This window comes from Adiantum capillus-veneris, chromosome 11 (assembly GCF_014529385.1).
Source record: "Adiantum capillus-veneris isolate H3 chromosome 11, ASM1452938v2, whole genome shotgun sequence".
Lineage (NCBI taxonomy): Eukaryota > Viridiplantae > Streptophyta > Polypodiopsida > Polypodiales > Pteridaceae > Adiantum > Adiantum capillus-veneris.
This window is the reverse complement of record NC_140941.1, coordinates 127,838,037-127,982,215: the sequence shown is the minus strand read 5'-3', so window position 1 is coordinate 127,982,215 and position 144,179 is coordinate 127,838,037. Positions and strand designations below refer to the sequence as shown.

At 43.5% G+C, this 144,179-nt stretch overlaps 2 protein-coding genes across 2 annotated transcripts; both read right to left on the bottom strand.

Moving 5' to 3' along the window:
• Positions 1-69,132: 69,132 nt before the first annotated feature.
• Positions 69,133-70,327, bottom strand: LOC147447992 (glutathione S-transferase F10-like). The gene is made up of 3 exons (XM_086523886.1): positions 70,090-70,327; positions 69,960-70,008; positions 69,133-69,752 (listed from the first exon to the last, which is right to left on the bottom strand). Exons 1-3 carry the CDS (start codon positions 70,237-70,239, stop codon positions 69,301-69,303), a joined length of 651 nt encoding a protein of 216 aa, XP_086380012.1. The 5' UTR covers positions 70,240-70,327; the 3' UTR covers positions 69,133-69,300.
• Positions 70,328-96,471: 26,144 nt separating this feature from the next.
• Positions 96,472-137,862, bottom strand: LOC147447991 (protein AUXIN RESPONSE 4-like). The gene is made up of 2 exons (XM_086523885.1): positions 136,612-137,862; positions 96,472-97,108 (listed from the first exon to the last, which is right to left on the bottom strand). Exons 1-2 carry the CDS (start codon positions 137,815-137,817, stop codon positions 96,836-96,838), a joined length of 1,479 nt encoding a protein of 492 aa, XP_086380011.1. The 5' UTR covers positions 137,818-137,862; the 3' UTR covers positions 96,472-96,835.
• Positions 137,863-144,179: the final 6,317 nt, after the last annotated feature.

Sequence of the window (144,179 nt, the reverse complement as noted above, 5' to 3'; positions counted from 1 at the left end):
GGGGGGTTTTCACATTAGGTGCAGCATTTACCATGGCTAACAACAACAACACAGATGTGTTCAAGATGTTTGCTGCTGAGGACAGGTTGGATGGGGACAATTACCCTATGTGGGCTTATATGATGCAACACGTTCTTGTGTCAAAGGGCGTTTGGAATATTGTGCAGGGCATTGATGTACATCGTGGTTCTTAGGATGTAGGCGATGTTGAGGATGTTGCAGGTCTTGCTGCAAGTATTGTAGCTGTTAGATTTGTTTTGCCTACGAAAAAACAAGCTCGTTGGGATGTTAAGGATGCGTAGTCTCATGCATTGATTGTGTTTTCTGTGAAGCGCACCATTGTTCCTCACATCCGTTCAGCAAAATCTGCAAAACAGGCTTGGGATATTCTAGCAAGTCTTTATACAAGCCGCAATGAGGCTAAAATTGCTTTGCTGCGTAAAGAGCTGGAGTCGAAGATTATGCATGAGGAAGATGCTATGGACACTTTCCTTGCTAGTGTCAAGGATATCAATGAGCAACTTATTTCTGTAGGTGAAGTTATTTCAGACAGTTCCCTTGTGCAGACTGTTCTTGATGCCTTACCAGATTCTTACCAGACTTTTGCTAGTACTTGGAGACTTATGACCCAAGGAAATCCTGAAGTTGTCAAGTTTGATGCATTATGCACATTGTTGTTGCAAGAGTCACTTTCCAGAAAAAATAGGACTAGGCAGCGTGCAGTTGACTAGGCTTTTATTGCTTCTCAAAGAAAGGGTGGTAACAGCAATGCAGCCACTTCTTATGGTTCTGCTGCGAGACTGGCAAAAATTATGTTCCTAATGCTTTTGCTGGCAGCAATTCGTATGGAAATTCTGGTGATAAGGGCAAAGAAGATGCATTGACATTATTGTAAAGCTAATGATCACTTGATCAAGTCGTGTCCTAAGTTAAAGGCCATTGGTACAAAGTGGGTTTACAAGTTGAAACGCAAGCCGGATGGTGAGATCGATCGCCATAAGGCTCGGCTTGTTGCAAAGGGTTATGCACAACAAAAAGGCATAGATTATGAAGAGACTTTTGTTCCCACTTGTCGTATGACTACTTTACGTTTTCTATGTGCATTGGCAGCTCATTTTGGTTGGGATGTACATCAATCAGACATTGTTACTGCTTCCTTGAATGGTGACATATTTGAGGAAGTTTATGTAACGTAACCTCGCGGTTTTGTCAAAAAAGGACAAGAGGACAAAGTGTGCAGATGTAAGAAGGCTTTGTATGGGTTGAAGCAAACTCCTCGTGCTTGGTATGAGAAAGCTGACACTCATTTGGTTAAACGAGGCTTTGGTAACAGTCCAACAGAAAGCACATTGTATGTAAAGTGTGAGGGTGATGTACTTCTCATTGTAGTTCTTTATGTCGATGATTTGCTGATCACTGGACCAAATGAGAGACATATTGCTGAATTTAAGGCTTATTTGAATGCTACTTTCAAGATGAAAGATTTGGGGCTGTTGCATCATTACTTGGGTATACAGTTTAAGCAGTGTGATGGTGGTATTGTCTTGTGTCAGAAAAGTTACATAGAGACATTGCTATGTAAGTTTGGACTTGAGGATTGCAAACCTATTGCCACTCCCATGGAAACAGGTTTGAAGTTGAGTCTACATGATGCTGGCGATCCTGCTAATGTCACTCTTTACCAAACTGCTGTTGGCTGCCTCATTTATGTATGCAACACGAGGCCAAATATTCAGTTTGCATTCTCACAGGTCAGTAGATTTATGCATAGCCCAGGGTCTAAGCATTGGCAGGCTGTCAAGAGGATTTTCCGCTACCTTAGTGGATCTTTACATCTTGGCTTGTTTTATCCCAAGGGGGGATCATTGCCGCCAGACTTACATGCTTCTTCGGACTCAGATTGGGCTGGTTGTTTTGACACGCGAGTGTCCACAAGTGGTTATGTTTCATGCTTGGCAGTTCATGTATATCATGGTTGAGTAAGAAGCAACCTACTGTGGCCACTTCGAGTTGTGAGGCTGAGTACAGGGCAGTCTTCACAGCTACGATTGAGTGTGTATGTCTCAGACGCCTTATGGCTGATTTGGGTGTTGGACAGGACACTGCCAACACTATCTACACTAACAATCAGAGCGCATTGGCAGTTGCGAGGAACCCAGTTTTTCATGCTCGCACAAAGCACATTGAGGTGCATTGCCACTATGTCAGGGAGAGGCTCTCAGCAGGAGAGATCAGCTTGGCTTATGTGCCAACACAGGACAACCTTGCAGATCTTTTCACAAAGGCATTGTCTCGCGCGAGAAGCTTCAAGCTTTCCGCAAAGCTTTGGGCTTACTCCCCTTTGTGGACTGATCATGACCTCAGGGCATGGCACTTCCCTTTACTCATGTGCCAGCTCTCGTTCACCGCATCACTCCAGGGGGATTTGTTACCATATACATGTGGTAGTAATGTGTGTGAACACACTAGGACCGCCGGGGCATTTTTTCCCTCTTTAGGAGGTTTTTCCCCCCGTGCATTGTATATACGCCCATCACTCTAGGGCTATCTATCTTTCCATTGCACACTAAGTAACACACTCTCTATTGTGTGCCTAGAGCTTCCTTCGTCTTCTCCAAGCTGTGTGCGTTTCTCTGCAGCCCTAATTCCAACAAACATTTGGACCAAATTCTTTATGAATGTCATGATAATCCAAATGTAAGGCACATAGGCATAAAGAATACTTACACACTCGTACAATGATAGTTTTACTAGCCAAGATGACATGGGTTTAGTCAAGATTACATCTTGCATTGCCAAAAATATCATATTAACAAACCTAAGTGCCTGAATTCAAAAGGTTTCTTACATCCTTTGGAGATTCCCAATGGTAAATGGGAGAGTATCTCTAGGCATTTTATTATGGGTCTGCCAACCAATATACAAGGTAATGACTTGATATGGAGATTTCTAGATAGGTTCACTAAACTTTCTAAGTTTATTACAGCCAAGTCCACCATTAAATCTCTAGAGTTATCCAAGTTCTGCATTGACAATCTATGTAGATTATATGGATTTCCTTGCAATATTGTGAGTGATTGTGATCCCAAGTTTAACAATCACTTTTGGAGGATTGTCTTAAATTTGTTGAGAATACAACTCAATATCAGTGTATTGTAGATCATTTAGAGACGGGTGGCTAGAGCAAACAAGTTAACCAAGTGCTAGAGATTATGCTATGAGTGTATGTTACCAAGAACCAATCTAATTGAGAATATTATCTCCCTATTTTGAATTTCTTATGATAGTGCAAAGCATGTTACTACTACTAGGTTTAGTCCCTTCATGCTTATGTATAGTTTTCAACCTAGATCATTAGTTATGGTGCGGTTGTCTACTAAGAAAATTTAGCAAGCCAAGGAATATATCTAGGACCATATGGATATGCCAAAAATTGGCACAGGACTATTATAAGAGGTATGATGATGAGAAATGTCAGCAAGTCACTTTCATGGAAGGTGAATGTCAGGACACCGGCAAGGCCGGACTAGACAAGGGCAAGGCCGGGCTAGGCAGTGTGGAACGGGGAGTCCAACTAGGGCAAAGGGCCAGGGGCTTGCCTATATAATGGGTGGTTGGGTGGTGGACTCTCAGACTCTAGCTTCCCTTGTCTTACACTGGTATCAGAGCTTGTGTCTATTTTTGGGAAAGGGGGAAGGACGTGGTGCTTTCTAGCCACTCAAGGCTTGCATGTCGGGGTCTAACACAGTGGGGATCACCCCTTAGCAAGGTCATCGACGAAGACGCAGCCCGTGGGCACGCGAACTTGGCAAGGGAGGGCCGTCGGGTGCAAGAGCACCAAAACGCAGGCTCACGGTGTCGAGAAATTTACGGTCTTGCCAAGAAAGCACCGGGCTTATGGCTGTGAGAGTTTGTGAGAGAACTCAACAAAAACTATATGAAGGAGTTAAACCATAGATGCCATGAAGACTAGGGTTTGTGTTAGAAGCTGGACACACCCCACGGCATCTAACTACTCGGCGGACTATTATCTTTCTAATTATTCATTCATTGAGGAAAACCCGATCTTTCACCTTGTAAATATTGGGACTTACAGAAGTTTCAGGATTGTATCCCAGTTTTGATAGTTAGATTGAGTAGATGGTTGATTTTGGAACTTTAGGGTTTGAGAAGTTGTAAGGTATATATACCACTTTTTGACCTTAATGAAACAAACCCTTTTGTCATTTTAAAAAAACAAGTTTGAAGTCTGTGAGTGAGCGTACTGTGTACAAGAGAGAGAGTGTGAGCTTCGTCTTGATGCTACGAGTGCTGCGGTGGTCGGAATCGAGTGCGGAGAAGTGCAGCGTGCTGCCCCCGACTAGAGCTACGCGCCGATACGAACATTGCTTGCGTACGGTCCGGCTTTGTGAGCTCCTTCTTCGAGCTTCATCGGTTGTTTGGGTGAGCATATGTTGTCCGATTTTGCATTGCAGCATACCCACGCGTTCACATTGAGTAGAACTACACATTAGGCACTTTAGATTTTGGAAATGAAGACCTTCAGATTTCGGCCAGACATCCTACGTGTTTCTGCACTGGGTGTTTTGGGTCGTGATTTTGGTTCATAGACCTTAGGGAGAGTGGCCTATTGGTATTAGTAGGGTCTCCTTCAAGTTCTATGGTGTTTCGAGATTGTTTGATGGGTGTTCGGCTCTAGAAAGCGTTGTAGGAAGTTTCCTCTTTTGCACTCTTGAAGGCTGTGACTTAGACAATTGGTAGAGACCTCTGTAGGAATTAGTTAAGATTCGGTCGAGTGTAGGTTGACACCTTATGCTTGCTTCCACGTGCATGTGGGTCGAGCTTCGTCCTTAGCTGACATTACATGTTAGGTGAGTTCTCGCTGTGCTGACGTCTGTCGCGGCGTATCCGTCCAACATTGGCGCCACTGCCGGGGACGAAAACCTTAGGTAGGTGACCGAGACTAATCCTTGAGGATTGGGATTTTTGGCTTGCCAAGAGTTTCGCTTTATATTTAGATAGGATCAGAGGGTGGAGGACTCTCTAGGTCTTAGAGGGAGTCTAGGAAGCGTGTGTCTGGCCTAGATCCTTCGACTTAGGTAGAGGAGGTAGACTTAGGTAGTTTAGGTAGTAGTTGAGTTCTAGAGTAGGAGTCGGAGTGGTAGAAGCGGTGAGAGGAGAGCTTGAGAGTCCGGAGAGGCCAAAAAGCAACCAAAAACACCATTATCACCATTTCACATGATAGGTAGAAGTAGAGTAAGTAAGACATCATGATTCAAGATCTAGAGCATTTCATGCATGTACACTTGCTTGGTAGAATCATTACAAGTTTGTAAAAGACGCAAAAGTGTGGTTGAAAGCCTAATTGAAGTCCAAAAAATTACTGTGAGTGTTTCTAATAGACCTACAGAGCATCAGGAGCACTCCTGTCAGAAAAAACTTTAATGTTAAGCCAGGAGACATCCTACGCGTAGGATGTCTACAGGCTAATCTGGGAGGAATTTTGAGATTTTGAGTTGACCAGTGTGTTCAGGAGGTATGGTTTACCCTAATTTCAACTGAAAAGTGGAAATTTGGCCATATCTTGACAGGATAAGGCCAGGTAGACTGAGATTGCTCGACATCCTACCCAAATAGTGCCAAAAAATTATTTTGAGACCAAAACCATAAGATGGCTGCATGGGCATGTCTTGCATGATATATTGAGTGACTGAAAGGGGTTTCACCTCATTTGGGTAAGAAACTTGGGTTCAAAGCGGACTTTAGCACTTTTGACTAAAAAAAGCAAAAACAGGTGAAATTTGGGACTTTTGACATCCAAATCAAAATCTAAGCATACCACTGGGTTACTGACATCAAGGGGAAGCTATGGGAAAAATCTGGGGTCAAACAGGCCAAATAGACATCCTACGCGTAGGATGTCTTCTGAGTGATTTGGGACTCCAAACTGAATTCTGAATTTACCCAAGTGATCAGAAACTCAAGGGGAGCCTGGGCTTTGAGTTTGAAGCCATTCTGATGAAAAAGACATCCTACGCGTAGGATGTCTAATGCAAGAAAATGAAGCCAGACTTTGACTTTGAGCATAGTAAGGTGTTATATACCCTAAGGCAAGCCTCTTAGTCAGTTTTGGTCCAATTTGGAGTTGATTAGACTGATCAATACCATCAACAGGCCGTCGCAATAGATTTCTGACTCATTGACCAGCTAATAGGAGTCCAAATCAAAAAGTAAAAGCAGCTGTAAGCTTAGCACAACAAGAGGAAACAACAGTGCAAAAATCCAAGCAAAACACAGCAGGAGACATCCTACGCGTAGGATGTCTATTGGGACATACTGCAAAGAAAATTTGACCTGACGTAGACAATGAGATTCCATTTGGCTTAAGGGTTCCAGAACTTCTTTCAGAAGTGAATTTGGACCTTGTTTGCCCATTTGACTAAGCAAAGACTGAATTCAGACTTTTTCGCGTAAATTGACTAACATCTGAGGGAAGTACTGTTTCAGATTAGCAAACCTAATCCAGAACATCAGCAGTGTATAAAATATAGTAGTGGTTGAGATTAACTCTCCAGTTATACCAATCATTACTAAGATAACCTCTAGCAGATGAATGCTTTGATTCAATTGCCGAAATTAAAACACTTGTGTACAGGTATATTCAGCAACAAAGCAAGAAGTTGTGCAGAGACTGACCCATTGCCAGGTGAGTGGTTAAAATTGTGATAAATTGCGTTGATAAGTTTGATGAATTTAAGATCAGGAAGATACATTGTTAGAGACCAGAAAGTGGCAGGTGACCAAGGTAGCTTAGTGTCCACCGAGGAGAGTGTAACTCAGGCAAGGCTAGATCCGCTAGCACCGATTATAGAGGAAGGTAGTGATACTGACACTTTTTCAGATAAATCTTTCTTCATGATGGGTAGTCAACAGCCAGGAGGTTTCACCTATGATGGACCTATGCGACGAGGAAGCACCTCCCAAAATCCTTTGAATGATTCAAGGCTCACGGTGATCTTCTTAGAGGGAACAAACTCGAGAGGAGCCCTAGTCTATTCTGACTATCGAGGCCGCAAGTGCATTTGTATCGAAGAGAGGCCAGCTCAAAGATTGGAGATAATCCGAGTGTATGATGATGGAGATAGATTCCGAGACGAAAAGGGGAACCACTATTTAATAGTTAGTAACCCTGAAGATTACAACATATGGAGATAACGTGGCGAAAGGGAAAATGGTTTCAGAAACTCAAGAACCGCCACCAAACATTGATCGGCCCGGAGCTATTTTTATGCATGATAAGAAAACAACTAGGGTTCCAACTTATAACGAGAATGTGGGAATCTACAAGCATGAGAGTGAGGGTATCGTCTCTTACCATACGTAACAAACTAAGAAAAGACAAGGTTCTTTACTTATTCTCTTATGAAACTGCTACGGGGAAGGGCATAGTGTTTGTTGATCGATACGGGCGAGAATACCAATGTATTCTCCCAGAGGAAGTAGAAAGAGCAACAGGTCCAGGAGCATCAGCATATGCCCCTGAGGAAGTGCCAAGAGCAGCCCACACCCCAAGCAAGTCAACGAATCCTTTTTCTGACGAGTATGACACTATCTCACATTCCACCCGACCGCAAGCATTCAACAACCAAGACCAACCAGCAAACCAGCCATCTTTGCAGGCATGGCTTCGATAGAGTGCAACAATGGAACCAGACCGAAACCGAGATGAGTATCAAGCCGCACAAGGGCTCAGGCATTTGCAAGAACCACCACACTATTCAAGGTATCAAGCAGAGAGTAAGCTAAAGACACAAGGGTCAACAGAGCCTGGAGGACCACCCATAGAACGAGTTTGAAGAGAAGCACCACCTCCAGCGAGAACCGTTAGAAATTATGGCTTAGGAGCACCATTGGGAGAGGAACTAGCCTATTACAGAAGGCCTAAGGAGGTGTATCGACTTGGACGGGGCGATCCAATGATGAGATTTGTAGACCATCGAAGAATTAGACCTTCTCAAGTGCAAAAATGGGTAAACAAGAAATACACAGGAAACAGAGACCCAAGAGATCATGTAGCAGCCTTTGTGCTCGTAATTAGAGCCGAAGAGGTGTTAGACTTTTCAACCCAATTCGCAGGGTTTGGACTAACCCTAGAGGATGATGCTACAACTTGGTTTGACTCTATGGAGCGTAGAGACTTTCAGTCGATGGAGAAAGTGTTTGACGAGTTTATTGAGGAATTCTCTCAAAGGGGAATAGCTCATAATACCGTCTCACAAATCCATAAATTCAAATAGAAAGATGGAGAATCTATACGAAAGGCATCCCTAAGACTAAAAAGATATATGTTAAGTTGTGTCCTATGGAAGAACTGCCAACTCAGTCCAGACTTATGCTGATATTCATCCAAGGACTAAGGAATGCAGATCTCCAGAAAGATTTACATACGAAGAGGAGCACGACGTTGAATGAGTTGACCAAGGAGGCTCTGTACCTTGTGGACAATTGTGCAGTCTACAAAGAAGGGGAGTTCAAGGACCTTGATGACGATTCATCTTCACAGCAAAGTGGAAGCAAGTCTTCTAAGACAACACTGAAAGGAGAAATAGCGGTAAACCAGGAGTAGCTCATAGATGAAGTGCTAAAAAAGATCAACTTGTACGCCAAACCCCAGGCTAAACAGCCCAAGTGGTGTGCTATTGAACAAAAATGGACAAACCATGGGACCGAGGAATGTTATTATAACAAGGGATATGTGAGGGAGAGACCTTACGCTCCCCAAGCTCCTTTAGCTTCCCCTCAAGTTCCACCGATGCCCAGATATCAAGCAGGCAACTTACCAGGACCTGTAGGTGCAAAAAGACCACAACCGGTGTTGGGGCAACAACCACCCCTACCAGGATTACAACCAGTTGGTATCAGATACACACCAACAATCACTGAATCAGAAGAAAAGGCTTTGGTGCCTATGCATGCTTATTATGAAGATCCCAATGGATATACAACAAACCCTGTCTATTATCCACCGGAAGAACCCTCGACACCAGAACCATGGAGTGTAAAGAATGAGGATGCAAGAGAGCTACACAAGACAAGCACAAAGCACACAGAGATGGAAAGCTTCTTCTTCTTCACAGAAAAGAGAGTACAAAATGACTTAGTGCTAAAGCTGAAAAGTAGCACATATGTACATGCGGTCACTAAGTGTGAACTCGCTAGAAGCGTACTAGGCTGGCACTATAAGTGTAGTCCAGCTGTAGAATCACTGGCAGAGATCCTTCGTGTCGATCACCTAACGCGCCAGTGAGTAAATGCCGTAAGCGGCCAAGACCCGTAGTGGATGGCAGCTCAAGGTGTAGAGCTCGACATCTCAACATGGAGCATGATAGGGAATCAAGGACCACCAACTACTGCACAGGCTGCAGAAGAAGGAAGATATAGCTTAGATGAACGAACACTGATGTTCATAGCCAATGGAGGCATAGGCGGACAGAGACATGCTTACCAACAAAGAGGGGCTCAAGGAGCACCTCAACAACCCAAGGGACCCTGTTACAAGTGTGGAGGAGACCATTGGTTGAGAGACTGTCCTCATGATGAAATCATTAGAGTCAATGCGTATTGCCCAGAATGTGGAATTACTCACTTGATTCCTGATTGCCCTAAAAACCCGAGCAAAGGAGCAAAAACCACCTTGAACATGTTAGAAACAGTACCTTCCAGTGGAGGATCGGAAAATGAAACAATCATACCTATTCAGGCGGTAACACGAGCCCAAGCCCAAAGAAGGACGAACGAACCCATAGTTGAAGAACCAAAAACCGATGCCCAAAGTTCAGAACCTTTCCCTGAAGATGCCTTGGAACCTCTAGAATGGGAACACATACTGGCAACATTGGATGTCTGTACCATTACCGATAGTCCAACAACAAAATTTTGCGATAAGGAGGGCTATGATGTGCTACCCTTACATGGTAAGCGTTGTACCAGAAAAAGAGGCGGCAGAACCTCCGGAACAAGAAGAGTTTTACAACTCCTCTGAACATTTGGAAGTAAATGATGATGCAGATAATGAGTGTTCAAACACCTCAAGTGAGCATGGGAATGAAGCCGAGAATATCAAGTTTTATGATTTTGCTAATCAACACCCTAGACGCCAAGAATGCCATAGGAGGAAAAGAGCAGGAAACAAAGCGAGAGAGAACCTGACGCCCAGGATAAAAGGTAAAACTCACTATTTGATGCTTGTAAAAGCAGAGGATTGTGTGAAAGATCAAATATCACAAAAATTCTCAAAAAATCGAAAACAAAGAACGCGAGAGGAAACAAAACAGGTATGAAAAGCTAAAACCGAAACAAAATCACAAGAACGCATTGCAAAAAGACGGCTTCTGCGACAACAACAAAAAAGTGGAGCACCATTGCGAATCAATGCCATTCAACTGACTGAGTTGGAGGAGGAAATAGTGGAGCCAATAATTGCGGTCAAAGTGGGCAACAATCAAGTGGGATCAACAGCTTTGCTTGATTCGGGTGCTCAAGCAAATTTGATCTCTTACGGATTATACCAACAGCTCACAGTCACAGATCAACTTCATCCTACTCCCCAAGTGCTGGAAAGTAGCACATCACACCCATTGACAACATTGGGATGGACTATATTGCATGTATAGCTACATCAATATATTTATCCACACAAATTCTATGTGGTGACAGATGAAAGCACACAACACCCAATGATGCTAGGGCAATCTTGGCAAAAAGCATACAATGTGCACATAGATTGGAAAGCAAAGGCGGTCAAAATTCAACATGAAAATGAACAACAGGTGATAGCTTTTGCTCAGCAATACCATCATGATCAACTGCAAGCCATGCAATCACTGGCAACAGAGCCAAAAACACGAATGCCATTAATGAACAACAGGAAACCCGAGACCAAATATCAGGTAAAAGCCAACCATGCTAATTACAGACAGATGAGGTCACCGACCACAATGCAAAAATCTAGGCTACCAAAACAAGGTAAACAAGTATAGATGCGGAAGGATAGAAATGCAATGGCAGAAAAACAACAATGTGACAAACGAATTCCAACAAAGCAGACAGTTCAACCCCAAACCAACCCCAAACCAAGGGCATAAAACGAATGTGGATCCCAAAGAAAATGCTTATCCATAACCCAAATGTCACTCACATTTTGATACCAAAGCAAAAGCAACTACCTGCAGTACAAGCAACAATGGAAGGCCGACAGCTGCATTTCAAAAAGGAGAACCGACATATGTGGATGCCGATGAAAGACAAACCAATGGCAAACAAGAAAGAGCCAAACCATCTACAAAAATCGACAGCAACGAAATACCAGTGGAAAGCCATAGCCATAAGGCTCATAGCCATTACATCCCAGCCAATTCTATCTTTAGACACAACTACGACTCCATCAACAGTGTCGGCAAAGAAATTGCCGACAAGAAGCAATTGCTTCTTGCCAAAAAGACAATTAAACAGAGAGCAGTAGAGTTACAGCTGTTACTTGCCAAGAAAGCAGGAAACCTCGACGGCGAATGCCAATAAGCATTTTGCTTATTCCCTTCTCTTGCACATCATTAATTTTTCCATGCATTGACCAAGTATGCATAAAATAGGGCCACATTAATCGGCCAGGCATTAGCACAACTTTTTCATCCTATGCACGGCACATACTCCGAGGCGAAAGCTTGTTGTCCGGGAGGACTCCGGCTAGGAGGGGGGGGAGGCATTCTAGAGGCACTCTCAAATGCGGAACCAATGACAGAAATAACCAAAAAGGGCATGATTTTTGACTATTTTAAGGGTTGTTGTTTGATTGCAAAATTTTCTGGAGTAACCCAAGCACATATTCCCTTATACAGCATGTATCTATAGGTATATGGGGCCAAACGCCAAATCAAGCCCCTAGGTTTGTGTATATAAGTAAAAATAGTCATTTTTTTGACAAAATATTGGTAAAACGGAGAAATCCGGCCATAGAAATTGCATGTGAGTGTATATAATGTGTTGCGGTGATGTTTGTGATTTATTATGATTTTTGGGGATTTTTTGGGTTTGATTTGCTATTTTCCTTTTAATTTTACTAATTTTTGGCAGAAAAACTTCAAAATTACAAAAAGCAGGTGAAAAACTGTCGTAATGAAAAACAAAAAATATGGTGATGATCAGTGACTATAGGAAAACCTATGGTACAGTGGGAGTGCAATTATAAGACTGGAGCGGAAAGCGTGTTTTGGCCAGGTTTTGACCGAAATGCCAAATTTCTGGTAATAGAGCAAACAAAGTCCAAATCAAGAAATTTTTGAGCCTAAACCGCATCTTGCAAGAAGATAGGAGCACATGTCAAATTTCATGAAAAGTGGTTCGGGGACCTCCATTATAGGAAATTTTCACCCCATTTTTAGCTCATTTTCACTATTGACTTTGTAGAGAAAGCTTCTGCCACCTAGACCGGATCGACTTTCCAGCAGCTTCTACGACGCACACGACTACCCGACGAGCTCCAGACATGAGAGGTAGGCTCACCACCTTGAGCTTTTCGCGCATGTTTGTCGTTATGTCGCGAAAACTAGCGTAGGGGTCACACACAAAGCGAGCGGTAGAGACCTGCAAGTAGAGACGGTAGCCTAACGGCTAACCCGAAAGCAACAAGACTTCATCGGCAGCTTACCCTAGTCTAGGAGACCAGTCCTGGCTAGCCAAAGGCAGTGGGAAACCATCGAAAAAAACCCTAATTCCCAGAAACCCGCAAGAGGCCACCAAATGGGATATCGGCGAAACGACGACCAAATACTACCAAAATTCATGGGTAGGAGCATCTCGACATGCTCGACAAGTCTATATGTCCCGCATGACCAAAAAGTGACCCGAAGCGGCACTAAACCTCAGAAACGGCATCAGACACATAAAGCGTCAAAATGCACTTGCGGCCAAACCGCAAGTCCGTTTGCCACCAAACTATAAGAGCGGCTTTCCTAGACCATCAACAACCAAGTCCTATGGTGGAAGACCACCACAAATCATCAAAGGTATGTAAATGCAACCACGGGTGCTTCTAGAGCGACAAATTGCCAAATGGAGCTCCGGTGAAGCCAAAGTCGACAAAAACCATACGGCAAGGATCCCCAAGGGATCAGGAAGCTATGGAGACCAACATCGAGAAATTTCATCGCCAAAAAACACTCCAAAAGTCAGAAAACGGCTCGGAGGATCTGAAGTCCACACAGGGAGTTATACTCTATCCATTTGACTTTTTTGTTGAAATTAGGCTCAAAAGGGACTAAGGGGGGCAAATGGCAAGCACTAGGAGCACTAGCACTGAAAAAATCACCAACAGACGTCCTACGCGTAGGATGTCTCAAGGGCACTTTTTGGCACAAACCTCAACAATTTTTGTTATGCACATGTTCTGAATGACATTTACAAGCCATACACCAAGTTTCATCACATTTGGACCAGATTTGACCTCATATGCATGGAAAAACACAAAGTTAGGGCATAGAGGCAATAAGGGGCCATTGACCTACCAAATCTTGTCCAAATCTCATGAAACTTGCACAACACACTCACATACACATCAGCAAACAAACAATCTGTGTGGTCAGGGAGAAAAAAGGATGAAATAGACATCCTACGCGTAGGATGTCTAATGGACCTTTTTGGCATGGAAGGAATGTTTTATCATTCCAAATCTAATTACCTCATCATCAAGAGCCCATATGACAAGTTTGAAGCCATTCTAATCACTTTTGACCCCCAACACCTTCAAGATACACTTTTTGAGTCCAAAAACATCTCACACAGCCTTACAAGCATCAAATCTTGCCCAAATTCAAATCCAAGAACAGGGCCATGTTCCATAGGCCAAGGACAACCCACAAAGCAAGTTTCATGCAATTCTGATGAAAAAGACATCCTACGCGTAGGATGTCTCCAGCATAAATTTAGCCTTTTGTGCAAGGAATGACATCATGGGAGCCAATACCATGGTGCATTGAGCCCATATACCAATTTTCAACCCATTTGGACATCAATTGCTACCTATGATGGACATTCTACCCAAAATGTGACCTAAAGCCTGAATAAGCCCCACAAATCCACTTTTTGATATCCAAATTCAAATCCAAGCATATAGCCATGTTCCATGAGCCTTACACTACCTGCATGTTAAGTATGAACCAATTCTGACGAAAACGACATCCTACGCGTAGGATGTCTAAATGGAAATTTTTGGCCAGATTTGCAATGTGAGCACATGCACAGCTTCACAAGTTCCTTTTAAGCTATAATTTCAATTTTCAAGTCATTTGGATAAGTAAAACTCAGTTTCGCAGCTAATATGGAAAAAACGCTAACTTTGGATTACTGAGTGCAACAGGATCTATGGTAGCCTCGAAGTCACCGGAAAAGAAGACAAGAATGACAATCAAAGATTATCTGGACGATGTGGAACCCTTTGTCATTCCAGAAGGAACATTAAAGCTCACCAGCACCTAGATACAAGAGGATCTGAGGATCTGTTGGAGTCCAATGACCTAAAGATCTACCAGGGAGTGTTCAAAGACAATGAAGGCAATGTAATAGAGCTGCCAATTCTGCCAAGAGAGCTCAATGAATTTGTACGAAGCAAAATGGCTGGCTACTTGGAGAAAATTGACCTCCATAACTACTTCGAGGTGATACCAGCAGGGGTGGACATCAAAAGAGTATGGGAGTTTGTAACAAGCATCAAAGAGGATGGAGTGGCCAAGGTGATAGATTTACAAGGCAGACCGGATACAGAGATCATAATCACGGAGCGGGTTGTAGCCCATGCACTAGACCTCTCCAATCAAGGAGACAGTGTAACAAAAAGAAGGGACGAAGTCAAGGTGTACAAAGAGAAAAAGGCCAATTACACCTTTGAAGACATTGCCAACCCAAAAGTGGCAATTATGTGCCAGTTGTACAACCAATACTTCCACATGTGCACTAAGAGGCCACAAAAGTACAGGATGCCTCCAGGTGCAATTGCCACGACGTTTACTTGGGCAATGACAAAAGGCACCCCAAAGATAATCAACTATGCGGCATACATACATGACAGCTTGGTAAAGATGGGCAACAAAAATCCAACCTACATAGTGCTAGGAGAACTGATAACCAAGGTGGTTTATGCAACACTACACGCTAAAGGAAGGTGGCCTGACCCACCATCTTAGAATGATTGGCTAAGGGTAAAAGAAGACAAGGAAGATGAGCCACAAAGAGCACCAAGGGTGGCTACGAGATTGAAGAGACGGTTAGAGCCAGTTGAAGAGGAGCAACCTGAGCAGAAGAAAGGAAAGAAGGAGTCTATTGAAGTGCCGACCAAAGAAACCAGGTCTCAAAAAGTGGCAAGACTCGAGAGGCTGATGGAGAGCTTCTGAGCAGAAAGAGCCCTCAAGGGTGATTTAAACAAACTCTGGAAGCCATCTCTCGAGTCTATGTCCGGATCATCCAGAAGAGTGTAGAGGAACCGCTTTGAAGATTATATCAAGAATTTCGAGATTCTTGATGCTGCAACGGAACACATTCCCCATGTCCCTTTCACCGAGGAGGAAGTGGAGCAGATAAGGCAGACATTGCTAGATGAACAAGAAAGCCAAGAAAGGGAAAGAAAAACGAAAGCAGACAGGGACTTAAAGGGCAAACCGGCAGCTTTACCAGATAGCCCTAAACCCAATCCCACAGCCATCTCCACCGCCCTCACCACCTCCTAGCAGCCCTCCACCAGAAGACAAGGAGGCTGAGGACAAACAAGAAGAAAGGCAAGCTAAGGAACAAGAGCAAAGGCAAGAACCTAAGCCAAAGGAAGAGGCCAAGCCTGAGTTTGAGCAAAAAGGATTAGACAAGGCCTATTATGCATTTTTGGACCTGCTAGCTACAGGCTATACAAAGGAAGAAGCCGCCACATTCGCATTTGACTTGGCGAGAACGGGGCATAAAGATCAGATGCAAGGCATCCGGCTAGTGGAACTTAAAGAAATTGCTACAGACACTGTAGACATGCACCCGCCCTCCAATGACTGGGATGTGGTGATGACAAAGCTAGCCGGATTGCGAGCACAATCCATGGCTTCATAGGAAGAAATGACTACTCTCAAAGCCACTAAAGAACAGATCAAAAAGGAAGTGGATTCTCTGCAGGCACAAAGCCAAAGGCAAAAAGAGAGAGAAGATGACCTGTAGGCTAGCTTGGCAACGGCTCTACAAAGCTGCCAAGCAATGGAAGAAGCAAATGAGGCAGCAGCAAAAAGAATACAAGCAGTTGAAGAAGAGTGTATGCAGCTCAACAAGTCATTGCAAGATGCTGAAAAAGAACGAGATAATCTGACACTACAGCTGGCAGAAGAAACAAAAGAAGTAGAGGGCATGAAAAATGCCAAGGAAAAGGCAAAGATAGAACAAGAAGCAAGCCTGGATGAAGTCCTTGAGCTCAAGGACCAATTAAAAGTCAAAGATCAAACCATCCAGAGGCTGCGAGCATCACCAGCTAGAGTTAGAGCTACGAGCTCGACTCAAATCATTTCCGAGAGTCAAATATATGAAGAGCAAATGCAGGAACTTCAGAAGGAACTGACTCTCGAGAAAAAGCAAAGGTTAATGATGGCTGAAGGGTCTATCGCAATGCAAACAAGAATGGAGGACAGTCAAAAATCCCTACAAGAAGAAGTGGAGAGCATAAAGATAAAGCTCGAGGAGGCGGAAAGAGTAAACGCTGAACTTAATGACCTCCTCGTGAATATGGGCGGAGAAGCTAAAGCGGAAAAGCAGACACTCCTCAGGCAAATTGAGGAGTTGAAAGGCCAGCAACAAGCAGAGGCAGAAAGCTCAGGTCCAGCCGCCAATGAGGGCATCGACCTCGAAAATGTGGCAGATTCTGTGGACACACCCATGCAAGAGGAAAGCATAGCAAAATCCTCTCAAGAGCCGCAGGATCTAACACAAGAAGAGGAGGAAAAATTGTGTAAGGCAATAGAGGCAGAGCTAAGAGAAAGCACAAAGGAAGCCTTGGAATGGGAGCAGAGGGTCTTCAAATCTATGACAATTCAGAAGATCGATGCCAGAAATCTCAGGCGCGAATGGCTTCAACCCTCTCTCCCATATCCATTGCTGAAGTATGAAGCAGCAACAATAAACAGGCGAATCAGAGAAGAGCCAACGGCACCTCTCTACAATGCAGACACCTCGAGGCCAGAAGGAGTTAAGCTCATAGTGGATTCTCAGCCAAAGTGGAGAAAGGCTTGGCTTACCAAGTACCCACAATACCTAATCCACTTGGTAGAGGCACCTAAACATATCAGAGACAACCTCAGCTTCTGTCCTCTACCAAGGGTTAGGACGTGGAAGGCACAAGAAATTTTGCAAAGAAGCCAACCCACTTGGCTGAATTACCCAAAGCTGTCGGGTGTGAAAGCAGGAGAGAGAATAAGTGTCCAATACATGGTGAAAACCCTAACGGGCGCCATAAAATTGTTCACTGGCTCACCTGACCTTACATGCATTATGATGAGAAAAATCTGCAGAACCATCCTAGCAGTGTTCGAGACCTTCAAGCCGAGCCAGGTGACCGACAACATATTATTCTTCCAAGATACATACAGATGTGCTTACGATCTGTCAGGTCAGCCTTCCAAGGAGGTGATACATGCGCTGTACCAAAGAATCATGTTTCTACCATCCTATCACCTCCAGGCTTTTGAAGAAGCATTCTATACGTGGTTCTTCACCATGAATACAGATATCTTTGGCCCAACAATGCTGAACCTACATGCAAGGTATGAATCACTACTAAAAATGCGGGAAATGATAAGATGAAGCAGCTGATCAAGGCCATGTCGGGGACGACATGAACAAGGAGGGGGGGGATGTTAGAAGCTGGACACACCCCATGGCATCTAACTACTCGGCGGACTATTATCTTTGTAATTATTCATTCATTGAGGAAAACCCGATCTTTCACCTTGTAAATATTGGGACTTACAGAAGTTTCCGGATTGTATCTCAGTTTTGATAGTTAGATTGAGTAGATGGTTGATTTTGGAACTTTAGGGTTTGAGAAGTTGTAAGGTATATATACCACTTTTTGACCTTACTGAAAAAAACCCTTTTGTCATTTTAAAATAACAAGTTTGAAATCTGTGAGTGAGCGTACTGTGTACGAGAGAGAGAGTGTGAGCTTTGTCTTGACGCTACGAGTGCTACGGTGGTCGGAATCGAGTGCGGAGAAGTGCAGCATGTTGCCCCCGACTAGAGCTACGCGCCGATACCAACATCGCATGCGTACGGTCTGGCTATGTGAGCTCCTTCTACGAGCTTCATCGGTTGTTTGGGTGAGCATACGTTGTCCGATTTTGCATTGCAGCATACCCACGCGTTCACATTGAGTAGAACTACACATTAGGCACTTTAGATTTTGGAAACGAAGACCTGCAGATTTTGTCCAGACATCCTACGTGTTTCTGCACCGGGTGTTTTGGGTCGTGATTTTGGTTCATAGACCTTAGGGAGAGCGGCCTATTGGTATTAGTAGGGTCTCCTTCAAGTTCTATGGTGTTTCGAGATTGTTTGATGGGTGTTCGGCTCTAGAAAGCATTGTAGGAAGTTTCCTCTTTTGCACTCTTGAAGGCTGTGACTTAGACAATTGGTAGAGACCTCTGTAGGAATTAGTTAAGAGTCGGTCGAGTGTAGGTTGACACCTTATGCTTGCTTCCACGCGCCTGTGGGTCGAGCTTCGTCCTTAGCTGACATTACATGTTAGGTGAGTTCTCGCTGTGCTGACGTCCGTCGCGGCGTATCCGTCCAACAGCTTGGAAAGAAGTACAATCAAAGAATCCCACCCATTCTCTCTTGCACTCACACGCACAAAGAAAGAACACAAAAGAGAATATCAAAATAACACAAAGATGAAAACATCAAGGCTATGGTCATATCGTATCATGGGTAATATGAAAGGGTTAATAGATGAGTTAATGGCATTCAGTCTTGGCTGACCAAATATGCTACGAATTGTTCTTTGGAATTGTAGTTTTGTGCTTATCATAATATATATATTTTGTCTAGTGATTGGGATTAATTGTGTGTACAAATCCTCTTGGTTCATAGCAAGATAACTACGCTTACATCAAAAGAAAAGTTATAGTCTATGAGAGGTAGTATGATGGGATCCGGTGATAGAAGTATTTCATTGAGCCTTTCTGGGCCAAAGAGAAACACTATACGTTGTTGAAAGTGTATTTTACGGCTAATCCATACGTTAATTCTAATAGATCGTACAGAGTGAAAGCGATAGAAATTATCATCATGTGGGTTATTCATCTAGGATAGTATGTGAGAAATGTAGATATGTGAGAAGAGAAGGGAAGAGAAGAGAAGAGAGTTTCCCTCCCAAGCCCTATTCTTGCCCGTAGGCAATAAAGATACTGCGGGGAGAGATGTACCTGTAGCAAGGAGAACCTAAAATTTGTAGAGAGGATGAATTACTAAGAGTGAGAGAGTTAAGGAGATGAGATTAGATATATATATATATATATATATATATATATATATATATATATATATATATATATATATATATATATATATATATATATATATATATATATAGATGTTGGATTAGAGATGAAAAAGAAAACAATAAGAAATCAAGAAAACATCAATGTAGAACACATCTTACTTGACAAACCCTTCGTTTGAATTTCAAATGTTCCATTAAAAAATCATTTTCCCTCCTCATGTGCTTCTGTTTTCAGTTACTGAAGACGACGTGGGGAGTCTCTCTCTCTCTCTCTCTCTCTCTCTCTCTCTCTCTCTCTCTCTCTCTCTCTCTCTCTCTCTCTCTCTCTCTCTCTCTCTCTCTCTCTCTCTCTCTCTCTCTCATACTAGCAGGCGGTTTGCTGAGTCTTGCTCTCTCGCTCTCTCTTTCGTTCCTTGTGCCGGGAATCCTGCCTGAGAGATTAGTTGTCAAAGCTGAGCTCTTTCTCTCGTTCTGACACAGACCTACAAAAATGGAGAACCAGCAGACAGCCAACATTATTGCCACTGGCTCCAATGCTTGAAATGGAGTCGTACTATAATATGATGGTAAGCAAATCTTATGTGTAGCCCACCCAACTCCAAGTGAAGTCATTGGTTTTTTTGGTAACATCTATAGTTTTGTGAGGGCATTTGTTCATAGTATGTGTGTATTACAACATCAATTGTTGACAGCTATACATTTAAGTGATTTTAAGTAAGTAACATATTATGCACGTCTATAGTTCTCAGAAAAAAGCAGAAGAGAGCCACTACAGGAATTGAATTACAACTCCCAAGATCCAGCTCTTTCTGTAATCAGGGAATATAAAGGAAACAACGGGAGCAGAAACAAATGAAATTTGAGTGACAACATCATGCCCTCAACGATGAGGAGAAAAAGAAAATCTCCTCCGAGATTGTGAGAGATTTCAAGAGTAGGACTGAAGGTTTTAGTACAGAAGCAAAGGGGGAAATCTGGAATCTTGTTGCTCAGCATCCGCATGTTCAGGCGATCCATGATGAGTCTTTCCAGGAGGAGGAGGCTGTACAGACCGCAATTGTCTCCAATGTCTGCAGCACATTGGCTACCGTCAAGCAGCCAGGTTCCAATGAGGAGTTGTTTTTGAAGAATGCAGCATTGCAAATGATGTTGAATTCAAAGGAAAACATGCCTATTGCAAAAAAATTTAGGGTCCTAAATGTTAATCGTCGCACCTTGCACAAGGTGAGATCACGACAGGCGAAGCCCGATGTTGATAGTCAATTGTTTTCATTGGTTGCATGTCACAAGCAACACCGTCATAGCCCTATCACAGATGAAATCAAGGAATTGGTCTACACATTTTGGAAAGTGGAGACTCGCGTTTCACCGAACAAGAAGGATGTTTGTCAAAAGAGGATGGGGAGGAACAGGTACATAGAACACCCAGTGCACGTCCTAGACAAGCCTCAGGTGATCAATCAAATACTTGTACCATAACTTATGCATTGCATCTCTAGTGCTTAGTAACTTGTATATGTTGATCAATAGCATACTGATCTGTAGACTTTTGCTAGTTAGCATATGGACTTTGTTGGTTAGCATATTGACTATGCTAGTTAGCATATGGAGTATGATAGTTAGCATGTCTTGGGTTCTAAATAGCATACAAAGCTAGTTTGTTAACACAATATGTATGCTAATTAACATACTTGGTATGCTAGTGATAGCCGATTTTTGGAAATCAAAGAAAAAAAACAGAAAAAAGGTTTATTTCTCCTGTGCCGGAGCCGTGGCAGCACCGTCGAAAGGCTGAGCAATGCCTGGTCAACCTCATGATGCTCGTTTTTACTGGCATTACATGCACCCCCCCCTCGATTGACCGGCCTAATCACCCTCATGCCCTCGCTCGTCCATGCCCCAGCCTAGCAGGCCGCCCTCGGTTTCACTCTCCCTTCTCTCTCTCTCCCTGTAGTTTTATTCCCCACGCGGGCATCGAATGAAATATCCCTCTCTCTCTCTCTCTCATATGCCCTACACACCTCCCTCTTCCCCTCTCTCCCTTCTCGTCAAAAAGCTCTTTCTCCCTCATCCATTTCAACCCCTCTCTCTCTCGCACACAGCCAACAAGGCCGCCACATGTGTTAAGTATGGAGCCTGATTTACCCTTGTAATGTTTTGTGGTAAAAGCGCACATTTGTAAGGCCCCCATTATGAGAATAAGCCATCGTGCGTGAAGGTAAATCACTCACCGGAAACCAAAATTTTCACAATCAAAAACTTTAGGGGCCTCGGGGGCGGAAGCCCCCGAGACTTTTTTTTCCCTCGCCGAAATATTCCTTTTCGCCGGAATATTATGGCCGGACGGCGGCCGGAAAGTGGTCGAAAAACAACCGTCGGTTGGCCGGTGGCCGGTGGTCGGAAGTTAATGGCCGGTGTGTCCGTGGCCGAATTCAAAAGCGGACTTGTCTTCTCAAGGGCGGCCACACATGGGCGGATTGGAGGGTCCGATTTGGACTTATTCACATAAGGGCCGCTACACATGGCTGCCTCTCATGAGAGAGGGCAGCCCTTTTGGCCTATAAAAGAAGGCCATTTCTACACACATTTCATAGTGTGTGAAGTTGATGCAACAAGGTGAGTGTGAGGTGGTGAGAGTGAAGCAAGGCGGGTGCTCCATTAAGGGTATAATCCCTTTGTAAACTACTTCTTGTTTTGAAGTACTAAAGCCATTGAGTGGATGCTTTCCCGTGGACATATTGGGTGAACCATGTATATCGTGTGTACTCTCTCTCTCTCTCTCTCTCTCTCTCTCTCTCTCTCTCTCTCTCTACTCTATAATCTCGTGTATGTAAATCTGTCTCTCTCCATTAAGTAATCTACTCAATTATCTATTTAGCTACGTCTTATTTCCTAACAACTGGTATCAGAGCAAGGTTTGCTCGTAGCTAAATTATCTCAAGGAAAGGATTCCTTGAATTGAGTGGGAGTTATGGAGGAGGAAGGGAAGCTCAAGATTGAGAAGTTCAACGGCAAAAACTACCAACATTGGAAGATGCAGATTGAAGACTATCTCTACCAGAAGGACCTCTATTTGCCACTAGGCGGTCTTGCGAAGAAGCCCGCAACAATGGCAGATGAAGCATGGATTGTCCTTGATCGAAAGGCACTGGGAACAATCCGGTTAAGCTTGGCGTCAACGGTGTCCTTCAATGTTTCGAAGATGCAGATGAAGACCACGGAGGACTTGATGAAGTCACTTGACGACTTCTACGAGAAACCATCGGCATCCAATAAGGTATTTCTTATGAAGCGCTTGTTCAATCTAAAGATGGGGGAGAATGGTTTAGTTGCAGAACACCTAAATGACTTCAACACAAACATAAGTCAACTTCGATCGGTGAAAATCAATTTCGATGACAAAGTGAGAGCTCTCCTTATACTATCATCTCTACAGGATAGTTGGGACGGCCTTGTGATGGCTGTAAGTAATTCTATCTCTGGTACAAATACTCTTAAGTTTGATGATGTTGTGGGTGTTTTCCTAAGCGAGGAAATACAAAGGAGAAGCACAAGAGAATCATCAAGTGCTGCATTGTTAGTGGAAACAAGAGGAAGGCCTAAGGAGAGGTTCAAAAACCAAAAGGGTCGTTGTGCACTCCTTGCCGCACTGTCAAAGCAAGGGACTTTCCATTACACCGTGTGCGAGCCATAGACGGCTCCAAGCACACAACTAGCTTAACTAGTAAGCTCAAAAGAGGGCATGGTGTGTCACTCACCGCTCTATGCTCCTGTCGTGGAGGATTCCTCGCCGAGAAGAAGAAGGAGACGCCGCTACGTCGCGCTCAACCGCTTCACCGCCGTCGTGCCGCCGCAATGCTCGATCGCACTCTCTCTCTCTCTCTCTCTCTCTCTCTCTCTCTCTCTCTCTCTCTCTCTCTCTCTCTCACACACACACACACACACACACACACACACACACACACACACACACACACACACACATACACACACACAAGGAGGTGAAGAAGAAGAAGATGGAGATGGAGATGGAGCAAGAGCACTCTTCTATTGCACAAATGAGAGAATGAGTGAATTTTAGGTTTAGTTGGCTTTTATATGAGCTCACCCCATTCACACTTGGGCACCCATGCTCAGCCAACTAATCCCTTGAATGTCCCAGTTAGAGTGCGCCTCTCATCGGCGATCTCTCTTACCCTTTTCCTATTGGTCCGACAAGCCCGGTACCTGACTCTACCAAATACATAATACACGTCCGTCGTAGGTGATGGGGTGTCCGTGAGCCATGAGGGTTAACATGCCCCCCTTCCTGATGTAGATCCCGTCCTCGGAAGCTATTGAGTTGAAGCTCGTTCGTCGAGGTGGAAGAGCATTTGAGATGAATGTCCTTAGCCTTCTTCAGTCACTGCAAAATCAAACAACATTGGCACAGTAATTGCATTCTCATAAGTGATTAAAAAGCATATGCAGTTTTAGGTAGACAAATTGATTGGTAAAAGAATTTCAAACAATTTGTCAGCAATGAACATTAAATTGCAATGTAATCAAATGCATAAACAGACGTAAAGGTAAAAACTTAAACAAGTCTAGGGTCGCTAATTTGACGGTCGAAAGGCACTAGAGATCAAATATTAATACCATGGGTAAGCTTCTTAATTTTCTGTGGTCAATTAAGTTGTTTAATCGCGAGACCCAAGTATTCATGTTCGAGGGCTGACTAGAGGCTATATCTAGAAGACCTTGTAGTTAAGCTACCATAAAAGGAATTTCTCATGAAATCATTGCCTGACTGATCACTTTTTCTTTGACCCCCCAAAGTCTTTTCACAGTGATTCAATTTTGATGTGTGTGCTTATTTTGTATGCCTTGGGTTTTTTGCTTTTCAAGTAAAAGCGCCCATACTGGGAACCTCTAGGGCTCTAGTACCATAGGCAATACATGTGAGTGAAGTACCAAATCAAGCTGAGATTTCTCTTCCAGCTTAAGATTTTACAGTGTGGCACTTTCAAATTTTGTTTGTTCATTTTCAGCATTTTAATTTTGTAACTTTGGGGGGTCATATAACACTGATACACCTCCCCAAGCTCATCACGCTAGTAAACTCCCTTTATAATACTTAAGCTAAAGGTCAATAGGGTCAAGCCCACTAGAAAGCCCTAGTACATTTCACACAATGCTGCCTAAATCGGATTAAGAACCTAAGTAACCATTAATTATTAGGAAGGCATTCCCCATGGTATTAAGAGAAGATTTCTAACACCTAACTTGGTCAAACTAGTTTGTCGGACTGCTTGATTTTTAAACCTAGACAAGTGATTATGACAAAAAATTACATTGAATTAAATGTTTGATACTAAGCACATGCGGTGAATATTAGGCTACCAATCACAATTAAAGCTGACAATCATAGATGCAAAAAAGATAAGGGGCAATGCTAATGGACAAGAAACACCTGTTTGTGTCGATGGTCACGCTTGATTTGAAGAGTGAGTTGAGATAAAGATTCCATGAAGGTCCAAATCCTACCAATAGCAACACACTCCTCTACACACTAGGAAACAAAAGGAATACCTCCAGGAGGCACATTAGTGGAAAAAGGTACCAACACTTATTGAACACAACAAAAAACATAAGGAACCCTAACCTAATTATTTTCACTCCCCCTAGAGAGTCAAGGGAATAGGATATTGTAGAGGTTGGGGAGAAACCCTAAGGCTAAACCCCTATCCTCGTCGTCGAGATAAACAAAGTCATCATCCATGAGACCATATGTGCCATCCGTGTAGTCATGTAAATTTTCTTCTTCATCATAGGTGCCCATGTTTACTAAGAAGGTCACTAGACGCCTATAGTCATCTTGGTCAAAAGGGTAGGCTTTTGCAATGGGAGAAACGCTCTCTACTAAGTATGGATCAGACGTGGTCAAGAGACGTATCAGCCATTCTAACTCCTCAAAATTCCTCTCACATGCTAGCGTACCTATCAAATCCCATTCACATGCAAGCACTGGAAAGACCATGTGAAATATTTGTGAAAAGTAACGAGGGTACCTCTCACCCAAGGCAGGAGTGGATGACTCTAGCGTACTAGCCATATCTGTACACGCAAATAGATGATGGTTAGAGTGCAAATATTACAAGGGTCGTGTTCTTGTGCATAATTTGTTTTTATGATTTGTGTTATGGCTCTTGCTCTTTTACTTTTTTATCTTGTTTTTGTGAGTATAAGGCTTTATATATACATTCCCTAAGATCGGAGATTAAGAGGTCAGGGAGAAAGGTTGAGAGGGAAGCAAGTGAATGATGGATGTCTACAAACACTCCCCCCTTCCTTGGGTAGATCATACCGTTTGAAATGATGTCGTCACCCTTTGAAACCAATTGTTCCAGTTGGTAATAGGTGAGGATTTTTGCCAGTAGTTTTCTATTACCCTAGGTGCCTCGTCAAGTTGCAAGGGTGGTAAGGTACTCTCCCAGGATCGAACTTGAAGTGGTTCATCAGGTGATTCTTGAACACTGGGAGGTGTGGATTCTTTTGTAGCTTCATGGAGGTCCATTACTATAGATGGAGGCTGTGTAGAAGCTTTTACCTCTATGGATGTATTACATGAGGATCTAGAAGCTTCATGGAACTCCCCCCTTCCTGAGCTAGGTGGAATAAATTGGTTTTGCCTTGGAGCCCAAACTAGCTCTGGACTAGGTGTGTAGCATTCTGTGATCTTTCCCTTCCCACGGTCTGCCATTGGCTTTAGCGTTACACTGTTTGACTCATATGGGTTTGTTGTCGATAGGGAAGGACACATTTTACGTTTAGGTACCCAAATTTTCTCATTTCCATCATAGTAGCCTTGGGCTTCTAATAGTTGTTTTGGAATCCATCGTGATTTGGTCTTGACTCTCCTAGGGCGCACTCTTGGTTTTCCCAGGAAATTTTTTCTTGGAATGGATGGGAGGGTTGAGGTAGTTGGAAGTAAGGCCTTGGGGACCCATTGATATGTACTCTTAGGTCGTGGATGAGTACTTGCAATATTACTGCTTGCTGCAACTACAAGTGTTGAAGTGCTAGGTTCATGGGTAGCTGGCAAAGACGAGTTAACCACCTTGGCTTGTGAATGTTGGCTATCCTTCAACTTTGCTAGAGTTTGCAACGTAGGTGACTTTGATTGAATGATAGGGGTAAGAGTCGGTGGTCACGTCGTGACACTACCAGTATCCCAATCAATAGTGCATTTGGTTGCCAACATCCACGTGCGTCCCAGGTTTACGTTGCCTTCCATAGCTCCCGCGGGCATGACTAGAAACCTCTGCACTATGCTTTCATTGTCATAGACAACAGGGGTCTGAAGGACTCCAAGAATAGCAGTTTTCTCTTTATTAATGCCTTTGACTTGCATCGTACTCAGGGATAGGGTCGGTTTCCCTAATTGACATCAAACTCCATAGGATAACAAATTGTGTTTAGCTCCCGTATCTAATAAGGCATTGTATAGTACTTTCCCATAGGGGCTATTTAGCTCAATTGGGTATCGTAGGGGTGGCTCAGATTCTAATGAGTCGTCATCTGTGTCCTCAAAAAATGCTTGCGTGATTCCCAGATTAGCCTCTCGTTGGCGTCTAAGACATTGTTGTCGTTCTCGAGCCTCAACTCTTGCTTGGATTTTTTTAAGCTCTGCTTGTTCCTTGGCAGCCTTCTTTTGATGGATGGCTTGCAACTCTTCCTGGCTTAGAGGATCATAATATCTTTTGAATTTACTCCCATTAAGCTATCCAATGGTTTCAACTCCATCTAGAGTCTCCACACGAATGGTACCTTGCGGGGTAATTTCACACACTCGATATGGTCCCTTACCAGCGTATTTCAATTTCTTCTTTTCATTACGTACCCCGTACATAAGAACTTTATCACCAACCTTGATGTCTTTATCCTTTAAATGGCTATCAAACCACTTCTTTCTCCTATCCTTCTCCACTAGAGCATTTCGCACAGCTAATTGCCTCTCTTCATCTAGCCTTTCCAGAATATATAATCGCTCCACTAAGGGGTTACCATCCCAACCTTCTTGAGAAGCTACTCGAAGACTAGGAATGACAAACTCCCATGGCATAACTGCTTCTTGACCATACACCATCTTAAACGGTGTGCAATTAATAGCAACTTTATACGCAGTACGATAAGCCCATAAAGCTGGTGTAAGCTTTAGGTCCCAATCAGTGCGATGAGCCTCGACTGTCTTTGTCAAAATGGAGATGAGAGTTTTGTTGGTACTCTCAGCTTGGCCATTTGCTTGGGGATAATAGGGTGTAGACTTGTGGTGAGATATCATGAAGTTTGATGTAAGTTCTTTTATTACTTCATTTATAAAATGAGTTCCATTGTCACTTACAAGTTCAAAGGGGCATCCAAAACGTGTGATAATGTTCTCAAAGAGGAACTTAGCTGTTGTTTTTGCATCCGCCTTTCGTGTTGCTTTTGCTTCAGCCCATTTGGTTACATAGTCGGTAGCGACAATGATATATCGTGATTGCGTGTTACGTGCAGCCGGACTAATCGGTCCTACAAAGTCTAAGCCCCAATTTTCAAATGGTTGGGTTACCTTGATGGGATGTAGAGGCATCCTATCCCTTCTTTGTGGCTTGTTGAAGCGTTGGCATTCATCACATCCCTTTGCAAAAAGTGATGCATCCTTAAACAGAGTGGGCCACCAATAGCCTGATTGTAAGATCTTTCGGGCAGTCAACTTTCCTGAAAAGTGACCACCAGCTACGCCCATGTGTGCCTCTTGTAGAATATATAAATACTCATCCTCGCGGGCACAGCGTCTAAGAGCATCATCTTTTCCTCTCTTATAGAGAGTTCCAGCCAGTAAGCAATAGGGTTCGCATTCCTTGATTAATTTTCGAGCTATATCTTTTCGCAGTTCTTTGGGTGGAAAACCATTAACTAAGAAGTTAACAATCTTTTCACTCCATTCAGGCATTGTCTCAACAATGAACAAAGGAGTATCAGGCAATTCATCATCAACCCCCGTAGGAGCTTCGCCATTAGGGATACGAGATAAATGATCCGCCATGACATGTTTCCTCCCAGACCTCACAACAACGGTGAAGTCAAACTCAAGAAGAATTAACAACCATCGTGTAATTCGACCTGTGGAACACGGCTTGTTTACCAAATATAGCAATGCTTGATGATCAACATAAAACACAAACTTGGTAGCAAGAAGGTAATAGCAAAATTTCTTTACTGCGTAAATCATAGCTAGACCTTTGCGCTCTTTAGTAGTGTAGTTCATCTCGGCATCATTTAATTAGCGACTTGCAAAGCTAATAGGGTAGTCCAATTTATGTTCTCCTGGTTGAGTTAGAACACACCCAATAGCAAAATTTGATGCATCAATATGCACATGAAAAGGTACATTTCAATCGGGTGTTCGCAGGATTGGAGCACTTGTTAGGGCCTTCTTTAATAACTCATAAGATTGATGACATTCTTCCGTCCAGTGAAACTCGATAAGAAGCTTGTACAATGGACGCGCTATCTCGGCAAAGTTTAAAATAAACCTTCGATAATAACCAACATGGCCCATAAATCTTTGAACTTCTTTATAGTTCGTAGGTGGTGGCAAATCGGCAATGGCTTTAATCTTACTCTCATCTGTGGATATCCCGTTCTTGGACACTATATGCCCTAGAATGACTCCATGCTTAACCCAAAATTGGCATTTGAAAGGGTTCAACGAGATGCGATAAAATCTACACCTTTCAAATATTTTTCGTAGATATAACAAATGCTTCTCCCAAGAAGAATAAACACAAAGGTCATCTAGGAAAGCTTCACAAAACTCCCTTACAAATTCTTTAAACGCAGTGTTTATTAATCGTTGGAATGTAGCAGGGGCATTCGTTAAGCCAAAAGCCATAACACGAAATGCAAACACTCCAAACTCTGTGATAAAAGCAGTTTTAGCTTGGTCCTCTAATGCAATTGTGATTTGATTGTAACCAGAGTACCCATCTAAAAAGCTATAAGCTTCCTTGCCTGCAACTCTTTCAAGCACGTGTTCTGAATATGGCAAGGGATAATGATCTCTCCTAGTAGCTGCATTAACTTTCTTGAGGTCCACGCACACTCTTAGTTTCCCATTCTTTTTTGGCACAATGACTATTGGAGAAACCCATTCTCAGTGCTCAATAGGGTATATGAATCCACATTGGATAAGTTTTTCAATCTCCTCTTGTACAATTTTGGCGTACTTAGGATTCATTGGATAGGGTCGTTGCTGGACGGGTTTAGCAGTGTTGATCATGGGAATTGTATGTTGCACCAGAGAAAGTGGAACGCCCTTCATGTCATGATATGTCCAAGCAAAGATATCCTTGTATTCCTTGAGGAGCTCCTTAAGTACAGCCTCTTCAGTTTCGGTAAGGTCTTGAGCAATAAAGACTGGTTTAGACTCCTCACCTGGTTCTGCTAATTCTATCTCTTTAACTACAGCTCGACCATCATAGACTCCACTGCTTCCATTGGTAGGTATTCGTTGGTCCTTGGCATACACAACCTTTCGCTCCCCCGTGGTATAAGATTTAAAATGTTCAGGAGTCGTATGTAAGTCAGCAGGCTCTTGTCCTGACGGAGACCTTTCTTTTAGTTCTGCCTCCTTTTGTTGTTGTGCTAACTCTCGGTTTTGACGTCTTCTTATAGTTCGACTCAATTTCGGCTCTGTAACCTCCAATTGAGCGAGGTCAATGGGTCGCGGGCTGCACCACATGACACTCTGGAGATGTTCACCCCAATTGTCTACTAGCTTTCGATGAGCATCACATGCCCCTAGATAGCTAAGCCATTCTGCAGTAGATCTTTCCTTGTTTATCCTAGCTCTCACATTTGCTCGATATCGTCGTCTCTTATATGACCTTTGTTTCTTGTTAAGGTTTTGATTTTTGTAAATGTTTGAACTCGACTCGCTTGATAGGTCTTCGCTTGTATCTTCTTCACTCTCATATAAATTACCATAGATGGTCGTACTAGACCTTGAGTGTTCAGTTTCTATACTTGGCTCACTCGATGTTTCCTCAGGTTCTGAATCCATTTCTCCCTGAGATTCCGTTTCTGATGTGTATTGGCCTGAAGCCTTTGAGGAATCATCGGTTTCACTCTCAGGTAGGTGTGCCTCTTTCTTATCATCGGATGTTACATGCGCTACACCTAACATGTTTACTGGTGCAATGTGTGGTATCTCTTCCCCATTGGTGTTACCCAGGTTGTTCCTCTAGCTCCCCATGTATCTATAGTTGCCGCTAGGTGTACCCAATCGACATTGTCTGACTCAGCCATTCCGGGTAGGATATCCATATAAGGAGAGTTCTCCCCAATATCCGTGTCTTCGTTACACGTGTAACAATACTGTAATGGAGCTGAGTGAATTGTTGTGTCTGATCGATTATCAATGATGAATTTATTTCCTAGAGGATGCGTTCGACCACTTAAAAGATCAACTCGAATGACAGAGTCTTGGAACTGTAAGTAGACGTGGTTTTTGGACCAGTCATGCACCATTTTTGCTTCCCTCATGAATGGACGCCCTAAGATCATCTCAAATGACATAGGATGCTTGGAAAAATCCATAACAATGAAAGTTTGCCTTACCTTGTGTCCCAAGACCTTGATTCTGAGATCCTTTAGCATTCCAATAGGCGTAACAATAGATCCATTAGCCATTTTTACCACTACGCTTGTGGCTTCAAGGTGAGGTCGCCCCATAGACTCCCAACAACTCTTTGTCACCATGCTGACTCCCGCACCACCGTCAAGGACCCCCTTTACAGTTAATCCTTTAGTAGTGATTGGTAGAGTAGCATTAATTCATCACCTTCAAAGTATTGCCCCAACTTGTTAACGGGTACTTCAATTACAGATTCATGTCCCGCTAGGTCAGATGGTGGTGCTAAATGTTCCTCATCATTCATTACCGAGTCAGGTTTGTTCATATGTGCAAACTGTGGTAATCCGGCCTGTAATTCTCCATTGAGGAAGGCTCGAAGAGCTGAGACTAGCTCGGGGTCTTTATATAGTTTGGACATGATGGTGGTTCTAACTTCTGAAGACATGAAATCCATCAATTTGGCAACATTTAATGGCATCTTGTGGGACGTAGGACCCTGACAAGAGAATGGTGAAGATGGAATCTCCACTTCCTCAAGGGGGTCGGGCATTCCCTCACCAAACATTCTCTCTAGTAGGAAAGGTGTGTGTCCACTTTCAGATGTCCTACCCTCACTCTCTTCCCGAATGATACTGGGTATAGCTAACGGCCTGTAGTTCTTGTGAGGTTGAACTTGTGTGGGAAACACTGTGTCCGACATCTGGATATGTTTGGGTTCAGGTTCTAATGTTCGTTGAGTTTCTTCCACCAAACCCCTCAGTTGTTGGACTCGTTCAATTTCCACTGTTGGGTTTGGATAGGTTCCAATCTTTCTCTTGCAATCCTCATTTTTTGTCTCTCGTGGCTTATCTTGGGGGTTCGCAACTGGGTGGTTTAACTTTGAATACTCTTTTGGTGTTCGTCGTAATTCCCTCTCGTGATCCTCCTCACTGGCTTTTTCCTTTGTAGTAATAGTTTTGGTCTCCGTGGTCTCTATCGAATCTGAGTCATCCTCAGGGTCATTCATATACACGGGATCCTCTCCTGTCCCTATGTTAGTCTTTGAACTAGGTTTTGAGCTAGAAGCATTAAGGGATTTCTTTCTTCGTGTTTTCTTCTTTCTCGCTCGGCCAATGGATGCAGCATCTCTCTCTTCGAGGATGTAATTTTGCTTTTGGAGCATCGACCGTGTGAGTGCATTCACTGGTGCTATGTTTATAGTTGGTGGTGTCCCATCAACAATCTCTATTATGTTCAATGGTGTGATTTTCGGTGCGTTTGGATTGTTAGGACACTGTGCGATCAAATGATCTATGCCACAACGATTACAAGTGAGTATTGGCATTGCCAATGCACTCCCTTGACTTGTTTGCATTAGTGAGGCATTCTTTTGCATTCTAATGGGGCACTCAGCTACTCGATGTGGTCCACCACATTCGTAGCACTGAAGAGGTGGTCTCTGGCAAAACTATTAATGTTTTGGCCTCTTGCTGCTAGCGCAGTAGCTTGATATACCGGTTTGATTTGTCCCCAATGGTCTTCCATATAGTACATGGGACACTCCTCAAGCATGTCGACTCCATAGGTGATACTAGAGTCTATGTCCTCTTCGCAATCTACATAAGTATTAGATGACTCGCAACCTATTTGGTTCATAGGTGTAACTCTTGGATGAGGGGGTTGCGGTCCTAGCACTGGAGGTGGCAACGGTGTGGTTTGGACCACATTTTGGGTTCTAGGGACCATGTGCTGTAATGGCAAACTGTTGCTCCATGGGTGGGGTAGGCATCAATGCAGAAACTCGAGGTGAGTCTGCCCAAGCTATAGGCGGTCTATTTTCCATGATGCGTTTAAGCATTAGGCAATCCTTCGCTTGATGGCCATACCTACCACACGCGTTACAAGTCCCGTTAAACTTTACTCTGAAAGTAGGGCATTCACTCGTAGTATGTGGGCCCAAGCAAATTGAGCACCATTGTTGCTCCCTTCTTGGATACATATGAGTGTTTTGTGGAGCACGATTACCCCTAAGGCTTTCTTGGATGGCCTTGTGAGATCTGCCAAAGTCATCTCAGATATCGTTTGCTCTTTCACGATTGGCTTTATCTTCATTGGCTCATGCCCTGATGCTTGCGAGCTACTAGACTTCGGCTCGGCAGACACTCTTTCTCTGCAATCATTAAATTATCCTCCAATTGGATTGCATTCATGGTGACTGCTTCCCAAGTAGTGATACCTCTAATGACTAGGCCATTATAGATACTTTCATGTCGTAGTCCCCTAATGAATCTATCGAGCAATTGGTTGTTGTTGAATCGCTCGTTTGGATTGCATCGAGAATTCAAATTCTTTAGGCGACTAATGAAGTCTCTCACGGATTCACCTTCTTCTCGTTGGGCTTTCTGGAGCTGAGAGGCTACACCCCAAAGTACTCCCTCTCGTATGTATTCTTTTAAGAACAGTCTCCTAAGAGTAGAGTAGATCGTTTTCTCTTCTACTCTTAAGGTTCTATACCAATCTCCAGCCTTTCCGCTTAGGGTCAAACTCAAAGCCTTACACTTATGTAGCTCATTGTGCTCTTCCAAGGAATCGCACACATGTTCAAAGACTTCCATATGCTTTCTAGCATCTCCGTCTCCACTGAATTTCTGTGTGAGCTTAGCTACTTGAACTGCCTTGCTCCTAGGCTCTCTATCAGGTGCACTACGCATGTTTTTCGCAATAGAGCGACCGATAGTTTGAGCAAATGCTGCCAAATCTCCTATTTGAGCAGGTATAATGGGTGTATGTGCTCCTGGAACCACATGTGAGATGGGAGTTGGCCTTGGCCTTGGCATACGCGCGGCTCTTGGGTCCCAAATTTCGTATGGTGGTGTACCAGACGGTGGTCCAAAGTTTACAGGCGTGGCCCTAGGCATAGGGGGTGCCTGATATGGCATGTTATTATTAAATGGCATGGCTCCACTTGTATAAGAGCTTGGATAATTCCATTGTGGATTGTAAGCTCTTGGAATAATCGGAGGTGTAGGAGCTACATGAGGCTGAGGTACGACAGGTGCACATGATTGATACATACATGTAGGTATAGTTGGGGGCACTGTGCTACTAGGCATCGGCGCAGTGTTAACAAATGAACTCCATGGTGTACTTCTTGTCATGCTCACCACTGGGATATGCATGGTAGCCGTAGTGTCATTAAGAGAAAGATGAGCTAGATCTGGGAAGGTAAAGCTGCCACTTGTGGGCTCAGATTGTACTGAGGCTCCTGGCGAAACAACATATGGAGGATCAATGGGGCTCACTGAGGGAGTCTCCATTTGTGACAGGGTTGGTTGGTTGGCCTTTCCCGTATCCAAGAATCTCATTAGGCCTGTTGAAGGCATGTTGATCCCTGTGTTCTGTCTTTCTAACTCGACAATCCTATGGAGGACATCACAGACTTTCTGTTGTTGCTCATCTATGCTAGTAGCACCCGATGTGGATTGTAGAACATCTAACCAACCCACATGATAGGTGTGTCCTGTGTACCGATCAGTTAAAGCTTCTGCTTGTAGGTCATACTCCCAATTTTCGTTTAGGAATATCCCATCTAGGCCTGGCGTGCTGGAGGTTTCCCTTGAAGTGGAAGCATTATTGCTCCCCATAGCTTGCCCCTCCGTGACTGCTACCTTGGAGCACTCGGTTGCTCGGCTGGCATGATTGTTGTCATAGGAGCCTTTGCTTTCAGGGCTCGACTTTGTTCTAGCCCTCGTAGGTTCTCAATTTCCCTCTCCCTTGTTGCTTGCATATAGCGTTCGATCTCTTGTACTTCGGCAAGACTCCTACCATCGGGTAGTAAAAACTCAGAGGGAGATAGTCCTAAAGGATCAGGAGGTGCAGTGGATGGAACATTCACATGCACACTCTCAAGAAGCATAGGGTCCATTTTAGGCATGAATGACGAATTTACTTCCCCACTCCCTTCATTTATTTCATTAACCGCATGTTCGGAGCGAGTAGCTCTACTAAGGGTCTCTTTAAGCGGCTAAACACGCTGGACCCGGGCCGTGGGCCCATGGCATGCATGTCTTGACTTGAACTATCAGGGTTTGGTGTAGGATACCCCTCCATGACTTCGTAGTCAGAGGAAGAATCACTAGACGCGATATGAGGATCTTGGGTCGCGCTACCTTGAGTCCCGGCCGAAGGTCCAGAACCTAGGGTGGAGGAATAATGGGTGCCCGCGTAAATGGAGGCACTACCAATATGCTCGTGCTCTAACACTCGTCCAGAGCGTAGGTTCATATGACTTGGATCCCCTAGAAGTGTCAGTGAGGGCCCGGAAGGCTGCTCACCTAGTAATTTTGGGTGTTTTGCAACCCAAGTCTTTTCTTATTTATTATTTTTTGATTTTTTGGTCCTTTTTTTTCTGACCAGCTATAGAATAGAACGTATGATAGCTCAAAACGAGCGTCTCGGTCAGAGGACGTGCCGTGCTTTACAGCCCCCGTTTGGTCACTTTATGCCCTCGGAATCCCTAAAACCGTCAATTTCTAGTAGAAACTAGGCCCAATTAGAAAGTCTAAGGGTGCAAGTGGGAAGAGAAGGGAGGAGAGTGGAGGACTTGCCCCACATGCTCTCATTCCCTCTTGAGGGGGTAGGGTATATATATAAGAGTGAGTCTAGTATATATCATAAGACTGAGGCCTGGGCTTGGGCTTGGGCTTAGGGAAATGATCCCGATCCCGAACAAAATTTTAGTGTAGCCCCCAGTCACTCACACTTAAATATTTTCTTTTTCTTTTTTCTTTTTTTTTTCTTTTTTGGCGATGACCGCGCGCGGTTTAGGTGATCCTTTCTTGGCCACACACACTCTCACCTAACTAACCTCCCAGTCAACAGCTCATAGACAGCTCACTACCTTATCTACTTACTAACAGTGCTGCTAACCACTGACTAACTGCTTACTGACAGTGAGCTAACTGTCCACCTACTTCCTCTCTCACTACCTTACTGTGCAAAAACTGTGTGCAGCCAAACCTTGACAGAAAACTGTGTACAGACTGTGTGCAAACAGAAATTGCTAACTGCCTTCCTACTTATTCATTCACTGCAAACAAGCTAACGACTACTAATTGTGCAAAGACTGTGTGCAAACAGAAAACACAACATTATGCAGAAATCACAGGACTTGCAGACAACACAGAAATTAACAACTTACAGAAAAACAACTCATTCCTCTTCCTCTTCCTCTCTTTTCCTACTACAAACAACTCATAGGAGAAGCACAAAGTGCCTCTTGGGCTTAGTGCAGGGCGATTTCCCGGCAGCGGCGCCAAAAATGTGCGCTTCCTTGCCGCACTGTCGAAGCAAGGGACTTGCCGATACACGTGTGCGAGCCACAGACAGCTCCAAGCACACAACTAGCTTAACTAGTAAGCTCAAAAGAGGGCAATGGTGTGTCACTCACCGCTCTATGCTCCTGCCGTGGTGGATTCCTCGCCGCGAAGAAGAAGGAGACGCACTTACGTCGCGCTCAACCGCTTCACCGCCGTCGTGTGCCGCAATGCTCAATCGCTCTCTCTCTCTCTCGTCTCTCAATCTCTCTCTCTCTCTCTCTCTCTCTCTCTCTCTCTCTCTCTCTCTCTCTCTCTCTCACACACACACACACACACACACACACACACACAACACACACAAGGAGGTGAAGAAGAAGAATATGGAGATGGAGATGGAGCAAGAGCACTCTTCTATTGCACAAATGAGAGAATGAGTGAATTTTAGGTTTAGTTGGCTTTTATATGAGCTCACCCCATTCACACTTGGGCGCCCATGCTTAGCCAACTAATCCCTTGAATGTCCCAGTTAGAGTGCGCCTCTCATCGGCGATCACTCTTACCCTTTTCCTATTGGTCCGACAAGCCCGGTACCTGACTCTACCAAATACATAATACACGTCCGTCGTAGGTGATGGGGTGTCCGTGAGCCGTGAGGGTTAACAGTCGTGATCGCTCAAGACGGAGCAAGTCACGCACAAATTTAGTTCTTGAATGTTGGAACTGCGGCAAGAAGGGCCACGTCAAGAAGGATTGCTGGTCCAAGAAGAAGAATTAGACTGAGTCTCAAGACAACAAGCCAACATCGGAGGCCAATGTGGCAGGTAAAGTAGAGCAAGATTCTCTAATTCTCTCATTAGACAATGTGTCTAATTCTTGGATAGTAGATTCCGGGGCTTCATTCCATGCGACACCACATAAGCAACATTTCCAAGACTACACCAAAGGTAATTTTGGGTATGTATACTTGGGAGATGATGAAGCTTGTGAGATTGTCGGCAAAGGTACAGTTTCTGTCAAAACTGCTAATGGAAATGAGTGGAAGCTTAAAGATGTTAGGCATGTTCCTTCTCTTCGCAAAAATTTGATCTCTATAGGACAATTGGATGATGAAGGTCATAACATTGCATTCGGAAACAAAAGGTGGAAGATCTCAAAGGGATCTTTGGTGGTTGCCAAGGGAGAAAAAGTCGGTACACTTTACTTGTGTAATGTTAGCACGCAACCTTCAGCTTGTGCAGCAACTACAGAAGTTGACAGTGCGGTGTGGCACTACCGACTTGGGCATATGAGTGCCAAAGGAATGCAAATCCTTCAAACAAAGAAGCTTCTACCAGGTTTGAAAGAAGTGGACTTAGAGTTCTGTGAAGATTGTGTTTATGGTAAACAAAAGAGGGTGAAATTTCAAAAATCAGGAAATGAAAGAAAAAATAAAAAACTTGAGTTGATTCATTCTGATGTTTGGGGTCCTGCAAGTACACCATCACTTGGTGGCTCATTGTACTATGTAACACTCATATATGATGGGACTAGAAAAACATGGGTTTATGTCATGAAGAATAAGTCCGATGTATTTTCCATATTTCAAAGGTGGAAAGCCTTTGTGGAAAATGAAACAGGTACCAAGGTTAAATGCCTTAGATCCGACAATGGAGGCGAATATTGCAGCCAAGATTTTGAAAGCTTTTGTGCTAGCAATGGTATTCGGAGGCAAAGGACAGCCTCAAGAACACCTCAACAAAATGGGATTTCGGAAAGGATGAACAGGACAATCATGGAGCGAGCACGAAGCATGCGGCTACATGCAGGCCTACCGCTTGAGCTTTGGGCGGAAGCTGTAAGTACGTCTGTGTACTTAATCAATCGGTCACCCTCAACGGCATTGGATGGGGGAGTTCCAGAAGAGGCACGGACAGGTAAATCGGTGAATTATGCATTTATCAAAGTGTTTGGGTGTGAGGCTTTCATGCACATACATAGAAGCCTAAGATCAAAGCTAGATGCAAAGTCCAAAAAGTGTTTCTTCATTGGCTATGGAGAAGGTGACTTTGGGTATCGCCTATGGAATCCTGAAGATGGTTAAATCTTAAGGAGTAGGGATGTAATTTTTAACGAACAAAATATGTACAAAGATTACTTGGAAAGAAAACAAACAAAAGAAAGAGGTGATGAGTACATGGAGCTTGACAACGGTGAAGACTCAAGGACTGCAAACGGTGACAATGTGCAACAACGTCAACCAAATGAGGAGCCTCAACCTATTCCCCGAAGATCTACAAGATCAAGTAGACCTCCAGAAAGATTTGTTCCTTCCTTCAACCATCTCTTGATCTCAGATTCTGGAGAGCCGAAATCATACGAAGAACCTATGCAACATGAATCCAAAGAAGAATGGACAAAGAGCATGCAAGTGGAGATGGACTCACTACATTGCAACCAAACATGGGAGTTGGTTGAGTTTCCTAAAGGTAAGCGGTCACATCAAAACAAATGGGTGTACAATGTGAAGGAAGAAGAAGGTGGGAAGAAAAGGTACAAGTCTAGGCTTGTGGTAAAAGGGTTTTCTCAAAAGAAAGGTATTGACTTCAATGAAAGATTTTCTCCTGTTGTAAAAATGAACTCAATTAGGCTTGTCTTAAGCCTTGTGGCTGCTCATGATCTAAATCTTGAGCAAATGGATGTAAATATGGCATTCCCTCATGGTGACTTAGAGGAGGAAATCTACATGCTTCAACCAAAGGGGTATGAAGTAAAAGGTAAGGAGAAAATGGTTTGCAGATTAAAGAAGAGCTTGTATGGTTTAAAACAAGCATCAAGACAATGGTACTTAAAGTTTGATCGATGGATGTTGGATCATGGATTCACAAGATGAAACTCGGATCACTGCGTCTACACGAAGAATTTGGGAGATGGGAAGTTCATCATCCTAATGTTGTATGTTGATGACATGCTGATTGCAAGTGCTAACATGCAGGACATCAAAGACCTAAAAGAGGAGTTGTCTAAATCTTTTTCAATGAAAGATTAAGGTGCTGCAAAGAGGATACTTGGTATGAAAATATCAAGGGACGGGACGAAGAAGACAATAAAGCTATCTCAAGAAGGTACTAGAAAGGTTTGCAATGCAAAATGCAAAACCAATTTCTACACCTTTGGCTGGTCATTTTAAACTAGCGAAGGATATGTGTCCAAAGACACAAGAGGAGATAGCCTATATGTCTAAAGTTTCATATGCTGCAGCGGTAGGTTCTCTAATGTATGCTATGGTCTGGACAAGGCCAGACATTGCACATGCAGTGGGAGTTGTGAGTAGGTTCATGGACAACCTAGGTAAAGAGCATTGGCAAGCTGTGAAGTGGATACTTAGGTATCTAAAAGGGACAACAACAAATGCTTTGTATTTTGGAGGAACTGATATTTTTCTAGAAGGGTATGCTGATGCAGATATGGCAGGTGACAAAGATACTCGAAGGAGCACTACTGGCTATGTGTTCACGGTTGGAGGCACAGCAGTAAGCTGGGCTTCAAAGCTGCAGAAAGTGGTTTCACTTTCTACCACGGAAGCAGAGTATGTAGCAATGACGGAGGCAAGCAAAGAGATTCTGAGGCTTCACAGATTCTTAGAAGAGCTTGGATTCAAACAAGACAATTGTGTCTTGTACAGTGATAGCCAAAGCGCTATCCATCTTGCAAAGAACTCAGCCTTTCATTCAAGGACAAAGCACATTGAGGTGAGATATCACTTCATACGCACTCTTTTGGAAGAGGGACAGCTAAAGCTAGGAAAGGTGCATACAAGTGAAAATCCTGCAGACATGTTTACAAAGGTGGTCAACAAGGAGAAGTTGAGCTTTTGCTCATCTTCAATTGGCATTCAAGGATAAGAATCCAGGATGGAAAGCCGTCACAGGTTTGGTTTGAAGATCAGTCTCCAAGTGGGAGATTGTTAAGTATGGAGCCTGATTTACCCTTGTAATTTTCTGTGGTAAAAGCGCACATTTGTAAGGCCCCCATTATGAGGAGAAGCCATCGTGCGTGAAGGTAAATCACTCAACGGAAACCAAAATTTTCACAATCAAAAACTTTAGGGGCCTCGGGGACAGAAGCCCCCAAGACTTTTTGTTCCCTCGCCGGAATATTCCTTTTCGTCGGAATATTATGGCCGGGCGGCGCCCGGAAAGTGGTCGGATAACAACCATCGGTTGGCCGGTGGCCAGTGGTCGGAAGTCAATGGCCGGTGTGGCCGGTGGCCGAATTCAAAAGCGGACTTGTCTTCTCAAGGGCGGCCACACATGGGCAGATTGGAGGGTCCGATTTGGACTTATTCACATAAGGGCCGCTACACATGGCTGCCTCTCATGAGAGAGGGCAGCCCTTTTGGCCTATAAAAGAAGGCCATTTCTACACACATTTCATAGTGTGTGAAGTTGATGCAACAAGGTGAGTGTGAGGTGGTGAGAGTGAAGCAAGGCGGGAGCTCCATTAAGGGTATAATCCCTTTGTAAACTACTTCTTGTTTTGAAGTACTAAAGCCATTGAGTGGCTGCTTTCCCGTGGACGTATTGGGTGAACCACGTATATCGTGTGTACTCTCTCTCTCTCTCTACTCTATAATCTCGTGTATGTAAATCTGTCTCTCTCCATTAAGTACTCTACTCAATTATCTATTTATCTACGTCTTATTTCCTAACAACATGCCCGCAGGTGGTCCGGCGCTGTTCATCACATGCCCGCAGGTGGTCCGGATAATCCTCTCTCTCTATCTCCCTCGTTGCCTACCAATGTCCGATCACACACTCTCTCTCTCTTACTCACACCTCATTGACCCTCAATGACCCCCCCCCCCCCCCCCCCCCTTACTGGCCACCCTCCGCCAGGAGCCGACTCGAGCCCCCCCCCCCCCCCCCCCCCCCCCCCTTCCCCTCTCTCGCTTTCTCTTTTGGACTCCCTCTGTGTCGAGCCCATAGCCGCATGCGAACTCTCTCTCTCCCGTATTCTTATCCACAGGCTTACCGCCCCCCTCTCACACTCCCTCCCTCGCTCTCTATGCAAGCCGATAGCCCAAAAATATTCCCTCTCTTCCCCCACACACACCCCTCACCCTTCCCTCGGCCTCACTTTCTCCCTCCCTTGGCCCGCTATCCCCTCTCCCTCTCTCCCCACCCCATTGACTCTCTCTCCTCCTCTCGTCCTTGAGCTGCCATGCAAAGCAAGGGATAATATTCCCTCTCTCTCTCACCCACACACCCCTACCCTTGCCCCACTCCATTGCCAAAAAAATCCCCGCCCCCTCACACGTCTCTGTCGGCCGGTAGGGGACCCAAGTATTCTCTCTCACTCTCTCGCGCATCACAGTCCATGCAGACCTCACCCGAACCTCTCACTCTCTATTTTCGCACACTCTCTCTCTCACTCTCCACCTCTCAAATCCAACCCAAAGGTGTGTGGCAGATAAGGGGCTCTCTCGCTGTCTTATCCACACACACACACACACACACACACACACACACACCCACTCGCCTCTCGCTCTCCCTCCCTCACCACCTCACCACCTCACCCCACCTCCCTCTCTCTCTGGCGCTGTGCACAGCCCCGCAGAGGGCTATTTTCTCTCTCTCTCTCTCTCTCTCTCTCTCTCTCTCTCTCTCTCTCTCTCTCTCTCTCTCTCTCTCTCTCTCTCTCTCTCTCTCTCTCTCTCTCTCTCTCTGGCCTGCACAGGTGCATCCAAGCTCTCTCTCTCACGCGGCCTATGCAGCACCACCACACACACACACACACACACCACACACCCCCCTTGCTATAACACACACACACACACACACACCATCCCCCCCCCCCCCACTCATCCTCGCGTAGCCTGGAACAGGCCGCCAACCAAAAGAAAACGAAAAAAAATAGAAAATATATATAATATATACATAATAAGGCTTTCCACCCCCGTTCCCATGCACGCTCGTGCCCACACATACACATGCAAATACACACACACACTCACGCTCACGCTTACGCACTCACACATATACACATAGGCCTGCCCACATATACCCACACGCTTACGCACACACATATATATATACACACACACTTATATATACCTACACTTATACATACTCACGCACTCACCCATATATATACACACGACACGCGTATACGCACACACCGTAAAAAATACAAAAAAGAAGAAAAAAAACCAAAACCACATCGACATCGACAAAGAAGAAGACAACCCAAAGCACAAGACATCAACAACAAAAAGAACAAAGGCGCCGAAGGCATGCCCCGGCCGGCCCCGAAAAGACGTACGCGCTACACCGACGCACCGCCAAGCCACCATTCGCCGGCATCATGCAACCACGACACCATTTTTACTCATTCATAGGTTATCATCATTTTCAGTCATTCGTAGGTTATCATCATCATTTTTTCAGGTTTCACCCAAGCCTTGTAAAATTCCCAATTTGTAAATTCCCTCTCTCTAGGTGATGGTCACAAAGGCCCACCTAGAGGTTTTCATTTTTAATAATCCCAAGACAAAGCAAGGGTCAACCACACCAGGCCCACCGCCTTGCTTTTTCTTCCCAATTAGCTTACCCTAATCAAATTGGGGTTACCCTAATCCAAGCAGCCAACACCTATAAAAGTGCACTAAGAGGTCACTATCGGGGGGGGGCAGTTCATGAGAGGTCAGCACTTGGTAGAGTTTTAGTGGGAAGAATTGACACTATTGGCATCACGGGAGGGGACTTGCGTGATGGTTTTCTTTGGGAATTGCACCATGTGAAGGGATCTACGTCCACCTCTCGACTCCAATGGTTGATGTACACACACATACACGTTCTTGGTAGCAAGTTTCACAATCATCGAGTCGTCTTTAGAGAACGCACCAAGTAGTTTCACCATCTCTTCTCCCTACCTCTCTATCACCACGGTGTGCCGCCTCGCCGGAAGGAAGGTCATTGTAAATACTGCATAAATAATTCTCCCTCACACCCTCGAGGGTTTTCATCATTTGTCAATCTCTCTCTCTCTTTAATCTGTGTGTGTGTGTGTGTGTGTGTGTGTGTGTGTGTGTGTGTGTGTGTGTGTGTGTGTGTGTGTATGTGTAAGTTTGTGGTGTTCACATCATCGTGGTCTGCGTCCTAGCCACTCAAAGCTAGGTGGTGCCCCCCCTTTTCACTTTACCGTGACCGTCTCGAGGCGTGCCATCGGTCCCCGGCATTTTAGAGGCCGTCGGGGTTTGGGTGTCGCTTTGCTCCCGTCATTTGGTGCCCCCACGGAGGAGGGCTTCTAAGAAACCCTCAGTTTACAATGCTAAAAGTGACGCACGCCATCAATCATGGATAAATGGCTAAAGGAATTTTCTAACTGGAGGACGGAAGAGGAGGAGACTAAGGAGGTACTAGCCGCCTTCATCGAAGTACTACTGCCAAGCTACAATGTCGTCAATATTCAAGAGGTAAGCTCCCCATCTCGTGTTGCTCATTCTAACCACAAATTGAGAGCATCAGGTGGGAGGCCTATGAAGTGCCATCACTGTTGTCAACCAAAGCATTCTGCCAATGAGTGCCGACAGAGGAAGAGAAGAAAGAACGGTGAGTTTTGCTTTCGAAAACTGCGGCACTCTCACGAGAGTCAGATTTTCTGTAGCACCAAGTGTTTTCTCTCTAATGCTTCGAGAGGAGTCGTCAACTACATCAACCACAAATTCTAAGTCCAAAAGCCTGAAGCATTTGGTAGACGCAAGTGGGCCTACACTCTCTCTAGGCCTGGAGAGTTCAAATGAAGTTCGACCACCCAAGCGTCGTCGCCGTATGCAGAATGGAAAGCCGATTGAGGTAGACTCTTCTTGCCCAGTCTATTTTGAACCTAATGTGGAGGATTGTGCGGACTACTACAAGAGGTAGGAGCATGTGGTGAAGGTGTCACCTCGTCAACACCTAAGGTACGCAACCCTAGTGGTCAAGATCCTTGCCCTACACCTGACATGGATAATAACAATAGGCCAGAAGTATTTCCTTTCCGTTTCTTGCAACACATGCATGTAAACGTATATATTGATAGGAAGATATTCTACCAGCAAAAGATTGTTTTCTTGTTCGGAGCCGAGATGCTTGATGAAATCCTGAGATCTCCATGCCCCATCATCTTGCCCCTCCTAGATTACTACCACTCCTTTGATGTAAGCATCTTTATTCTGTTCTAGCTTTGCGATCCATTCTTAATCCTGTTTAATCTATCCACCCAATCCTGTAAAAAGCCGCTATGAGCCACTACTGTCATTAAGATTGTCAAAAAAAAAAAGGTTTGTAATTTCTTGAGTCCCTACCATGGCAAGTGTTTCTTTCCCCACGTTCACTGGAAAGAAGGGAGAAGATCTCACCACCGACTTTTTGGATGATTTCGACATTGCTTGTGTCGTTTTCAACAAAGATGATGACGCTTCACGACTTTAAATTTTTCCTCTACTTATGAAAGTAGAGGCCAAGTCCTGGTATAATGCATTTCCCCAGGCTACCAAGAATGCATGGGATGTGTTAAGGGCTGCTTTTGTAAAGAGGTTTGGTGGAGGCACAACCTCGGAGAAGCTATGGCAGCTACTGACGGAATTGAAGCAGGGAGGTCTGCTAGAGTATGCCACCTACAAGTCCAAATTTGTGGACTTCTGGGAGAGATGGGTTGCCTCACTAGAGGAAGGCGAAGGAGCGCCTAATTTTCTAAAGAAGGACCGTTTCATTGCTGGTCTGTGGTCGCCGCTTAGAGAGAAGGTGAAGGGAAGGTTTAGGCTGCAACATATGAGTTGGCAGTAGAAGTAGCCCGCCTTAAAGACAAGAAGCTGCGCATGCAAGCAAGAGCAAACAAGTCAAAGGAAAAAGCTCGGCCTGACCAACCCCAATGAATGAAACATCCAATCATAGAGCCCAACCACAAGAGTCATCAGAAGAGCAGCAAGACCTACTAAATCGCATCACCACCCAACTAGAGAGTTTATACATGCATCGGGTATAGCAAGGGCATGCACCTGTCAGGAATCCACAACAAGGAAGAGAACAACGAAGGAAAAACCAAGAGTACCACTGCTACAATTGCAGGGAAGACGGCCATGGTATGTACTACTGCCCACATCCAAAGAGGCAGAATTTCAATAGAGGGGGGAGACAGAATCAGATCTCTCCGCCAAGGGCGAGACCACCGCCACCCAGGCAACCAAACTCACCTGTTTAAATCCCACCACCAGTCGTTCAACCACAACTAACCCCACCAGTTCAATTCCTACAGCCACCGATGCAACGACCGCCACAATCACCACTTACACTCATCCTACGCCCACCGCCAATTGGTACCCGCACACCAAGTATCATTGGTCTTGTAGAAGAGGTCGAGATGAAGATAACAGAAGAAGGATCAAGCGAGAAGTTTATTCAAGGGACTGAAGCAGTGGAACAAGAGGTTAAATAATCAAAAGGTGCTACCCCAGTGGGGGAGGTAAGTAAAATAAATTGTGTTACAAATGTGAGTACATCTTTAATCTTGGATGAAATAGGCACCAAGGCAATCAATCGACAGCATTGGGCACTAAGGGTAAGAAGGTGTAAAGTGTTGATCGGGCCTTGTCAGATTAAGGGGAGTGCAAAGAGCATGGAGCATACAAGAGAAGAGGAAGACAAACCTGCTAGCAAGGATTTGCAAAAGATGGGCAACATATCAAGCAAAGGGGAGGGCTTTGAAAACAGAAGCCTGAGCACCAGCATGGACCAAGGACAGTGTAGCAAGCTAAATGAATCTTGCATCAAGGCAGTTTCACTAGAGGACCATAATGAAGAGGTAAGCAAGACTGAAGGTTTGGAGTTGGATATTGCTCGAGAGGCTTGGCAGCCAAGCAAGACTTTATTGTGTAGTGTTATAGACTTAGAGATGGGTAATGCCTCTAGTCTACTGAAAGGTGTTATAAACGTGGAGATGGGTAATGCCTCCAGTTTATGTGAGGGTGTTCAGAGTAAGTTTGATGATCAATATGCAGTTGCCAACCTTTTAAGGATGTTCCAGACTCCTCCACAACACAGAATTGTGTTTGCATGGGATGCATCAGACCTATGGCTATGGCTAGCCGCTATAACATATATGTTGAGATGTCGAGCTCTACACCTTGAGCTGGCATCCACTACGGGTCTTGGCCGCTTACGACATTTACTCACTGGCGCGTTAGGTGACCGACATGGAGGATCTCTGCCAGTGATTCTACAGCTGGACTACACTTATAGTGCCAGCCTAGTACGCTTCTAACGAGTTCACACTTAGTGACCGCATGTACATATGTGCTACTTTTCAGCTTTAGCACTTAGTCATTTTGTACTCTCTTTTCTTTGAAGAAGAAGAAGAAGCTTTTCATCTTTGTGTGCTTTGTGCTTGTCTTGTGTAGCTCTCTTGCATCCTCATTCTTTACATGGTATCAGAGCCTGGTGCAGGCAAGAGAGGCTAAGAGAGCAAGAGCATCACAATCCCTTCGTTTGCAATCCAAGTTTCTGAACAGGTCTCCAAATTGCAGTACACAGAGATTTACTGTACAAGTACAGTGGTTGTATGTACGCTTGATTGTGGACACTCGTTGAGTGTAGAAAGCGTTACAGGTACCACGATAGCAGGTTCAGCAGATTTGCAAGTTTTTGCAGATTGCAGCTATTTTGTCTTAGTGCTTCAAGATGTCTGACGGTTTCAGTCAGATTGTTATTGAGAAGCTTGAGAAAAATAACTACCCTGCATGGAAGTTCAGAATAACAAATTTCCTAAAAGAAAAAGGTTATTGGGACTATGCAGAAGGAGACAATGAAAAGGAACCAGAGATTCCCGAGGCAAATGCTACAGCAGAACAAAGGAAAGCTTTGAGGGACTGGCAACAAGGCCAGAGCAAAGTGATGTATTGGCTTTCTATGAGCATCACAGATGGCATGATGGGCTATCTACAGGATGCTGAAACCCCCGCCATTGCATGGAGAAACTTAGGCAGAGTGATCAAGGTGAACACCAAGGCCAGGAAGCTTCAACTAAAGTCGGAGCGAAATCATTCTTTGTACCTGTAAACTTTTCCTCAGGTGTTACATCATGCACCGCAGCTGTAGGTGTCCTGTTCATAATGTACACAGCTGTATTTACGGCTTCAGCCCAGAAATGATGAGGCATGTTCTTCTCATTCATCAATGCACGTGCAACCTCTGCAATGTGCCTGTTTTTCCTTTCTGCAACCCCATTCTGTTGTGGAGTATATCTGCATGTAAACTGCCTGCGTATACCATGCATTCGCAGAAAATCTGAAAAATCATTGGAGAAGTACTCTCCCCCTCCATCTGACCTCTCAATCAATGATTATGCCTTGAAGATCAAGAGTATCATTGAGGCTCTTGGATCTATTAAAGTCTCCGTGGAAGACGATGACATTGTCCGTGCATGCTTGGATGGTCTAGGAGATGAGTATGTACATTTTAGGTCTTCCATGAATACAAGAGACAACATCCCCGTGTTCCAAGATTTGATTTCTATGCTTATTCTTGAGGAGAAGAACCTTGACACATCTTCTTCTCATGGCAGAAATAATTCTGAACAGGCCTTCTATTCTAACTCCAACAGAGGTAGAGGTAGAGGTCATGGTCGAGGCCCAAGGGGTTGCAGGGGCCAATTTCTGGAAGGTCAATCAAATCAAAACAATACAGGTGGCAGGGGAAACCAGTCTCAAGGCAGGGGGAGTCAAAGAGGTCGTGGTGCAGGATCAAGCAGGCAGCAACATACTCCAGATAGCAGAGAATGTTGGACTTGTGGTGAAAGAGGTCACATGTCACGTGACTGTCCAAAGGGAAAAGCAAGTGGAAAGAGAGAACAGGGCAACTATGCATCTACTAGCAGAGATGCAGATGACAGCAAAAACGAGCGCATGTTTGTTATGCAGTAGGTAATGAATACAATGACTGCAAAGAATTCCAGCCAAGATGATGTTTGGTATGTGGATTCAGGTGCCTCTAATCACATGACGTCTCGTGGAGAGTGGTTTAGAGATATGCGCAAACCAGATGTGTCAGGCTATGTGCAGACAGGAGATGACACAGCTCACCCCATTGCTCATGTAGGGGACATACCTCTAAATACGAAGAATGGGAAATCAAAGTACTTAGCAGATGTACTTCATGTCCCAAACATTACAAAGAATCTTGTTTCTATTGGACAAATGGTTGAGCAGGGTTTGCAGGTTCGCTTCAATCCAAATGGCTGTTATGTAGAAGATTTCCAGAATGGCTGTAAGCTGATCACAGAGGGCAAATGTGTGGGCAGAATGTTTACGCTGAATGTAGACATGCCTGAGGTAAAAGCTGCATTATTTGCACAGGGCACAGGTGTTGTGGCTGATGTTGACATTTGGCACAAACGCATTGTCCATGTCAATGAGCAGAGATTACGCAGCATGTAATCAAAACAGATTGTAAAAGGTTTGCCCAAATTCAAGGTGGATGGTATGCATAAAGTGTGTGCAGCATGCCAGTTTGGAAAACAGTCAAAGGGCTCATTTCCACATGAGCGCAATGTATGTAAAAAGCCACTTGAGGTGGTGCACACAGATGTTTGGGGTCCAACCGATATTGCAAGTATACATGGTTGCAGGTATTATGTCTATTTCATTGATGACCATACAAGGAAAGTATGGGTCTACTTTATGCGTAACAAAAGTGAAGTGTTTGGTCACTTTCAAGACTTCAAAGTCATGATTGAGAAGGAGACAGATATGCAAATCAAGACATTGAGGTCAGATGGAGGGGGAGAGTACTTCTCCAATGATTTTTCAGATTTTCTGTGAATGCATGGTATACGCAAGCAGTTTACATGCAAATATACTCCACAACAGAATGGGGTCGCAGAAAGGAAAAATAGGCACATTACAGAGGTTTCACGTGCATTGATGAATGAGAAGAACATGCCTCATCATTTCTGGGCTGAAGCCGTAAATACAGCTTTGTACATTATGAACAGGACACCTACAGCTGCGGTGCATGATGTAACACCTGAGGAAAAGTTTACAGGTACAAAGCCTGATTTGGCACACTTGAAAGTGTTTGGCTGCATAGCTTACGTGCATGTACCAGATGAGTTGCGTAGGAAATTGGATCCTAAAGCAGAGAAATGTATTCTTGTGGGATATTCCCTTGAACAAAAGGGGTACAAGTGCTACAATCCTACTACACGAGAATTACGAGTGAGCAGAGATGTAGTCTTTGATGAGATGAGCAGCTGGTACAGTAATGCACATGGCACTATTGGGGCTGATGTAAAAGATGATGTGGTTGTACAAAATGTGAGGCCACAGTCACAGGTTTTGAGTGGACCACAAGAGTCCTCTTCTCGTGGCTCTGTTGAGAAACCATGGAATGGTAAACTACGTACGCAGGTTACTCCACCAACAGGTACAGGGAATGTATCACGAAAAGGAAAGGAAAAGGTTGATGAACCTCCCTTTATGGCTGATGCATCATCAGGTTTTTCACATGTAAACATGGATTCAGATGGTTCTGAACAAAGTCTTGATGAGGAATTTGGAATTCCGGCTGTCAGGACACCTGGTGTAAGGAAAGTACAAGAAGATGCTAGAGGGCAAAGGAGTGACCCAGGACCGCGCAGATCTAATAGAGTCAGAAATCCAGTTCAGAAATTGACTTATGATGGGTATCTAGCGCATCACCAAGCCTACATGGCTAAGGTGATACACGATGTGGAGCCCACATGTTTTGAGGATGCAGTTGGAAATGTGCATTGGGATGATGCAATGAATGAAGAGATGGCTGCATTGGAAGCAAACGACACATGGGAGTTGGTGCCATTGCCAAGTGGCAAGAAAGCTATTGGCTGTAAATGGGTGTATAAAACCAAGCATAAGGCTGATGGTAACATTGAGCGTCATAAGGCAAGGCTGGTCGCAAAGGGTTATGCACAGACGTATGGCATAGACTATGAGGAGACCTTTGCTCCAGTGGCAAAGATGACGACTGTGAGAGTTGTCATAGCAGTGGCTGCATCTAGAGGATGGATTATGCATCAAATGGATGTCAAGAATTCCTTCTTGAATGGTGAGTTGCAAGAGGAAGTGTATATGGATCAGCCACCTGGTTATGTCGATCCAGGTTACCCAGATTATGTATGCAGGCTTCTCAAAGCTTTGTATGGTTTGAAGCAAGGCTCTAGAGCATGGTATGACAGGATTGCCAAGTATCTTGTCAGTATTGGGTTTAGGAGAGCTCATGCAGATCATTCACTCTATGTACGTGAGAGTGATGTGGGGATTGTGGTCATTACCATATATGTAGATGACCTTATTATTGTTGGTGACAATGCTATGGAGATTGACCATGTGAAGGGTCTTCTCAAACAGGAGTTTGAAATGAAAGATTTAGGCGAGTTGCGCTACTTTCTTGGCATTGAGGTGATCAGGACTCCAGAGGGTGTATGGCTATCACAGAGACAGTATGCTTTGGACATGTTGTCAAAGTATGGTATGGCTGATTGTAAGCCGATTTCTATTCCCTTGGATGTGAATGCAAAGCTGAGTGCAGAGAAGGGTGATGTTGTTGAGGATGTCAACATGTACAGGAAGGTGGTGGGTAGTCTAATCTACTTGACTATCACAAGGCTAGACTTGAGCTACACAGTAGGCTTGGGAGTCAGTTCATGCAGCTTCCGAGGAAGCCACATTTGGATGGAGTACGACGCACACTTAGGTATGTGCAAGGGACTCTTGACTACGCATTGTTCTATGCAGCAGGTGCACCATTAGCATTGTATGGGTATACAGATGCAGATTGGGCAGGTAGCATTGTTGATAGGAGATCTACGAGTGGCTTCATGTTCTTTTTTGGGAGTGCTGCTGTTACTTGGAGCAGCAAAAAGCAGCCTACGGTTGCTTTATCGAGAACAGAGGCCGAGTACAGAGGTGCAGCGGTTGCGGCGTGCGAGGTAGCTTGGCTACGCACATTACTTGAGGACTTGGGAGTGCAGGTGGACCAGTAGATTGTCATTCATTGTGACAACCTCAGCAGCATGCAGTTGGCTAGGAACCCAGTGTTCCATGCCAGGACCAAACACATAGAGGTCCATTACCACTACGTTTGAGAGCGAGTGTTGGCGGGCGACATCGACTTGGTCTACGTCAGCACAGAGGAGCAGATATCGGATGTCTTTACCAAGGCCCTCGGAGCTGAGAAGCTTCAACGTTTCCGGACTATGCTTGGACTCTGCGACATGCAGAGCTCGAGGGGGAGTGTTGAGTTGTCGAGCTCTACACCTTGAGCTGGCATCCACTACGGGTCTTGGCCGCTTACGGCATTTACTCACTGGCGCGTTAGGTGACCGACACGGAGGATCTCTGCCAGTGATTCTATAGCTAGACTACACTTATAGTGCCAGCCTAGTACGCTTCTAGCGAGTTCACACTTAGTGACCGCATGTACATATGTGCTACTTTTCAGCTTTAGCACTTAGTCATTTTGTACTCTCTTTTTTGTGAAGAAGAAGAAGAAGCTTTCCATCTCTGTGTGCTTTGTGCTTGTCTTGTGTAGCTCTCTTGCATCCTCATTCTTTACAATATTGAGATAAGATCAGCATGGAGATAAGAGTTAAGGAGCCATGGATAGACAAAAGGCTGATAGAATGCAAGAATAAAGGCCTCATTCCCAGTTTGGTACAATTTTTTACAAACAGTGTATCCTCTCTATGGCGAGAGATAAGTGGGTTACGCTTGTATTTAAACCGCAAGGCAGGTGGCTTACTATTAGCATCAGAAAAGGAAGCTAACATGTTTGAGCACACCCAAGAGAAGCATGATATGCTTGCAGTTTTTTCCAATCAAGACAATAAGCAAGATTTTGAAGACAACTTGAGCTCACCACACCAACAAGGTGGCCATATATGGTGGATTCTTGGCACACTCTTGGGAATCATAATTTTCAGTTCTGTCTTTGCAGGAGCCAAGATGCTCGTTTCCCCTCTCGCTACTGGTGGTTACAAATTTGGTCCAATTTGGCATGCAAATTTTATTGTTCGGACACTGCGGACAATGATCCTTATTTTCACTTGGGATCCAGGAGGACACTGGCACAAAGTTTTGGAAGCCATGGGCTTCCCGTTTAATCAACCAACACTATTCCAAGGAGCAGGCTATCACCGGGACCTATTGCAGATTCATGAATATCCCAAAAATCTCACCAATGGCCAAATGGAATGGCTAGTTCAGAAGGCAACTCGATATCGGCTCCTACAGCTCAGCTGAAGAAGAATCAGAGGCAGGGCTAGAGACATGAATGCCTCTAGCCAAAAGGGGAGGGCTAATGATAGCCGATTTTTGGAAATCAAAGAAAAAAAAAAAGGTTTATTCTTCCTATGCCAAAGCCGTGGCGGCACCATCGGAAGGCTCGGCAATGCCTGGTCAACCTCACGATGCTGGTTTTTACTGGCATGCCCTCGTCACATGCCCCCCCCCCCGCCCCCCTCAATTGGCCAGCCTTATCACCCTCATGCCCTCCCTCATCCATGCCCCAGCCTAGCAGGCCACCCTCGGTTTCACTCTCCCTTCTCTCTCTCTCCCTGTAGTTTTATTCCCCAGGTGGGCATGGAATGAAATATCCCTCTCTCTCTCTCTCTCTCTCTCTCTCTCTCTCTCTCTCTCTCTCTCTCTCTCTCTCTCTCTCTCTCTCTCTCTCTCTCTCATATGCCCTACGCACCTCCCTCTTCCCCTCTCTCCCTTCTCGGCAAAAAGCTCTCTCTCCCTCATCCATTTCAACCCCTCTCTCTCTCGCTCACAGCCAACAAGGCGGCCACATGCCCGCAGGTGGTCCGGCGATGTTCATCACATGCCCACATGTGGTCCGGCTAATCCTCTCTCTCTATCTCCCTCGTTGCCTACCAATGGCCGATCACTCTCTCTCTCTCTCTCTCTCTCTCTCTCTCTCTCTCTCTCTCTCTCTCTCTCTCTCTCTCTCTCTCTCTCTCTCTCTCTCTCTCTCCTCTCTCTCTCTCTCTCTCTCTCTCTTACCCATTGACCCTCAATGACCCCCCCCCCCCCCCCCCCCTTACTGACCACCCTTGGCCAGGAGCGAACTCGAGCCCCCCCCCTTCCCCCCTCTTGCTTTCTCTTTTGCACTCCCTCTGTGTCGAGCCCATAGCCGTATGCGAACTCTCTCTCTCCCGTATTCTTATCCACACGCTTACCGCCCCCCTCTCACACTCCCTCCCTCGCTCTCTATGCAAGCCAATAGCCCAAAAATATTCCCTCTCTTCCCCCACACACACCCCTCACCCTTCCCTCGGCCTCACTTTCTCCCTCCCTTGGCCCGCTATCCCCTCTCCCTCTCTCCCCACCCCATTGACTCTCTCCCCTCCTCTCGTCCTTGAGCTGCCATGCAAAGCAAGGGATAATATTCCCTCTCTCTCTCTCACCCACACACCCCTACCCTTGCCCCACTCCATTGCCAAAAAAATCCCCCCCCCCCCCCCCCCCCCCCCCCCCCCCCCCACACGCTCTCTGTTGGTCGGTAGGGGACCCAAGTATTCTCTCTCACTCTCTGGCGCATCACAGCCCATGCAGACCTCACTCGAGCCTCTCACTCTCTATTTTTTCACACTAGCTCTCTCTCGCTCTCCACCTCTCGAATCCAGCCCAAAGGTGTGGTAGATAAGGGGCTCTCTCTCTCTCTCTCTCTCTCTCTCTCTCTCTCTCTCTCTCTCTCTCTCTCTCTCTCTCTCTCTCTCTCTATCTACACACACGCACACCCGCTCGCCTCTCCCTCTCCCTCCCTCACCACCTCACCACCTCACCCCACCTCCCTCTCTGTCTAGCACTGTGCACAACCCCGCAAATGGCTATTCTCTCTCTCTCTCTCTCTCTCTCTCTCTCTCTCTCTCTCTCTCTCTCTCTCTCTCTCTCTCTCTCTCTCTCTCTCTCTCTCTCTCTCTCTCTCTCTCTCTCTCTCTCTCTCACGGGCCTGTACAGGCGCATCCAATCTCTCTCTCTCATGCGGCATGTGCAGCGCCACCACACACACACACTCATATACACACACCACACACCCCCTTGCTATAACACACACACACACACACGCACACACACACACACACACACACACACACCATCCCCCCCCCACTCATCCTCGTGTAGCCTGTAGCACGCCGCCAACCAACAGAAAATGAAAAAACATAAAAAAATATAATAAATATATATTATATACATAATAAGGCTTTCCACCCCCGTTCCCACGCACACTCGCGCACACACATACATATATAGATACACACACACACTCACGCTTATGCACTCACATAGACACACACGCATGCCCACATATACCCACACGCATACGCACACACACATATATACACACACACACACACTTATATATACCTACACTTATACATACTCACGCACTCACCCATATATATACACACGACACGCGTATACCCACACACCATAAAAAATACAAAAAAGAGGAAAAAAACCAAAACCACATCGACATCGACAAAGAAGAAGACAACCCAAAGCACGCAACACCGACAACAAAAAGAACAAAGGCGCCGAAGGCATGCCCCAGCCGACCCCGAAAAGACGTACGCGCTACACTGACGCACCGCCAAGCCACCATTCGCCGGCATCACGCAACCACGACACCATTTTCAGTAATTCGTAGGTTATCATCATCATTTTTTCAGTTTTCACCCAAGCCTTGTAAAATTCCCATTTTGTAAATTCCCTCTCTCTAGGTAATGGTCACAAAGGCCCACCTAGAGATTTTCATTTTTAATAACTCCCAAGACAAAGCAAGGGTCAACCAAACCGGGCCCACCGCCTTGCTTTGTCTCCCCAATTAGCTTACCCTAATCAAACCGGGATTACCCTAATCCAAGCAGCCAACACCTATAAAAGGGCAGTAAGAGGTCACACTATCGGGGGGGGGGGGGGCAGTTCATGAGAGGTCAGCACTTGGTAGAGTTTTAGTGGGAATAATTGACACTATTGGCATCACGGGGAGGAGACTTGTGTGATGCTTTGCTTTGGGAATTGCACCATGTGAAGGGAGCTACGTCCACCTCTTGACTCCAATGGTTGATGCACACACACATACACGTTCTTGGTAGCAAGTTTCACAATCATCGAGTCATCTTTAGAGAACGCACCAAGTAGTTTCACCATCTCTTCTCTCTACCTATCTATCACCACGGTGTGTTGCCTTGCCAAAAGGAAGGTCATTGTAAATACTGCAGAAATAATTCTCCCTCACACCCCCGAGGGTTTTCATCATTTGTCAATCTCTCTCTCTCTCTGTCTCTCTCTCTCTCTCTCTCTCTCTCTCTCTCTCTCTCTCTCTCTCTCTCTCTCTCTCTCTCTCTCTCTCTCTCTCTCTCTGTGTGTGTGTGTGTGTGTGTGTGTGTGTGTGTGTGTGTGTGTGTGTGTGTGTGTGTGTGTGTGTGTGTGTGTGTGTGTGTGTGTGTGTGTGTGTGTGTAAGTTTGCGGTGTTCACATCACCGTGGTCTGCGTCCTAGCCGCTCAAAGTTAGGTGGTGCCCCCATTTCGCTTTACCGTGACCGGATCGAGGCGTACCATCGGCCCCCGGTGTTTTAGAGGCCGTCAGGGTTCGGGTGTCGCTTTGCTCCCGTCACTAGTTAACAAACCTAGTATGCTAGTTACATACCTAGTATGCTGAATTTCATGATAAGTACGTTGTCTAATAGAAAGTGATTATGCTAGTTAGCATATGGAGTTTGCTAGGTAGCATACGGAGTATGCTAGTTAGTAGGCCTTCAATTCTAAATAGCATACAGAGTTAGTTGGTCAACACAAAAGGTATGCAAGTTAACACCACTTATGCTAGTTAACACCTAGTATTCTCACTAGCATGATGGGTATGCTATTTAAGACAAGGGTTATGCTAGTTAGCTATAACTAGCAGTTGGGATGGGTATGCTAGTAAGCATATGGAGTATGTTGGTTGGCATAAGGAGTATGCTAGTTAACATGCCTTGTGTTCTACCTAGCATATAAAGTTAGCTAGTCAGCACAAGATGTATGCTAATTAACATCATTTATGCTAGTTAGCTAACTAGCATACTCCATATGCTAGCTATCATACTCACTATGCTAACTAGTATACGCATTAGGACACCCATCATGCTATCGAGCATACTAGGTGATAGCATATAGACTGTGCTAGTTAGCATATGGACTCTGCTAGTTAGCATGCCTTGGGTCCTAAATAGCATACAAAGCTAGTTGGTTAACACAATATGTATGCTAATTAAATACCTGATATGCTAGTTAGAATATGGAGTATGCTAGTTAGAACTAGCAGCTGGCTGGGTATGCTAGTTAGAACTAGCAGCTGGGCTGGGTATGCTAGTTAGCATATGGAGTATGCTAGCTAGCATGCCTTGTTTTCTACCTAGCATACAGTTGGGTTGGCTATGCTAGTAAGCATATGGAGTATGTTGGTTGGCATAAGGAGTATGCTAGTTAGCATGTCTTGTGTTCTACCTAGCATATAAAATTAGCTAGTCAGCACAAGATGTATGCTAATTAACATTATTTATGCTAGTTAGCACCTAGTATGCTCGATAGCATGATGGGTGTCCTTATGCGTATACTAGTTAGCCTAGTGAGTATGATAGCTAGGATATGGAGTATGCTACTTAGCATATAGACTGTGCTAGTTAGCATATGGACTCTTCTAGTTAGCATACCTTGGGTCCTAAATAGCATACTGAGCTAGTTGGTTAACACAATATGTATGCTAATTAACATACCTAGTGTGCTAGTTAACATACCTAGTATGCTAGTTAGAATATGGAGTATGCTAGTTAGAACTAGCAGCTGGGCTAGGTATCCTAGTTAACATATGAAGTATGCTAGCTAGCATGCCTTGTGTTCTACCTAGCATACAGAGCTAGCTACTCAGCACAAGATGTATGCTAATTAACATAATTTCTGCTAGTTAACACCTACTATGCTCAACAGCATGATGGGTATCCTAATGAGTATGCTAGTTAGCATATGTGCTAGTTAGCATGCCTTGTGCTCTACCTAACATACAGAGTTACCTGGTAAACACAAGATATATGCTATCTAACACTCTTTATGCTAGTTAACATACATTGTTGCATGCACATTAGGATGTTGATTGTCACTATGATTTGTTTTCATGAAATTGATGGATGTCCTAGTTAGCAATCTGAATACTGATCATCGTTTGGATGTTGCAGGTTGATTTCTTTCGTAGATTCAAGGAAAAACATCCAGATTGCAAGATTGGCATGAGAATGTTTGAGATGTTGAAGCCATTCTTTTGTAGGCAGCTGAAGGATAGATACACATGCTATTGTGAATACCATGTGCAGATGTCTTTTTTGAAGGACACACTAAACCACATGCGCTCTCGTGCTTTTGGGCTACATAGAGCAGGTTGTAACTATATATGCAGTATCTATGCCCCAGGTGAGAACATTAGCAAGGGTTGCTTGGCTTCACATCACACTTTCAAGGTGTCACACATATGTGGGAGTCTGTTCTCTGTCCAAAGCCCGCAGATGCAGTTTTCCATAGAAGGGAATGCCTGATGGGAGAGTGTTTGACATGTGGAATGAATACGTAGGGATTATGATGCTTGGAGACAACAAATCCAGGTAATAGTATTAATGTGAAAGTATTTGCTTATGTACAAGCTCAAGACAAGCATGGAAATAGTAACAAAAGAAAAGATATTTTGCACAAAGAAATGCAGTGCTGGGATTTTCTTCAACTCTTGAAGACCAAGTTGGAGCTCTTTATCACTCATAACTATGTGGCTCGATGGCAAGGACAACAATTCAAGGATTGCCTTCTTCGGTTTTCAGACAATGTCGTCGTGTCAGTTGTTGATTTTGCAAAGAATTATGCCTTCAAGGAACAAAATGAGATTCAGTCAATGCATTGGCACTCTAGTCAAGTAACCATTTTTTTACGCATAACATACTACCGCAGGGTAGGGGAGGTAGTCAAAACCATCCACTTCTTCATATCAGATGACAAGGTGCATGACACGTTTTTCATGCAACACTGCTTCATGCTACATCGTGACTGGTTACAACAAGAGGGTGTCACTCCTAAGCAACATTGGGTGTGGTCTGATGGTGCGGCCTCACAATTCAAGGGAGCCAGGCCTTTTTACTTTGTTGCAAGATATGGTGGACTCACAGAGATGGGGATGAGCTGGTTCTTCTTTGGATCAGGGCACGACAAGGGAGAGCATGATGGTGCAGGAGCAGTTGTGAAAAGAAACTTGACCCATGAACAGCTAAAACCTAATGGATCTATTTTGCGGTGTGCAACTGATGTGGTTGCTTATTGCCAAGCCAACCTATCGTAGGGAGCACCTTCACACTATCCTTCAAAAGAAAGGGAATGTGCCCGTGTGTTCTGGGAGGTTAAAGAGGGGGAAGTGAACAGGGAGGTGAAGTGGAATTGTTCCACTGTGGCAAAAACTTGCTCTTTGCATGCTTTTTGTGGACACAACCCTGAGGATCCAACTACCCTTGCAACAAGAGCCTTGGCATGCTTTTGTGATGCATGCATGCACGGAAGATGGAATCGCTGCGTCAATAAAGCTCACGTGCAGCCTTGGGATTATCATACTCTACTGCCATTACCTGATGAGGCTGTGTCAGATTTGGAAGATGAAGCAGTGGCCTAGATGACTTCACATACGAAGGTCATCATGATGTGTTGAGTAGAGCTCTATGTGTGTTGGCGACACATTTGTTGTAAATCCAGATGCTTCGACCAACGTCGAGGATGTGGATTTCTACCTGGTCAAGTGTGTTGCAGCAAAGGAGAAGGTGGAGAAGGGGTACCTCGATGAGTGGGTCAATGCAATTGATAGAGGCTCATATGTTGTGCAAGGTCTGTATTATGAGCAATTGGATGCATACACCTTCAAGCTAGACCACAAGCAGCCCATCATCCACGTACTTTTACATTTGGTACGATGCATCAAAATACCCATGGAGCACATCCCAAGGAGACAAGAGGTGTACACAATCAACCCAGAAAGCTATGAAGCAACCTATAATAGCATGCCCTTCAGCTTTTAAGTTGTAATCACTGCATCTTCAATATACTTCTTGCTCGGATATAATGCAGTTTTATCAAAAACTTGGGTATCTTGTGTCTCTTGTGTCTCTTGTGTGCTTTGTGTATACATGGATTTGGTGTCTATCACAGAGAGTTCTTAGTTTAAGAGAGATCATTTGTACAACCTGTCTCATTGTGTTCTGTGGGTATGCTAATTAGCATATTGTTAATGCTAGTTAGCATACAAAATGTTCTAATTAGCATATCTTTTGTTGGTTTTCAAGGAAAAGAGATGATAGCTTCGTGTATATTGTGTATGCTAATGCTAATTAGCATACTGTTTATGCTGATTAGCATAAACTTATATATGCTAGTTAGCATAAACAATATGCTAATTAGCATAACTTTGTTGGTTTTCAAGGAGAAGAGATGGCAGCTTTCTGTATACTGTGTATGCTGATTAGTATACTATGTTGTGGGGTGGAATTCGCATTCTGTGGGTATGCTAATTAGCATAGTTTACACCATTAACAGTATGCTAATTATCATAGGTTCGCTGTTTCAAGGAGAAGAGAAAACAGCTCTCTGTATACTGTGTATGCCAATAAGCATTTCATGTATTCTAATTAGCATAATGTATGCTGGTTTCAAGAAGGGATGGCAAATTTCTATATACTGTGTATGCTAATTAGCATACTATGCTGTGAGTGGAAGTTAGCAAAAACAAAAATACACAGTATGCTAATTGGAGGAATGCTAATTAGCATACCAAGCATGCTAATTAGCATATTGTTTATGCCAGTTGGCATAGACAGTATGCTGATTAGCATACCATTGTTGGTTTCAAGGAGAAAACATGGCAGTTTCTATATACTGTGTATGCTAATTAGCATACTATGGTATGCTGTGAGTGGAAGTTAGCACAAACAAAAATGCTCAGTATGCTAATTAGAATGTATTCTAACTAATTAGCTACTTTGAGTATGCTAATTAGCATACTGTTTTGGTTGTGTTAGCATAAACAGTCTACTAACTAGCATAAACGTTATGCTAATTAGCATACCTTTGCTGATTTCCAACGAGAATGTATACAAAATTCAATGTTTTCAAGATGCCAATAGTACACATAGTATTGTCTTCAAAACAAGAATAGTACAGGATCTGATCATTACTATCTGAAGTGAATGTCGGAATAGTTACAAACATTGGAAAGGCAATTTACAAATTTCCCTCATAATGTTACAAACTACAGATAGCCTCCTACTCTGGATAAGATCGTGGTTTAGTGCGCTTGTACACTCACTTTTGTCCAGTGTCCGTTTGCTTCTTTGTTTGCTGAGCTTTTGGGTCTCGCTGGAATTCTTCTTCTTGCTGAGCTTTTGGTTCTTGCAACTCTCTTTCTTCTTCTTGTTGTTGCTGCTTCTCTAATTTTTCCCTCTGTAGCCTCTCTCTCTTATGTCTTTCAGCTTCTTCATCATCCTCCCTTTGTCTCCTACGTATGGCTTCATTACGCTATACCTGTGCATTTTTTATTCCAACTTCCTGATCACTTGATGTGAAAAAAAATCTGGGGCAGTATCAAACGCATTTTCAGTTGTATACGCTGCACAATCCTCTAATTGCAGCCATAGGAACAACCAGCTGCTCAAAGTATCTATCGGGAAGTTTTGCCGTTGTTCTTTGGTCTGGTCCTCTATATTAGGAGTAACAAGCCAACTTCCTTCAAGGTTCTGGCACACTTTGTACATACTATCGTCAATAATTAGACTGTTTTGGGGCCCAAAGTTGCAGTTCTTCCAAAACAATCTCAAATCCAGGCTTATTATATATCTGCCAAGGCTGGCCACTACAATGACTCTGTGTAAAAACACCTCTCAGCTTATCCTGCTACTCTTTGAATATTGTTTCTAATATTGCATTCACTTTAGGTGCCATGCTAGTGCTCCATATATACACATGGAAAAAACTAAGGCACCAATCCAAAAATTTGTGGCTGTTTTTGCGACAAAATACCAACCTCCTATCTTGCACATTGTACTTTATCATTTCCCCTGCATGTTTAGGGGGAATGTCACCATGCATTGGCTCTACAACTTGAACAAGTAGACCATTTAAATCAAGAACCAAAGCGTGCCCCTTGTCTGGAAATGGGCTTCGTCTATCCTCTTAGTGAAGAAATAGGACGGCAGTATGCGCATGTGCGTAGACTACCGGGGCTTAAATACGGTTACAGTTAAGAACAGTAGATGAGTTGATTGATAAGCTCACTCATGCTCGCATTTTTACGAAAATAGACTTGCGGTCAGGATATCATCAAGTCTGTATTCGACTTGCTGATATACCTAAAACTGCATTCCGAACACGGTTTGGACACTATGAGTTTTTGGTAATGCCCTTTGGGTTAACCAATGTGCCCGCAACATTCATGACACTTATGGATGGTGTCTTGAAGCCATATTTGGGCAAATTTGTCATTGTTTTCCTCGATGAAATCCTAGTCTATAGTGCTTCTGAAGAAGAACACTTACAACATCTCAGGTGTTTGAGTTGTTACGCACAAACAAGTTATATGCCAAGGAATCTAAATGTGATTTTCTAGAAGATGAAATTCATTATTTAGGGCATGTTATTTCAGCTAACGGCCTATACATGGATCAATCCAAAGTGGATACCATCAGGAAATGGTCTCCTCCTAAAAATCTGCAAGAATTACATATATTTTAGGATTTGTAGGTTTTTACCGAAGGTTCGTTAAAAACTACGCTCAAATTGTTGTTCCTATGATGGATCAACTAAAAGGCAAAGGTAAATCTTTTTAGTGGGGATCCGCTCAACAACAAAATTTCAATACGCTCAAGGATGCATTAGCTACAGCTCCTATACTGGCTATTGTAGATCCTTTGAAACCATTCACTTTGGAAACGGATTCTAGTGACCGTGCTATTGGAGCAGTCTTGTTACAAGACGGACGACCGATTGCATTTGAAAGCAAGAAGCTTGTTGCAGCTCATCAGAACTATTCTGCTTACGAACGCGAACTCTATGCAATAGTGTCTGCCTTAAAAACACGGTGACATTACATGTATGGTGCTCAGTTCGAGATTGTGTTTGACCATGAAAGCATCAAATGGTTTACACAAAAAACAGAATTAAAGGGTCGAAAAGCCAGGTGGGCCGAGATCCTTCAGGAATATGACGCCAAGCTAAGGTATCGCAAAGGCCGATACAATGTAGTGGCAGACGCTCTAAGTCAAATGCCAGAGATCAATTCGCTCTTGTTCACGGAACTTCGTGGTGAATTTTTAGAATCTCTCAAGGGCAAATATGAGCATGATGAAGCATATTCCAAAGTGTGCAGCCATGTTCAAAAGAGGGATCCTTCTCACTCCAATGATGGTAGTGTACAGTTAACCTCCACAGGTAGTTCTCCTTTATCAAGTGATGAACTACAGTGATGGAAGCATTTTACCATCGACAATGGGTACCTACTCCACAAGGGGAGAGTTTCTGTACCGACGGACACAGACATTCGGCGCCAAATTCTTTATGAATGTTGTGATAGTCCAAGTGCAGGGCACCCGGGGATTAGAAAAACTTATGCTCTCGTACGACGACAGTTTTACTGGCCAGGTCTACATGGCTTTGTTCAAGCTTATGTCTTACACTGCCAAAAATGTCAAATTAACAAAGCAGAGCACCTGAAAGCAGGAGGACTCTTAGATCCTTTGGAGATTCCCAATGAAAAATGGAAAAGCATCTCTATGGATTTTATTGTAGGTTTACCAACCACTGTACGAGGTCATGACTCGGTATGGGTGGTAGTAGACAGGTTGACTAAACTATGTAAGTTTATTCTAACCAAATCAACGGTTAAGACACCAGAACTAGCCAAATTATTTGTGGATAATCTATACAAACTGTATGGTTTGCCAAGTAACATTGATAGTGATCGTGATTCCAAGTTTAACAACCACTTTTGGAGATTTGTATTTAAAGGATTGGATACACAACTAAACCTCAGTACAGCTGATCATCCAGAAATGGATGATCAAACAGAATGGGTTAACTAGGTGCTAGAGGATATGCTAAGAGCATACGTCAACAAAAAACAGTTAGGTTGGGAAGAATACTTACCTATTCTCGAGTTTGCCTACAACAGTGCTAAGCATGTCACAACAAGTTTTAGTCCTTTCATGCTCATGTATGGGTTTCAACCTAGGTCACCAGTTACGGTGGGGTTGGCAACCGAAAAACTCCAACAGGTTTAGGATTTTCTCCAAGATCACCACATGGATATGCTGAAACTTGCTCGTCAGAATGTCCGGCAAGCACAAGATCGATATAATAAGTATGTTGATGAGAAACGTCGGCAAGTTACCTTCGAAGAAGGGGAGGAAGTATTTTTACGTGTGCCAAAACATTCAAAAAGTCTAAAAACTGGGCCAACGCCTAAATTATCTCCCCGCTATTGTGGGCCTTTCAAAATACTCAAGCGAGTAGGTGATCGTGCCTACAAATTATTACTACCTTCACATTCTCGCATTCATCCTGTGTTTGATGTAAGCCGTTTACGTAAGCAGTTACATGGGGACGACAATGTCATTGACCAACAGGTTTTGGTTGATTTCATTGAACCTCCTACCCTACCGCATGAACCTGAACATGTTCTTGATTATCATGAGTTGCATACATGTCATCACGTACGTCAACAAGCCTTAATCAAGTGGAAAGACCGACCTGAAGAAGGTGCCACTTGGGAAAACATTAGTGTTCTTAAGAAGAAGCTCCCCACTTTTGTTTTTGAGGTCGAAAACTCTTCTTAAGGGGGGAGTAATGTCAGGACATCGGGAAGGCCGGACTAGACAAGGGCAGGGCCGGGCTAGGCGGTGTGGAATGGGGAGTCCAACTAGGGCAAAGGGCCAGGGGCTGCCTATATAATGGGTGGTTGGGTGGCTCTAGCTTCCCTTGTCTTACAGTGAAGAGGTATTCTTACATGTTTGAGAGCATTTAAAAATTGCAACTATACCACTCTAGAATTCATTTTTGTGAGGTCTATAATGCTAGAGAACTATCTTTAGTAGTCCTCCACATGTCTTGATGATTCTAGGGAGAAATAAATATTAAAGTTGTAAGTTATGACCAAATTACAAAAATTGTCAAATCCTGTTTTTTAGCCAATTTTAGCTCTTCTATGATTTTTTTGGTGGATTTCATGATATCCAAATGCATTTTTGAATTTCTATGTCGCATATTGTAACATAAAGCTAATATTCTTTGAGTTTTGGGGCACCTAATACCCTATTTTGCATAGTATACAATGATGGTTGATTTTTCAATTATAGAAGAAAACAAAACATTCTAGTATATCAAGTATAGCTTTTTCAATATTGTTAGTTTCTTGTGACAACTACATGCATTTTGTAGGTAGTAACCATATCTAGTCATACGGATCAAATTTGGCTAGATATTGAATAGTTTCTATGGGATTCTACAACTCATAATGTTGAACCCAGTTTTTTTATGTTTGCTCTATTTAGCACTTCATCTTTGTCCCCAAGATTCCCCTTGGTAAGAGATGTATTATTCTTTTGACATGCTCCATGGCTCCTTATGAACATAAAGGACAATATGGAACTAAGAAAACATGCATATATTATTTTTATTGAGCGTGGCTAGAGAAACTTTGATGATAGGTTTGCATAATGGTAAAAATTCAACTTTTTTGTACCTATTTATTTTGGCAAAACAAAAAAATAGTGAGTGAGAAGCAATCATATGTTCTGATCACCAACCCATTGAGGTTAACTAGGGAATTTATCTCAAGTCCTACAAAAATCCCTAATCTTATTTTTATGCAACAAAACGTAAGAAATGACTGTTTTGATGAAAATGCACTGGTCCATCAACTTTGGAGGCTTGGTGTGACCAAAAGATGAGAAATTTTACAAGTTTCTTATTTTTTCCATGTGTAGTAGGCCTTGAACTATAACCTCATGAAAGGATTTTACAAAATGAGTGGATCTACTATGGTTTTGGAGGTTTTTTTAAAAACCCTGAAAGGACACTTTTATGTCCTGTTAGGTTACCAACCTAGTGCTAAAGAAGTTTCCACTTGGGAAAACATTAGTATTCTTAAGAAGAAATACCCCACTTTTGTTTTTGAGGACAAAAATGCTTCTCCAAGGGGGGAGGGGGGGGGGTAATGTGAGATTAAGGGTCCAACGGGAACCAACACGGGGGCCTACCTATAAGTATAGGCAAGGATGGCTAAGGAAAGCATGGGTTTCCCTACCCTTGAGCCTCTCATGGAAATGGAGGAAGTACTAGAAAAAGTACCAAACAGTGTAGTATATATGCCCAGAGGAGTAGAGAACATACTATTCATAGAGGTAGGAACACCTATTGGTAGACCAAAGATGGTATCTTGGATGAAAGAGCCTCCAAACAATGGAGAATATGATGAAACTCAAGTCTCCTCATGGTCATTACATGTTGAAGTAGGAAGAGGCTAGGTGCCTTTACATATTGCCATTGTAATACATATCATATTGAAAGAGATACTAGCCACCACTGGAGCTTTGCCTTTAGATTTGTTCTCCTTGCTAAACATGGTGATGTACTAGGAGAAGATAGAGACAGTCTGCAAGTAAATACACCAAGATCTTGCCAAATTTGACCAAAACACAAAGCGTATTAGGGCTTAAAATGTGAGTATACCTCACTGAGAGAGCCATTGGCTGGAACTAATGAGATATCCTACAAAAACACAGCAAACACGAGACAAATGCCTAGTAGAGAGAATCTCTTTATGGGTGGTGTAGAGTTCATCGCTAGGCTGAAAAAATAAAAATGCTAGTAAATATCCCAAGTCCAAGGAGGATGAGGGCAGCCACGAGACGCTTTTTCTAGGAGACATTTGTCGACAGGTTGCACACAAAAAGGTGCTAGGGTTGTATTGCAAATCATGAGTAGAGTAAGACAACAAGTGGTTGATTTCATAAATTGAGAGAAAAAAAATTTATAATTTATTCGATCCATTTTCTATCTAATAATCCCATTTTTAGTGAGGCATACTATTTGTTAGGTGGGTGCCCTCATTTGTCCCAAATTGGGGTGCCCCCAGTTTGACAACTCTAGGTCACCTTTTTGGTATAAAGTGATCGTTTGTCCATCATTCTCAAGCATTCTCTTGAGTTATTGATTTATTGCTCTCGGGACATCTCTCTCTCTCTCTCTCTCTCTCTCTCTCTCTCTCTCTCTCTCTCATTCTCATTCTCATTCTCAGTGTTTGTATCCTCTATTTGTTCTCCACTCTTAATTCCTTTATGGTATTAGAGCAAGAACGCTAAGGTTTCTTGGAGACCCTATGACATGCCTTAGGACCTTTATACCAAGAGATTTCATCACGGTAACTTATTTCAATTTGCAACATTTTTACATCATTCCTCTATTTCGAGGGATTTCATCACATTAAAAAACTATGTTTTCGCACCGATCTTTGCAAGTCCTTACCACTCCTTGAAGCCCTCTTCATTGGTAACCTTGCATTTTGTGGATGCTTTTTTGGGGAAAAAAAATCCCATCAAGTCTACTTGTTTTGCAACCACTAAGAACCTTTGCTAGAAAAAATAGAGTACCATCACCATTTTTGTAGACTAGCCCCCTTCTATGAAGGTTCCACCTCAAGATATGTAAGTGTAGCATGTGAGTTCACCCGAAAGGGTTTGTTATATTTCAAAGAGATATAAGATTACATATACAAGAGGCATTTTTAAAGGTTTAAAAGAGGCTACAAGTCTATGAAAGAAAGGGGGTCTTTTGATTAATTGTGGAAATATGTTTGTAGAGGAGAGGAATCGCACATGCTATAGGTATTCTTGAGAAGTGGATAGCCCAAAAAAAAAAAGTTTAAAGAATTATATTCTAAACCTGAAAGAAATGTTAGCATTTCAAAATGATAATCTACTGCTCTCCATAGGATCATGAATACTCAATTTCCATAGTGTCACCAACCACTCCACTAAGGAAACTCAAATCATAATCATCACAAGAATTGATCAAGAAACTTGTTTCTTGAGAAAAATTGTGAGGCTCAAGAATCACTTGTATCAAATATGAGCCATCATCCAAATGGAAATTTTCCTAGCTAAAACATTGATCAGAATGAGTCAGTAATGACAAAAAATAGATCTAACAATACAATATATTAACAAAGTGATTAATATTGAAAATACGTTTCAACAAAGACTCAAACTTGAGAATTCGATTACATACATTGTGCTAGCCCAAACTAGACAACAACTAGTTATAGCTACAATCAATGGTCAATGGATCTCAAATGGAACCACAAATCCTAGATCTAGTGGATGTGCCTTATATAGTGCCCAACAACATCATGATTTGTTACCCTTCTGTTGGTGTGCTCAAAAGGTCCATTATTGTGATTCGTTTGTCAATTGATGGTAATAATCCATCAACATATATGTCTACAATCAAGCTAACCAACCAAAAAACTCTAATAGAATTGTCTTTGGCCAAAGAAAGGTAAAAATTTTTGGGACTTCATGCCATAACCTTTCACTACTCCACTCAATGTCCACTAATAGAGATTGCTCCTAACACTTTTATCATCTTCATGCTTCGATCATCAATCTTATGATAGGGCTAGAGTGCTTCTTGTCCATTTCATCACTCCACACATTTCTCTATGAGTATTTGGTCTTCTCTTAGTATATCCGTCCTTTTTTTTGACTATTTTGCGAGTTTGGAAGAAGGTACTAATGCTTAGATCATGACTTCATGTCCATTTCATCACTCCAAATATTTCTCTATGAGTAATTGATCTTTTCTTAGTATGTCCTTCCTTTTTTTGACTGGGTTTGGAAGGAGCTAGTGCTTAGTTCATAACTTCTCTGATTGGGCAAACATGTCCCTTGTCCTAGTTTATCACTGTGCTTATTTTTCATCTATTAGTCCTTCATACCTTCTTTTCAAAACATGAGTATTAATTTCTAAATTGTTAACTTTTCCAGTAGTTAGTTATTTACAAGATATTCATTCTTTAAGTGTCATGGGAAGATACAACCGACTAATTTGTTTCTTAATGGGCCTAAATTAGGTGCTCACAGTGCCCAATCGACCTTAGACCTAACAAGCAAGTCACCAGGTAACTGTTGCAAGTCTTCTTTATATTACTAAATAACTTAAGTGCTCACGTTGCAATTGTGATTATCATTGAAATTGAGCTTGATCACAAGTACCACTTCAATTATAGTAGAGTAGCTAACTTGTCATTGAAATCATGGTGATCTAATCAAATGATATGAATCCATGATTAGAAAGATTGGATAGAAGAGTAAAAACTTTGCTAATGATCCAAATACTAGAGTGAGACACAAAAATGTTGTAGATTGTTTGACTCATGAATATGATTGAGATACATTGTTTTATTGGGCTAAATGGGGAGGTGAAAGAGATTGAACACAATTCGCAGCACACAAAGTATGAGATATTGAGAGAGAAAACCTTCTACAAAGAGCCTTTTTGGAAATGGTATTCTTATGGCTCATGGCTAACAGAGCGGAAACCATGTGAGTGGTTCGAAGGACGGTCGAAGAAAGTGGATAGATCCATAAGCTAGCTGGTTTTAAAGAGCTCACTACTTCTTGGATGCAAGTTGAATGACTTCTTGCCAAGAGGGGCGAGATGAAATCTTTTCCCACCAAGCATTCACATGCTTGCGAGAGGTGATAACGTCCCCTTTCTTGGCCAAATTGATAAGATAGTGGGTGTAAGGCAAATGGGAAAGATCTGCCAAGCTAAAAAAGTCTCCTGCCAAATACTCATTTTTGGCAAGGTGTTCTTCGTAGATGTCGAGCACCTTCTCGAGCTTTGCAATGTTGTCGCTGACGACCGACTCCTCGGTGGGTTCGCCTCGCATGGGCCTAAAAACGAGCTGACCCACAATTGTGGAGATGGGTGGGTTGTAGTTTTGCGACTCTACCTCTAGCCATTGATCCACCTTTGCCTTGTCTTGCAGGGTCTCTCCATACAAGGGAGTGCCTTGCCCCTCATATTTGTTTGCTATGTATCTTGCAATGGCGCGCGACTCTGCAATGCATGACTTCAACGTGAAAATGAGAGAGAGAGAGAGAGAGAGAGAGAGAGCTCATAGATCTACTCGACGAGTTTTGAACTCAAGACCTGATGTGTGTGTGTGTGTGTGTGTGTGTGTGTGTGTGTGTGTGTGTGTGTGTGTGTGTGTGTGTGTGTGAGAGAGAGAGAGAGAGAGAGAGAGAGAGAGAGAGAGAGGCTTACCAAAGATGGTCAAGTTCTCATCCTGCAGCACGGGGATGACCCCAAAAGGCTGCATTGACCGGACAAATGATGAGCCCCACTGTCGAAAAAGAGAGAGAGAGAGAGAGAGAGAGAGAGAGAGAGAGTATACCTGCAAGGCCAGGAAGTCGGGCTTCTTGTGGGCGCCCGAGAAGAGATCTACAGGCTGCAGCTCGAAGGGGGCGTCCTTCTCAAACGCGGTGGCCATCACGCGGCCTGTGCAGGTAGACATGGCAATTCCATGGATCTTCAAGGGAGCCATGTGTGTGGGTGTGTGGGTGTGTGTGTGTGTAGGTGGGGTGGTTTATATTTGAGCAGGCAGCGGCTAAAGCAAGAAAGCTTGACAGAGTGTCGAATGCAAACGAAGATTTATATACCGCCTGGAAGATGCCCGTATAAATTATAATCGTGAAAGAAGCTTCCCACGTCCAAAGCCCACGCCACGATGTCTTGGACCTCATTTTCTTTGCATGCGTCACGTACCACGTTTGCCTTACGTAAACACACCACGACTCTTAAACCTTCATTTGTTTGGATTACGAGTGTTTGGTTTCCATGGAAAATATCTCCTAACCCACCTCCTTGTAGGCCACATCACAAAGACACAGACACTAACACAAACACAAACAAAGGAGGGGCTCAATTCCTCTCAAAAGTTTTAACTCCAAAGAAAATAGGTTTTGCTTCTTGATCTTACTACAATTCTTCCTTTTTTCGCAATACTCTTTTGAAGGAGAGAGTAAAAGTGGGACCGAAAGGGGGAAAGTGGAAGGGGGTTGTGATCCACGACAAACTTCTCGCCCCGAAGCGGTCTTATCTTAGATCTGGTGGAATCTCAGGGGAGCTAATGAGGAAGTGCAAAAGAGCAGCTGAGGTTTTGGAATGGGGGGAAGCAACCAGATAGTTTAAGAACTCCATTTTGCACTAGTCCCCTTGGCTTTCTAGAATTTTGGGGCCGTCGCAAAGCCCCTTTTGGATAGAAATGGCCAAAAAGGTGAATAATAAGGGGCTCACTCGACTAGAGCAATTCTGGGATGGCAACAGGAAGTGCTGGAAAACTGCTGACTCTTTAGCCATCCAATTTCAACTGAATGGATTTGAGATATTACTAGTCTACAGGGTGATGAAAGAGCTTGAGAAAGTGGTGATGCCAATTTGTGAATCCAACTTTGAATGGACGCTTGGATATGGCCCGGGAGTAGCCTCTTTTGAAAACCACATTCTAAAGGCATTTACCATGCATTAACGCACGAGGCTAAATGATGTAGGCCCCTCAACAAATTATGGAAGAGGCACTAACGGAAGAATGGTGGGAGGGAGTCATGGAGAACATCTGGAAGACAAGGTGGCCTCAGTATATGAAGATATTTTTGTGGAAAGTGATGTGGGGTGCTCTCTCGACGGACGTAAAGATACAAGAAAGAGGAATCGGGTCCGATCGGTGCTCGGGGTGCAAAATAGCTAGTGAAGACCTAGCCCACCTTTTCATGGGATGTCAGGCAATCAGTGGCATGGCTGGGAAATATGCAAGTGGATTCAAAGGACATGGAAAATTAAGTTCTTCAAGACTGATTTTTTCTTTAGTAGTAACAGATTGGGAAGTCCTGCTCTGCTTGTCTGCACTCAAATAATCAGGTACTACTTCTTTCACAATATTTGGCAAGCAAGGAACATGCGGGTGTTTTGAGGGGGATCTGACTGTGGCGAGCTTTTGTGAAATCATACAAGAGAGCAGAGTGACGATCCACAGGATCGGAGGCAAGCAAGCCTCAGAGGACTGGTCTAGAATAACACATATCATGATGGCATCTTGTAATAAGTAAATCCTAGGAGTAGTTGTGGTTTCTGTGGCAAGCAGAAAACTTGTAATCCTTTGACCCTCAAGGCTCGGTCTAAGCTCGAGGTTGGTGTATATTTCTGATGTTCTTAATACTAGCCACTCACAATTGTGAGTTTTGCACACAAAAAAAAAGGAGAGAGTGAAAATATATTGCCAACCAAAAGAAAAGCTTACAGCAGCTCCACGCTCAACATGAGCCATGGAGACCAAAAGAATAGTCATATGGCTAATAGGGAAGCCACCCCATCACAACAGCATTCATCCATCCAAAAAAACCCATAATATACCAACCAACACTACCAAAGACATCTAACATAGACCATAACGAGAACTGAGCCATACATAAACTAAGTACGAGTACAACTAGAGCTAGAAGGGAACATATCATCGCATATGGATGGGGGAGTTCGTGACTCTCACCATGGAAGAAGACCCAAGCAGGGTGCGGGTGCCACCATGGGCTCCCCTGCCACCACCAAACGAGACCATGTCCACAGCTTCCAAGGCAAAGGAAACAGAAGATGACAACCGAGCCCACATCACCAAACCAATGTACTAGGCTTTTTGAGGGGAGCCAAACCCCTACACAAGTTTTCTACCAAGGCACTCCGAGGAGCAGATGACCAGGGATTGCCATAGTAGCAAGCAAGCATTCTGCACCTGCACACCATGACGTTGGGTCAAGCAAGCCACAGTCCACTGATTTTTTCCCCCACACTAGGGACAAGCAGATGGATCACACTTGGGTTGCAAGAAATAAGGGGGGTAGAGAGATTGCTGCATCGTCAAAGACGAGGCTTTCGGGCCTCCCTCGTAAGGCTTTTGCATCCCCTCAGCCCTTTGTCCTTGTTGGAAATAGGGTTGTAGGAAAACACACACAGCTTGGAGAAGACGAAGAAGCTCAAGGAACAAAACAAAGAGTGTATTTCTTAGTGCACAATGGAAAGATAATTTAGCCCTATAATGATGGCGTATATATAATGCACGGAGGAAAAACCTTCTAGTGAAAGAAAAATGCCCCTAGTATTCTAAGTGTGTTCCCACACATCAATACCACATATATATGGTAACAAATCCCCCATGTGAGTGATGCGGTGAACAAGGGTTGGCACATAGTGTATAGGGGAATGCCATGCCCTGAGGATAGGATCAATTCACAAAGGGCAGTAAGCCCAAAGCTTTGTGGAAAGCTTCGAACTTCTCATGGGGTAATGCCTTTGTGAACAGATCTACAAGGTTGTCTTGTGTTGGCACATAAGCCAAGCTAATCTCTCCTACTGAGAACCACTCTCTAACAAACTCATAGTGCACCTCAATGTGCTTTTTGCGAGCATGAAATTCCTTGCAACTTTCAATGCGCTTTCACTGTCAGTGTAGATGATGTTGGTAGTGTCCTATCCAACAAACAAATCAACCAATTGGCATTTGAGTTATACACACTCAATCGTAGCTATGAAGATTGCCTTGTACTAAGCTTCACAACTGAAAGTGGCTACAGTAGGTTGCTTCTTCCTCACCCATGATATGCATAAACTGCCAAGCATGAAACAAAAACCACTTGTGGACACTCTTGTGTCATAACTAGCACAATTTGAGTCCAAAAAAGCATGTAAATCTGATAGCAAGGATCCCCCCTTGGGATAAAACAATCCAAGATGTAAAGTGCCACTCAAGTAGCGAAAAATCCTCTTGATAGCCTACCAATGCTTAGACCCTAGGCTATGCATGAATTTGCTGACTTCTAAGACTGCAAACTAAATATCGGGCCTCGTATTGCATACATAAACAATGCATCCAACAATATAGAGTGACTTTTGCAAGATCAAGATGTAAAGTGCCACTAAAGTAGCGAAAATCTTCTTGATAGCCTACCAATGCTTAGACCCTAGGCTATGCATGAATTTGCTGACTTCTAAGACTGCAACTAAATATCGGGCCTCATATTGCATACATAAATAATGCATCCAACAATATAGAGTGACTTTAGCAAGATCAGCAGCATCATGAAGGCTTAATTTCAAACCTGTTTCTATGGGAGTAGCAATAGGTTTGCAATCCTCAAGTCCAAACTTACATAGCAGTGTCTCTATGTAGCGTGTTTGACACAAGGCAATACCACCATCACACTACTTAAATTGTATGCCCAAGTAATGATGCAAAAGCCTCAAGTCTTTCACCTTGAAATTAGCATTCAAATCAGCCTTAATTCAGCAATATGTGTCTCATTCGGGCCAATAATCAGCAAATCATCCACATATAGAACAACAATGAGAAATACATCACCCTCACACTTGACATACAAAGTGCTTGCAATTGGACTACTATGAAAGCCTCGTTTAGCCAAATGAGTGTCATCTTTCTCATACCAAGCATGAGGAGACTGCTTCAACCCATACAAAGCTTTGTTACATTTCCGCACTTTATCTTCTTGTCCTTTCTTGACAAAACCATGAGGCTACATTATATAAACTTCCTAAAATATATCACCATTCAAGAAAGCAGTAACAATGTATGATGGATGTATATTCCATCCAAAATGAGCTACCAATGTACATAGAAAATGAACAATAGTCATACTACAAGTGGGAGCAAAATTTTCTTCATAATCTATGTCTTTCTACTGTGCATAACCTTTTGCAACAAATTGAGCCTTATAGCAATCAATCTCACCATCTGGTTTTTGTTTCAACTTGTAAACCCACTTCTAGTACTAGTGGCCTTTTTTCTAGGAGGAAAATCACATAAATTCCATGTGTCATTTTTTACAAGTTCATCATATTCTGATTGCATGGTAGCCATCCAACTTTTTGAATTATGGGCCTCATCAAAACAAAGAGGTTTCTCCACATCACATAAACTAGAAACAACCAAAGCAAAACAATCTAGAACATAAGATGCATGGTGAGAACCTGAACGAGTACGACTAGACATAGGTGCATCCAGTTTAGTGTCATGCAAAGTATGGACCAATCATTTTCGCATACCTCTAGCTTCCTCATTCACAACCCTTTCCACATCAAGTACATCATGTAATCTACATCAGTAAATAGGCTGATTTGTAGCAGTTTTTGAAACCCCCATAGGCTGTACATTTGCCTCATTGGAATTTATTTCCAAGTTTCCACCATTAAAAAGAGGCAAAATTTGTCATAAGTGTGGACTGTGAGCTTACATTATTGTCTCTAGTACATGACAACAAAGGTTGAATGAAATCTTCCACAAACACAACATTTTGTGAAACCAAGATACATTTTTTTGGCAGATGGTATAACCTGTAACCTTTTCGTTTAACAGTCTTATTGTCCAATTTTTTGTGTTGCATTTGTGGCACCAAAGCATAAGCTAGACAATCAAAAACGTGCATGTGCTCAATAATGGATTTTTATCATGACACGATTCATAAGGAGTCACAGACTGCAAATCTTTTATAGGACACATGTTAAGTACATAAGGAGCACACATGATGGTCTCAAGCCAAAACGAATGTGGCAAAGCTTGACTCTTGACCATACATCGTGCCATCTTCATAAGCGACCTGTTTTTCCTTTCACCAACCCCATTTTTTTGAGGTGTATACGGCATTGTACATTGGGATTTCATCCCATGATTAGCCAAAAATTCATTAAATTCATGAGGCATATACTCCCTCCCTCTATGTGAACGGAGGGTGCTCATAATACATTTAGAGACATTTTCAATCATAGCCAAAATTTGCTTGAAGCACATAAACACTTCCGGCTTATCTTTAAGCGGATACACCCATGCATACCATCAATGAAAGTCACAAAGTATAGGTAATTACCTAAGGACGGAGTTTGCATAGGCCCACAAACATCACTATGCACAAGTTGCAATCTACATATAGCCCGTACTGAACCATACTTTGGAAACTTTAAGCGTTGCATCTTACGCAAAATATAGCCTTCACAAACATGCTTTGAAGGTGTCATAAAATCTAATATCTAACTAACCCAAATGATTTTCTCATATTAAACTGATCATTTAATGTGTGAGAATAAACGGGAACAAGAGTTAGAATAGAGACATGTTCTTTTAGATTTATCTCAGCACCAAAGGCAATGGGTCCAAATGGGAGGTGGTCTAGCAAAGAGCAATGCCAACTAATGGAGCTTAAAAGGCCTTCGGGTTAGCTTCATTAAATACCTCCAAATTTTAGTGTTAAAAGTCCTTAGACCAAGGACCTTAGGCAAGCTAGGACTGAGCTTGAGGTGGGAACCCGGCCCAAGCTTGAGGTGCTTTTCATGTTTAATGACTAAGGTGCTTGAGGTGCTTGATCACTAAGGTGCTTGAGGTGCTCGTCATGCTTGATGACTAAGGTGATTACCCTGCTTGATGACCAAGGTGCTTGAGGTGTTCAAGTCAAAGATGAGCCCTAAAGGTAGGGGCATGAGCGAGAACACTCACACACACTCAAAGCAAGCCCAAGACTCAAGAGGCATAAAGAACACATGTCAAGACCCTAGCAATATTTCCCTCATAATGTGCTTGAATCCTATTGGATGACCTATAGGGAGGTCTAATGAGAATTTAGATTCAATTAAATAATTAAGATCTTTCTCTCAAAAGGAGAAAGGAGGACACTTGTCCAAATGCTACACCCCTTGCTTGTTATGACTAGAGCCATTCATTGGCTATTCCAAGGCTTGAGCCAATAGGCTTGTTGTTAGGAAATAGGGCGTAGCTAAATAGATATTTGAGTAGCTTACTTACTAGAGAGAGACAAATTTTCACACACAAGAGATTATATATATATATATAGAGAGAGAGAGAGAGAGAGCACACATGATATATACATGGTTCACCCAATGTGGGCTACATCCACGTGGAAGAAGCCACTCAATGGCTTTAGTACTTAAAACAAGTAGGTTACAAAAGGATTATACCCTTAATAGAGCTCTCGCCTTGCTTCACTCTCATCACCCCACACCCACCTTGTTGCATCAACTTCACACTTCAAAATGTGTGTAGAAATGGCCTCCTTTTACTGGCCAAAAGGGTTTCCCTCTCTCATGAGAGGCAACCGTGTGTACCAGTCCTTGTGTAGAAAAATCCAAATGGACTCTACAATCCGCCCATGTGTGGCCGCCCTTGAGAAGACCGGTGGCCTTTGAATTTGGCCACCGACCAACCAGCCAAATGACCGGCCATTTTTCGATCACTTTCCGGCTATAATATTCCGGCATGAAAATTTTGGTTTCCGGCGAGTGATTTTTCTTCACGCACGACGGCTTCTCCTCATAATGGGGGCCTTAGAAATGTGCGCTTTTAATACAAAAAATTACAAGGGGTAAATTAGGCTCCATACTTAACACTTCTAGCAAGAGAAAAGTAGCAAAATAGAATCCTCTCTCTCCCTCATATACTACACAAGCAACACACACACACACACACCCATTGTGTGTTGTGCACATAAGTCATCTCCTTCTCTAAGCTTGAGAAGTGGAGAGCCTACACCAACACCCTTGGCTATGGAATGCAAATCCAACCAAGAGTTATGCTCAAAGCAATGCTTATCAATCACTCCATCTTTATTATCACTATGCTAAGCTATGCTCTAAGAGTGATTATATGTGAGGAGACTACTTCTTTATCATATAATACTTCTTCTTCCTCTTCTCTACCCTCATTCCCTGCTAGCTCTCTGCACCTTTGAAGGTGTTTGAGGTCTTGGGACTGACGCCGGGACAAGTTAATGTTTTCATTAGGTTAGGTTACGGGAATAATTGTGGTGCATGCAGCTCTCTATCTTTCTTGCACCATCAAAGTCTCAAGGAACACAAAGCTTGTATTGTACCAAGTCTCTCTTTATGGGGGAAGCTATAATACAAAGCCTTTTTGAGGGGGGATTGGCTCCACATAAATCTAGTCCTCGACTGTTGTCAAGTTCTCTAATTCTCTCTCTTGCAAAGTATTGTTCATGCCAAGCTAAACAAGTATAATGGTTATGTTGCTACCTCTAATCAATTTCTCTCTCTATTTTATCAAAGTATTTTTGTAAAAATTCTCACTACATTTCTCTAAATTCTGTTATTATCAATGTTCAAAGTTCAATTCTGTTACATTGGTATCAGAGCTATTGGTTTCTCTTTTCTTACTTAAAGAAGAGAGGTCCTTAAGTTGTCATGAAAGGTTGGACATGTTCATTGCAATAGGGTAAGTGGGACATGGATCTATTAACTTGGTTGAAAAGGACTTAGTTTGAGGTACACCATTGGGAACTATAGGGTTAATAATGAAGTCTTTTTGGGCTTGCCTTTGGCTTAACCATTATTAAGCTATTAGCAAGATCAACAGAAACCATAATCAACCAAGCAATGTTAGACCCTCTCCACTACTCTTTGCAATCAACAGTCTCTAAACTACGAGTGTGTCTGCTTGAGAACTAATTTTTAAAGGTAAAGAAGAGTAGCAACTAAGGTTTTTTTAGGATACCAAAACACAAAGCATCATATACATAAGTTTAGTTAGCATGGTTGCAATAATAAAGAGAGTAGAATGAATATTGACAACTTTGATTTTGCAATTGAAGGTGCTACTAATGATGCCTCAATATTTGTGAACTATCTTGTTACTAGGTTGCAACAAGCTATGGGCAACCCTGCCTTGCAAGCCGAAGTAACCCAACACCTTCGTGCCATTTGGGAAAATTTGGACTTTTTTGACTTTCTCTCTCTTGTCCAAAAGAGGCGCAAGGTAAAAATTTTACAAATTAAATCAAAACTTGTCGGATCTTTTTGGATTTAGAATGTACAATTGAGATCTATCCATTGATATATAGCATGCCATGAAATTCCTTATATTCTAGAAGATTCCATTTTTTGATGTGACAACTTCATCTCATAAATAGAATCTCTCCCCACATTTCAGCTTCAGTGGGGAGGCCATAACTTTTACAAATCAACTCCAAACTTGTCAAAGTTTGGGGATTTAGAATCTAATTTTTAAGATCTTTCCCAATGATATGTTGGTTGATAAGGTTTTGACAAAGCGTTTATGTACTTCACCGGGTTGCCCACTTTGGACAAGAGAGGCAAAGTCAAACCTCCTTATATGGCCCCTTTGACAGTCCAAATTTTCCCTAATGTTATGCAATTTCCCTACCTCTCCAAGAATAGAGAGAGTTTAGGAAGCATCTTGTTGAGGATTTCAAAACAAGACTCTCTCCTATAAGAGAAGACAAGGAATCCAGTGAGCGAGAAAGAAGTGAATCTCCTAATTCCTCTGAAGATGTGGCTCCACAAAGATGGCGGTCTCGACGACCCCCAATTCCTCCCAAGAGGAAAATATCATCCTATAGTCCTTATCCTCGTCATTCCAAAAGGGAAGAGAGAAAACAAAGGAAGAAAAATGCGAGAAAGAGGTCACCCTCTTCTCCTTCTTCATCACTTCCTCCTCTTCCAATGAAAGCAACGGCTATTCTCCTATAGAGAATACAAGAGGAGAGGACATCACAAATCCTATCCTGCTTGGAAAAGGTCCCACAAGATTAAGAAGTTCAAGGAGGGAGGAAAGAGCATATCTTTTTCTCACCTATGATGGCGCCTTTGGTGCTACTAACAAAGTATTGGACTTCATCTAGCAATTTGATGTGGCCTTTGGAGACGAGGGCTTCACTGAATCCTCCAAGCTACGTCATGTAGCTATGCACTTTCAAAAAAATTCTTTTCAATGGTGGGCTAGCCTTCATGGCAATGGCGAAGCTCCAAAAACATGGAAAACTCTACGAGTTTCCATCATGAAGCAATTCCTTCCAAGCGACGCCAAAGATAAAGTGCTCACTGAATGGTAGAGTTTGAAGCTAATCTCCAACGAGTCTATCCACAAATATGTGGACAAGTTTTAGGATTTACATCCCAAATATACAGTATGTCAAAAGATAGACTTTGTCGAGCGAAAGCAACAACTTTGTGTGTGATTACCCAAAGAAATGGCCGAGTATGTCACCTCACAACGTCCTGATTCTATTACCAAAGTCATCCACCACACTACGGTTTCTTCTCGTATTAATTTCCAACAAGGGGTTAAGAGGAGTCCCAAGCCCATGGAAAACAAAGATCGAAATGATTCAAAGGGGAAGAACAATGTGCAAAGTTCTTCCCAAGGCAATTCCAACAACAACAACAACAACCATAACAATAAGATCAATGAGAAGGGAGTCTATAAAGGTAAAAATAAACTCTCTCCTATAGAGCTAGGGGATTTTCGCATAAATCATAAATTATTTAAGTGTGGAGAGAAAGGACATGGCTATCGTTCTTGCCCCAAAATAAAGCGTCAAATAGTTGGTTGATGGAGAGCTTGGTAGGTCTTTTTGGCAACAAAGTGAAGCTTGAATACGAAGGGGCAAGGGAAGTCAAAGAAGCGGGTAGTGCTACATCAAAGGAAGGGCAAGGCGAGATACAGTTTTTCTCGTGCTCTGTTGATAAAGGGCACCATTTCTTGTGCTTATTGCTCGTGTTTAAGCAGATTATTAGATTCCTTGGCTTTTTATTGTAGTTCAATTCTAGTCGAGCCAAAATTTCAGTTGATAGTATTAAAAAGTTGAGTTTTAAAAGTGTGGCTTGTATCTCCAAAAATTTTTCATTTCTCTCACCAGTTCCACAGCAGGCAACCTGATGTTGATCCCGGTTCACTAACCACACTTATTTTTCCTCGACAACGTGCATGTGAGGAAGGGGAGAAGAAGGAGCATAGAGTTTGGTGGAGCGTGGAGTGAGGATAAGAATGCCTCATTGCCTCTTATTCTATTATGTATTAGAGAACAAGTTAGATGGGTTAGGTTAGTTGTGAGCGTTCATCGGTCATTTGGCTTGAGCCCCAAGAATCTCCCACTTGAAGGCCAATATGGCCCAAGTGGCCTATGTATGTAGAACCTATACAATCATGAAGCATTCTAGTGGCTTTAGCCTACATCCATTATCTAAATGCAATGTGGAAACCACTTTGAGGCTAAGCTCTTTGTGAGAGCATCTGCAAGGTTGTCATCTACATGAACCTTGACAATGTCAATGCACTTGCTAGCCCCAAGATGTCTCATATCACCTCTATGTGTTTTGACTTGGAGTGAAGCACAAGGTTCTATTGCTAACGCAATATTTAGCATTCTAACTATCACAATGGAACATTGGAGTCTGATAAATGTCAAGGTCTCCCACTACATGAGCTAACCTTACAGCTTCCTTGCTAGCACCAAAAACTACAACATAATCTACCTATGTGGTGGTAGACAAAGTGTAAAACTATAGACATGATCTCCTTGACACGGCTACTCCAAAAAATAGGAATACATAGCCAGATGTGGATCTTTGTCTATCCACCTAATTCGCATACTTGTAGCCCACTATGGAGCATCATTGTTCCCAAAGCATAAGCACTTGCTTGAAGTATCCTTAAGGTATATCAGAAGGTGCTTCTCTGCTTTCCAGTGCTTCTTGCCAAGATTTTCCATAAATTTTCTCACCACTCCCAGTGAATGCAATGTCTAGTCTTGTGGATACCATGGCGTACATAAGATTGCCTATTGTTGAAAAATATGGCACCTTTTCCATTTCCACTTTCTCAACCTATGATCCCCCCCTCAATCTCAAACTAGATAGACCACTCTCATGATACCTCGAGTTTTTGGTGTACTCGTCAACCATTAGTTTTAGGTTCTCTCACAACCAAGGGTTTTGGTACACCCATAACCTGGTGCTACTGTTAAGCTACCAACTAATGGAGTTTTTGGTTTACTTTCAAACCTTGGGTTCTGGTTTACCCAATACTTGATGAAAAGTGGGACAATAAGTTGAGAACATATGTTTTTGGGAGGTCTTACTATTTGTGTGTGGCAGTGTCTATAACCCGTACAAATTTGTCATGGCAATAATTGATAATTGATAAGCTAAAATAAGGCTTTTGCCAATGATGTTGAGAAGAGACAAAACCAAACTAAACCTATGACATTGAACAGGAAAAAATACTTTTGGAATTTTGTTAATTTACCGAGTGCGCAAAGCAAACCATCGCAAGATTCATCATTGACTTTCTTTATGTCGCTTTGATTTTGGAGTCGCCCTTTTGCTCTCCTTCGCCAAGTAAGAAAAACCAAAACCATTAAATTCGTTGGATTTGTCAAATTTGATGCCATATTTGAATCTACAAATAACCTTGATGACAAACACTATTGTTGAGCACTTGTATAAATTCATGATCAATTGCATAAGCAAGAGCTATGCCTGCTTTTAGTTGGTTTGAAATTTGTAGCTATTTGCGATGCTGCAAAGACTTCCTTAGAAGTGCTCCTATATTGCTTGCTTTTTGAGATGTTAGTAACAAAACTTTGTTGCTGAGGACATTTTGACATGTCCACCAATTGCTCGCCTACTAGCTGTAGCATTTTGATATGCTTGAAAAATTTCCCACGAGCCTTCAATGCCTTTTGATATGTTGCGCTCTCATAGGGTTTCTCCACTACAGCATTTGAGAAGCACAAGAGCCAAGTCAACTGATTTAGCAACATTTTGAGAGGCAGTTTGAAGGAGAACCTTGCCAAGAAGACAACCAAGCCTGGCAACATTTTGAAAAGTGCTAACTTGTACCTCTGTGGTTGCAGATGCCACCGCACCGATGTATAGATTTATGGCATCATTTCAAGATGTAACACCAAGGAGCACCTGGTACTCTAATACCACTTCTTGGGCGTGTAGCTACGGAGGGTACCAATGGAGAGCTACCATGTTTGTTGCTGAGCGTGCAGAAGAGAAGAACAAGAGAGAGGAGAGAGCTCGACACAATAGAAAAGTAGAATGCTCTATGCTTGTATTAACTTTGTTAAAAAACAACCTTACATATATATAAGGAGACTTGCCATGCACACTCAACTTAAAAGAGGGGATATCACTAATTGTATATTCATGTTATAAGAGAGTGTTTCCACGGCTAATGGGCTTGAAAACCCAACACTTCTAGAAATAGGTTTGCATATACCCCGAGAGGCACCTAGTTAGCTAAGAATCTTTTATATTTTTGAATGCAAGAAGTGGTGGTCAAAGATGAGGTTGGAAGAGAATCAATTAATCAAAGCTGCCTGTAGAAAGCCCCCATATGTATCATGTGAAATTCCAAATGCCTTTTTGGATGTCAGCTCTATAAGAAAGTGCCTTAGCCTTTTTTTGTATTGCCTAGAATGCCACAATGCATGTAAGCGAGATGATATCTGTTTTGGATGGATTGTTTTGGGATCTATTAAATTCAGGTTATGCAATGCCAAGTTTGTATTTAGTCATGATTTGGAACATGTATGTCTATGAAGCAAGGTATGATGGGTTTCTCTCTAGAAGTTAAACACATAGTGGCCTATAAGATAGACAACTTCAATCCATACACCAAAAAAGTACTACATAAGGGATTAAACCACATACCCATTCAACCCTTTATATGTCTTCACACAGCATGTGAAGAACTATGGAATGTAACATACAAGTTAATCACACATAATGTGGTTTCCCTAGAAATCTCTTGAATCAAGTAAAAGGGCTATTTTGAAAATTCTATCCGCTAAATTCACCACATCCTAAGTTCGTTAAGATTTTGCTGAATTTGGATCATAATGTGGAGAGAAAAAAAAAAGACTTTTTTTGTTACACGCATGGATAAAAGCCCCTAACAACCACTTTGTCCTTGTTTTTCTAGGAGTTAAGGGATTCCTGTTGAGTGTAGAGTAACCGCCAGATGATTCCGATGTGGCGATGCAATAGGTGTCCAAGATGGAGGTGTAGGGGGCTGGGTCAAATACCTTGGGTTCTAGTTTTCGGCCTTTCCTCTTCCCTATTTTTTGTTTCCACCCAAGCTCTTTTGCCTCCTCTACTCTCATGTCCATTTGGGAGCATGGCCTTGGACAAGAACATTTTTTATTCTCCACCTAGTGAGTTGGGTGGTGGTTGGTGAAAGAGGGTTGCATGCTTGACATAGACCTTCAGCCTTTCTTAGTACATAACACCGATCAAGAGGGCTTTGAGGGCTTCCTCAAAGGTCAGCCAGGAAGAAAGATTGAACTTTATGGATCATTAGCAAGAGTGCATGGTCAAACCACAAGACATTCCCATCCTTGCTTGCTTCCCCCATGAAGCCACAACCACAATTGATGAATGGCACATGGATGTTCCATAGTTGATTAGTGAAGTACTAGTCTTTCCCAGTTAGGGGGCTTTTTACCCCATGGGCACATTCTAAGTCTTATGAACATATTTGTGTCTCAAACAAGGTCATGGTAAAGGGATGGCCCATCAAAAAAGGCTCAAGGATATTAGATGAATTAGCTAGCAAGATTTGATTCAGTCCAATTCTTACTACTACCTTGTCTTTTCCAAACTTTGGAAACCGCTATGCTAAATGCCCAAAGGGAAGCCTTGCTTCACATAAGTACTCTTGGAGTTCTAGTGCTCATAGTTAACAGATACTCTTGCCAATTTACAATGTTATAGCAAAAGAAAGTCAACCTTGTCGAGCATTGACAAATAATCGATCTTGTCAAATTTTAGGTAATGGTCGGTCTTGCCGAGGTACCTGTGCCTCCTTCATCAAGGCTAGTAGCAAGCCGTGTTGATCTCCATGAGATGCTCAAGCACTACCATGCCCTGACCTTTGCCATGCATGGAAAGAAGCATTGCTTTTAAATGAGAACATTGCTCACTCTAGCCTTGCTTGACTGTTAGTGGTTGTTGCTCACCGTGTGTTCGGAAAAACAAAAATATCATGCTTTTGGTAATGCTCGTAAGCCTTGCTTGTGCCTTAAGTGTTGAAATTACACAAGCATGGAAAAGAAAATTTCACAGCATACATACCCTCTAAAGTACTCGCATCAACTTGCATTGCCATATTGTGGCTAGGTTCAATGTGAGCATGCCTTGCATGCTTTTATTGAATAGTTTTGTAAACGAAAAACAACGAGTCTGTCATGCTGAATAATGTTTGCCTTACATGCCGCAGACCTTGCCCGTACTGGTATACAACATGACTTGCCTAAACACGGTGAAATTTGTCCTTGACAAACATCTCTTGGAACAAACTCCCCTTCCACTATAAGTCATGGTCTTGAAGCTTACATTTACTAATGAAAAAGTTTCTGCAAAATAAACTCAGAAGCAAGTTAGCTTAAAATAAATCTGTGTATCAGTGACCTTGTCGACCCACTGAGGTTTTTAACAGCTTGCTTGTGAATTGTCTATGGTTGCTTGTAACTATCCCAGACCTGAGGATACCTTTATATTTACCTTGCTTTCCTTCAATGCTTGAAGACTACGGCTATGGATAGACTCACCTAGCACCAAAACAGTGCGTTATGAATCCTCTGCTAGACATTAAGAACGTTATCTCCTTCTATAGCTTCTATTACTCTGCATCCCATGAAGCTGATAAGACACATATGGTCAAGAATCTCCCATGTCTGGTGCTTGCATTCCTTGCATGCCTTAACAAGCTAGACTCTCTATCAAATTGCGGCAAACCGTGGCCAAACTTGACCATGGATTACTGCCCTTAATTGCTTGCATGCACCCCAAGGTGAGAGAATTGTGATGACCGACTTCGCGGCCCATTGAAGGTTGTGCCAACTTCACGGCCCTTTGAAGGTGCAAGTGATGTTTCCGTTTGGGTTGAATGGCCCCTTGGGTAGCCTTGGCACCCTAGGGCCCCCAATGGCTCACTCAATATGAAAATGCTTCTGAGTTTCATTGGTGAAAGCAAGCAGATGCAGCAGGTGAGAAAAACTGCTTCATGGTGGCTCGTGAGGAAGTCGGATGGCAACGGCCCTGTGTCGTGTTAGCTTAGTGGCCCTTAGGCGCCTCCATCGAGCCTGGTTGCAAAAATTTACTGCGGGTTGCCTTTGACCTCCCCCTTTGAACAAGCCGCTTGTCCACGCTCTATGTCGGGTGCTTGAGCCCGCAAAGAAAATCCCCACATAAGGGGTTAATCATGCGGCTCCGCCCTCGGATGGCCCCTCCTTGCACGTCCTCCTGAAACAGATTGAGAGAGAGAGAGAGAGAGAGAGAGAGAGAGAGAGAGAGAGAGAGAGAGAGAGAGAGAGAGAGAGAGAGAGAGCTCATGATGCCACCATGCAAAAATCATGCAAGGTCTTTCCCCCCTCTTCCATAGCTCTCCCCTCCCCTGAGCTATGATACCAGTGAAAGGCCAAAGGGTGGACTGGCATATCGTTCTCCTCCCAAACTCCCTATTTATAGCCCTTGTTCCTTGCAAGTAGGACCCCTTAACTTATGCCTGGCCCTTGGCTCCTAGCCACACTGAGCCATTCAGTCCCTGGCCCTTGGCCTGCAACCCAGTCCTACCATTGGCCTGACACTTTGGCTCATGAATTTGTTTCATGGTGTATTCCTAGGCTAACATGATTCATCTACGTGATACATCATGGTGGTTCAATTTGATTCATCACCATGGTTCAATGTCACATGATACAACATGGTGATTCTCAATAGGATTCATCACTATGGTTCACAAGTGAGACTTAGTAGGTTCACTAGTAGTCCTAAGTACAATAAATTTCATTCATTCATTTTGTGTGAAGGGTTATTCATGTATTTCCCCTTCAAAATTTGTCTTCATGTTTTTGTCATTGTTGTCGTAGTCGTCTTCTTCATCTTCATTTCATTGGCTCTATTTGATATTGTCGTCTTCATGTTGTGATCTTCATGTTCACTAGTCCAATTTGTTGAGAATTTGGCCTTCATGGCCAATGGTGTAAAACATGCATACGCTTCTTTTTGTGCGCTTGTGTGTGTGCCCATGATAATGGGAGGTCTTACCATGCATGCATCATGTAGGCAGTGTTTATAAACCCGTGTGTGCATAGTGCTTTTGTACACAAGTATTGCATACAATTCATTCTTGACTTCATGAACATGTGATACATACTAGAGTGTGATTTTTGCTTGAGCTTTGATGATGAGAACCCTTTGATACTTAGATATTGCTCTTGAAGCTCTTTGAAGGTGCTTGTTGAAGTCCTTTCAAAACTGAAAATCAATCTTCTCTTTTGCTTGCGGTGATTGTTGCTTGAGAATGTGGCAGGATTTTAGAATGCAAAAAAGGGCCCTTGGCTATGGCTTTACAGTCTTAGTAATGTGAGAAAATCCCATTGAATGGGTTCCAAAATATACCCTTTGGGCAGTTGGTCGTGGGACAAGGGGCCCTATAAGGGCAGACACAAAAACCTATTATGCAATAGTTTACCACAAAGGAGGTCTGCCATCAGACGAGGTAAAACTTGAAGATCAGCTCATAGTCGATCGTCGTGGTGCACAGGCAGAGAGCCATCAAACGGACGACAAACAATTGTTGTCGGTCAACTAGTCCGCTCGGACCCAAAATTCCATGAACTTTTCTTTACCGCCTCCTTACCCTACCTAACACATGTCATGTTTACTAGATAAAATCCATACTCCCAAATTCATTATGATTATTATAATTCTTTTCCTTGTGATGCATGCCATAGCGTAAAGTGCATTGGTAACATATAGAATCAAAGGTAAGCATGTGAATGCATCCATACCATTGTGAAAGATGGGAATAAGAAACTTAGCTCAAATTATCATAGAAATTTTGTTGTGCTATCCTTGCAATCTCCAAGTTAATCGTATTTCCAAGAGCCGTACGACCTCGCTCTTATACCACTACTACACTCAAAAACCAGGTGTCCCTACAATATACACAAAATGCCATTCTACAACCATAGAGTCACAAATCACATACCTGCCAAAAACCTTGAGCAAGACCAATCCGAGAGAGACAATTAGGAAGAGAAATAGGGGAAGAGAACGTGCAAATGCACCTCCTAAAGCGGAGTACTATACTCGCACGGCAAGAGAGGAGAGGAAAAGGACACAAACACTAGGTGCCATCTCCCCCCGTGCAGCCATAAAGCTACCATAGCTCATAAAGCGCTCTTTAATTGCAATAGGCATAGATTTGCTATCCTTTGGTATAGTCCATAGCTTTTTCCACCTGTCAGCTATAGTAAATACATATTTATCTATTTTCATTACATTATTATAGTGAAATACAAATAAAAATCTTGGGAAACATCTATGTATATGGTCTGCATTTCATAAATTGTCTGTCATAATCTTTACGTGCCCAATTTAAATCAAAGACACAAAGGGGATGGGATCTAGTTCATTAGGATAAAAATGAAAGTATACAAGTCTATGTTGACCATTGGTGTAGCTAAAGGCTTTCAATGCTATGCGAAGTGCAATGTGACGTTGTGTGGACTCTCAAGGGCATGCCAAAGTGCTCAGGCAGCTATGAAGATCGACAGCAGTCCAAGAGCAATGGTTATGTATCTTTTATGTGGTTTTCAAGGTTAGAGTGCCTTGCCATGGTGTGGATGGCTGAAGTCTGAAAAGTGCATAAACGGGAGTGCCAAAGGTGGCCCTCGGTGTGATCTACAGGTTGGTCCAAACAGCTCCTCAAACGGACCTACGGAGTGAAAGTTATGGCATTTAAAGTTGGGAGTGGTTTGCAGATCTGTTGGATTGGGAAATTGCATATGGATGGTTAGAGCTGAAGTGAATGCATGGGCCTAAAATGATTGTCTTATGATGTATGTCGGTCTTTTTACATTGACAATCAGAGTTCGAATGGCCAAGAGATGAGCAGTTGAAGTTTCACCGACAGGGCGAGATATGTGTATGTGCCATCCGGAGTTTTTCAGCCTTTCCAAGATTTTTATGTGTGATCTAGGGTATGTGAAGGTCATAGAAAGTCACGAATTGTCAATCGAAGCTTGGATAGGCAAGAACTGAAGTTTGAAGTCGGGAGAAAATGCACGGTAGGAAGTGCCATATGGATTTCCTTTGTTATGGTGGCCGCGATTGAAGGGCACAACGGAATTGAGATGCGGCAAGATTCTGGAGTTTCAAAACTGGCACAAAGGACTCTCAAAGCCTTTTTGTGGCTTGGGAATCAAAACACTAAGCAGAGAGTGGCAAAGCTTAGAAGTTGGAGAGGGGGAAAAGGTTTTTTGCTTTACACTTGAATTTTTTGAAGGTGCTTGGAGGCGCAGTTGACCACGATCTGCCACATGAAAGGGGGGAAAATCTCACATGTAGTGTTAGAGACTGGGGTTTTGGGTACTTGTATTGGGCCGTGAGCCCCCTAAGGTCACAAGGAGAAGGAGAGCCTTCTCACACAACTATGGCATCCTTCGTGTGGCTCTGTGCGCGACGCTGTCGCAATGGTGGTGTGCGGTGCTCTTGGCCATTGTCGAGCATCCATTGGTGGTGTGCGGTGCTCTTGGCCATTGTCGAGCATCCATTGGTGGTGTATGGTGGCCGTCCATCGTTTGTTGCAGTGATGATGTGGTAGGTTTGATAGCAGGCATTCCCACAGTGCCCCACGAGGCCCAATTTTTTAATTTGAGGAGAAGGTTCACCCCTCCCCCTTGTCATGGCGCTGTGAATCCCATAAGGGAGAGAGGTGTCATGGGAGACTTGGCAGGCAAGGAAAGTTTGAGTGAAAGAGGCAGTTCACATGCATGAAGCTTGGAGGCTTTTCAAGAAGGGAACATCTTTGCACATGAAGGAGTTCTCAACAAAGGAGAGATTCACAAAGAAAATGAGGGCTGCAGAGGAGGAATTTTGGCTGGTCAAGGGTGCGTGCCAACGGAGCCAAGCCAAGGGTGGAGAGTGCCCCTCTTGTGTGGTGGAAATAGAGGTTGTACATGGTGTTTTTCATTGAAGAGGAATCTAATCATTGCCGGATTTTGGTGTCATCTTTCCCCCCTTCCCCCTTTTTCTTCTTTGCTCTGCTCCAGTGTGTGCGGTGCTAGTGTGTGTGAGCCGTATGTGCCCCTTGGACCGTCTGTGTGTAAGAGATATAAAGAGAGAGAGGTGTTGTGTTGTGGAAGTGTTCGAAGCAGGAAAAATCAGGATGATTGCTATCTGGTGATTGTGCATTAGTTTGCGTGCAAGTCGTGGTTTTCTTGCGGAGGTGTGAGGTTTTGAAGGTGTGGATGGGGGTGTTGCGAGTACCCTAGGCTATAACGAGGCATCTATGTGTGTTTTTGGGTGTGTTCCCATTCCCCCTCTCCACCGTATTTTGAATTGTTGGATTCAACTACTCGCTATTGAGCATGTCAACTAGAGAACACTAGAGTGTGAGCTCAGCTCAAGCTTAGTGCCCTACCTTGGTGTTGAGGTTGACTTATTTGAACCTGTAGATTATTCTAAGGCTATTAACTTGGCACTAAATGCCGAGAAGAATAATCAAGATCAATGACAAAATACTAAATTCTAAGCTACTAACAAGAATAGCAACCTCGCTTTTTCTTTTACTTTTAATAGAAACAAAAACGAGAGTTGTACTTTCTTATGGTAATTTAGATTTGATAAAATTCTTATTTGTAGAAGAACAATCACAACAATTTTCAACATCCCAATACCAATACCCAGTATATGCAACATCCAAATCAAGCTCCCAATGGCTCCAGAAAGGTAAAATATTTTAAATGTTCACAATTTGGTCATTATACTATAAATGTTCGACCAACAATAAAGGATAACGTAATGGCAAATCAAATGATCATTCAAATGGTTCGAATTGCAATAAGAACAACCAATCATGGAAGTTTTTGTATAGCGTATGAATGTCCATATTGTATAAATATGTCATGCTCTACCATTGTATTTATGGGTGTACAATGTACTACACCATACAATATTATAATCCTAAAGAGTTTTAGAAAAAAACATCTTACAAATGTAAATCGTATGATATAAATTTTAATACACTGTATTTTCATGTACAAAAGTGCATCTTATATATGGCTACAAAAACAACCATACAAATGGCACAACATACAACCTGATTGAAGAAGCTTCTCCAATTGACAACAAAGCCTAAGTTGACTATGATTAGGTGTATGATCTTGATTATGGTAGAAATCAAATTAACTATCTAGGTATCTCTATCTCTCCTCGTACTTTGCTTAAAGTAAGGCATAGTTCAAGGCAAGGATGCCACAATCTCACATAATGGTGGTAGTCGTCATAATTTCATTTTTGCATAGATTGCACAGTAACTCACTCTACATCACATTTGATCATAGTTCAAAGTTAAGAATGTTTCCCATAAACATTAGTATAATGGTCAGAGCCAAGTAGAAGTTGAGATTTCTATTGGTGGTTTTGCACAAACACGCACATTTCTTGTGCAACTTTGTATGGAATCAATTTGATTTTGGGGATGTCATTTCGGTATGACTTTGATCCACCGATTGATCATAAAACGTGTTCACTCACTCTCACACATAATGTTTTAAAAAATGCATTTAATCCATAAGTAACCCCAAATATTTCCACCTCTCTGACACAAAGCTAAGAAAGCTATTGGAAATCAGTAAGATAATACCTTGTGCTTATTAATGAAGTATCTACCAAATCACAACCACCACATGATGACTCACACTCAGGGGGCACTATTTAGAATGCCCCTATATAACATGTTTTCATAGAGTAATTTTAACATGTCTGGATGAATAAAATGACCCCTTATTTTACGATTTTTTTTCAAAATAGAATATAAAAACTCCTTTTTTAATGTATCTCTGTTAATTTTCTTAAAATATTTGCATTTAAAAACTCATCCACTGAACTCACATGATACATTAACATGATTACCTAGTGCACCCCCCGAGGACTCACACAAGGCATTCCTTTCTCAATTCAAAGATTGTCTTATTCATGAATTGCCTCCTTGAGTTCCACCTTCATGACTTGAAGATCATAGGATAGATATCATGCTTAGTAATGAAACACCTTGCAGATCACCTTATAGAGCTAATTCTATTACACAAATTAGGAAAATACGATCATAATTTGTTGGGTAAAAGATTTGTAAGACCTAATAGCTCACCATAAGGCACTCCATTACTATTTTCCAAAAGGAAGATGGAACCTTTTTGTTTGTGTATTGACTTGTAAGACTTTACACAAGATTACTATCAAGAACAAAATTCTATTCCGCGGGGAAATAACCTACTTGATATATTGAAAGACGCTATTGTTCTTAATAAAATTGTCTTTAAATCATGATGCCATCAATTCAAAATGATATAAGAGATTATTTACACAACTGCGTTTAGGACACAAATAGGACACTATGATCTTACCAGTGTACCTACCATTTTCACACAAATGATGAACAATACTTTAATGGATCAACAAGATAATATATTTTTTCCTCTTTGATAAAATATCGGTGTTTAGCAAGTCTTAACAAGAGCATAAAGAACATTTAAAGCGTGCATTTGACCTACTTACACAGAATTGATTGTACTTGAACCCACAAAAGATTACATTTTTTTAGTTTTCCATTGATTACGTAGGCACATTGTTTCTCAACCAGGAATTCATATTGAGCCAAAGTATATAGAAGCAATTAATTCATGGCCAAGGCCTCAAAAAATTTCATGAATTATGTTCTTTTCTAGGTCTTTTTAGTTACTACAAGAATTTTGTTTACAATTTTACTTATGAAGCCGACTATTTGAATCTCGTGTTAAAGAAAAACACTCCACATGTTTGGACCAATTTTCATGAAAATTTTCACTACACTCAAGAATACTTTGACAAATGCACCAATTTCAAACTTTCCTAACTTCAATAAACCATTCTTTGCGGTTGTCACTGATGCAAGTGGTGTGATTGCAATTTTCTTGCATGGTATCTATCCACTTACATTTGAAAGTAAAAAAAATGCAAGATTTTTGAATCAAAATGCAATACATATAACAAAGAATAAATTGTAGTTGTTCATGCATTAGAAATTTGGAAACATAATTTGATGGGTGTTGATTTGATTATTAAAATTGAACAACAAAGCATTAAATATTTATTTTCCCAACATAAATACATTGAATGGGCTTATTATATTCAAATTATACAGCTTACAGTTCAATATCAACCTGATAAAGAGAATGTTGTTGGTGATGCCTTGAGTAGAAGATCTTATATTAATACTGCTTCTCTACGTGATACTTATGCAAACAATGGAGACTTTAAAACCACATGGCTGCAAATGATTGAAAATTTCACTTATTCATTCTGGGAATACATACATGAAGACCATCTTCTTTGTTTCAAGCATAAATTGTGTGTTACCAAACCTTCTTATTCATTTATATTGAACAGTTGCAAAAACCAACTTATGCTAGTCATAGAGGTTTTGCGGATACATTTCAAAATGTATGTCATGATTTTTATTAGTCAACCATGCACATTGCTATAAAGTAGTATGTCTCATCTTGCTTGCTATGGCAAAAGGTTAAGTCTTCCACACGTAATAAATTGGGTCTTTTGCATCCATTTCCCATTCCTAAAAGATCTTAGGAAACGGATTTTGTTACCGGTCTCCATTGACTATTCACAAGCATGATATGACTAGAAACTTTTTTTTATCATTTTTCTAAGCAAGTATATTTCATCCCTTGCATTAAAACTCTCATAGCACATCAAGCTATATTTATAAACAACATGAAAATTCTCATTGGTTTTTTTTAAAAGTCGATAAATTTTCACACTATATGAAAAATAACTTTTTGACTACTTGGTCAACTAATTTTGAGGTATATGGCAAAAGTTATGGATCCTTCAATCAAAATTATTTGCATGGTCAAAATTGGCTAGATTCAAGAAATCTTCTCCCTTCATCTTCTCCTCAATTCAAGCCACCGATCAACTATGTATACATGTTGTAATCACTACCCTTAATGTGTGGAAGTTGCCAAATTGATGAGGTCTTGAGTAGCTTATTGTATTCCCCCTATCTCACTATAGTACTCTATTTGCATCTAAAAGTACTTTAGTTCATATCTAACTTTAGTTCTTTCCCTTGTCCTTTCTAGAATCTCTTTTAAGGGGGCTTAAAGTCAAGTAATTATCTGATTTTGTCATAGGTTATGACAATACCAAGTATTACCTACTATTATTGTTGTGGTGTCGTGTCGCTCCACTTCCACAAGAGGAAAAAACAAGTGATGAGATTTTCTTCAAGTCAAGGGTAGATAGGAAAACATCATGAGTCAAAGGCAGCAAGATTCTCTTTCTTGATTGGACTAAAAGCATGTGCTCAGAATAAGGATTTGAACCAAGTTAATGGGATACACATTGTGCTCTACAATAATGGAGTGCTTGGTAATTCCTTGGTAATATGCCAAATGTGATGAAATTTGGAGGGCAAAAGTGGTTGAGGAGTTTTGGCAATGCCCTAGTTGATATGAATGCCAAATATGGTGCACTTAATAGAGCAATAAGTGCTAGAGGAGCATCTTGTCTGGGAGTCATCTTTTGCAATGCATTGATAGCGGGGTACGTTGCTAGAGTTGTGATCAGCACTACGATGGTTGATATGTATGCCTAATGTGATGATCATAAATGCTTTGGCCAAGATGTATGCCAAGTGTGTTGTGTTTGGCGATGATTTGGTCAATATGTAATCAAATGTGGTGCCCTTATGGAAGCACATAAGGTTATTGATGAGCCTTGTTCAAAATATCATTTATTGGAAATTGTCGATTAAAGGATATGCCCATTATGGATATGGCAAGGAAGTTGTGGGCAGTTTTAACCAAATGCGAAGGGAAGGCCTTCGGCCAAATGCTATCACTTGTGCTTGCACCTTGCCGGAAGATTAGGGGCTATGGGAGAGACATGATGTGCTTAGCAATGCTTTGATTGATACGTAATTCAATGTTTTGCAAGACATGATGTGCCTTGGGTGATATATATGCCTTGGGAGAGACATGATGTGCTTAGCAATGCTTTGATTGATACGTAATTCAATGTTTTGCAAGGCAATGCCTTGGGTGATATATATGCCAAATGTGATGCCTTAACAAAACCAAAGGAGGGCCACCCAAGGGAAGATGGTTAATGACCGCCCAAGGGGGGGCGCCCAAGGGTTAATGGTTGTGGATTAGGGGAAATAAGGGGAGGCATGGGGTCGAGCAGCAATCAAAGGCACATAGGGGGAGGAAAATGCTCTAGATGTTTAGCTCGTGCCTCAGATGAGGCCACCGCCGAAGCAAGAAACAACGAGCTGCTCGAGGCACTCCATTTTGGCATTACTCCCGCCATGTTTTGTGCAGCTCATCATGCCATTTGCCACATCATCGCTTGGGATTCACGCGTCTTGTCACGGCGACGTGACAACCAAAGGGATATAGCATAAAACTGGCAAAAAGGAGGAAAGTGGGGTTTTTTGGAGGCACGAACGAGGAGGAAGAAGTGGTGGAAAGAAAAGGTCCAAAAGGGGCTATCCAAGGCGTGTTGAAGCATGAGGAAGGAGAGATGCATGGGGAATCTCCCTCTCTCTCTCTCTCTCTCTCTCTCTCTCTCTCTCTCTCTCTCTCAAGGCAAGAAGCCCGCTCTCTTGCTCTCTTGAGTGAAGGAAGCGGAGAAGGGAGGAGTATTTTGCGGAGGGGATACAAGGGGAATTGTGGAGCAACTAATCCAATTAAAATAGTGAAATGCCATGTTGCTCCATCCTCTACTAATCGTGGTTTGATTTGGAGCTTAAAACTTTATATATAGAGTCGTTAACAAATCATCCACCATGGACACTCCTCTTCATTTGACAAAAGTGATTTGTATTTCTCCATACTATGTTTGAAACTTCATGAACCAATCAGCCATGGACACATCTCTTCGGTTGATAAAAATGATGCACAATGTGTCAATTGTAGACAAGGTAAAGACAAGTCTATTGATAAGTGAGAGACTGCGTATAAGATTGATGAAAGCTCAGAGCCACAAAATGCTATGGGTGACAAGTTCATTGAGTCAAATTTTGATTGCTTGTAGCTTGCAGTCTAGATGACATCACTATCAATGAGCACCACCTAAAAACAACTAACCAACCACATTATACAACGATCGTCACACGTAACAAAGAAAACCCCATAAGAACTAGCTCAATCTTTCATGCATTTCATAAAATGATGAGAAAGGAGATTAATCTTTGCTACCTTTGGCAGCCTTGAAGCTTTATGGAAGCCTGTCTTGAAACCTTAAGGTAGCTAACCCAAACCCATAACAAACAAAGACAATCCAACAAAATTTAGAGCAGCATCTTTATCCCAGGGGTGTGCAGTATTTGACGTTGTGCAATATGGCCAGGAGTAACGTCTTTTAGATTCAAAATCAAAACTTGTCAACAATTGTGTTTAGACATAAGATGAGGGACATAGTGTTTCCTTATCTCTCCTCTTCACACGAATTCTTGGTTTGAATTACTGTAATTAAGTTGTTCGACCATGGATTATCACATGTACGTTCATTTTTATTATTGCAATATCAAGCTTTATCAATCACTCAGATTGACCTTGTGTGCTGAGCTTGTAATGTCACTACCCATCGACCATAGACATAATAGGCAAGAAATTAGTGTATGCAAATTCCCCATGAAAAGAACCCTTCTCTCTCATGCTCCTTTCTTATTGGGAATACATTATTGGTCCATAATAGCCAGTGAGATCAATAAGCATCTTTTTCTAGATTTTGATTTTCCAACCGAAGATCAAAGCAATATTATATCATAACTAAGTTTCCTTGTGTAACTAATAACAAATAGACTAATCACTTATGGACAAGAGAATGTTCATTTTAAATTGGACAAGCTTAGACAAGTAGCTTACAACATGCCTTTGAAGCCAGCCCGCAAATCTCAACCTAGTGTTGGTTTAACATCAATCTCATTACATGGATCTATAAAAAATGTATGTAGGGTGTAAAATTATCAGAGGATGCCGCTCGATCCAAGTACAAAGGTCAAGACGTCGGAAAGCTAACCCCTGGTTGGAAGAGGCAACACTAAGATAACAATGCCTCAAGCCCTAGATGTATACAAAAACAAGGCACTCTCTGAAATACATCCTCTACACCACAGTAAACATCAATTATTTCATGACAAGGGTTGCCCACTAGCTCCAAAACCTGCAACAGCTTCAAACTACCCAGCCACCATGGCCCATGGGATCCATGTAACCAAGCCCATGATCATGGATATGACCCACCTCATCTAGGTGTCCACGGTCATGATTGTGTCCATGATCACAAGTGTGAAGGTTGTGTCCATAATTACCCATATGATCATTGTCAGCAGTGAGTGCCCTCTCTGTATTCTCCAGTATGGTCTCACCTACAAAGGGCCGCACTGTTTGCGGTAAAGACGTAATGAAGCCATAGAGATCCTCCGCTACTTCAGAAGCTTTATCTTCCTGCTTTTTGCACAAGAAAACTTCCAACTTAAAAAGAACGGAGATTTGAATATATATTAACTTTGTAAAAATCAGGGAGACCTGCAGAAAGATCAAAAACAAAAGAGATAGGGACAATTGATGTGCCTTTAAATTATAATGTAAATATCAACTATACTTTGCAACCTGAGCATGTGCAAGTACACGGACCCTAAGTTGAAACTGTTCATCATCTATGTGACCACACAACAGTATTCGTGACTCCTCATCAACTCAATTTGAAGGTCCTCTATTCCAAGCTTCATTTAAGGCTCTGTCAGACAGATTAGTAAAGCTATTGCCCATAACTTCGCACATGGAGACCAGAGACGTGACGGTTTACGGTAGGGTTTCCGTCTAGGTCAGAGACGCAACTCCTAACCACGCAATCTCTAGATTCTCCCTTTTCTCTCTAGAAGAGACTGAATTTGTAAGGTGCAACGGAAGTGAATGTTGAACTTTGCTCGAGATGAGTGCTCCGAACTGTGCTCAAGGGTTCCTTTTACTTCCGGAAGGGAGAGCCTTCCGTTCCTTTAGTGAGAGGGTGCAATGGACACAAACAAAGTGGTGAACATTGTGAATGAAGGTGCTAAGACTGAGAGATAGAGAGAGAAGAATACAACACCAGAAAAGCTGTCAAACCCTCCTCCGAAGGCCCCACTCTCTATGGCGGAGCAATCTACTTATGATTGCACAAATCTCTACAATGCTTGGACTTGCCGACGATGAGGACGACGAGACGGCTGAAATCTGAAAAATGCTAATGGCTGGAATCTGCAAATCTTTATCTCCTGAATTCTGACTCTACGATGTTGATGACGACGGTACGACGACGACGCGTTGAAAACGCAGATGCTGAAATCTGTGTTTTCCAAGCTGAATCTGCAAACTTCGCGGGATCTAACCGTGCGGCAAGGATCTGCTGCGGGAAGGTGAGATCTGAGAGGTTCGGGGGTTCTTCTGCGGGTTCTAAATGCTGAAAACTGAAAACGCTGATGCTTGTGGGGATTCTGTCGCGAAGATCTGCAAAAACATTGAAGTGTCTGGCAGATGCAAAAACGCTAGGGCTGAAAATAGTCTTGCTGTGAAGAATTTGCTAACACGATGGAGTCTGCTGCTTCTTGCTGTCGCCAGGCTGTTGCCAATGCAAAAACGCTGGCTGATCTGGTCCAAAAACGCTAGCCTTTTGCTGGGATGCAAAAACTCTAGGGCATCTGGGGCCTCTGCTGAGAAGTTGCCTGTTGAGCGAGTGCTCCTACTGCTACTCATGCCAAAAAGTGCTAGCGCTAGATTTCTACTTATACAAACTTAGCAAAATTGCCCTACCTACTTTCCAACAAAAGTCACTTGAAAATGATAAGTGAAAAATGTCAAAAATAGGGAAAATAAGTCTATGCACTGTGAAAATGCTATTGATGGGATCTGACTGGAATCTGATGCTCATGCTGTGTGCAACCAGAGGATATGTATCTAATCTAAGTGTTTGGACATGCATGGTCTGCGAAGAGACTCACAAAAGTGCTAGATCCTTCCTAAGCTAGACTGACTTGACTGAACTGAACCCTGGTCATGCTGTAGCTTGTCCACGGACACATAGGGTTGGATCTGTCACGTGACAGAATTCCTTTCTCTATTTACTAGAACATAAAATCAGGTTGAGTTTCTCTCTCTATTATGTTCTCTCTTGGCAGATTTTCTTTCAAGTCAATTCTGTACATTCACTTCTTTTTCAATCTGCTCACTTTCTCTCTATACAATAAAGCCTACAGATTCTCTCTCTACACTAGAGGATCTCTCTCTCTCTCTCTCTCTCTCTCTCTCTCTCTCTCTCAAAAAACGCAGCCGTTTTTTGACCTAGTAGACAGCAATCCACTCTTTTGATCATAACTTCTTCATCCGAACTCCGATTTGGGTTATCTATAGCCTCAATCGAAGAGCACGAAGTCCTCTACGCATTGATGTAAAGACAGAAATTTTCAGAGTTATGGAAGGAGTTTCTATAGCAGCATTTCCGAAGTGAACAGGTTCAACAAAATTGATTCTCATCTCCTATTTTACATACAATGTCTTCCGGCACTCGCAAGGGTTCTTCTTCTTCAACAAGGTCCACAACCATTGTGGAAAATGATCCAAAATCTCCTAAGTGTGGAGATAGCAACACAACCACCCAACCAACGACATCGGAAACCATGATCATGGCGTACTTGGTATCATTGCAAGAGACCGTAAACAAACAAGGCGAAGACTTACGAGCACTTGCAATGGAGAATGGCACACTAAGGGTACTTGTGGTTGAGAATGAGAATCTCAAGAGGACACTTGAGATGCAAACAACACGTTTGATGCAACTTGAAGAGGAAGTCAAGGAATGTAAACGCTCTCTTGTGGACTTGAATGCTTTGAAGGAGCGGATGAGCAAAGTAGAGCATGACCATGTATTGAAAGAGGAGAAATTTGACACTATGAGCCGGGATGTATGCGACATGAAAAATGTATGCACAAACAAGTCTTGGGCTGATGTATGTGGTAGCAATGTGGTTTCTAATTCCTCACTCATGCAAGCTATGGTTCAAACAAAGAATGTTGAGAATGTGGATGTGGAGCAGTTGAAGGAACGGGAGCGACGTTCCAAGAACATTGTTATTCGTGGAATTCCCGAAGAGAAGTTAGAGACACCTCCTTCTCTTGCCATTGTTATTGAAGATTTCTTCAAAACCCACTTTGGCATGTCCGGAGTTATGGTCTATGGAGCACATAGAGTGGGGAAGCAAGGAGCTCCTCGCTCGGGAGAACGGCCAATTGTATGCACCATGCCGGATGAGACCAAGCGAAAGATTATCCTTGATAATAGTTGGATCTATTTGAGGGATACAAAATGTTTTGTATGTGAAGATCGCACTATTAAGCAACAAAATATGCGTCGCAAGGCATATGAGGAAAAGAATAATAAAAACAAGGAGATCTCTCATGAAGAAAATGTGCCCAAGGAGGAGGCAAGTCTCTCAAGCAAATAGGGATGCGTGACCTATGAGACCGAGTTACAATTGAAAATATGCTTTTGGAATTGTAATGGATACCCATGGAATGCGGGGGTTGGCATTGATGAACTAACAAGCAAAGTCGATGTTGTACTTCTTGTTGAAACTTGGGAGCATAATACACAAAGGATTAACGGCTTGGAGGATTACAATGTACATTCATTGATGTGGTCAAAGAATCTCAAGCAACGAAGAGGACAAGGAGGGTTAGCATGTATGGTTAAGAAAGGATTGGAAGATTTTGTATCAATTGTGAAAGATGACAAGTACAAACGTTATGTATGGCTGAAAATTATGACACCAAAAAGAGCACCCATTTTTGTAGCCGTTTGCTACATTCCTCATCATGATTCTCCCTTTTATGCTTGCATGGATAGAGATCAACCATTTTCTGATTTGGAAGAGGACATTGCTTATTTCAAAGGTGAAGGTGATGTTATTGTATTTGGGGATATGAATGCTCGCACAAAAACATTGCAACATGATACTCAACAATTTGATATGCCATACATTTCAAGGGAGTTGGAGGAAGTTCACTTGTATGATCGTACTTCAATGGATGAGAAAGAGCCGGATCACTATGGAAAGTTACTTTTACACATGTGTAATAGCACGGATATGCTCATTGCCAATGGTGTATCTTTGTGGAGTGGAACCAATGGATTTACATGTAGGAGACATAATGGGGATAGTGTGATTGACTATATGCTACTCTCTGAAGCCATCATGTATCGCATAAAGAGTTTTATGTTTGGTCAATGGATCCCGGAATCCGACCATCGCACCTTATATATTGACCTTTCATGTGGAGAAGCAACTAAGCATGATAATCTCAGCCAAAGGAAAGAGAAGTTATCACTATGTATGGATTTCAAACGGGCACCAATGTACATTGAAATGGTTGAGCAAAAATTATGGATGACAAAGCTTCAATGTGATACACCATTGAAAACTAAATGGGAAGCTTTCAAGAAAGCTATTTGTTCTTGTGCGGTATTTGCAATGCGGTAATCATGCTTTTGTTGTATGCGGATGATGTAGTGCTTCTAGCACACACTTTAGAAGATGCACAAAAGCTTATGGTTGTCCTTGAGAACTTTTGCTTGCATAGTGGGCTGATTGTAAATGAATCCAAAACAGAGGTTATGCTTGTGAAAACCAACCATAAGGAGAAGCCATGCATTGTGTACAACAACGAGACACTTGAAGTTGTTGAGAGCTTTAAGTACCTTGGCCTTGAGGTTCCATCCAATCACAAGAGGCATGAAAGTGCTATGCGTCGTTTGGAAGCGGGAAAGAGAGCATATTATGCATTTGAGAACATGTGTAATGCGGGAAACATCAAGTGTTGGGTTCTCAAGAAGTATCTTTTTGATGCATTGGTGACACCGGTTCTTCTTTATGGAGTTGAAGTGTGGGGCAGGAGCATCTCAAAGTCTACTTGGAAAGAGTTTGAGAATGTCCAAAAGCATTTTCTTACAAACTTTCTCCAAGTTAAGACGCAAACACCATATATGCTCCTACTTCTTGACTCGGGATCTCTTCCAATTGAGGTTATGGGCATGGAAAGGGTTGTGGAGTACATGATAAAGATGCGTCAAAACCCCTCACATCGACTTCCTACAATTGCATGGGAAGCAAGCAAAAAAGTTCAAAAGACGCATAAAAGCAAGATCTTGAGCACGGGATGGATGCAAGACATAAAGAAGTGGTTTGGGAGATGGGATGCATTACACTTGCTACATGATGCTTCAATTGACTCTCAAGTGAATGAAGCTTTTCTACAACGCCAATGTATTACGGCTTGGGAGAAATCCGGTGGGTCACGCTTCATACATTACACCACCTATATTGCCCCCAACTACAAAACCATGTTCTTCGCTGAGAGAGGAAACCGTACTCACACTTACATGCTCGAGCCTATTCCCTTGTCCGCGATACGCACTATCGCAGCAATTCGGCTTAGCTCCCATTTCCTTCGATGCGAGATAGGGCGTTGGGGCAATGGAGAAGAGTCAAATCGATTGTGCACATTATGCTCACTGCAAGTTCGAGAGTCTGAGTACCACACACTACTAGAGTGCTCAGCTTTTGATCACATCCAAACTTGCTTCTCTCACATTTTCAGCCATAACTTAGACCTACGCACTTTCCTCTCCCAGCCAAAGTGTGGGCTCTCCATTGCGACTCTCATCACTACAGTTTTGCAGCATCGAGAGTCACTCATCAGCCATACACATACTACATCACATGTAACTTTGGTCCCATAGGTCATATTTGACCTTCGAGGACGATAATAAAATCTCTCTCTCTCTCTCTCTCTCTCTCTCTCTCTCTCTCTCTCTCTCTCTCTCTATAAAAAGGAGGGCTTGGAACCTTTTGTATTACATTAGCAACGTTACAAGAGACCTAAAAGCATTACATGAGCCCATAGGGATCACAGTAAATGTCACGGGGACATGGCAATTGTTAACTATGTCACGAGGACGTGGCAACTGCTAACTTTAGTTGTTAGTTTCTTTCCAAGGGGTTTTGTTTTATTTTTGAGACCCTCTTCTTGAAGTAGCAAACGGTCGGACATTGTATGGCCAATGTGAACGGTAGTTTCACCCGCAAATGGATAGTGGTCGGCACTGGAATTCATATGGTAAGAGGATGTCTAGGCTCAGAGCAAGATCATATAGGTTCCCCCGTCGCACTTAGCAAGTTGGTGGATACTAGGAAGTGAACTCAATAAAGGCCTAAAGTCAAGGTGTGACTACCGACAAAAAGTATCCGACAGTTGGACCACATTGCACTTTTGGATGCGGTCCCAATGAGGATAGATGGTCAGATGACCACAAAGAGCCCAATGGAATCATTTCCTAAAATTTAGGGAACTGCTATTTTGGGCCGTGAATGACTAGGGGAACATTTTACAACTCTGCCGCGAAGTCAACGGGGCGACCAGTTGGAAGATTTTTAAGCGGCGAACCCGAAACGGGAAAATGCTTGTAAATGCGCCAAGTGGTACATTTCTGTGCACTTGCCTCACAAAGGAAGAGTTGGCGCTGGATTTTAAGCTGAGAGGACGCTCATTTTGCCTCTGCCACAGGTTAAGAGCTATGGAGTGCTTCCTTTCCCCCTTATGTACAGTGCGGTGCCAGGAGTGATGCCCTGCACGCTACGCACTGCTCTCTCTCTCCCCTACGAGCAGTATGTTATGCCCCACTAGTGGGCTTTTCATTTGACCAATGTACAGTTATGCGGGTTCATGCGCGATTGCCAAGGCAAGAGCCTCTTGCACGGGTAATGGATTAGCTAGCGGCTAATCCCCCGCAGGTACAGGTGAATTCGGAGAGGTTTCACGTCAGAAATCTCGTCCGATTCAAAGGGCAAGTAGCCCTACAGATGTGGGAGCTCGAGGTCTTGCTATAGATGCGACCGGCAACGAAACGGAGCCCAAAACAGGGAATTACAGCCTGCTGTGTATTTTTGCAAGGTTAGGGTTTTGGCCCTAAACGGACCCTAATACCCCCAGGAGGTTCGGGGACGCGAGGGGACCGCTGTACAGGTGAACTGGCGCATTTTCAGGGCAGAAAACAGAGAATTCAGCGTGCTGCAGATTCTCGCCAGGTTTTGCAAAGTGTCCGTATGCGTCGGGAAAGTCACCTATTGCATGGGGATACTGACTGTGAAGCATCCTAGTACAGCTATGCTGTCGAAATCGTGCTAGAACAAGTGTTTCTTAGCCTAGATTGTGCGGGGCAACTTGTAGGAGATCACATGTTTATTCCCTCTGTTAAAGAATAAAGAAATACCGAAAGGGGCGCCAATTTTGGGGCCTACAGGTTGTCGGCGTCTGCTCGGAGCATTCTAGCTCCCGAGCCGTGTGTGTACTTAGGTGTTGATCCCCGTTACAGGTTACCTTTGCAAAGTACTCTGTGTGTGTTTAAAGTAAAGAATTTTGGGTGAAAGCCAACGCCTACCGCCCCACGGGCCGGTTTCATGGTTTCATTGCCAGGATATCAATCACTTTTTCCTCAAAGAGAGCCTCGGTTGTTTTGGGTAAAGACACGGAGTGCAGGAACGCAGGGATTACACTATGGCCGACAAGGGGAAGGGCATTATGGAAGAGGGTTCCTCTTCAAAGGACAGGCAAAAGATCCCTATGGTTTTCGAGATTGGCAAGAGCTCACGGCCACGTCAGTCTGTACCTCCTGTCAATGTGAATGTCCCTCCAGTAGTACAAGGCTTTATGACTGGGCAACTTGAGGATGATGCGTTCAAGACTCAATTAGTTGCCGCAGTGAACGTCTTTTCGCAGCTGGTGCAGAATCCAAGGTTTATGGAGTTCTTGCAAGCGCCACCAGAGCAACAACAAAATCGGCAACCTACGCCACGTACGGAGCTTGTTGATGCTCAAGCCCAGGTACTTCATGCGGCTCAAGAGGAAAGAACTCGCATGTTGCAGAGTCAGGGGCTCCAAAACAGGTTCCTCCTGTGCTTGAACAGGTGGATACAGCGCCTATTCCACAGGTTATGCCAATTCAGCCCGCCACCTTTCAGAGCCAGCATACTGTCTTGAATGAACAGGGAACTGGATACCAGGCTGTGCACTCAGTTTTTCCACCACCCACGGTACATCCTGGGTATTTCGGGGGTGGATCAGTGTTCCAAAGTATGGCTGGTTATGCGCCTGGAAGTCAGCCGTACATGCTAGGAACAGTGTTCGGGGGTATGCAAGGCATCATGCCAAACCCCATGTATGGTAGTATCGGCATGCAGCAAGGTTTTCACTGCAACCAGGGCCATTTTGGGGTGCCACAGGGTCATTTTGGCATGGCTGGTTTTTCTGGACAGCAGCCAGATATTGCACCTCTGACGCAAAATGTGAATGGCCAAGATGTGTCGATCATGCCTACTACAGTGCCCATGTTGCAGACCATCCCTTATGACAACTTGGGGGCACTAGAGAAGCCGAAGGCTTACAAAGAAGGTGGTGCAGCTGTAAAGTTCAGTACCTTCAGTGGTTTCGAGGATAAGACAAAGGCTCTTACCTTCCTCCAGCAGTTTGATACAGCTTATGCGGGAGGGAATTTTACAGAGGCCTCAAAGGTCAGGAAAGCTGCCACTTTCTTAAAGGACAATGCGCTTACATAGTGGACGACATTGTTAATGCAAGGACAGGCACCCGCCACTTGGGTTTACTTCAAGCAAATGTTTGCATCTTGTTATGTCCCGCTTACAGGAGAGGGGATCTAGCCCAGATGCCGTCGAGATGGGCGTCCAGTGTCCGGGCGGACGTAGTGTGAACCCGGCTAGTGTGGCCGGCCATTATTATAAAAGGGAGGCCAAGGCCTCATTTACAGTTATCGACCCCACTGGCAGAGTGCCAGCGGTTAGCCCGCGAGGCTAGGAGTGCGCGAGGTCACCTCGAGGAGGTGAGGCCGGGTGGTATGGGACGCCCGGTCTTACAAGTGCACGCCTACGTCCTCGGACGCTGGCCCCAGAACGGGGGAGCTGCCGGATGGTGGCTATGGTCGGGTGGTTCGTCCGACGAGCATCCGTAGGCGGTTTGTGTAGCCGGGAGATCCTTTCTCTTCGTTCGTTTCATGGTATCAGAGCCAGCTTGGCTGCACGAGGGACCGTGTGCACACCTACGGAACGGTTTGGGTCGGAAAACCTCAATTTTGCATAATTTTTAGTGATTAAATCGCTGAAATTGCTTACTTTTCTTCTCGAAGCATGTTTATAGGTGAAATTTGATGTGCTTTTTGCTGATTTTTTATAAAATTCAGCAATTCGGTAGGTGACAGTGTTGAGAATTGATTGACTTATATTGCTTTTGCTGATTTTCGATGGAAACCAGTGATTTGTTTATTTATCTGCTGACCTTAGCTTCAATTCAACACATAAAACTTCTACTCTTTCTCTAATCCTTCTTTGTGCTCCTCTTTTGTGTGTAGTACACACACACAGAGAATTACCTCTCTCCGTGTAAGCCCTACAGAGCACCTTGCGCATGGGGTAATTTTTTTCCTCTCTCCAGCGTGGCACCCAATTAGCCGTATGGCATGTGCCAACCACGTGCGAGCGCAGGCTGCCCACGCGCGTGATGCTTTCTCTTAATCCACGCAACAGCCTCAGCCTCAGTCTTAGCGCTCGTTTCCTTTCTTTTACGCTGGGAGTTTTTCAGCGCTGGCTTTCTTTTTTTTTAACGCTGGGAGTTTTAAGTGATATTTTTTTAAGAGAGGGGCCACCCATTAGGTAATGTGGCCAGGACCTTTTGAGTTTTTAAGTTAAGGTCTGAAACCTGAGTTATTAAAATAACTCACTTACAGACACTTTAAAGTTTGCAGAGAAACTCATCTTTGGCCTCTCTACTTCTTTCTACTGCTCCTCTCTCTCACCCGCTCGCGCTCCCGCGCTCCCGCCATCACCTGCTCACCTTCAGGCGCTCACGCCGACGCGTGGAGCTCTTCGTAACTTCAACTTTTCGCGATCAAAAAGTGCAGAAAAGGCATGGTTTCGCGTGAATTTCCCAGTTTTTTCACGCACTTCGCCATGGATTCCTCCAGCTTGGATGTGCAGCGTGACGACGCGCCAAGTAACATTCAAATTCCATTCACGCATGCTCTCTACACATGGATCACAAGCACTTTCCAGAGTTTTGACCAATGTGTTACCGCTCTAGAAAACGCGAATGTTCAGACGAACCTTCGCTTGGCCTCTCTCGAAGGGGTCGTACAGGGGCTCAGTTCCCGACTTTCTACTCTCGAAAATATGGCTCAGTCGACGACTGCGCGTATTTCCGAGGGCGAAACCCATCTCCAGCATTTGCGGACATAGATTGCTACTTTTGGGCGTTCGCCGGGTGGTCCAACTGCCACAATTCCGTACAAACTACAAATTTCTCAAGTGAAGAGAAGGAGTGTACAGAATTGGCTGTAAATAATTGGTTGCACCAGTGGACCACATACTTTGATCTCCATGGGGAGCATGATGAACGGAGGATTCAGACGATTCCTCTTTATCTGCGCAGTAAGGCGCTTACCTGGTGGCGTGATATGACAGAAAAGCCTACGACGTGGGCTGATTTCTCGTGAAATTCAAGAAGGATTTCGCTAAAATGGACCCTTTGAAAGCTTACGCCAAACTGCAGAGTCTTTCGATGAAAACTCTGTCTTTTAATAAGTATACGATAGCTTTCAAAGAGGCGCTCACCTTCTGCAAGGTGGATTCCATACACACCGTGCACATGTACTTGCTGGGGTTACATGAAGATTACCGGTGGGCCTTAATCAAGGACAAAGCCCCTACTGATGTCGAGGATGCAGTGGCCAAGGCCAGGTCGTTCCATTTGATAAATGGAGCGAATTATGAGAAGAAAAGAATTGCAGACCATCAATCCGGTGAGGGTGCTTTGAGGAAGCGACCCCGATTCCAGCATAAGTCCAAATCACCACCGAGATCTTCTCAGGAAAAGAAGAAAGCCAGAAACGCGTCAGTTGCTGATGCAGTGAAGAAGAGCGCTTGCTTCGGATGTGGCTAGACGGGTCACCAAATCAAGGATTGCCTTAAGAAGAAGAAGACGCAGAAACCGCAAGGCCGTCCTTCGGTTCAGATTCACGAGATCTTAGGTAACTCTGATGTTGTTCAAGTTGAAATCCATCATTTAGCGCACAATTCATGCACAAATTGTACTTTTAGCACCAAGTGTTTGGTAAGCACGAGCTTGTCCGTTTCCTCGAGAAGATCAATGGTCACGACGTGACCGTACTCCTTGATAATGGAAGCTCACACAATTTTGTGGATGCAAAGTTGGTGCAGAAACTGAACCTGCGGACGCAAGAAAGTGACCATGAGTATCGCGTGAAGATGGCTCGTGGCGTGGATACGGATGTATGGAATCGGATGGTTCCAAACTCGTAGCTCGAGCTGGCTGATTACAAAGAGAACCTGGACTTCCACATCATGCGCCTGGATATAGCAGATGTTATTTTAGGAATTCCATGGTTTTATGATAAACAAGACTCATTGTATATAGACTATGTACATCACTCTCTTGTTTTTGTTAAGCAGAACATGCCTCATGTATCTGTGTCGCTTTGTAATCAGAAGTCTGTAGATAATGGTTTTGCAATACCAGTTGTTACTGCTTTGGAAATGTATAAAGAAATAAAGTCTTCTGATGTTGACTTTTATCAATGTGTACCATCTGCTTGGTTTGATTCATTAGTGCTTGGTACTTCTGTCACTAAATTTCGTAAAAATGTTTCATGTTGTTCTGTTGAACTTGGGGATTCCGACGAATCCAACTCCAAGAAATCATGACTGATTTCAAGGATGTTTTTCATGATGATCTACCTCCTGGCTTGCCGCCTTCGAGAAGAGTAGATCACGGCATTGAGTTGGTGGCTGGTAGTCAGCCCTTCTCAAAGCAACCCTATCGGTTTAGTAAAACCGAGGAGGACGAGATTCAGCGACAACTGAAGGATTATCTTGACAGGGGTTTTGTTCGGCCTAGCAAATCCCCGTGGGGAGCGCCAGTGCTACTTTTCGAAATAAAAATAACACTATGCACTTCTGCGTGGATTACAAGGGGTTAAATAAACTCGCTGTCAAGAACAAGTATCCGCTCCCGCGCATGGATGATCTGATAGATCGGCTCCATGGAGCGTTGTATTTTACGAAGATAGACCTGCGATCAGGCTATCATCAGATACGGATCAAACTGAAAGATGTTCCTAAGACACGCTTCCATACACGTTATGGTCACTACGCGTTTTTGGTCTTGCCTTTTGGTTTGACCAATGCTCCCGCTACATTCCAGCAGATGATGAATGATCTGCTGCGACCATTTTTAGGCAACTTCGTTGTTGTATTTCTCGATGATATCTTGATCTACAGCCGAAGTTTGTCTGAGCACCTACTGCATATACGCATTGTTCTCGAAGTATTGAGAACTGGTCCTTTTTAGGCTTTACTGGATTCTTTCGCAAGTTTATCAAGGATTACTCTAAACTTGTTGCTCCGCTTACGCGACTTTTAAAAGGAGGGGTGAAGGGGCCGAAGACCTCGGGCCCTCGTCGTAAAGGTAATCCCCCTGTTGTCTGGAATGAGCGTCTCGACGAGAGCTTTCGGACACTAAAGCACTTGGTGACTACTGCGCCAATATTGCACATTGTGGATCCTAGCAAACCGTTTGTTGTTGAAACGGATGCTAGCGATTATGCTATTGGTGCGGCATTATACCAAGATGGACGTCCTGTTGCGTTTGAAAGTAAGAAACTTTCTGACGCTGAGATGCGTTATCCAACGTATGAGAAGGAGCTTTACGCCGTAGTTCACACCCTGAGGAAATGGCGGCACTACTTGTATGGCTCTATGTTTGTTGCATGGACAGATCATCACTCCTTGCGCTATATCTGTGATCAGGGTGATCTCAGAGGCCGGAAGGCTAGATGGGTGGAGCTTATGCAAGAGTTTGACTTTGAGATCCGTTATAGAAAAGGATCCAGCAATCGAGTTGCCGATGCGCTCTGCAGGATTCCTGAGGTCAATCCCTTGTCTGTGGCTGAAATCTCGACGGATTTCTCTCTCTCTCTCCGAGGGCTATGTCGTTCCGATGGCCTGTTACATCCATTAGAAATCCCAGATGCCAAGTGGCAGAGTATTTCCATGGACTTCATCGTTGGTTTGCCAAATACTAGTCGGGGCAATGACGCTATTTGGGTTGTGGTCGATAGACTCACAAAAATGGGAAGTTTATACCAACGAAGTCGACAGTAAAAAGCCATGAGTTGGCGGTTTTATTTGTCGATCAGCTTTATAAGCTGTATGGTCTCCCAGAAGATATCGTCAGTGATCGAGATACTAAGTTCACTGGCCGATTTTGGCGAGATGTGTTCACTCATCTTCAGACGAAGCTGAGTATGTCGTCTTCTGACCATCCCGAGTCCGACGGACAAACTGAGAGGATGAATCAAACGTGACATGTTGAGAGCCTATGTCTCTCATAGGCAATCTGACTGGGAAAGGTATCTTCCACAGTTAGAGTTTGCCTATAATAGTAGCAAGCATTCTGCTACTGGATTTAGCCCGTTCATGCTGACGTATGGATTCGAGCCTAAATCCCCGATTACTATTGGCTTAGAGAAAGTCAAGGACCGCCAAGCTCGTGATTTCCTGTATGACATGCAGGAAATGCTCGAATTGGCCAAGGATAGCATAAGAACGGCTCGTGATGGAGTCACTACTTATGCTAATCAAAAGAGATCTCCAAGGACTCTAGATGTGGGACAATGGGTCTATCTGAAGATACCCAAGGATTCCAAGACTATGCGAACAGAAAAGCATTATAAGCTTTCAGCTAGATATTGTGGTCCGTTCCTGATCACAAAGAGAATTGGCCAGGTTGCCTACAAACTGGCTCTCCCTTCGGATGTTACTGTACATCCAGTGTTTCATGTCAACCGCCTTAAAGTGAAATTGGGCGAAACTGATGTTGTGGTGCCTTTCGAGGAAAATGTGTGGGCAAGATATGCAAACTGAGTATATTCCTCGAGAACCAGAGGCAGTTTTGGATCATCGTACCCGTCATTCTCGCCAAAAGGCTTATGACGAATACTTAATTAAATGGAAGGGTCAATTTGAAAGGTTTGCTACTTGGGAACCTGTTAGAGCTTTGAAGGCTGAGTATCCCCACTTCATTGATGAGGACATCAATGGTTCTTAAGGGGGGAAGTATGTTATATCCCGCTCACAAGAGAGAGGATCTAGCACAGATGCTGTTGGGATGGGCGTCCAGTGTCCGGGCGGACGTAGTGTGAACCCGGCCAAGTGTGGCCGGCCATTATTATAAAAGGGAGGCCAAGGCCTCATTTACAGTTATCGACCGCACTGGCAGAGTGTCAGTGGTTAGCCCGCGAGGCTAGGAGTGCGCGAGGTCACCTCGAGGAGGTGAGGCCAGGTGGTATAGGACGCCCGATCTTACAGGTGCACGCCTACGTCCTCGGACGCTAGCCCCAGCACGAGGGGAGCTGCCGGATGGTGGCTATGGTCGGGTGGTTCGTCCGACGAGCATCTGTAGGCGATCCGTGTGGCCGGGAAATCCTTTCTCCTCGTTCGTTTCACATCTACTTGGCTGTCAAATGAATTTGAAGCCGACATCATGACAGATTGGCACCAGCTTACTTCAGCTTCGTGCAAGAGCTTGCTGGAGTACAATAGGACATTTTGTAAAGCGTTACTCTCAATGATCTTCTACAGATTTGTGCCATTGACGGAGCAAATAGAGAAGTATTGTTGTGGGTTGCCTAAAGGGCTTCGCGATTACTGTACAAAGAACAGAGTAGCTACCCTCACTCAGCTTATGGAGGTTGTGAACACTGGTCTTGCCTTGTTGAGAGGAGAGGACAGTGGATTTCCGAGCAGCGGCAAAGGAGGGCAGCAAAAGAAAAATTCAACAAAGAAGCCCTTTGTGAAAACGGCTCTTGATGCGTCACAGGGGTCAGAAAAGGCCACCAAAGACAAGGATACAGTTGGGACTTCTGGAGCACAGGCAAAGAAACAGAAAAGGAAGCTATAACCGGCCCGTACAACGTAGAGGGCGGTACTATTTCAATTACCTATTAACTTTACACAAAGCACTGAGAAGGGAAGAGAACACAGTTGCGTCCAGCGACTAGAATGTCACTGCGCACACGAGACCGACACCCTGTAGGCCCCAAAGACTGGCGCCCCTTTCGGTATTTCTTTATTCAAATTAAGGTAGACGATCCGACCACTTAGCACAAGCTTTCACAAAGCTGTCCAAACCTGGCGAGGGCTGAAAACGCAGGTTTTCGACCGGATTTCGACAACATAACGACGCAAAAACCCCTGTAGGTCAAAAACACCTGTCTAGGACGGATTCCCTCGATATCTGGAAGCTTTCTGGTGAGCTGTCACAGAAATTCAGCGGGCTGTAATTCTCTGTTTTTCACTGCCGGGAGCCCAAAAGCCTGTACACACATCCCAAGGCTCTCATGAGGCTCCCCCGATGTTCCCTTGCAGTTTAGGTGCGAAACCCTAAACCTGCAGAAAAACATAGCAGGCTGTAATTCCCTCTTTCGGATCGTTTTTAGCGGAGCGAACACGCCTACGCGTGTCCCAAGGGCTCCCGCACGCAATGGGACAGTTCCCCTGTGAATTGGACGAGTTTTCACGCGAGAAAACTCTCCAAACTCGCAATCTTTCGTGATGGAACTGTGCGTACCTGTGGGGGATTAGCAATTAGCTAATCCGGTTCCTGTTCAGAAGGCTCTTGCCTTGGCAAACGCGCATAAACCCCCAGAACTGTACATAGGTCAAATGAGAAGCCCACTAGTGGGGCATAACATATTGTACGTAGGGGAGAAAGAGAGCAGTATGTAGCGTGCAGGGCATCACTCCCGTCACTATACTGTGCATAGAGGGCAAGGTAAGCATTCCATAGCTTCTGTACCTGCTACAATCCACCTGAGGCTGAAAATGGCGCCCCCTTTGTTGATATGCAGCTCGTTTTTGCCTCCCAGAGTGGCAGAATCGCTCACAAGCTGACACGTCGCCCAGTTTCCGAGTTTGGGCTTTCCCTGCTAAAAATATCTCAACTGGTGCGTCAGTTGACTTGGCAGTAGAGCAATAAAATGTTCCCCTTGTCATTCCAGAGCTAATGACGCGAACACATTTTCTGGTCAAAAATAGCAGTTCCCTAAATTTTAGGAGATGCTTCCATGGCGTCCCTATCGGTCTCCTGACCATCATTGAAGACTGCCATTTGACCAACATCTACAATGTGCGTTAATTTACTGGCCCCTTTCAACTTATAAAGTTGTAGTGACTTGACTAGTGGCCCAAATTCCAGTTTGGCGCACACGAGCTTCCATACTCATCAGAATTCAGTGCTAACTGGCCCGGGCAGTCCCTGTCTGACCGACCTAGATCCCCGATGTCAGAAACCCATTTGGCTGCAACCGTTTCACACTGGCCATGCAATGTCCACTTGCACCTTTTCAAGGGTTCCGGGACAAACAAGTAAAAATAAAATAAATATATCTAATACTTATTTACGGAAGGCAACAGGAAAAATACACCTCCTAGTGACACACCCCACCCTTGAAATATTGCAAGCGACCTCGCTTGCATGCCAATAATACATGCGGATATCTCCTAATATCACATATATTCTATGATGGGAATCCAAGATATACATGCTTCCGGAAATGTAGCGTTGGACGATTAAACAATCCCACCAACCTGGCTACGACACATATATCAAGCATAGAAGTCTTCTAGTGTACTCTTGAGCACAAACTTCTCTAGCTAAATTCTGTATGGAAAGAGTAGATACAATTGCTTAACTACTCTCTTGAGCATCATGAACCATGCTCTTGCCTTGCTCCAAAAAGGCTGCATCAAGTCACTGTGGGTTCCATCTGAAAGGCTTCAAGATACAATTGCAATAGCTGAGGTGAATCAACCAATTCAGAGTCTTCCATCCATTTGGCATCCAACGATGGATAGTTTTTGAACTTCACCAAATAGCATCTTGCAACTTTTCCTCTAACCTTTCTTTCTTTATGTGCCAATATCTATTCAGGAACAAGGATTTCATCCAATTCTTCCACTTCGGGTTGTTCCTCATAAAGCATATTCTCTGGCACATCACCAACAAAGGGCCTTAGAAGGCTGACATGAAAAGCATTATGTATTTTCCAGCCTTCTGGTAGCTTTAACCTGTAAGCTACATCGCTGATCTTTTCTGAAATCTGAAAAGGACCATAATATCGCATACTGAGCTTAGGAAACAAGCGTTCCTTGCCTTTCCTTTTCCTTAACTTGGCCTTTTCAAAGCGCATAAGTACCCAATCACCAAGTGAAAATACAAGTTCACGACGATGACGATCAGCAGCTTTCTTTTGCTTAGCCTGAGTCTTCTCAAGAGCAATCTTTATCTTCCTGTATGTTTCATCCATATCTTGCACATACTTGTCTGCCTCAAATATCTTGTCCTTAGTCTGCAAAATGGGTGGGACTTTCTTTCCTCCTTCCACTATCTCAAATGGTGCCTTACCTGTTGATGTATGCACAGTGTTATTGTAAGCATATTCAACCAATGGGAGATGGTGTTCCCAAGTTGCCTTGTGCTCTGAGACATAACATTTGAGTAGGTCCAAGACAGTAGAATTTGCCTCTTCTGACTGTCCATCAGTTTGCAGATGAAACGAAGAAGAGAACTTGAGCGTAGTGCCCATGTTCTCAAACAATGCCTTCCAGAAAAGACTCGTCATACGTGGATCCCTGTCACTGACAATTGACTGAGGCATCCCATGATATTTAAAGATATTGCTCATGAATATCTTGACCATGTGTTCTGGCTTTATCTTCTTCCTAACAGGAATGAAATGGGCCTGCTTACTGAACCTACAAATGATAGTCCAAATCCCATCATTTCCTGTTTGCGTCCTTGGAAGATCAAAGATAAAGTCCATTGCTATACTTTCCCATGGCCTATCAGGGATCGGCAATGGCTACAACAATCCCGGTTGCTTTTGTCTGTCAAATTTGACTTTTTGGCATACTAAGCATGATCTTACAAATGTGTCAACATCTTGACGCAAAGCTGGCCAATAGAAGAATGCCTCAACCCCTTTCACTGTCGCATCAATTCCACGATGCCCAGCATAAGGTGGAGCATGACTTTCCATCAAAATCTTTGGCCGTAACTGTTTAGTAACGCATAACTTTCCATGCATCACGAGAAAGTCATTCTTAAGCATATAGTGCTCATGATGTTGCCCATCAACAAGCTGGTCATAGATCCTTGCAAAATCTGAATCTTCAGCATATTGTGTCTTCATTTTGTCTAGTTCACAATGGTACGGAATTGACACTGCTCAAATTTGGGGCTTTCGTGACAACGCATCAGCCACCACGTTCTTTTTCCCTTGCACATGCACAATCTGAAAATGGAACATTGACAAGATGTTTGCCCATCGCATGTGCTTCTCAGACAACTTCGTCTTTGTGAGAAAATATCGCAAGGTTTGATGATCCGTTTGGACAACAAAATCAGCCCCTAGCAAATAGTGAGAGCATGAATTACTGCCAGTAATTCTTTCTCATAGACTTGCAAGTTCCTTTCAGTCTTCAAAAGAATTCTGATCTCATATGCGACTACTCGGCCATTCTGCATTAGAACTGCACCAAGACTATGGCCACACGCATCACATTGAACCACAAAAGGTTTAGAAAGATCTGGCAAAATAATTACCGGATCTGAAGTCAGCTTCTCTTTCAAGTGTTTGAACACTAAAATTTCCTTGGCTGTCCACTTGAAAGTAACTCCTTTTCCTTGCAGTGCATGGAGTGGAGAAGCAATCTCAGCAAAATTTCGGATGAACCTCCTGTAATAGGAACATAAGCCTAGAAAGCTTCGAATGTCATGTACGGACTTCAAGACTGGCCATGACCTAATTGCTTCCACTTTAGCAGGATCCATGCGTACCCCATCCTTTGAAACAATGTGCCCAAGGAAGTGAATCTCTTGCAAAAAGAACTCACTTTTCTTCGCATTAATGAGTAGCCTATTCTTGTGTAGCTCATTGAAAACTGCGGTCAAGTGATCCCTATGCTCCTCTTCAGACTTTGCGTAGACAATCATGTCATCAAAGAAGGTACCCACGAAGTTTCTATGTGGTCTAAAAACTATGTCCATCATTCTATTAAATGTGGCAGGAGCATTTGTGAGACCAAATGGCATGACAAGAAACTCATAGAGACCAAATGTTGTCCTGAACGCAGTCTTATGGACATCTTCTGGTCTAATGCGTATCTGATGATGCCCGCTCTTTAGGTCTATTCTTGTAAACAATGACGCTCCCTCAAGCCGATCAAGAATGTCATCTATCCTCGGTATGGGGAACCTGTTCTTGATGGTATTCTTATTCAAGGCGCGATAGTCAATGCACATGCGCCATGAACCATCCTTCTTCTGCACTAAGAGTACATGCGAACAAAAAGGGGATGAACTGGGCTGAATCAGCCCCTTCTCTAAAAGCTCGTTGACCTGACTCATAATCTCTTTCTGCTGGGCTGCACTAACCCTGTATGGTGGTCTATTCGGTGGACTAGAACCTGGCACAAGATCTATAGTATGATCCTCAGATCTCTCAAGAGGTAACTCCCCTGGCAAAGAGTCCGAAAAACAATCACTGAAACCGCTCAAAAAAGTTGACCTGTCTTTATCTAAGGTAGACAAATTAGATACACCTTGAGGTACTTCTTTTGCAAAGATCAAGCACGCAGAAAGATGATTCTTTATTACATATGAAATAGCAGAAGCAGAAACAACTGGAACAGACTCGCCTTTAAGCTTTACATCAAGGACATGAGTCTTTCCTCTATGTACAAGGGTAATCTTTTTGTTGTAAGTATCCACCATAGCATGCAACCTGTAACACCATGGGATACCCAATAACACATCACAGCCCTCAAGCGGCATAATATGAAATTCTTCCGCATCCACATAGCTCTGAATGTGCAGACGAAGCTTTCCCAGAATGGGAGTAACAGGCTCTGAATGTCTTGGGCATGCCAAACCTGCTTCGCCTGTCATACCCATCTCCTCTGCACGAATGCCCAACTTTGATGCCAATTCTGGTGATATGAAATTTGCACGGGCTCCTGGATCAAAGAAAACCAGCACTGTCTGGTCTCTAACTTTGCCCCAAGCTCTACACAGCTCCGTGGCATCTGTGTTTGGCTGATCTCCAACCAAATCTGGAACAAGTCCTGCACTCGGCTTTGGCTTCTTCCCTTTATGGTCTGACTTGTCATCCTTATCCTGTGACTTCTTTTGTGGGCACTCATTTGCAAAGTGTCCTTCCTGTTCACAAATGTAGCATCTCTTGGCCTCCCTAAGAGCTTTCCTTTCTTGAAAAGTTTTGCCAAAAAAATGCCTTTTTTGTCCTTGTCCTCGTTCCGAAGAAGATTTAGACTGCTTCTTGGACGTATCAACTTCTTCAGTGGAGGGCTTCTTTGCAGGAGACTCAGAAGGCTTTGCTGCAACATTGCCCTTGGCTAAAAAAGTGTTTGCCCTGGGCCCCTTTCTTGTGGCTATTAAATCCATCGGAATCTCCCTTCGACAGATTGTTGGCCACTCTTGCATTCTCTATCAATTGAAACATATTCATGACAGTAGTCTGTGCGCAGTAGTCCCTGATTTTCTTGGGCAATCCGCAACAGTACTTCTCAATTTGTTCTGACAAAGGCACAAACCTGTAAGAGGTGACTGGCAACAGTGCGGCCCAAAACTGTTTATTGTACTCTTCCAAATTCGCACACTGTTTAGCATTCAACTCGTGCCATTCTATCATCACATCCACTTCAAAAGTGTTTGTCAACCATGCAGGCACAAAAAGTTGTTTGAATTGGACCCACGTTGTTGGGGCTTGACCCTGGTCCAACAATGCGGTCCACCATTGGAGCGCATTCCCTTTCAAGAAAGTGGAAGCCTTGCGTATCTTTGAAGATTCCGTGAAGTTGCCTCCAGCATAAGCTGCATCGAACTGTTGTATAAAGGTCAAAGCCTTTAATTGGTCCTCAGTTCCTCTGAAAGTTTCAAACTTCACTCCCTGCCCACCTTCCTTGTAATCCTTAGGCTGACTCAAAGGATTATCATAAACAGGTGCCTGTAGCAGTGGTGCTCCATGAGTGTTCATTCCAGCACTCGCATCAACTGTTTTCCCTGTCATATCTGCATTTTGTACGTATGGCTGCGAAAAACCAGCCATACCAAATTGTGTTCCAGGCACTCGAAACTGGCCATAGGCACCCTGAAAACCTGGTTGGACACCCATGTTCGCATACATAGGGTTACCCATGCCTGTTTGCATTGTCCCGAACACATTCCCTGGCATATAACCTGTGGAAGGTCCAGCCATAGCTTGAAACACTGAACCACCTCCAAAATAACTAGGATAAGTATTAGGTAATGGAAGGGTCTGACGCATAGCCTGTTCATTGCTCCCTTGACCCTTCACAAACGGTTCATGTCCAGCTAAAGCAAGTTGCTTTGGATCATTGGACACCGCTAGTTGCTCAACCACATGGGCTTTCTCTCGAGCATCATGAGTCCTTTGCGCATTGGAAATCTCCTTTTCCTGCAACGGCTCAGTCATGCCATGTGTAGGAGGCTGAAAACCCTGTGTCGGAGCCTGCAAGAATTCCTGCATCCTTGGGTTGTTAGCCAACTGCTGAAACATGTCCATGCAACAATGCAGTTGAGTTCTAAACAACCTGTCCTCTTCTTGAAGAGTTGAAGGAATTTTCTATGTGCCATGTGAGGAAGATCCCTCTTCAAGTACTTGGTCTCTCTTCTCTGCCATATCGACAAGCTCTGTGTTGCTTTCACCCACAACAATCCACGCTGCACTTTTTGAAGAAAAAGTGACTATCCCGTCGATGGAACCATATAACCGGCCCGTACAACGTAGAGGGCAGTACTATTTCAATTACCTGTTAACTTTACACAGAGCACTGAGAAGGGAAGAGAACACAGTTGCGTCCAGCGACTAGAATGTCACTGCGCACACGAGACCGACACCCTGTAGGCCCCAAAGACTGGCGCCCCTTTCGGTATTTCTTTATTCAAATTAAGGTAGACGATCCGACCACTTAGCACAAGCTTTCACAAAGCTGTCCAAACCTGGCAAGGGCTGAAAACGCAGGTTTTCGACCGGATTTCGACAACATAACGGCGCAAAAACCCCTGTAGGTCAAAAACACCTGTCTAGGACGGATTCCCTCGATATCTGGAAGCTTTCTGGTGAGCTGTCACAGAAATTCAGCGGGCTGTAATTCTCTGTTTTTCACTGCCGGGAGCCCAAAAGCCTGTACACGCATCCCAAGGCTCTCATGAGGCTCCCCCGATGTTCCCTTGCAATTTAGGTGCGAAACCCTAAACCTGCAAAAAAACACAGCAGGCTGTAATTCCCTGTTTCGGATCGTTTTTAGCGGACGGAGCGAACACGCCTACGCGTGTCCCAAGGGCTCCCGCACGCAATGGGACAGTTCCCCTGTGAATTGGACGAGTTTTTACGAGAGAAAACTCTCCAAACTCACAATCTTTCGTGATGGAACTGTGCGTACCTGTGGGGGATTAGCAATTAGCTAATCCGGTTCCTGTCGAAGGCTCTTGCCTTGGCAAACGCGCATAAACCCCCAGAACTGTACATAGGTCAAATGAGAAGCCCACTAGTGGGGCATAACATATTGTACGTAGGGGAGAAAGAGAGCAGTATGTAGCGTGCAGGGCATCACTCCCGTCACCATACTGTGCATAGAGGGCAAGGTAAGCATTCCATAGCTTCTGTACCTGCTACAATCCACCTGAGGCTGAAAATGGCGCCCCCTTTGTTGATATGCAGCTCGTTTTTGCCTCCCAGAGTGGCAGAATCGCTCACAGGCTGACACGTCGCCCAGTTTCCGAGTTTGGGCTTTCCCTGCTAAAAATATCTCAACTGGTGCGTCAGTTGACTTGGCAACAGAGCAATAAAATGTTCCCCTTGTCATTCCAGAGCTAATGACGCGAACACATTTTCTGGTCAAAAATAGCAATTCCCTAAATTTTAGGAGATGCTTCCATGGCGTCCCTATCGGTCTCCTGACCATCATTGAAGACTACCATTTGACCAACATCTACAATGTGCGTTAATTTACTGGCCCCTTTCAACTTATAAAGTTGTAGTGACTTGACTAGTGGCCCAAATTCCAGTTTGGCGCACACGAGCTTCCATACTCATCAAAATTCAGTGCTAACTGGCCCGGGCAGTCCCTGTCTGACCGACCTAGATCCCCGATGTCAGAAACCCATTTGGCTGCAGCCGTTTCACACTGGCCATGCAATGTCCACTTGCACCTTTTCAATGGTTCCGGGACAAACAAGTAAAAATAAAATAAATATATATAATACTTATTTACGGAAGGCAACAGGAAAAATACACCTCCTGGTGACAGAAGCCTTTTGTGCGCAAGTCGCTCGAGGAAAAGAAGGTCCTAATGGCTGAGAACAAATGCTTTATATGTGAGCAGCCTGGTCACTTTTCTATCAATTGTCCACAAAGGAAAAGACCAGCTCACTCAGAGGATAAAGAAGACCAGAAAGGCAAGAAGCCTAAACCCACAGCAGGTGTAGTGCCAGACATGGTGGGTGAGAGGCCCAGCACAGATGCCAGTGAGTTATGTAGGGCATGGGGTAAAGTAAGGGATCAAACGGGACTCGTCTTCTTTGATCAAGATGCCAAAGCCAACTTTATCTCACCAGAGTTAGCTATGAAGCTGGGCATCAGAGCTGAAGATATGGGGTACACAGCAGAGGCAGGGTTGGCATGTCCTGGTTACTCAGAGTGTGTTACTCCCATCATTGGAAAACTGTGTCTGCATATTCAGTCGTATGTGGATATAGAAGTGTTCTACATCATGCCGCTGGAAGGCTGTGACGCCTTGTTGGGGATCCCGTGGATGTTCCGAGTGCATGGAGTCTTGGATGCCTACAACAAAAAGATCACTGTACAACATAGGGGCAAAACTCACATCTTGGATGTAAAGCTTAAAGGAGAGTCAGTCCCTATTGTATCTGCTTCTGCTATCACTTCTGTAATAAAGAATCATCTTTTTGTGTACTTGATTTTTGCACGTGATGTCTCAAATAGTGATCAATCAAATATATATGTGTTAGATAAAGAAAGGTCGGCATTTTTGCAAAAGTTTAGTGACTGTTTTTCTGATTCATTACCGTCGCAATTGCCGCCAGAGAGACCTGACGACCATCCGATAGATTTGGTGCCAGGGAGTAGCCCACCAAATAGACCTCCCTACAGGGTTAGCACGGCGCAGCAGAAAGAGATTATGGGCCACGTTGAGTTATTAGAGAAGGGGCTGATTCAGCCTAGTTCTTCACCCTTTTGCTCCCGAGTGCTCCTAGTGCAGAAGAAGGATGGCTCATGGCGCATGTGTATTGATTACCGTGCGTTGAATAAGAATACCGTCAAGAATAGGTTTCCTATTCCTAGAATTGATGATATTCTCGATCGTTTAGAGGGTGCTGCAATTTTCAGCAGGATAGACCTTAAGAGTGGGTACCATCAGATCCGTATAAGGCCAGAGGATGTGCACAAGACTACGTTTCGAACGACATTTGGTCTTTATGACTTTCTATTGATGCCGTTTGGGCTAACAAATGCTCCTGCCACGTTCAACAGAATGATGGACCGGATTTTCCGCTCGCATCAACAGTTTGTTGGGACGTTCTTCGATGACATGATAGTGTATTCGAAAATGAAGAGGAGCATAGGCGTCACTTGACCATTGTGTTCGAAGAGTTGTGCAGTCACATGTTACTTGTCAATCCTAAGAAAAGTGAATTCTTCCTTGAAGAGATCCACTTTCTGGGCCACATAGTCTCAAAGGATGGTGTTAGAATGGATCCCGCAAAGGTCGAAGCTATCAAGACATGGCCAGACTTGAAGATTGTGCACGATGTCAGAAGCTTCTTGGGATTGTGTTCCTACTATAGAAGGTTTATCAAAAATATGGCAGAGATAGCATCGCCTCTTCACGCTTTGCAAAAGAAATAGGTCACTTTCAGATGGACCCAAAAAGAGATTTCAACTTTTAGTCTCTTAAAGGAAAAGTTGACTTCAGATCCAGTTATTGTTTTGCCAGATCTCAGGAAGTCATTTGTGGTCCAGTGTGACGCGTGTGGCAATAGCATCGGACCAATGCTAATGCAAGATGGACAGGTAGTAGCTTATGAAAGCTGAATTTTGCAAGGGCCAGAGAGGACTATGCAAGTCTATGAGAAAGAGCTCTTGGCCGTGATTCATGCACTTTCTAGCTAGAAGCACTACCTCTTAGGTGTTGATTTTATTGTCCAAACAGATTATCAGACCTTGCGATACTTCTTGACACAATCAAAGTTATCCGAAAAGCATATGCGATGGGCAACCATTCTTTCCATGTTCCACTTCCAGATTATGCATGTGGAAGGCAAGAAGAATGTTGTGGCTGATGCGTTATCAAGAAAGCCACAAATTTCAGTTGTGTCAATTCCCTATCATCATGAGTTAGATGACATGAAGGAACAGTATACTGTTGATGCAGATTTTGCAAGGATCTTTGAACAGTTACAAGAGGGGCAACATCACGAGCACTACCTCCTCAGAGATGGTTTTATGATGATGCATGGCAGACTTTGTGCCACTAGGCCACTGCGACATAAGGTCATTGAAGAGAGTCATGTCCCACCGTATGCAAGGCATCGTGACATTGATGCAACAATTTCTATTGGCCTACCTTGAGGAGAGATGTGGATGCCTTTGTGCGAGCATGCATAGTTTGCCAAAAGGTCAAGTTTGACAGGCAAAAGGCACCAGGGTTGTTACAACCACTGTCGATTCTGGATAAGCCATGAGAAAGCATTGCTATGGACTTTATCTTTGATCTTCCAAGAACGCCAACAGGGAATGATGGTATATGGACCATTATCTGCAGGTTCAGCAAGCAGGCCCATTTTATCCCTGTCAGGAAGAAGATAAAATCTGATCAGATGGCACGCTTGTTCATGTACAATGTGTTTAAGTACCATGGTATGCCACAATCGATTATCAATGATCGTGATCCTCGCATGACCAGTTGTTCTGGAGAGGATTGTTTGAGAGCATGGGCACTACACTCAAGTTCTCGTCTTCGTTTCATCCACAAACTGATGGACAGTCAGAAGAGGCTAATTCTACTTTCTTAGATCTGCTCAAATGCTATGTGTCAGATAATAAGGGCAAGTTGAAACAGTATTTGCCTATGCTTGAGTATGCGTACAATAATACGGTGCATTCGTCTACTGGCAAAGCACCTTTTGAGATTGTTGAAGGCGACAAGATCAGTGATGTGGCTTACAGGCTGAAATTGTCTGATGCATGGAAGATTCATAATGCATTTCACGTGAGTCTTCTAAGACCCTTCGTGGGTGATGTGCCAAAAGATATGCCAGATGAAGATCAGCCAGAAGTTGAGGAACTTGATGAGATCCTGGTACCTGAGCAAGTTTTGGCACATAAGGACAGAAAAGTTAAAGGACAAGTTGCAAGATGCTATTTGGTGAAGTTCAAGAACTATCCGCCTATGGATGCAAAGTGGATGGAAGAGCATGAACTGTCAGAGTCACCAAATGTATTGCAGTTTTACCTATGGATTACAGCCTACTTATGCCCAACCCAACGTGTGCAAAGGAGAGGTAATGATAGAGCTAGTACATCAAATGTACATATGAATTCAGTATAATAGATGGAAATGACAAAAGTATGAAGGCCTCATGAAGTCATTTGTATCTATGTGTTATGACCTTTCTTGCGGATACATACCATGATAAAAGAGTGTTGATAGCACAAGATCATCAGTGGCATGTATTTATGGTATGCAATCGAGGACGTTTGCGATTTCAAGAGGGGGTAATGTCACGGGGACGTGGCAACTATTAACTATGTCACGAGGACGTGGCAACTGCTAACTTTAGTTGTTGGTTTCTTTCCAAGGGGTTTTGTTTTATTTTTGAGACCCTCTTCTTGAAGTAGCAAACGGTCAGACATTGTATGGTCAATGTGAACGGTAGTTTCACCCGCAAATGGGTAGTGGTCGACACTAGAATTCGTATAGTAAGAGGATGTCTAGGCTCAGAGCAAGATCATATAGGTTCCCCCGTCGCACTTAGCAAGTTGGTGGATACTAGGAAGTGAACTCAATAAAGGCCTAAAGTCAAGGTGTGACTACCAACAGAAGGTATCCGACAGTTGGGCCACATTGCACTTTTGGATGCGGTCCCAATGAGGATAGATAGTCAGATGACCACAAGGAGCCCAACAAAATCATTTCCTAAAAATTAGGGAACCGCTATTTTGGGCCGTGAAATGTATTCACGTCATTACCTCTGTATGACTAGGGGAACATTTTACAACTCTGCCACGAAGTCAACTGGGCGACCAGTTGGGAGATTTTTAAGCGGCGAACACAAAACGGGAAAATGCTTGTAAAATGTGCCAAGTGGCACATTTCTGTGCACTTGCCTCACAAAGGAAGAGTTGGCGCTGAATTTTAAGCTGAGAGGAGCCTCATTTTGCCTCTGCCACAGGTTAAGAGATATGGAGTGCTTCCTTTCCCCCTTATGTACAGTGCGGTGCCAGGAGTGATGCCTTGCACGCTACGCACTGCTCTCTCTCTCCCCTACGAGCAGTATGTTATGCCCCACAAGAGGGCTTTTCATTTGACCAATGTACAGTTATGTGGGTTCATGCGCGATTGCCGAGGTAAGAGCCTCTTGCACAGGTACTAGATTAGCTAGCGGCTAATCCCCCGCCCAGGTGAATTCAGAGAGGTTTCACTGCAGAAATCTCGTCCAATTCAAAGGGCAAGTAGCCCTACAAGTGCGGGAGCTCGAGGTCTTGCTACAGATGCGACCGGCACACGAAACGGAGCCCAAAACAGGGAATTACAGCCTGCTGTGTATTTTTGCAGATTTAGGGTTTCAGCCCTAAACGGACCCTAATACCCGCAAGAGGTTCGGGGACGCGAGGGGACCGCTGTACACGTGAACTGGCGCATTTTCGGGGCAGAAAACAGAGAATTCAGCGTGCTGCAAATTCTCGCCAGGTTTTGCAAAGTGTCCGTATGCGTCGGGAAAGTCACCTATTGCGTGGGGATACTGACTGTGAAGTGTCCTAGTACAGTTATGCTGCCGAAATCGGGCCAAAACGGATGTTTCTTAGCCTAGATTGTGCGGGGCAGCTTGTAGGAGATCACAGGTTTTATTCCCTCTGTTAAAGAATAAAGAAATACCGAAAGGGGCGCCAATTTTGGGGCCTACAGGTTGTCGGCGTCTGCTCGGAGCATTCTAGCTCCCGAGCCGTGTGTGTACTTAGGTGTTAATCCCCGTTACAGGTTACCTTTGCAAAGTACTTTGTGTGTGTTTAAAGTAAAGAATTTTGGGTAAAAGCCAACGCCTACCGCCCCACAGGCCGGTTTTAGTAAATGTAACAAACTGCTAACATGTCGACCTACTGAAGAACGGAGCTACCGGCTGAGGGGCCTAAACCCTAGAAGAAGCAGAAGCAACAACAAATTTCCGAAAATTGCATAGTTGTTGATGACGTGGCAAATTTCCGAAAATTGCATTGACATGATGACATGGCAGGCTGTACGGATTTGCGCGTTTTGCGCTGAGTGCTGACCTGGCAACTGTACGAATTTCCGTAAATTACGCTGGCAGCTTTTTTTGGCATTGCTTTTGGACCAGGAGCTTTTGAGTTTGAAGGCTTTTCATGTAAACTGCTTTTCATAGGGCAAGGGCCTTTAAATATGTGCTTAGGGCTCATTCTATGGCATGCTTCCTGAAGAAGGTGTAGAGTCTCGGGTACCGGCTTATACTGTGTTGATGCAATATAAAGAAATACCGAAAGGGGCACCAAGGTTTGGGGTCGATACTCTCTTGGGTGGAATTCCGCCACTCCGTGATGCGTGTCGTCTCTCTCTTTCAATTCAGTTGTTATTTGAAGTGCTTAAAGTTGTTAAGTCTGTTCTTTTCTATTGGCACATGGTGTCCGTCTTGTGACAGATCAGTTATGCCCATTTCGTCTCTCTCCAAGGCTAACCGTCTTTCTTTGCGCCTTTCTTTCGTTGCGCTCGCGACCTAATTCTGCCTTTCTTTCTTCATGCTCGCGCTCCAAGATTGCCTTTCTTTCTTCGCGTTCGTGACCCAAGATTGTCTTTCTTTCCTCGGCCGCCAAGCGCTCTTGCTCACGCTCGCCATCCAAGGATGATTTTCTTTCCTCGGCCGCCAAGCGCTCTTGCTCACGCTCGCGATCCAAGGATGTCTTTCTTTCCTCGGCCGCCAAGCGCTCTTGCTCATGCTCACGATCCAAGGATACCTTTCTTTCTTCGCGCTTGCGCTCCAAGGCAGCACGTTGCGCTTCTTGTTGTAACATCATGTCCATCATCGTCAGCCTCCATAGGATTTGGTGCAATCCTTGGCGTAGATGGGGAGAGGGGAGGGTCGTAAAAACCTCCTAGTGGGGAAAATTCTTCTTCGACACTTCCATGCTCATCACCTCCATCCGAAGTATCCATTCCGCTTCGGGTGATGACCATACACTGAAGTCTTGGGTTCTTAAGTTCACGAGGAACTCAGGTTCTTGGGTTCTTGAGGTTCTTTCTTTAGCTTGCAATCTGTGTTAGAGAAGGATCTTCTCTTACCCGAGCTCTTCCCCTCCCCGCGGGCGCACCCCTTGGCGACCTTGCGCTCACACCAAGGTTGCTTTTTTCCACCTCACGTCGATTGGCCGGCCGCCAAGTGCACGGTCCGCTGTGAAAAGAGAAACAAGGGGAAGCTAGACAAGCCCTTCTTTCTTGGGTTACCTGTCACTCTTCAAAAACACAATTAGGAATCAACACATCCAAGAGGGCTTGGGTTATGTGCGACCGCAACAACCAAAAAATAATCTTGTGGTTCTTTCCTTGAGTGATACAGAACACTACCAAAGCTCTCATACCAATGTAAGGTGCAGCGGATGTGAATATTGAACTTTGCTCAAGATGAGTGCTCCGAATTGTGCTCAACGGTTCCTTTTACTTACGGAAGGGAGAGCCTTCCGTTCTTTAGTGAGAGAGTGCAAATGATCACAAACAAAGTCGAAAACATTGTGCATGAAGGTACTAAAACTGAGAGATAGAGCGAGACGATGGCGAGAGAAGTCTATTGCTGTTGATTGCACAAATCTGATACAACCTGCTAATGCAAGTTCTTGACGCTATGATGCAATAAGGATCTAGGTCGGAGACGACGGTGACGACGATGACTAGACAGACGTTGTCTTGTATGGCTGAATATGCTTCTGTAGCAAGGCTGGAAACACTGCTATTCCTAGCTGGAAAACGCTGATTTTCACTTGCTGAAAACGTTGTTTGCAGATTGTTGAAAACGCTGATTGTCAAGGGCTGAAAAACGCTAGTATTGCAGGTTGGAAACGTTGAAGTTGATTTGCTGAAAACGTTGGTCTACTGGCAGAAAAACATTGAAGTTGCTGAGGGTTCTTGCTTGAGAAGAAGTGCTAGATGGCCTGTTGCAAGAGGTTGCCTCTGCTCTCCTAGTGACTGTCAGTTTCCTTAAGTAATAAGTGAAAAATGCTAAAATAGGAAAAATAGGTTCTGTGCACTGTAAAATGCTCTTGATGGATTCTGATGGTAATGTTGATGATCATGTTGTGTGCAACAAGAGGAAATGCAACTACTCTAAGTGTCTTGACATGCACGCTCTGCGAACAGACTCACAAAGGTACCAGAACGCTTCCTAAGGTGAGTTGAACCCTAGTCATGAAGTAGCATGTCCACATGCACATAGGGTTAATTGTACACGTGACAGATGACGTGGCAGATTTTTGGAAATTACGCTGACAGTGTTGACGTGGCAAGCTTTACGGATTTCCGCGTTTTGCGCTGACTGCTGACGTGGTAGTTGTATGGAATTCCGTGATTTACACTAGCCACTTTTTGGCATTGCTTTTGGACCATAAGCTTTTGAGTTTGAAGACTTTTCATGTAAACTGCTTTTGATAGGCCAAGGGCCTTTAAATATGTGCTAAGGGCTCATTCTCTGGCATGCTTCTTGGAGAAGGTGCAGAGTCTGGAGTACCGGCTTGTTCTGTGTTATGCAATATAAAGAAATACCGAAAGGGGCGCCAAGGTTCGGGGCGGCGGGCCAATACTCTCTGGGGTGGAATTCCGCCAGTCCGTGTCGCGTGTCGTCTCTTTCTGTTAGGTGCAGCGGAATGAATGTTGAACTTTGCTCAAGATGAGTGCTCCAAACTGTGCTCAAGGTTCCTTTTACTTATGAAAGGGAGAGCCTTCCATTTTTAATGAGAGAGTGCAATGGACACAAACAAAGTGAATGGACACTGTGAGTGAAGGTGCATGAGACTGAGAGATAGAGAGAGAAGAGAATACGACACCAAAGATGTTGTCAAACCCTCCTCCGAAGGCCCCACTCTCTATCGCGAGAGCGGTCTCCTTATGATTGCACAAATTTCTACAATGCTTGAACTTGCCGACGATGTTGACGACGATGAGGACGACGACGAGACGGGCTGAAATCTGAAAATGTTAATGGCTGAAATTTGCAAATCTTTATCTGCTGAATTCTGACTCTATGTCGGTGACGATGTCGATGGTGACGATGCGACCACGACACGTTGAAAACGCAGAAGCTGAAATCTGCGTTTTCCGGGCTGAAACTGTAAACCTTGCGGAAACTGACCGTGCGGCGAGAATCTGCTGCAGGAAGGTGAGATCTGCGAGGTTCGGGGGTTCCTCTGCGATGTCTAAAGGCTGAAAACTGAAAAATTTGATGTTCCTTGAGTTTCCATCGCAAAGAATCTGCAAAACGCTAGGGTTGGATGCAGATGCAAAAACGCTAGGGCTGAAAATCTGGAATCTGTCGCCGTTTGTCTTGCAAATGCAAAACGCTAGGCTGGTCTGATGTCTTGTTGTCGCCGGAATCTGCAAGTGCAAATTGCTAGCTGATCTGGTGATGAAAACGCTAGGTATTAGCTCTGCTCCAAAAACGCTAGGTCTCTTGGGGGGGTTCTGCTGAAAAGGTGCCTGTTGAGCGTGGAGCTCCTACTGCCTCTTCTGCCAATTAGTGCTAGTCAATGTTTGCTTACATACAAACTTACTCAATTTGCGTTTTCCGGGCTGAAACTGTAAACCTTGCGGAAACTGACTGTGCGGCGAGGATCTGCTGCGGGAAGGTGAGATCTGCGAGGTTCGGGGGTTCCTCTGCGATGTCTAAAGGCTGAAAACTGAAAAATTTGATGTTCCCTGAGTTTCCATCGCAAAGAATCTGCAAAACGCTAGGGTTGGATGCAGATGCAAAAACGCTAGGGCTGAAAATCTGGAATCTGTCGCCGTTTGTCTTGCAAATGCAAAACACCAGGCTGGTCTGATGCCTTGCTGTCGCCGGAATCTGCAAGTGCAAATCGCTGACTGATCTGGTGATGAAAACGCTAGGTATTGGCTCTGCTCCAAAAACGCTAGGTCTCTTGGGGGGGTTCTGCTGAAAAGGTGCCTGTTGAGCGTGGAGCTCCTACTGCCTCTTCTGTCAATTAGTGCTAGTCAATGTTTGCTTACGTACAAACTTACTCAATTTGCGTTTTCCGGGCTGAAACTGTAAACCTTGCGGAAACTGACCGTGCGGCGAGGATCTGCTGCGGGAAGGTGAGATCTGCGAGGTTCGGGGGTTCCTCTGCGATGTCTAAAGGCTGAAAACTGAAAACGCTGATGTTCCTTGAGTTTCCATCGCAAAGAATCTGCAAAACGCTAGGGTTGGATGCAGATGCAAAAACGCTAGGGCTGAAAATCTGGAATCTGTCGCCATTTGTCTTGCAACTGCAAAACGCTAGGCTGGTCTGATGTCTTGTTGTCGCCGGAATTTGCAAGTGCAAATCGCTGGCTGATCTGGTGATGAAAACGCTAGGTATTGGCTCTGCTCCAAAAACGCTAGGTCTCTTGGGGGGGTTCTGCTGAAAAGGTGCCTGTTGAGCGTGGAGCTCCTACTGCCTCTTGTGCCAATTAGTGCTAGTCAATGTTTGCTTACATACAAACTTACTCAATTTGCCCTACCTACTTTCCAACAAAAGTCACTTAAAAATAATAAGTGAAAAATGTCAAAAATAGGGAAAATAGGCTAAATGCACTCCAAAATTCCCCTGAAGGATTCTGATGGATTCTGATGGGAATGCTTATGATCATGCTGTGTGCAACCAGAGGATATGCATCTACACTAAGTGCCTCGACATGCACGGTTTGCGAACAGACTCACAAAGTGTCAGATCACTTCTAAATCTAGACTGACTAGACTGAATGAACCCTTGTCGTGTTGTAGCTTGTCCATGGACACATAGGGTTGGATGTGTCACGTGACATCCCCTCCTTTTCAAAGTGAGGTATTGGTACCAAACTATATAGCGTCGAGGGAGATCGCCAAGAACATCCGGAATCTTGAAAGGGACTCTTCGCTGGCCCACTCTGATGTGTGGGTTGTGCGGTACTTGAACTTCATAAAGGTCTGCAACGCTTGCTTCTTTGGGCCGCGCCGAAAGTGACACAAAGTCTTCTGTGGATCCTTCAATGCTTCGTCTTTGGAGAGTCATGCTTCTTTCGTCTTCAAGAATCTCCATGGCTGAAAATTCCTGAAATTCCCAACACAAAACCATGAACATACCTATTCCATGTAAAGTGAGTGGAAAAAATCTTGTCTTCCTCAAAGACTGTGCCCTCAATGTAGATGAACAAATAGACAGAGTACTAAACTGTTCACCACACACACACAAACAATGAGATCGAATCTTTCTCTTATGATCTAGAGCAATCAACTGTGGCAATTCACAATGGAAATGCCCATGCCTGGTGCTCATACCATGTGCTCTTTCTACGAATGTGTCATACCAAGGAAGAGACATGGAACGTGACTTCCTTACATACATACTTTTCAGCTTTTCATGAACAATCCGCATACATTCGTGCTCATTTATGAGTGAAACGTGCTCAACGTACAATATGTCATGCCTAGGAAAAAGGATCACATAAAGACGCTGACTAAAATACAGGAAACGGTCACGAATGAACACTCGAACAATGCGTGCATATGAATCATGTGAACACATAATACTTCCTGTAAGGGTTCTTTGGACCTAGGCTCAAGAGCCAAGATCGGTTCTTCCTGATTGGTCGAATCTGCAATGAGATTAGCTTCGCTAGAAAAAGTATCTACTAACTCACAATCCTTGTGAACAATCGCGTCATCTTCATGCAAATCATCATGCTTGTGAGAAATCACATCTTGATCATGCAAATCATCATGCTCATCATTAACATCCAAATCATCATGCTTATCTTGTGTGTCATGCTTTGGAGAAGAAAAGACTCTAAGAGTCTCCTTTTCCCGAATCTCTTGCATCTATGTTTGAACTTGAGAAAAGAGTCGCAAGAATTCTTTCATGTGGTGGTCGCTCTTTTCTTAATGGCTTTGTTCTCGCGATCAAATTCTGCTTGTCTTGCTTTGTTCTCTGCTTGTCTTTCTACACGCTCACGATACAATTTGGCTTGTCGTTCTTTGGCTTCCAAGCGTGCTTGCTCACGCTCACGTGCCATGGCTGCGATTCTTTCTTGGTGTTCATGCTCCATTTCTGCTTTTCTTTCTGCTCTTCTTGCTTCGCGTTTTAACTTCCTGTCCATAAACATTTGCTCCAACTCCTCCATAGGAGTTAGTGCAATCCTTGGCGTAGATGGGGAAGGGGGAGGGTTGGGAAAACCTCATGGTGGGGAAAATTCTTCTTCGCCTCTCTCATGCTCATTACCTCCAAGCAAAGTATCCATTCCGCTTCGAGTGATGACCATCCACTCAAGTCGTGGGTTCTTGTGGGTTCTTGTGGTCTTGGGTTCTTAAGTTCACGAGGAACTTGGGTTCTTGCGGAGTCTTGGTTCTTGGGGTTCTTGATTTCGCTTGCAATCTGTGTTCAAGAAGGATCTTCTCTTCACCCGAGTTCTTCTCTTTTCCGCGGGCGCACCCTTTGGCGGCCTTGCGCTCATACCAAGGTTGCTTTTTCCCACCTCACGTCGATTGGCCGGCGCTAAATGCACGGTCCGCTGTCAATGAGTGAAAAAGGGGAGGCTGGACAAGCCCTTCTTTCTTGGGATTCCTGTCACTCTTCAAAAACACGATTAGGAAATCGACATGCCCAAGCGAACTTGGGTTCGTGCGACCGCAACAAGCAAAAAAAAATTATGTGGTTCTTGTGGTTCTTTCCTTGAGTGATACAGAACACTGCCAAAGCTCTGATACCAATGTTAGGTGCAGCGGAATGAATGTTGAACTTTGCTCAAGATGAGTGCTCCGAACTGTGCTCAAGGTTCCTTTTACTTATGGAAGGGAGAGCCTTCCGTTCTTAATGAGAGAGTGCAATGGACACAAACAAAGTGAATGGGCACTGTGAGTGAAGGTGCATGAGACTGAGAAATAGAGAGAGAAGAGAACACAACACCAAAGATGTTGTCAAACCCTCCTCCGAAGGCCCCACTCTCTATCGCGAGAACGGTCTACTTATGATTGCACAAATCTCTACAATGCTTGGACTTGCCGACGATGTCGACGACGATGAGGACGACGAGACGGGCTAAAATATGAAAATGCTAATGGCTGAAATTTGCAAATCTTTATCAGCTGAATTCTAACTCTATGTCGGTGACGATGTCAATGGTGACGATGCGACGACGACACACTGAAAACGCAGATGCTGAAATCTGCGTTTTCCGGGCTGAAACTGTAAAGCTTGCGGAAATTGATCGTGCGGCGAGGAACTGCTACGAGAAGGTGAGATTTGCGAGGTTCGGGGGTTCTTCTACGATGTCTAAAGGCTGAAAACTGAAAACGCTGATGTTCCTTGAGTTTCCGTCGCGGAGAACCTGCAAAACGCTAAGGTTGGATGCAGATGCAAAAACGCTAGGGCTGAAAATCTGGAATCTGTCGCCATTTGTCTTGCAAATGCAAAACGCTAGGCTGGTCTGATGTCTTGCTGTCGTCGGAATCTGCAAGTGCAAATCGCTGGCTGATCTGGTGATGAAAACGCTAGGTATTGGCTCTGCTCCAAAAACGCTAGGTCTCTTGGGGGGGTTCTGCTGAGAAGGTGCCTGTTGAGCGTGGAGCTCCTGCCGCCTCTTCTGCCAATTAGTGCTAGTCAAGGTTTGCTTATATATAAACTTACTCAATTTGCCCTACCTACTTTCCAACAAAAGTCGCTTAAAAATAATAAGTGAAAAATATCAAAAATAGGGAAAATAGGCTAAATGCACTAGAAAATTCCCTTGAAGGATTCTGATGAATTCTGATGGGAATGCTTATGATCATGCTGTGTGCAACCAGAGGATATGCATGTACACTAAGTGCCTGGACATGCACGGTCTGCTAACAGACTCACAAAGTGTCAGATCACCTCTAAATCTAGACTGATTGGACTGACTGAACCCTTGTCGTGTTGTAGCTTGTCCACAGACACATAGGGTTGGATGTGTCACGTGACACTCTCTCTCAGTTCAGTTGTTATTTGGAGTGCTTAAAGTTGTTCAGTCTGTTCTTTTCTATTGGCACATGGTGCCCGTCTTGTGACAGTGGTATCAGAGCATCACGCGTGTGTTTTTCTGAAAGCATACCGGTCCCACCAAAGAGCAGACAGAGCAAGATCGCAGTTCCAAAGTTCATTGGAAATTTTAGCTTCGTGCTCCGACCCCAGACTTATTAGCCACTTCCACCCTTACTTCCACCCTTACTTCAACGCACATCGGACGTGCTCACGTCTTCACCGCTTATGTCTTATAGGGCATAAGCCATAAAGATCACTTGCATGAGAAGGATCCAAATTTATTTGGAGTCATTGTTTTTCTCAGAAGCAGTGCCATGTAGATGTTAATGTCTATAGCTACCAATCCGCACACGCCAAGGACTTGGCAAGATTTCAAGAAAATTATTTTGCCCGAAGTTATATGGTTTCTCACGTCTTCCTTCTTAGTGCAACTTCTAGCAGAGTGGGGTATCCTAAAATGCTTGCCATGGAAACCCTAGCAGATTATAACTTGAAACTTATCGACATCTCTCAGTAGATGTCTCTTCACGAGCAGATGACCTTGGAGGTCCGTTGTGATTGCTATGGCTTGAGATTACCATCGCCGCCAGAGGTACACTACCTGTCCAAGAGCTGATGGACCATGTTGTGGTCGACTACGACCTTATGGGAAGAATCTAACCCTAATTTTTGGTGCAGGTTACAAGATGGAAAGTCACTCGACTTATCGAGCTCGACTGATGTCGAGATTGTTCTTTCAAGTTTGAGTTCTGTTTGAGAACTTGTTTGGTGATCCTATTTGAAATTTGTTTGAAATGGATGGTATCTGTTTTGAACCTGTTTTAGTGCTGATTTGAAATGTTTGACTCTGGTTTTAATACTGGTTTCAATGATTGGTGATTTTACTCCCGGGTGGAGAGGTGAGAAATATTGTTTTGGTATTGTTTGAACCTCTGAACGACACAGGCCGATGTCTGGGGAGCATTCCGTTGTATGCTAGAAAACCTCCGAACAACGCAGGCCGATGTCTGAGGAGCGTTTGGTTGTATGCTTGAAAAACACTGTTGTTGTGGCTCCCGGCCCGGACCTGGATGGTTATGCCAGAGGAGTATTAAGAAGTCTGAGCAATGGTTACTCTCAACACCTCCAAACGACGCAGGTTGCGATTTGGGGGGCGTTTGGTTGTAAAAGGCCTCTATATCTCCCGGCCCGAACCTTTTTAGGTTATGCGGGAGCAGTGTTCATCGACGACCTCATGTTTCTATATCTTGTAACATGCATATGTGAGCATTTGTGTTGCATTGTGATGTGCCAACCACTGAATATTCCTAATTGGATAAGATTGCATGGGTATGTAATTTTAATGCATCAAGACACTCGTGGAAGAGCAGTGCGGTCTGGGTGTGATGGCTAATTTACTATACCGGAATATCAAGAGTTCCAATCTGGACGAAAGGGGAAGTCAACTCCTTGATCAAAAGAGCCGAAAGGAGAAGCCAACTCCTTGATCAAAAGAGCCAAAAGGAGTAGCTAACTCCTTAACAAAAAGAGCAAACTGATTGTTCCTCGGAATGTCTCTCGGAATGACCCTCGAAAATTTCTGAGCTAGCTTGAGTTGTTTTGGAAATATGTTGTAATCACGCTCTTTCAAGAAGGGGAGATGTCACAAACTGCTGACGTGTCAAAGCCCTGAAGAATGGAGCCAACTTGCAAATGTCGGCCGAGGGGCCTAAACCCTAAGAAGAATAAGTAACAGAAAAACAAGTCCTACCAACTTATGGGAACCACGTCCGATGGGGTCCTAAGTGACATAAAGGATTAGAATAAAGCTGGACCGTCACACACACAGCGTGAAACTGAAGACGTGGCAGATTTTCAAAAATTACGCTGACAGTGCTGATGTGGCAGGCTGTACGGATTTTCGCGTTTTGCGCTGGCTGCTGACGTGGCGGTTGTACGGAATTCCGTGATTTACGTTGGCAGCTTTTTGGCATTGCTTTTGGACCAGAAGCTTTTGAGTTTGAAGGCTTTTCATGTAAACTTCTTTTCATAGGCCAAGGGCCTTTAAATATGTGTTAAGGGCTCATTCTCTCGCATGCTTCTTGGAGAGAACCGGTTTGTACTGTGTTGATGCAATATAAAAAAACACCGAAAGGGGCGCCAAGGTTTGGGGCCAATACTCTCTGGGATGGAATTCCGCCACTCCGTGTCGCGTCTCTCTCAATTCAGTTGTTATTTGGAGTGCTTAAAGTTGTTCAATCTATTCTTTTCTATTGGCACGTGGTGCCCGTCTTGTGACAGATTGGTTATGCCATTTCCCTCTTGAATAACGGGTCTTAAGTTCAACTCCTCGTCGGCTAGATCTTTAAGGTCTCTTGGGATAGTTTCCTACGACGTTAAAACTCTTCTTCTCGGGTGTATGTGGGTGTGTGTGCGCTAATAAAAAGAGGAAAATAGTATAACCTTTCTATCACCCAAGTCTGGTAGATTGGTTATGCCATTTCCCTTTTGAATAACAATTCTTGAGTTCAACTCCTCGTCGGCTAGATCTCTAAGGTCTCTTAGGATAGTTTCCTACGACGTTAAAACTCTCTTCTTCTTCTTCTTCTTCTCTTCTCTCTCTCTCTCTCTCTCTCTCTCTCTCTCTCTCTCTCTCTCTCTCTCTCTCTCTCTCTCTCTCTATGCATGCATGCATACCTGCATGTATGTATGTATACATGCATATACACACATACAGATAATATATATATATATATATATACACACACACACATATATATACATACATACACACACATATATATACATACACACACACACACATATATATATATATATACATACACACACACATATATATACATACATATACATATACACACACACACACATATATATATACATACATATACACACCTATACATACTGTATGATACTAGTTGAGCATTATCACATTCTCAACAAGATAAATGGTATAAATGCTCTATATGTTCTTCCGTGTAATGAATCTTAGAACATGTAAAAAGTTATCTGCGACCTACTGAAAGCTAAAAAGGTAGCTTAGGCATTCTATTTTCTAATTTTCCAAATCAAACAAACAATATTTCAAGTGAAGATTTATGCCTACATCGTGTGCACCTTTCATTAAAAGTGGGGTCCCTGCGTGGGTGGAATGCAATCAGCTCAAGCATAAATGAAATTATATCCAAAATGCAAAAGGCAGTATTACCTGGGGCCAACGGCCACCACTGTGGCTAGCATATGATGCAACTGGTAAGTGAGAAGCAAACCAATCACCTAGATCCTGCCAACGCTTCCCAGAGCTATTAGACCATACCAAATGTACAGGTGATTCACTAAGTTTCTCAATAGTCGAGACCAAATCAAAACTGGCATTTGCCATCTCCCACGTTCGAAGAGCTGACTCTTGCCCACCATGGATCCTAAGCAAAAAAGCATGAGAATGGGCTTCAACTTGTGTAACATGTGTAGCACAACAACGCTGAAGCAGTGCCTGCAGCAAAATTGAAGACCGGAGGATCAAGAAACCTACTCCTGGAAAGCCCAAAAGGCCAGCAGGAAAGCTTGGAGTGCCAGGGTAAGTGTCAATAAGTGTGATGCTTTGCACTAGAGTGGGATTTTGAATGGCCCAAGTCAAGCCTGCTTCTACACTTGTATCATGAAGCACTATGTGAACAGGGGAAGGAGCTAGCAAGGTTACCACTTGAGCAATGCTTTCACTCAAATCCCCTGCATCATACTGAACACCTACTTCTAGTGTTGGTGCGTGGTCGGGAAAAGCACCCGTTTCAAACATCTGTTCGAACCTCCAAAGCAAGCCTTTCTCTAATATCTCTTTGTAGATCTCCCTGAGCTTCGAGAAGAGGCCACCTTGATTCGCAGCAGGCTTCTCAGAAAGCCCAGCACCAGGGAAATCCAGCGCAATGACATGCAAACCGAGGGAAGCTAAGCTCGAAATGAGAGACCGGTATGTAAAAGAGCTAGCACCCAGGCCGTGACAAAGAAGTACAGTTTCCGACATTGTGAGGGTTCCTTCTTCTCTCACAAACACTTTAATGGGCAGGCGATCCTTACCCACCTCAATCTTGAGGTGCTTGCCTTTACTATAGTGTTGCCGCACGTCTGGGGGCATGGAAAAGAACTCTGTTTCTTCATCAGGCGGGATGACGCTGGAGATGAGAAGCATAGAGAGGGTGAGCAAGGCGACGAATGCTGCAACATAAGCCCAAAAGACAAACACAGTAGTGCTTTGTTGAACGCCCTTCTCATCATCGCCAACAACAGAGGTCTTCGCATCTTGTCCATTTTTCTTCTCAACTAATTCCTCTAGCTTGCCTTCTGTAGGCTCCCCTGCATCTTCATCGCCGCCCATTTCGCTCTGCGTTCTTGGCTTTGATTTTGATTTGATGACCATTAGAAGAGCTCCAGAGGGCCTACCGAACGGTTTTAGTTTTGCCCCATTTAAGCACGGTGTAATTGTAGGCGAAGGCAGCCTCAGGGATAAATCCCACGGGTCTTTAATGAAGACCCCGTGATGGGATCTATAGAGGCGCGATGCGAGGTAAATTTCGCCGTCCGATTTAACTCAGGCATTTTCAAGTTTATCTTTTTTGTCTTAGTTTATTTTTGTCTTAGTCCAAGTTTACTTATCATGCATTTGTTTTCCACCATGGACACCATATACGCACGGGAGGGTTAGATAGGCCACATGTCTCGTACGGAGCCCACTCGATTTCAAATCCTACGAGAAGCATTGATCGCCACATTTTTTGAGCCCTCCAAAGTCCTCGAGATTCGTGTGTGCAGCTCTCCATCGTGGATCCCACCGCTCCCCCTCAATTAATAGCATGTGGGGTTTAGTGTCTAAGCAAAGCCAAGCGATAATTCACTGTTATTAGGACTCGAAGGATTCTTTCAAAAAACAAGTCTTGGGATTTAGTACCCTCTCTATGTACCTTTCGTCCTTCTAATGACAAAATATCATAAAAATTAAATTTTGGCTCTTTCCTTGTAATAAATTCACTCCCTATACACATAGTGAAAAGAAACTCTAAAGAGAAGAAAGCATAAAAGAAAGGTAATGAATACAAATGTATATGTACAAGAAAAATCTTTTAACTTTCCATCTCGATATCTTTTGATTTTCCATCTCCATTGGGCTTTTCATTTCATAAACTCGCCCTTCACTTATGCATTGGAGATGTTTTTAAAGGATTTTTATTTTTTTCGAGGAAGGTCTATTGAAAGGATTCTCTCGCTTCTACTCTACTAGCTCATAGTATATTTTATTCAATCATTATAGAAATTAGCTCGTGCGCCAATTTTATATAGTTTGTCAAGCTCAGGCATGAGCACACATAGAAATACTCACATTATATCTCTCACTTGAAAGCGATAATAGAGAAATGAGAGAGATATTATGTGAGTGTTTCTATGTGTACTCATGAGTGAGCTTGAGAAACTGTATAAGATTTTTGTTCACGATCGTTGGTAAGAACAATCCGTGAGAATCTATTCTAAGCAGTACAAATGCAAAGTTGAGACCTTAAGAGCGAGAACATCCTCAAGCCATGGATGTTACTGTTGAATTAGATACATAAGCATGCTTCCTATTCGCCAATGGAGTAGCATTAGGCTATGGAGGATCGAGCCTTAGCTTGGCCATGGTATTAGGCTTAGGGTTAGAGATGGAGATTAAGGTTAGGTTATGCGAAGGGCAAGAGCATAAAGAGAGAGAGAGAGTATAGACACAATGATAGAGTTCAAAATGAAAATGCTTCATTAGAGAATAGCCTCTTAAATAAGCTTAGTGCTTTACCATCATTGGCTAGAGAGGTTGCATCCTCTTGCTATTGCTATTGGACCATGTCCTTATTTATCTCTTCCCAGGTGACTAGAGGGCTTTCCCATATGGTGCCTCAAGTTGGGCTTACCCTAACAAATGCCCCTTAAGCCAAACTTGGGGTTTTACAAAGATTTCATGCGTTTTTTGGTTCATGTGTTCATGTCATGGTGTACTCCTAAGCTAACATGATTCATCTACTTGATACATCATGGCAGTTCAATTTGCTTATGTACCATGGTTCAATGTCCCATGATACATCATGGCAGTTCTCTATCGGATTCTTTGTTATGGTTCACAAGCGAAACTTAGTAGGTTCACTAGTAGTCTTGGGTAGTACAAAAATGTTCACTCATTCATTCATTTACGCGTGAAGAGGTTGCCATGTGTGCCCTCTTCAAAATTGTCTTCATCTTGTTGTCATTGTCATTTGTTATAGTCATCTTTATTTTCATGTCATTGGCTTCATGTGTTGTCGTCTTCATTTTGTCATTTGTCATGTCGTTCATTGGTTCAATTTGTTGAGGATGCGGCCTTCATGGCCAGTGGTACAAAGTAATACATTTCATTTTGTGTGCTCATGTGTGTGCATCTTGGAGGGAAGGTATTACCACATTTAGTGGTAGTATCTAGTCCCTGTGATATGTAAAAATGTACAAGATCATCTCGAGGAGCTTTGATCCATTGAAAAAGGTTTCGAGCTTTGGAGAGAGAGTTTTTCAAAATGAAGCACCTCTTCATATTTAAAAGTGAAGTCACTCTTCACAACTTTTGATCTTTGATTGGTCCTTCTTTGAATACCTCTTTTGAATGCTTGAAGCTCGACTATTGCCTTTTAGACTCTCCTCGAAACCCTTGGTTGAGAGTATCTTTGAAGCTTGGAAAGCTTTGAACGCTCCTTTTGCTCAAGCCTTTTTCAGTATCTCTGCAGGCGGAGAGGAAGCACTAAGTGCTAAGGTGAAGCACCAAGGAACACCCCCTTAGGGTTTGTAGGCCACATTCGGTGGGAAAGTGCTCCTAGGTTAATACACACGGGACTAGGGCTTTGCAAGGCAGAGACTGTGGGAGCGCCTCCCTAGGAAGGATTTGGGATTGCTTTTCAAGCAGTAAACCGTGGTAAGGGGGAACTCACTAAGGTGGACTCGAAAATGGTCTCAATATTAGCTCACCGCCCGTGTGAAGTCCGTTGTCGATCGATCGGAGCAGAGGCAAGCATGCAGTCGGGTCGGTTGCAGCCAGAAGAGATCCTTCGAGAGCCATTGGATGACGATGGTCATGCGTGCGCAGTTGATGATAATCCGATCAGCCCAAAACCGGATTTGATGATGCTTTTAATGTCAGCTCGTGTCCCCCTATTACCAAAAAAAGGGTAGCGAGAATTTGAACCTCCATCGATTCAAGCATTGCACTATATATAGTATATGACCACCACAACCACCTCGTTGCTCGTGGGAGCTGCCCTAAAATGGAATATAACAACTGGCTTAGCAGGAGCTCTAGTCTCTCTCTCTCTCTCTCTCTCTCTCTCTCTCTCACACACACACACACACACACACACACACACACACACACCTAAAGATAGAGTGAGTGTTTAAGTAGGCTAATGATGGTTAAAATCGTAGATTAAGCAGGGTCTTAAATGTTGAAAAATAGACAATTCAAGCACACAAATTGAAAGGTCAAATCTTGGGCAAAGTTTGCATTCAATAGCTCTATGAAATGGCATTGTGAAGGGCTTTGCACACGCACAAGTTACACAAAGCAGTGGTGCCTACAATGAGAGCAATGTTGATGCAAAGTGGGCTGAGTATAAACACAAATAAGGTCAGTAATTTAAATTTCACACACACAATGTATTAATGTTAATCTCAAAAGTAATGCAAGACTACTAGAATACTTGATTGTTGGACTGACGCAAGAAAATAATGCCCAATGCAAGTTCCTCCTCACCTAATCACCAAAGGGTAGTGGAGCATGATAGTGCCCAAGTGGTGATTAAGGAGTGGGATTATTAATAAAGCTAATGCAATAGAAATTATTTAGTTTAGGTGTAGAAACATTGGCTCTTATACCACTTGTTGAGTTAGATGCAGAAGCGTGCTCCCTATTCACCAATGGAGTAGCATTAGGCTATGGAGGATGGAGCATTAGCTTGGCCATGGTGTTAGGGTTAGGGTTAGAGAGATGGAGATTAGGGTTAGGTGATGCCAAGGGCAAGAGCATAAAGAGATAGATAGATAGATAGATAGAGAGAGAGAGAGAGAGAGAGTAGACACAATGATAGATTTCAAAGTGCAAATGCTTCATTAGAGAATAGCCTCTTAAATAGGCTTAGTGCTTTACAATTATTGGCTAGAGAGGTTGTATCCTCTCGCTATTGGACCATGTCATTATTTATCTCTTCCTGGTTGGCTAGTGGGCTTTCCCATAAGGTGCCTCAAGTTGGGCTTACCCTAACAGTTACTTGAAATCCTCACTTTGCCCTCAAGGATCACAAACTTGAAGTATATTCATGCAAAATATTACAAATTTGCACTCTTACTCGAGAGGCCATCAATATGAATTTTACTAAGAGAAACATGTGCAGTATGAGATCCATCTTCGATTGCTTGTGTTGTTTGAGTGCTACGCTCTTGCTACTCGCATTGCTGTTCCCATAAGTAATTGCTTATATGCCACCTTGCTAGGATTAGGCATCTAAAGGTTTCTCCACCATGATGCATATAGGCATGAAGGGCTTCGCTTAAAATCCAAAGCTCATATCTTACGTTAGTACCTCTAACACATGGCAACAAACCTCAGCTTCACCCCCAATCTCTACATCCATCTCCGCTTCCTTATGTTGTTTGTGTGGCACTGCCCTTACTGCTCGCATTTCCAGTCCCACCAATAATTGCTTATATACCACCCTGTTAGGCTTAAGCATCTAAAGGATTCTCCACCATGATCCATGATGCAACATCCATGAAGGCCCCACTTAGAAGCCAAAATTCATAGCTTACTTTAGTATCTCAAACACATGGCAACAAACCTTAGCTTCACACTTCCCCACCAAGCTCTACAACCATGTCCACTTACTTATGTTGTTTAAGTGGCATTGCTCTTGTTGTTCGCATTGCCAGTCCCATCAAACGTGGCTTGTATACCACCCCATTGGGCTTAAGCATCTGAAGGCTTCTCCACCATGATGCAACAACCATGATGGCTCCATTTAGAAGACAAAGTTCATAGCTCCACCATGATGCAACAACCACGATGGCTCCATTTAGAAGACAAAGTTCATAGCTTACTTTAGTACCTCAAACACATGGCAACAAACCTCAACTTCACACTTTCTACCATGCATAGTGTCCCATTAGCCTATTGAAGCGTGGAGTCTAGTGGTTCCTAAGGACATTTTTCTAATCAAATAGAAAAAATTGCACTATTGAAAACTACATGTTTTTTTGAAGTTTATTGCTAAACCATAGAAAATTTTCCAAATTGCCAAACCAAAACATACCAAGTGCTTATAGGTTTTCTGTGAACATTGGTGCAATCACTACCCATTGCACACCACCTTTTGAATCCTTGCGGGGAGTATGCATGCATGCTTGTAAGAGAGAGAGAGAGAGAGAGAGAGAGAGAGAGAGAGAGAGAGAGAGAGAGAGAGAGAGAGCATCACTTATACCATTCACCCGCTACTTGCCAAGTTGTTAAGGTTGCCCTTTGCCCTCATCAACTATAGAATCCACCAACTCCAGTCCCTAAAGCTGCCCTTACTGCCAACCTTTGCAAACAAAGCTAACCAACCAGTTGCCTCCAAAAGAGATTCTTTGGCCTTAGCTCGAGTTGTCTATCCTAATGGTATTGTTTTACGATGTAATTAGAAATTGATCTCATTCTTACAACTCCATGGTTTTCAAATCCCCCTTCAACTTGCACATCAATGAACAAATTATCTAGTGTCGACTTCTGCGATACGTGGATGCATCCTCTAACTTATAACCATTGTTGCATGTTCGCCTCCATGGTGGTGTTGTCGCTGCAGTCAATAGTTGAGAAAACTCTTTCTCTCTCTCTCTCTCTCTCTCTCTCTCTCTCTCTCTCTCTCTCTCTCTCTCTCTCTCTCTCTCTCTCTCTCTCTCTCTCTCTCACACACACACACACACACACACACGTGCAAACACATACCCATGCACAATGTGCATGCACACACGCTTTGATTAGTGCGGCTAACGCTGCCCCTACCTGCAACTGCTAACCTCAGGGTATTGCAAGTGGTGATACCAAACTCACGTGGAGTGAAGGCAGGTTTGTATGCTATTGAAGGTCACTAATTAAACTATGGTTATACTGCTCCATAATAAAACTTTAGAAATAGCTACAGTCATAGGCACGGATGTCGTTCTCAACGTGGGCACTGAGGGCACTATTGGAGATGCGTTAGATGTTGTACAATAGCTTTTGCAGGCATGCATGATAGGAGGAGGGAGAGCACAATAATTAGCAATGCGCCTCGCCAAAGATTGAGGCATCATGGCCACCAAAGTGGGTCTTGAAGGTGAGGAGGGTGTTAAGGGAGTGTGGTCCCCCAGGTGCACCATAAGCGACCTCAAGTGGCCCCATGATGCATTGCATTATGGAGCCGTGAGCACATAAAAAACACAGATGATTTGACGATGGGGTTGTTGGTGGTAGTCTAAAGTTGGTGCTCATATTGTGTGCAGGCGCCTATCTGCTCTCTCTCTCTCTCCCCCCCCCCCCCCCCCCCCCTCTCTCTCACTCACACACACACACACACACACACACACACACACATATCGGACATTGAAAGTTGTGGAACTTATGCACGAGGCGAGTGCAATGGCTATGGATGCTTTGCAAGGCATGTAATGGAGATAGATTATGGAAGATTTCGAGGCTTTGAAGTTTGCAATGAGTACCATTCTTCT

What these genes read in the sequence shown, in the direction of transcription:
- LOC147447992 (XM_086523886.1), bottom strand. Translation starts at nt 70,239, where the DNA reads ATGGCTCCCTTGAAGATCCATGGAATTGCCATGTCTACCTGCACAGGC. An exon ending in CCGACTTCCTGGCCTTGCAG is followed by an intron (nt 70,009 to 70,089) that starts GTATACTCTCTC and finishes CGGTCAATGCAG; the next exon opens with CCTTTTGGGGTCATCCCCGT. An exon ending in TGAGAACTTGACCATCTTTG is followed by an intron (nt 69,753 to 69,959) that starts GTAAGCCTCTCT and finishes CATGCATTGCAG; the next exon opens with AGTCGCGCGCCATTGCAAGA.
- LOC147447991 (XM_086523885.1), bottom strand. Translation starts at nt 137,817, where the DNA reads ATGGTCATCAAATCAAAATCAAAGCCAAGAACGCAGAGCGAAATGGGC. An exon ending in GTGGTGGCCGTTGGCCCCAG is followed by an intron (nt 97,109 to 136,611) that starts GTAATACTGCCT and finishes TGCAAAAAGCAG; the next exon opens with GAAGATAAAGCTTCTGAAGT.